Source organism: Oryctolagus cuniculus, chromosome 11 (genome assembly GCF_051225735.1).
Source record: "Oryctolagus cuniculus isolate XC-2025 breed Fujian yellow rabbit chromosome 11, ASM5122573v1, whole genome shotgun sequence".
Lineage (NCBI taxonomy): Eukaryota > Metazoa > Chordata > Mammalia > Lagomorpha > Leporidae > Oryctolagus > Oryctolagus cuniculus.
In genome coordinates, this window is record NC_142877.1 from 114,644,385 (window position 1) to 114,777,540 (window position 133,156).

A 133,156-nucleotide genomic window follows, 5' to 3' on the forward strand; every position below is an offset into this window, starting at 1 on the left:
GTGGCGGCACCCAATACACGTGCTCACCTGCTGCTCTCCGGGGTGTGCGTTAGCAGGGAGTGGAGCCGGCACCCACACAGGGTGCGCGGGGGCTTACCGGCTGTGCCTAGCCTGCCCCTGTATTTACACTTTTTTTTGTTTTTTAAGATGGATTTACTTATTTGAAAACCAGACTTACAGAGAAAGAATCGTCCATCCACTGGTTCACTCCAAAAGGTCGCAACAGCCAGGGCTGAGCCAGGCTAGTCAGGAGCTTCATCGGGATCTCCCACGGGGGTGCAGGGAGGGGCCCAAGGACTTGGGTCACCTGCTGCTTTCACAGGCAAGTTAGCAGGGAGCTGGATCGGAAGTGGAGCAGCCGGGACTCGGACCAGTGCCTGTGTGGGATGCCAGTGCTGCAGGCAGCGGCTTTACCCACTACACCACAGCGCCAGCCCCTGTATTTACGTTCTCCTGAACCATTTCAGAGTGTGTTACAGACAGAACGCTCCAGACGCTTCAGCTGTGTCTCCTAAGATTTATTTTTTATTTATTTGAAAGGCAGAGTTAACAGGAGAGACAGAGACAGAATCTTCCATCCGCTGGTTCACTCCCCAAATGGCTGCAATGGTCCGCGTTGGGCCAAGCGAAAGCCAAGAGTCCCAGAGCTTCTTCCGGGTCTCCCACGTGGGTGCAGGGCCCCAAGCACTTGGGCCAGCTTCTGCTGCTTTCCCAGGCCATAGCAGGGAGCTGGGAAGTGAGCAGCCGGGCCTTGAACTGGCGTCTCAGGCAGAGTCTTAACGCTGGCCCCAGCTTGTGTCTTAAGAGCAAGGACAAGGCCAGTGCCGCAGCTCACTAGGCTAATCCTCCACCTGCGGCGCCGGCACACCGGGTTCTGGTCCCGGTCGGGGCGCCGGATTCTGTCCCGGTTGCCCCTCTTCCAGGCCAGCTCTCTGCTGTGGCCAGGGAGTGCAGTGGAGGATGGCCCAAGTGCTTGGGCCCTGCACCCCATGGGAGACCAGGAGAAGCACCTGGCTCCTGCCATTGGATCAGCGCGGTGCGCCGGCCGCGGCAGCCATTGGAGGGTGAACCAACGGCAAAGGAAGACCTTTCTCTCTGTCTCTCTCTCTCACTGTCCACTCTGCCTGTCAAAAAAAAAAAAAAAAAAAAAAAAAAAAAAAAAAAAGAGCAAGGACAGCCTACAAAGCCACATGCAGAGTGACACAAGAGCCCGGATATTTGAGGATTTCAGTGAGCGCTGAACTCCCCTGCCATGGAATCCTAGCTCCAGGCTGCCTGCGATGGGAAAGTTCTCCGTCACTTTAAAACAATTTGCATTATCTGCAGCCAGAGAAGCCTGCCTCACACACAGGCGTCAGGCACCCCAGAGAAAACACGGAAGTCCACCCACGTCCCGCAGCGAGTAGAGGTTTTTCCCGAGAGTTCTATACCTTATCGTACACTTTAGTTGACCGCCAGGGTCTACTTTAGGAACTGACCGACCCCAGGGAAGCCGGGAGCCCTTTCAAGGCGCCAGCCCCGGCGCGGGGCTTGCGGAGGGGAGGACTTGCGAGCATTGCCCTGGTTAGTGCGCGCTGAGCCGGGGAGCACGGGCTCCTTTCAGCCTGGCATCTTCGTATTTTGGAGCCGACACTTTTTTTTTTTTTTGACAGGCAGAGTGGACAGTGAGAGAGAGAGACAGAGAGAGAAAGGTCTTCCTTTGCCGTTGGTTCACCCTCCAATGGCCGCCGCTGCAGCCGGCGCACCGCGCTGATCTGTTGGCAGGAGCCAGGATCCAGGTGCTTTTCCTGGTCTCCCATGGGGTGCAGGGCCCAAGCACCTGGGCCATCTTCCACTGCACTCCCGGGCCACAGCAGAGAGCTGGCCTGGAAGAGGGGCAACCGGGACAGAATCCGGCACCCCGACCGGGACTAGAACCCGGTGTGCCGGCGCCGCAAGGTGGAGGATTAGCCTATTGAGCCACGGCGCCGGCCCGGAGCCGACACTTTTTAAAATTTATTTATTCTTCACTGCTGCTCCTCCGCACGCGGAGGAGCCGCACCGGACCGGGCGCTTGTTGTTCCCTTTTTTTACAAGTCCTTTCTATAGTAAAGTAAGAATAAGTAAACAGCAAACTCCCAAAGCAAGAATGAGTAGAGAGAAATGAGAAAGAACGAAGTAACGAACTTCCCCGCGAACTCTCCAACGCACTCTCCAACCAACCCACACCACCATGCCGTCTCTCTCCTCCTATATAGTCCTCTCCACCAATCCCAACTCGGCTGCCCACACGCCGAGCACGCCGCTCTCCTCCAATCAGGAGCAGCTCCTGCAGCTTGTCAAGTTGGTGAGAGGCAGCTGGGTAGAAGCTGTTTACTTCTCTCCCAGCGCCATATTGTGGGAGAGCAGATGCATAGAATAAATCTTAATTCCAGTAACAGTATAGTCCGAATTGCTCCCCACAGATCCCCCTTTCTTTTTATTTTTTGGCGTTGATACGCGCCTGTGTAAAGTTCAGTGTGATCTTCATGCTATTGACTCTTGTTTGTCGTGCTACTTCAGAGTTTGTTGAAAAATGTCCCGTATTCCAAAGATCCCAGGGATTGGTTATTCATTGTTTTCTTCCTCAAATGGAGTTTTCTTCTTCTAGATCTTCTGCTGGCAGGTTTATCAACCGAATTCTTCTCTCAGGGGTCCATATTGGTTGTGCCGCACCCTGTGGAAAAAAACAAACGGCGCCTCGTACTCTTCTGAGTAAGGGGAACGGGCCTTTCCATTGGTTGTCCTGTAAATCCTTCCACATTACCCACTGTATTGATTCCTTATCAGCTGATTGAGTATGCATTTCTGCAGGTGTTTTACCGTTCTTTTTCTTGTTCAAAAAATTAATTGTATAAAGAGCTAGGGCCAAGACATCCTTGTTGGATGTGGCCATTTCCCCTATTCCCCCTTTTTGTTTAATTATTAAATTTTTTAAATATAAGTGAGCGCGTTCTACCACAGCTTGCCCTTGTGGATTGTATGGAATACCGGTAATATGGGAGATTCCAAATTCTTTCAAAAATGCAGCAAAACGCTTTGATGTATACGCTGGGCCGTTATCCGTTTTGATCACATGAGGAACTCCCCAGGCTGCAAAAGCCTGCAAGCAGTGTTGGATTACTTGTTGTACTCCTTCTTTATTCATGGCTGTGGCCATAATTACACCTGAGTATGTATCTACAGTGACGTGAACACAGCTTTGTCGCCCAAAAGAGGGGATATGTGTAACGTCCATCTGCCAGATATGTCCTGGTTTAAGGCCACGGGGATTGGCTCCCGCAGGAATCTTTGGAACTATGGTAACAACGCACTTTTCACAGGATCTAATGATATCTTCTGCTTGCTTGCGGGGAATATTAAATTTAAAACTTAAAGTGTGGGTGTTAACATGCCATTTAGAGTGATATTCTTTAGCTTGTTCCAAAGCGGTGCATGCAAGCAAGAATCTTGAATAGTGATCTGCCATCATGTTTCCTCGAGTAAGTGGGCCAGGTAAATTAGAATGAGCTCTTATGTGGCCTATGTAAATAGCATGCTCTCTTTGATTTAATAACCCCTGAATTTCACTTAGATAAGAATAGACTGAGGAGGATTTAAGAATAAGGCACTGTGTAGCGAGCATCTGAACTGCATTCACCACATATGCACTATCAGACAAAATATTCATGGGTGCGCTCTCTCTGCGTAATACTGTTGCGATAATAGCTAATTCTGCATGTTGTGGAGAAGGGGATGCTGTTAAAACGAAATATCGTTGATTGTTAAATATAGCTGCTCCTGTTCCGCCTTTAGCTCCATCCGTAAATACGGTAACTGCCCCTTGAATTGGATCCCTTCGCACCTTCTGCACCCGTTTTATTGAAACCTGTGTGCAGAAGTTAACAAATGGATGGCGAGGGTAGTGATTGTCAATCTCTATTTGTAGAATGAGAACTATGTATGCCCATTGCCAGCATTCCCTTGTAAAGGCTTCTACTGCCTCTTGAGCAAAGGGAACTACACATCGCTTTGGAGTCTTCCCCGCCATTTCTGTCGCCTTTTTTATTGCTGTTAATATTAAATCGGCCACCGCAATGCCTTGGGTGTATAGTACACGCGGTGCATGTGAATGTGGGTATACAAACAACAAGGGTCCTCCTTGCCAAATGACTGCGAAGGGATACAGCTGTTCCATAAAAATTAATATTTCTAGGGCTTGTTGTGGATCACATCTTTCCATCTGCATTGCTTTAATTTGTTTTTCAATTTTCTGTAACGCCAAGCGGGCTTCTATTGTCAATCTACGAGGGGAATCAAGCTGGGCATCTCCTTCTAAAATATTGAATAATGGCATCATATCTTCGGTAGTTAATTTACAATAGGGCCTCAACCAATTTAAATTGCCACATAATTTTTGGAAGTCATTAAGGGTCTGTAACCCATCTATTGCAATTTCAAATTCTAATGGGGTTACCTTTTCAGAAGTTACTTTAAGTCCTAAGTACTGTACTACTTCCCCTTTTTGTATCTTCTCTGGCGCTACTTGTAACCCAACTTTTTCCAAATATAATAGCAGCAGCTTATATGCTTCCATTAGGTGACTTTTACTTTCAGCCGTTATTAACAAGTCATCCATGTAGTGTAAAATTTGTACTTTTGGGCACTGTTGTCGAACCGGCTCTACTGCCTGGTCAACATATAGCTGGCATATGGCAGGACTGTTAGTCATTCCTTGGGGAAGCACCTTCCATTCATATCTTTTGTCGGGACCTTGATGATTAATGGAAGGTACGGTGAAAGCAAACCTCTGAGTGTCTTGTTCATGTAGAGGTATGCTAAAAAAGCAGTCCTTTAGATCGAGTACTATTAGTGGCCAATGCTTTGGGATCATAGTAGGAACCGGGAGTCCGGGTTGCAATGCCCCCATGGGTTGCATCTGCTGATTAACAGCCCGTAAATCATGCAACAACCGGTATTTCCCTGATTTTTTCTTTATCACGAATATTGGCGTATTCCATGGGGAGGTTGATGGTTGCAAATGGCCTGCCTCTAATTGTTGTGATACTATATCATTTACCGCAGCCAACTTTTCCTGGGTAAGGGGCCACTGTGGTATCCACTTTGGCTTGTTGTCCAGCCATGACAATGGCAGCGGCTGCATCTCAGTGGCCCCCACGAAAAACCCGTGTCCTGTCTTTTAAAATCGCCTATGGGCTGGGCTAGGTCCCTTCTGCCTTCTCTGGAGCCTAATCCTCTCTCCTGATATCCCTTTTTATACATAATACGCCGTCCTGTAGAACTCTCCAATTGATCCTCATTTGTTAACGTCAGTCCCAATTGTTCTAAAATGTCTCTTCCCCATAATGTGATGGGGAGTGCACTAACATAAGGTTGCACATTTCCCTTGTTCCCTTCTTGATCCTGCCAATGAAGCACCTGAGCACTCCTTGATGGTGTCATGGCCGCACCTAGGCCTACTAAAGTATTATCTCCTGGCTGAAGGGGCCATGACTTCGGCCAATCATTTTCCGAAATTATACTTACATCCGCACCTGTGTCTAGCAGGCCCTGAATTGACTTTCCTCTAATGGTTAAGGTCCACAGAGGTCGATCTGCTAGAGATAGGGACAAGGCTGCAAATTTCTCCCCTTGGGGTCCATTAACATCCTGCGCTCCAATCATGATCAGTATTTGAGCCACAGGTTCTTCTGGTTTGATTTGAATAATACCCTTTGTAGATTGTATTAGCACTTTTAACTTATCACAAGGTAATTGAATGACTCCGGTGATGACCATTAGGCCTCTCAAAGCATTTGTTTCTTTTCCTACGATTATTCCAAGTCCGTTATGCTCCGCTGAAATTGTTTCTGCCCTCACCTCTATGGCTTGTGGCCCCATTTGAGGTGTCAGTACCGAATATTCGGTGGCTCGTAACTCTGCGCGGTAAATATTTGGTTTTGGGACCGTGGCACCCACCGATTGTTTTGGCCCCGGGGTGCAGGGGCCCACATTCCGTTTTTTTGCTGTTGACCATATACACCTGATCTTCTTATGGGGCCCGGCTCATTTGGCATCCTCTGGGGATTGCCTGCGCTGTTTATTTTAAAGTAACATTCACTGACCCAATGATTTCCTCTTCTACAGCGTGGGCAAAGGCCTGGTCTTCTCGAGTTCTCTATGCCCTGCCGATCTCGGGCTGGAAATCTGGCCCTACATTCTCTCATTAGATGCCCTTCTCGACCACATTTAAAGCATATACGTCCCCTCATGTTCTGTCTAAATTGTCGGGTTACTGCTACTGCAGCATGTGATCCAGAAACTACATCATCCATGACATCCCTACAGATTTTCAAAAAGGTAGGGATGTCCTTATGCTGCCATGGTCTAAGAGCTTCCCGACATGTTTTATTGGCCTGCTCATACGCCAATCTTTTGACTAAGGGCATTGCTTCTTCCACGGTTTCGAAAATGTTTCCTGCTGCTTCCATTAATCGGTTCACGAAATCAGCGTAAGGCTCAGTAGGGCCCTGTACTATCTTAGTTAGGCTGTGTCTTACTTCTCCTTTTCTGGGTATCACCTTCCAGGCTCTCCTTACTATTTCTCGCACCTGTAAGAGGACAGCTGTTGGTAATCGGGCCTGCTCATCGGGACTGGCAAATCGCCCTTCTCCATTTAACATTTCCTCATCCCATGCTTGATTCCCTGTTTGATAGTTCTGCTTTGAATATTCTCGCGCAAATTCTTTATAGGCAGCTAGCCACAAGAGGAAGTCACCCCCGCCTAACACCGCCTTTACTAAGTTTCTCCAATCCTCAGGTATTAGGCCTTGCTGCCCGATGTTATCAAGGATTGCCTGAGTGTAACTTGCATGGGGCCCATACAATTGTACTGATTGCTGCAACTCTTTAAGTAATTTATGGTCAAGAGGCGTCCATCCCCTGTTTCCCTGTGGATCCTGAATTACAGGAAACACCTGGCCTGGTTCCTGGTACTGCTCCCAAGCAGGTTTTCTATAAACAGCTCCCCTTTGCTTGTTTTCGGTTCTTGGCCTTTCTAGCTCCTCCTGCATACCTACTCCCTCCATCACTCCTTCTTCCTCCCACTCTTCTTCAATCTCATGGGGAAAAAAGGGGCTTTTCTTTACAGGAGGAAACTTTGGTAGTACCAATGGGCGATACCGGGGTGGTGATTCATCCTTTATGGTTGAATTTGCCAGCCTTGTATGGCCAGGCATCTCTCTTGGGGGCGAGGTTCCCTCCTCAGCTTCCTTCTCCCCCCCATAAGCTTCCTGGCTCTCTAAATCCTTCTTTGATTTTCTTCTCACTTGTTCGTTACAATAGTTGCTCGCCTGGCTGCCCTGCCATAATTCTTCCTGCATTTCACTCCCCTCATTAAGCAACAACTCGATCCCTTCCGTGGGGTTCTGAAGCACCTGATCAACGAGTTGCCACAGCTTCAGCACTTCTATCGGTTCCCCAGCCTCGCGCATTTTCCGTCCCACCTGCCTCCACTGCTGTGGAAACCAGGGGGACGTCTCTACGATTGCTCTTACGAATGCATGAATTTTCCTCCCCCCTCGTTTCCCTTGCTTAGAGGAAAAGCTGCGACGAGGTGGGGAGTAGGAAGAGAGAGAGAGAGAAACCATATTTAGCCCATAAATGATCTTTAGGGAGAAACAGAGGATGGTGCCCAGGAGGAGGAAGAGGTAGCCAGTGGGCAAAGAGTAGCCAAAGAACTCCATTGTCTGTACCGTCTGTGACATGTTGGAGCAGTGAGCGTAATGGAAGACTGAGTCTCCCAGACGTTCCCAGTTAATACCTCCTTCCTAGCTTCTAATTTTCTTCCCCCGCGGCTTTTTTCCTAGGTTCTGACTAGCTTTTCACCGGCACTCTTTCCGTCCGGCCTTCCCCTAGGCTCTTTGCTAGTCTCTCTCTCCAGTAATTTCCCACTTCTTCCCGGTCTTTCCCTCCTAGGTTTCCTATCCGAGTCACGGCACCACTTGCTGCTCCTCCGCACGCGGAGGAGCCGCACCGGACCGGGCGCTTGTTGTTCCCTTTTTTTACAAGTCCTTTCTATAGTAAAGTAAGAATAAGTAAACAGCAAACTCCCAAAGCAAGAATGAGTAGAGAGAAATGAGAAAGAACGAAGTAACGAACTTCCCCGCGAACTCTCCAACGCACTCTCCAACCAACCCACACCACCATGCCGTCTCTCTCCTCCTATATAGTCCTCTCCACCAATCCCAACTCGGCTGCCCACACGCCGAGCACGCCGCTCTCCTCCAATCAGGAGCAGCTCCTGCAGCTTGTCAAGTTGGTGAGAGGCAGCTGGGTAGAAGCTGTTTACTTCTCTCCCAGCGCCATATTGTGGGAGAGCAGATGCATAGAATAAATCTTAATTCCAGTAACAGTATAGTCCGAATTGCTCCCCACACTTCACAGTTCAAATATTTTCTGAGTTCTTGAAAAGCTCTTAGCTCCTGGTGAGTCTAGAATTATTATTTCAAAGTAAAATGCTACAAAAACAGCGAAGGCTCATGCCTGAGGGACCGCAGCGCGGGTACACCCAGACCTTGCGTGGGACGAGAGGCGGGAGCAGAAGCAGAGGCAGGGAGGTGAGGATGAGGAGCCGTGGGGCGGGCGAGGGGGGTGGCAGCTTGAGCCTCCGGGTACAGGGCCTGGAGCAAGGGGGCCTTTCCACCCCGGCTCCCTCCGCCCTCCGGGCCCAGGAATCCAGGACCCAAAGCTTCCATTACGCTAGCTTTGGCCCCAGCTGCCCATGGGACGTCGGTCGTGTGGCCGCCTGTCTGGCTGTTTCCTCCTCGTTAAGGAGGAGCAGGTAAGACCCGGGAGCTGGCTCTGGCCGCCCCCACCTTCCCCAGCACCGCCAGTCTCCATCAGGGCAGGGTGGGAGCTGGGGCCAGGAAGGGCCACCCTGGCCTGGATGCCGAGTCGCGAGCAGCTGGGCCCAGTGCTCAGAGCGGCAGCCAGGGCCCGCCTGCAGGATGGGGGAAGTCCAAAGAGCTAGAGCTGCCTCTGCACGCTGTGCACACTGTGGCCCTCCCGGGGCAGGGCGGAGCAGGAGGCAGCGCCGACACATCACTCCTGGGACCCTCTACGCAGCTGGCTGGTGGGCGATGTCCCTGCCACCTTCCAGGCCTGGATTCCCAGAAACCAAAAGCCTGGGCTGTGGTCACGGCCAGGCAGCCCCCAGCTCCTAACCTTCGGACTGAAGCCTCAGCCTCGTACCCCTGCGGGTTAGCCCCGTGGGCAGACACAGCAGTGTTAGAGGAATTTCAGGTCGGTTCTCCCCCCTCGGCGATGAAAGTTAAAATGCGCAGTGAGGGTAGGGAGGGAAAGCAAAGCAGGATCATATTAAGAACCCGAGACTGGCTGGCACTGCGGCTCACTAGGCTAATCCTCCGCCTGCGGCGCCGGCACACCGGGTTCTAGTCCCGGTCGGGGAGCCGGATTCTGTCCCGGTTGCCCCTCTTCCAGGCCAGCTCTCTGCTGTGGCCAGGGAGTGCAGTGGAGGATGGCCCAAGTGCTTGGGCCCTGCACCCCATGGGAGACCAGGAGAAGCACCTGGCTCCTGCCATCGGATCTGCGCAGTGCACCGGCCGCAACGCGCAGGACATAGCGGCCACTTGAGGGGTGAACCAACGGCAAAAGGAAGACCTTTCTCTCTTGTCTCTCTTGTCTCTCTCTCTCACTATCCACTCTGCCTGTAAAAAAAAAAAAAAAAAAAAAAAAAGAACCGGAGACTGCAGCCGACCAGGACGGGATCCAAGGGGAGAAGGGGAGAAAGGGGAGCTCCGAGAGTCTTCGGGAAGGGAGATGAGATCAGGCGTTTTCCTTTACACATTCTTTGGGAAAGCGGTCCGGGGCTCTGGTTAAGGGATGTCGTCTCCCTGACTACTTGAGAACTTCCCCCTGTGGGCTGGCGCTGTGGCAGAGCGGTTAAGCTACCACCTAGGACTCGGGCGTCCCCTGTGGAGGTGCTGGTTCGGGTCCCGGTGGCTCCACTTCCGATCTGGCTCTCTGCTGTGCCCTGGGAAAGCAGTGGAAGGTGGCCCAAGCCCTTGTGCCGCTGCACCTGCGTGGGAGACCCGGAAGAAGCTCCTGGCACCTGGCTTCAGCCCAGCCATTGTGGCCATCTGGGGAGTGAAGCAGTGGACAGAAGATCTCTCCTGGTACCTCCTTCAAATAAACAAATCAATCTTTAGAAAGGAGAGAGAGAAAGGCCTCATGGCTGATAAACTTATCCCTAGATCATTAAAGAAGTGCCAGCGAGTTATCTTTTCTGGAGGTTGGGAAATGTTATCTCCTCCCCGGCGCCAGAGGCCCTGCTTGCTGATTTATGGGGCGGTCCCCCTCCTCTCTCTTTAACTCCTCACATTCCTTCTAGCTGCTGTTGGATGGGGAACCTGGCCCCGGCTTGACCACTTCCTGCTGGGAGCGAACAGCAGGCAGAGGCCATGAGGGAAGGGCTTGGCGGGTGGGGCGCTGAGACTGTACCCCCCCCACCCCCCGTTGAAGGGACGCGGCTGCTCAGACAGCGAGTAAGGCCAGTTCCGGTCTTCAGAGAACGCGATGCTGGAGCATGGACCCCGTTTCCCGCCTCATGTGTTCGCTAACCTCCTTTTGGATAAGGTTGGAGTTATCAGTTAGGTGGAAGCAACAAGCAACACATTCCCGAAAATTGCCACCATCCAAGTCTATTTTTTTTTTTTTTTATTTTTTTTGGCAGCATAAGCGGCGGCGGCCGGGTTTGTAAAGCCCTGCTTTGAATCTGGCCTAATGCATGACAGCGTGTGGCGAGGCGGTCACGGACCCAGCACGCGGAAGCACCCTTCCCCGCAGCCTCTCGGCCTCAGTTGATTTTGTTGGGGGCTGACATCGGAGCCCTCCTCTTGATTTTCATTCTCGCCTTGTGTTCAAGGTCAATCAGCTTCTGGCTGCCTTTTTGATTTTTCTTTTAAGATTTATTTATTTGAAAAGGCAAAGTGACAGAGAGGAAGAGACAGAGAGAGAGAGCTCTGCCATCCGCTGGTTCACTGCCTACATGGCTGCGGCAGCAAGCGCTGGGCCAGGTGGAAGCCAGGAGCCAGGGGTTCTTCTGGGTCTCCACAGCACCTGGGCCAACCTCCACTGCCTTCCCAGGTGCACTAGCAGGGAGCTGCATCAGAAGTGGAGCAGCCGGGACTCGAACCGGCGCTCACACGGGATGCAAGCATTGCAGGCAGCGGTTTAACCTGCTATGCCGCCCCGCCAGCACCTGTAGGGGGAGAAGTGTTTGATGACGAGTGTACCTGGAGTCCACTGTTAGGCTCCACCTGTCCTGTAGGCGAAGGCCAACATCCTCCTCCTGGGAATCGTACCTCCATAGGATGCAGACGGACACTAAGCACAGAACTCAAAGGGAAAGATATAACTGGGGCCAGTGCCGTGGGGAAAGCCTCCCCCTGCAGTGCCGGCTCCCATATGGGCGCCGGTGCGAGTCCCAGCTGCTCCACTTCGATCCAGCTCTCTGCTATGGCCTGGGAAAGCAGTAGAAGATGACCCAAGTCCTTGGGCCCCTGCACCCACGTGGGAGACCTGGAAGAAGCTCCTGGCTCCTGGCTTCAGATCGGCACAGCTCCAGTTATTGCAGCCAATTGGGGAGTGAACCAGCGAATGGAAGACCTTTCTCTCTCCCCCTGCCTCTCCTTCTTTCTCTGTGTAACTCTGACTTTCAAATAAATAAATAAATCTTTAAATATATACACATATACATAACTAAACCCACAAGAACAGAACAAATCAAGTTTGTATGTTAAAAATAATGAATGGGGGGCTAACGTTATGCAGCGCCAGCACCCCATATGGTGCCAGTTCGTGTCCCGGCTGCTCCACTTCTGATCCAGCTCCCTGCTGTGGCCTGGGAAAAGCAGTAGAAGATGGACCAAGTCCTTGGGCCCCTGCACTCACGTGGGAGACTCGGAAGAAGCTCCTGGCTCCTGGCTTCAGCCTGGCCGAGCTCCAGCCATTGTGGCCATTTGGAAAGTGAACCAGCAGATGGAAGACCTCTCTCTCTCTCTCTCTCTCTGCTTTTTCAAATAAATAAATAAGTATTTTAAAAAAAAGTAATGAACAGGCAGCTTAGTAACCAGACATGGAAACCTGTGGAGGGTAGCAGGCTGGACACAATTAGCATTTACACTTAAAAGCAGATGCGTTTCAGTTTGTGGACTATTTGGATTTAGTAGCAAAAGGTGTTTTCGCATAGCTGTGCCGGTTTATAACTCCTCCTTGTTACGGGAACAGATTTGCATGAACTCACGCCGGCACAACCCCACTGGCACAGGGATTTCGAATGTTCGAGGAATTCAGCAGAGGGAAAGGCAAACGCAGGTGTCTGTTTGCAGAACTGTCCCAAAGCACTGAGTGCAAGAGGAGCCGGGGAGAAGGGGGCCTTCGGCGCCTGGGAGAGGACCCATGCAAACACTGAAGCCGATGGAGCCCGGGCAAAGCCTGGCACTTATTGTGGCCACACACCTACGTGGCTGGGGGCAGCCCCGGCACCCTGTCTTCTTTACCGCCGGCTCCGCCCTGCCTGCGTGGGCCCCGGGCCATGCCACTATCTTAACACAGGGCCTTGGCCGATGGCCACAGCACTACCTTAACACGGGGCTTCGGCCGTTGGAAACACCTTTATCTCAACACAGGGCCTGGCAACACCACTATCGCAACAGTCCAACCGTCAGCCAAGCCCAGGTTCTCCCAACCACTGAATGTGCCCCGAGCCCCTGGCGCGTGCGAGAAGGGGCTCGCTCTGCCGTGCACTCCCCGGGGGCCAGCCCCTCTCAGTTTGTCCAGCTGTGAGTCTGTGGACCTCTCTCTATGTCCCGCTCTCCTGCCCCTCCAGAACCTACGGTATGTTAAACAAGACGTGGAAACCCACCATTTTGATTCATTTATCCGGTCTCCTGCAACTATTTTTGATCCAGGAGCAGTTTTTTGGATGTCTACAGAGTTCTGGAACTTATCTAGTCCCTTGATTTCAAAGCTGTTAGAAAATCTGTATTAAAGAACATGTTAGAGTCCTTCTCTGTGAATCTGATTTTTTAAAAAATGTCAGTTAAATCCATCAATAATATTGTTAACATTTATCTCTTTTCCACTTTCTTATTTTTTTTAAATATTTACTTATTTATTTGAAAGGCAGAGTTACAAAGAGGCAGAGAGAGAGAGAGAGAGAGAGAGGTCTTCCATCCACTGGTTCACTCCCTAGATGGCTGCAATGGCTGGAGCTGCGCCAATCCGAAGCCAGGAGCTTCCTCCAGGTCTCCCACGCAGGTGCAGGGGCTCAAGCACGTGGGCCATCTTCTACTGCTTTCCCAGGCCATAGCAGAGAGCTGGATCGGAAGTGGAGCAGCCGGGACTTGAACTAGCGCCGATATTGGATGCTGGCACTGCAGGCGGCAGCTTTACCCACTAGGCCTCAGCTGGCTAGAAATTGACAGTCACAGATTAAACAGAAACAACTGAGCCAGGACTGTGCCATGGCGGGTAAAGCCGCTGCCTGTAACGTGGGCGTCCCATGTACATATGGCTGGAGTCTGGCTGCCCCACTTCCGATCCAGCTCCCTGTTAACCGCCAGGGAAAGCAGCAGTGGATGGCTCAGGTCCCTGGGTCCCTGCACCCACGTGGGAGACCTGGATGGAGCTCCTGGCTCCTGGCTTCAGCCTGGCCCAGCCACTGAGCCAGGGGATGGAAGATCTGTGTCTCTGTCTGTTCTGCTCTGTGTAACTCTTTCAAATAAATAAATCTTTAACAACCAAACCAAACCAGAAAATGTTACAAGGAGGAGACACTGTAGTTTTAAAATCAGATTGTAAAAGTAAAGATTAAGACTATTCAGGGGCCAGTGCTGTGACTTGGTGAGCTAAGCCTCCACCTGCAGAGCTGGCACCCAATATGGGCGCTGGTTCAAGTCTCGGCTGCTCCACTTCTGATCCAGCTCTCTGCTATGGCCTGGGACAGTAGTACATGATGGCCCAAGTCCTTGGGCCCCTGCACCCACATGAGAGACCTGGAAGAAGCTCCTGGCTCCTGGCTTCGGATTGGAGCAGCTCACACTGTTGCGGCCATTTATGGAGTGAACCAGTGGATGGAAGACCTCTCTCTCTCTCTCTCTCTCCCTCTCTCTCCCTCTCCTTTCTCTGTGCAACTCTGACTTTCAAATAAATCTTAAAAAAAAAAAACAGACTGTTTTCAGATATTTACTGACATATCTATATATATTATATATAAAGCTTATTTGTTAACAGAGGATGGTATCTTTGGTATTAATGCTTACTTTCTGGAAAATGCCATAAACAATATTTTCAAAATTGCAGGCGATCTTATCACACATGAACTTTTCTTGCGAGATCTGTTCCTCTCAAAGCCTCGGTGCCTTCCTCACACTTCCTGCCGCTTGCTGAAATCTTCAGGCACTTCTGCCCCACCTTTCCCTTCCAATCTCGGATGCACCAGGCATTCTCCTTAGGACAGAAAATTCTTACCAGCACTGCCCTTTCTTTATCCAAACATTTTCTTTTCTTAACCTCTTGCCAAGAGTACATTTTCATGCTTATAACTTTTTTTATTTTTATCTCCCTTATCTCCTGATTTCAACTTACATTTTGTAATGACTCTTGAAATTTCCGAATTGGGGCCAACATTGCAGTGTAACCGCCACCTGCAGCACCGGCATCCCGTATGGGCACCGGTTCGAGTCCTGGCTGCTCCACTTCCAATCCAGCTCTCTGCTGTGGCCTGGGAAGGTAGTGGAAGATGGTCCAAGTCCTTAGGCCCCTGCACCTGCGTGGGAGACCAGGAGGAAACACCTGGCTCCTGGCTTCAGAGCCGTTGCGGTCATTTGGGGAGTGAAATAGTGGATGGAAGACCTCTCTCTCTCTGTCTCTACCTCTCTCTGTAACTCTGTCTTTCAAATAAATAAAATAAATCTTAAAAAAAAAAAAAAAGACATCACGATTTCTCCTCTCCAGTTTACAGAAGGGGAGACTGAGGCAAGCCCAAAGGGACGCATCAGGATGTCCTAGGGGTGCCCAGGAGGGCCTCTCTGGGGACCCAGGTGCCACACAGTGCCGCCTCCTGCCAGCCTGGGCCCACCAGACAGGGGCACGGTGGTCCCTCCGTTTGGTGGCTAACACTTGCGGTACTGGACGCATTTTCTAGGTTGGGGGAAGGATGCAGGAGCAGTTCCCCCAGCCCTGAGGCCTGGTCCCCCTCTGCATCTCAGCTTCGGTGGCCAGACCCTGCCTGAAAAGCCCCCTTTCCCCCTTGGGCAGTGAGGGGACTCCCAGGGGAAGGCCTGGGGCTGGGCAGGCCACGCCCACCCCTGAGCGGACTGAGGTTTGGGGAGGCCAGAAAGGAAAGAGTGAAACCACTGCGGTTGGTTTTGGAGGGAGCTGCTTGTCTGGGAGGAGGGCGAAGGGGCTCCAGGCACAGCCCAGCCCTGCACACTCCTCTCCCAGGGGCACAAGGGCTGGGCTGGCCCGAGGGCAGGGCTGGGCGGCTGAGGGACTGGCCTTCAGTGAGTCACTGAGAGCCGCATCGTCCTCCCTCCGGCGCCAGCTGCTGCGGGCGGTGATGGTCGGATGGGGAAGGGGGTGCCCAGGATGGCTCCCTGGGGGTTCCCTCACCTTGCCCAGCGCTCCCTGCCCTCTGTGCACCTGCCTCCTGATGTGAGAGGAGCGCCCTCCCACCAGCCTCGCCTCTGCTGCTACAGGGATCTCTGCAGCCCCAGTCGGGCCTCAGCACTCACTATTCTAGAACCTTCTGTGGCTGCCCGGCACCTTGGACTGTGTCCAAGCCCTTCCTCTGGCCTGTGAAGCCTGTACAATCTGGATTCCCGGCCTAGTCCCCCAAGCCTCCCCCTGCAGGGCCACGTGCCCACTGCTGCTCCCACCCCTGCGCTCTCATTCCTGAGCTCCTGCGCACCTGCAGAGACCCACCTTCTCCACGGCCTGCGGCGTCTCCATCCCACCACAGGGCTTGCTGTGACTGTGCCGCTTCTTCTTCTTCTTCTTTTTTTTTTTTTCTTTTTGACAGGCAGAGTGGACAGTGAGAGAGAGAGAGAGACAGAGAGAAAGGTCTTCCTTTGCCGTTGGTTCACCCTCCAATGGCCGCCGCAGCCGGCGCACCGCGCTGATCCAATGGCAGGAGCCAGGTGCCTCTCCTGGTCTCCCATAGGGTGCAGGGCCCAAGCACCTGGGCCATCCTCCACTGCACTCCCGGGCCACAGCAGAGAGCTGGCCTGGAAGAGGGGCAACCGGGACAGAATCCGGCGCCCTGACCGGGACTAGAACCCGGTGTGCCGGCGCCGCAAGGCGGAGGATTAGCCTGTTGAGCTGCGGTGCCGGCCCGGTGCCGCTTCTTAATCAGGTTCCCGGTTGGTGTCCCCCAACCGTGGGCTCCTTGGGAACAGGGACAGTGAGGGAGTCGTCTCCGGAGGTCCTGAGGCCAGCCCAGGGCCAGGCATGTGGGAGCTACAGCGCAGAATAGCTGCTGAATGCACGGGCAAAGGGGGGAGTGAAGAGAGCAGACTGGGTGCCCAGAGCAGGGGCCCCAACCCCTCACGGCCGGGCCCACCGGGCTGCTCCCCAGGCCGGGCACCCTCAGGCAGAGCTGTCCGGCCGCGCACCTCCCAGAAGCACCGAGGCAGGAGCACCGGCTGGCAGGCTGGGGCCTGGCACCCCGCCCAGGCTTTTTTTAGACTCAGAGAAGAGCACAGCCCCACTTGTGGGGGGGCCCGGGCCTTGTGGTCCTGGGTCCCCATCCCTCTGCAGTGCCCACAGCCAGAGCCACGCCCTGACCCTGCCTGGGAGCAGCCCCCACCCCAGCCCAGCGCTGACTCCCTGGAGCCCCCTGCACACGCCCTCCCTCCCGCCCCTGCCTTCTCCAGACACGCGCTGGGCTCTGCCTGCTGGCCCCAGGCCCCCGTCCCATCAGCTCTTGGGCCCAGCTCAACTATTTTCCATTGGCTTCCCCCAGTCTCTGCCACAGCACAAATTTGGGGAGATTAGGGCGGGGCTGGAGGCAGAATAGGAGGTGGAGCTTGGGCCCCAGGGGCGTGGCTAAAAAGGGAGTTCCCCGCTCTGATTGGTACCCTTTGCTCCAGAACTGGCTTCAAAATTCCATGGACTCCACCCCTACCCCTGTTCTGACTTACAATTGGCTGAGCTGCCAGGGGGCGGGACTCAGACCAGGGTCCGGGTCACTTAAAAAAGGGTGAGAGCCATCAGGAGCCATCTCTCGGGCGGGGCCTTCCGGACAGCCGGTGCTGCAGTCTTGGGATCACCCATCGTCCCGCTTCAATCATGGCTGTGAGTGTGGGGCCCTCCTCCCAAAGTCCAGGGGAGAGTGTAGCGGAGCGGGGGCTGGGCTCTGGTCCCAGCTCTGTGGCCTTGGAGGACTGCCTTCTCTTTTCTGGGCCTCAGTGATCACATCTATAAAATGGGGGTGGGGACCATGGTCCCCCAAGGCCTTCTCTGGCTTAAGAATATTCTGGATCCTTTCAAGGTCTGACAGTTCTTCCTGCCAAGTCTGACTTTCTGTAGTTCTCTATGAAGTGGGAGTGGGAAGGGTGTGGCCGGGGCCAGGGCAGGGGGTGGGGGGTAGACTGGTGAGGCCCAGGCCACTGTTCCTCTCTTCCACCGCAAAGAGCCTCCTTCCCCTCCCCCCTGCAGCTGTCCCCAGTCACCCGACCAGCTCAGAATCCTCCTCTGCTCCAGAGACTTCTACAGAGTGGCCGGGACCTAAGAGAGGCTGCCCGGCTGGGGCCTTCCCTGGGTGAGGGGGGTGGGTGGTCCTGCCCAGCCTGGTCAGGTGGAGGCTGGGGGGGCCCCCACGTCACCCCGAGCTTGGAGGCCGAGGTGGGGAGGAGGCAGAAGCTTTCCCAGGCCCCCAGGGAAAGGGTTCTGATTGCTGGCAGAAGGAACCACTCACATCAGTTAACTCCCGCCCTCCTGCCCCCCGCGCCAGTGCCCGGCTGCCCGCAGTGGCTCGGCCGTGTTAACCCTGAGCCGGCCTGGCTGCAGCCCCGGCCTTGGCTGCTGTCCCTCCTGCACAGGGCCCTGGCCGCGCCTCTGTGGCCACCATGCCTCTGCAGACAGGGGCTGGAGAGGGTGGGGGTCGCTGCTGCAGCCTCAGGCCACTCCCTCTACATTCAGCGGGACCTACCCCACCAGGACCCCGCTCCTCTCCACCTTCTAAATGGGGTACAGAGCATAGCACCCTACCTCCCAGACCCCTTGTAACCCCAAATCCCCAAGCAGCATCTGGGTACAGATGCAAGCAGATCAGGCAGGGGATGGGGTCTTTCCCAGGTCCACAGGGAGACTCAGGGGCCAGAACTCACTGCTCTGCCCCACCCCCCAGGCTTCGTGCTGGTCTGCTCAGAGAAATCAAGCTGGGAAGGACCACCCTCACGCCCCCTACCACGGCAGCAGAGGCCACGGCCCCTAACGTGTCAGGGCGGCTTCTTGTCTCCGCAGGGTCTGGTGGCCAACAACCTGAAACTCCAGCCTGGGCAGAGCCTCCTGGTGCGTGGCGAGGTGGCCCCCAGCGCCAGTCGGTGAGGCTCGGAGGAGGGCGGCGGGCAGCAGGTGCAGGGCTCTGAGCTGAGGGTCCCGTCTGGGCGGGTACCGGGTTTGGGCGTGGCCGGCCAGAGCTTCGGCTCCTCCTGGCAGGGAGCGGGTTAACAGGCAGCTGCTGAGTGAGTCACTTCCTCCGCTGGGTCTGGCCCCTCCACCATTCTCCCCGAGTCTCTTAAATTAAAACAGCTGCAGACCTCCCGCCAGGCCCCGCCCCCTTCTCCCCACCCCGCAGCCAGCGTGGGGGCGGGGAGAGGGGATGAGGGGGCGTCCCCTCCGGCCTCCCAGAGGGCCCTCCTTCCTGCGGTGGCTGGCCGATGCTTCTGTCTTCTCTTGCCGCACGCCGTGTGACCCTGGACCCGTGAGCCATCTTCCGCCCTGAGCCTCGGTCCATCAGTAAGATGAGTGGGGGAGGTGCGGAGTGAGGAGGAAGTGAGTGCAGATGCTGTCGGGAGCCTCCGGTGTGAGTCGCCTCTGGTTCTTGCCCAGCGTGCAGAGGTGGGGCAGCATCATGCGTCCATTTGTCCCAGTGATTCTCTGCTGCTGTGTGGCGCTCTGTGCTGGGCGCCAGGGGTGACAGACAGGAACCTTCTGGAGGGGCTAGGACACAGTGTCTGCAGGAGTCGTGAGCTTTCAGCCCCGCAAGGCTCTAAGAGATGGGGCAGGCACTGTGGCGCAGTGGGTGGAGCCACCGCCCGTGATGCCAGCGCCCCATATGAGCGCCGGTTCGGGTCCTGACTTCTCCACTTCTGATCCCGTGCCCTGCTAATGCACCTGGCAAAGCAGCGGAGGATGGTCAAAAGTACCTGGGCCCCTGCCACGCAGGATGGAGTTCCTGGCTTTGGCCTGGCCAAGCCCGGGCTATTGCAGCCACTTGGGGAGTAAACCAGTGGATGGAAGATCTCTCTGTAACTCTGGCTTGCAAATAAATAAGTAGTTTTTTTTTCAAGGCCTTAAGACAGGGGCCAGAGTTGTGAAGCAGTGGGTGAAGCCATCGGCTGCGGCCCTGGCATCCCGTATGGGCACTGGTTCGAGTCCCAGCTGCTCCACTTCCGATCTGGCTCCCTGCTAATGGACTGGGAAAGCAGTGGAGGATGGCCCAAGTGCTTGGGGCCCTGCCGCCCATATGAGAGACCCAGAAAAAGCTCCTGGCTCCTGGCCCCAGCCATTGCGGCCATGTGGGGAGTTAATAATTGGATGGAAGATACCTCTGTGTGTGTGTGTCTCCCTCTCTCTCTGTAACTCTTTCAAATAAATATCTTAAAAAAAAAAAAAAAAGGTCAGTTTTCTGAGTGTGGGACTTTCTTTAAAAAAAAAAAAAAAGACCCTAGACAGCCTCCTGGGCAGCACCCACTGTACAGACGGAGAAACCGAGGCACAGCCTGTGAGGGGCCAGCTCCAGGTCACACAGGGCCAGAGAGAACACAGGATCAGTGAGCGTCCAGCTCGGCAGGCTCCGGGGGTACGAGGGGAGGGCTGCTCTGGGGGGGGGGCGGTGGAAGCCACGGCCTGCTGCAGTGCCTCAAGCCCTCCCCTCCCCCCAGCTTCATCGTGAACCTGGGCCAAGACATCGACAACCTGTGCCTGCACTTCAACCCCCGCTTCAACTCCCAAGGGGACACCAACACCATCGTGTGCAACAGCAAGGAGAAGGGCGTCTGGGGCGTGGAGCACCGCGAGAAGGCGTTTCCCTTCCAGCCGGGCAGCGTGGCCGAGGTGGGCGAGGGCTCTCCGGGGCGGGGCGGGGTGGGGGGCAGCCCCTCCCCTCTCTGAACCCCGCCCCCATCCGACCCCTCTCACTGCCCTCCCGCCCGCAGGTGACTTTCTCCTTTAACAAAGAGGATCTGCTCATCAAGCTCCCGGACGGGCACACGTTCAAGTTCCCCAACCGCCTCAACCTAGAGACCATCGACTACCTGCACACCAGTGACGACTTCAAGGTCAAGTGTATGACCATCGACTGACGCCTGCAGGCTCGCGGTTCTCAATAAAGGCAGCTGCCTCTGCACCCTGAACCCGCCTGTGCACACGCGCGCGCGTGTGTGTGTGTGTGTGTGTGTGTAAGGGGCATTCCCCCCACCCCGCGCCCAGCTGCCTCCTTCACTTTCAGTCACCCCCTCTGATACGTGGTACCCCTGGGCCACGTCAGAGGGGGCTCAGTGCTAACAGAGTGGGCCCCCTTCCCTGCCCTCACACTGCTCCCGGCCCAGTGGGCCCCAGCAAACAGCAGGTGCTCAAAAGATGCTCCCTAACAATGAAGCCAAGGAGGACAGAGGCCGAGGCAGCCTACTGCCCGCAGAGGGGACCAGGGCAGGCCAGAGCGAGGTGCAGGGAAGGAACCCGGGGCCTTGGGTCCGCTGCCTGTGCAAAGACCAGGGCAGAGGGGTGGGGCTGCCTGCTGGGTGGCCTGGTGCACATTTGCGCGCCTCTCTGAGCCTCGGTTTCTCACCAGCACACCAGCAGGGGTAACGTCCGTTCCCGTCACTGGGTGGCTGTGGATACTGAATGGGGTGTCTCATGAAGGCCAAGTTCAGTGCCCCAAGGGCCCGGTGCTGTGGGGTAGTGAGCTAAGCCTCCGCCTGCGGCACCAGCATCCCATGTAGGCCCCGGGTTATGTTCCGGCTGCTCCACTTCTGACCCAGCTGCCTGCGATGCACCTGGGAAAGCAGCGGAAGATGGCCCAAGTGCATGGGCCCCTGCACCCACGCGTGAGATCCAGAAGAAGCTCCTGGCTCCTGGCTTCGGCTGTTGTGCTCATTAGGGGAGTGAACCAGTGGATGGAAGACCTCTCTCTCTGTCTCTTTCTTTCTCTAACTCTGCCTTTCAAATAAATAAATCTTTTAAAAAAATCAAAAAGTTCAGTGCCCCAAACATGGTCCCTCCTGCACTATTGAGATGTTATCACTCCGATTTGCAGGGGAAGAGACAGGCTCTCGGGTGATGGAGACCCCCCGGCTGGGGCTGGTGCTGTGGCTTAGTGGGCTAAGCCTCTGCCTGCAGTGCTGGCAACCCATATGGGTGCTGGTTCAAGTCCCAGCTGCTCCTCTTCTGATCCAGCTCTCTGCTATGGCCTGGGAAAACAGTAGTAGATGGCCCAAGGCCTTGGGCCCCTGCACCCGCATGGGAGACCTGGAAGAAGCTCCTGGCTTCTGTCTTCTGGCTTCGGATCGTCTCAGCTCCGACCGTTGCAGCCATTTGGGGAGTGAACCAGTGGATAGCAGACTTTCTTCTCTCTGCCTTGCCTCTCTGTAACTCTTTCAAATAAAAATCTTTAAAAAAAAAAAAAATGGGCGGGGGAGGGGGAAAGGGGAGACTCCCCAGCCTGAAGCAGGCCCCAGAGAGCCCGCAGGGGCTCAAACCGTTGGCTCCGTGTTCCTGGGCAGGTCCACCCATCTCAGCAACGGGTATGAGGGCGTGTGTGATGGTGCCGACACGCCCCCCACCCCGTGTCTGTGGTTGCGAGAACTGGGGGAGGGGCTATGAAGCCCTGCAGAGAACCGAGGGGCAGAGGGTGCTGACTTCGAGGCCACCACTGCACTTGGCGACGGAGTGTGAGTGACACACTCACCGGGAGAGGAGGTCTCCAAACGCGGGGACGCGAGCGGATGCTGGGGCACCCCGGAGGCTGACGGCGCCCTCTTTCCCTTCCTGCTGCCGCCGCCCCTCCCGGGGCCCCTCCCTCGTGGGCAGCACCTGCGGGAACTGGGCCCGGGTTCTGGAAGGCTCAGAACTCGATCCCCGCGCGCAGGCTCCCCACGTGGGCACGGTAGGCGGGGTGGGGCGCAACGGGTCTCTCCCTCTGAAAGCGCGTGCGCCGCGGAGGGGTGGGGGCCTGGGTGGGCTTCTTACACCCTCCAGCCTCGGTTTCCTCGCCCACAAACGGAGGCCATGGGGAGGATGATTCCATCTCCGTGAGAGAGCCAAAGAGTACCGAGCTCTGGGGGCTCCCTCCCGGCCACCCAGAGGGAAAGCGCGCCCGGCTGTGGAGGGCGCCCTCTGCTGGGCATCGGAGAGAGTGCCCCGGGCTGCCCGTCCTAGGACCTCACGGTGGTCCATCCCTGGTTGTCCCTACCTCCCTGGCAGAGCAAGCACAATTCGCCATGGCAGGGCTACAGCAGGCAAGAGGAATGATCCCGGGCAGGGGAGAGACGCCACCTGGGCTCAGACAGACCTGTGTTTCCTTGGACCAGTTACTCAACCTCTCCGAACCTGTTTCTAGGTCCAGCTCAGTGCATCTGAGCAGCCACCGTGCGGGGCGGTGAGCATTTGCTGGGGTGATGCGCAGCCCTGCAGGGCGCACGGCGCGTGGCAGGGGCGCGCTACACGTTGGCTCCCTCGCGCCTTTCCAGATTCAGTGTGTCCCAGCGGCCTGGGCAGCCAGGTTCGAGTGACTGCATCTCTCTGAGCCCAGCCCTGAAGAAATCCTCACCCAAAGTAGCCTCTCTGTGTTATCTTTATCACCATTTCTTTTCTTATTTTTTTTTTTTTTGACAGGCAGAGTGGACAGTGAGAGAGAGAGACAGAGAGAAAGGTCTTCCTTTGCCGTTGGTTCACCCTCCAATGGCCGCCGCTGCAGCCGGCGCACCGTGCTGATCCGATGGCAGGAGCCAGGATCCAGGTGCTTTTCCTGGTCTCCCATGGGGTGCAGGGCCCAAGCACCTGGGCCATCCTCCACTGCACTCCCTGGCCACAGCAGAGAGCTGGCCTGGAAGAGGGGCAACCGGGACAGAATCCGGCGCCCCGACTGGGACTAGAACCTGGGGTGCCGGCGCCGCTAGGCGGAGGATTAGCCTAGTGAGCCGCGGCGCCGGCCCTTTATCACCATTTCTATTCACAGAACCTCCTGTGCCGGCACCTTTTTAATTTTGTTTTTCGAGAGGCAGGCGAGACAGCGCCCATCTGCTAGGTCCCACGCGTGGGGGTTAGAAGCGGGTCACTGGAGTCATCACGGCTGTCGCCACCACAAAGCTGAAGGCAGGGGCAGGGCCAGGCACTTCAGCAGGGGACCACGGCGGCCCCGCTGGGGTCCCGGCTGCCGGGTCGGTGCCGTCTCTTGCAGTGCCTGGTACACGGTAGAAGCTCAACCAACAGTAATTTCAAGGAGAAACCAAGCAAGCAGTCTACCGAGGGTGGTGGGCGGTCCCTCGCACCCTCTCCTGGGACAAGGAGCCTGGCCATGCCCTGGGCAGGCTTGGGCGCTCTGCCTGGGAAATCTGAGTTGGAAGCCACCCTGGCCGGAGTGTGGGATGGCGGTACCTGGAGCAGGAGGCAGCCTGGAGATCCTGGGGGCGGCAGGCGATGCTGCTACCCGGGGTGAGGGTGCACAGGGCAGCACTGCGGCATGGCCAGCAGGGGCAGAAGCGGCTGGGCGGGGGTGGGGGCGGGGGCTGGGGGCAGTTTCCAGCCCCCTGCCATGAAAGGGGGGACCTGTAGCTTGAGGAGTGGAATCCCCAGGCCGAGCACTGTAGAGGAACGAACTCTACATCAGCGCCTGCTGCACCCTCAGGGACCCCGGCTCCCTCCAGAACTCACAGCCAGGGCCTCCAGCCTGCCCACCAGACGGGCCCTGTTGGCTACTGGGGGTCGGTGACCAGTCAGGCCGGCAGCCCACGGAGCTGCGTGGGGAGGCCGGAGACCCAGGTTCAAGTCCCAGCCGAATCACCGTCCCTTCTGGTCGCTGAAGAAACACTTCCCTCTCTGTGTATCTGGCCCGCAGCAGGCACTCAACACGCGTGTGCTTACCCGCTGCCTGGGCTTTAGCCTGTCCAGAGGAGAAGTTTGGGCCCACTGGTTCCAGGGCACCCTGTGGCCAGCCCTCAGCTCTTGCAGGCTCCTGAGCACGCTACAGAGGCATCGTCCACGGGCTCCCTCGGTCATCGCCCTGCCCCTGCAAGTGGTGCCTGCAGATCCCAGAACAGGGCCCCCCCCAAGCCCCACCCCCAGACATCCCCTGTAGGTGTCTCAGAGGGTGCACACCCATGCCCTTGGTTTCAGCAAACACAGGCTCTCACGCTCCCACTCCACCCTGGAGAAACTGAGGCACGGAGGGAGGAGCTGGGGTGCACAGCAAACACGTCCACGGCACACATGATGTTGGAGGCACCTCGCGTAACTACTCGCCACAGTCGTGGCTCTCAAGGTTTGGTCCATTCAGCGACCCGTGAGAACTCGCTGGACATGGAAATCCTGGGAACCACCCCAAAACTGCCCAGTCCCCGACTCTGGAGTGGCGCCCAGCGACTTTGACAGACAGCGGGACTGAGGCACAGCCACGGCCACGAGGCTGCCGGTGGGGCGCCTGCGTTCCAGTGCAGGAAGTGAGGCTGGTCTTGAGACCCCGGAGTCGACGTCAGAACCAAAATTGTGGTCATTCATGAAAAACTCAGTATCGAGCACCCACTCCGCGCAGGGAGACACTGTCCTAGGCTATGAGGCCTTGGGCTGGGGGGGCCTGGAGCCGGTCTGGTGGGGGCAGCTGGGATGGGACGTTTCACAGGCAGCAAAGAGGTACCAGGCAGCGCGGTCCCTTTCAAAGAAGGCGGGGGCTATGCGGGCCCTTTAAAAGGCGGGGCCCGGCGGGCCGGAACGGTGGAGCCGCGCCACGAGGCGCGCCCGGAAGGCCGCGGCCGCTGCACCCGGAAGTGTCTCGGCCGGGAGGAGGCCGCGCCGTGCGAGGCGCCGCCGCGATGGGCCGCAACAAGAAAAAGAAGCGAAACGGCGACGAGCGCCGGCCCCGGCTCGTTCTCAGTTTTGACGAGGAGAAGCGACGGTGAGTGTGCGGGCGGAGCCAGGCGCCCCTCGAGCTGCCCGCCGGCGCCAAAGCCAGGTCCGGCTGGCGCGCGCTCCCGCGGAGGACCCTCCGGGGCGTGACCAGGGCGCCCGCGGCCCCGCGCGCGTTGGCTCTCGCGGCGGTGGCTTGGACCGCCCTGGCCCGGCAGCGTCATCGTAGACCGTCCTGAGCCCGTGGGACGCGAGCGGCTTGACGTCCATTCATTCACTGGCCGCCACGTGGTAGCCGACCCGCGAAATGAGGGGGCGGCGCTGGGGCACCCCCACCCCCCCCACCCCGGGCGGCAGCACCAGCCCGTGCCGGGCGGGTCGGGGTCGCATGCCCTGGGGCAAGGTTCCTGGAGGTCGGGGGAGGGTGGCCTTGACAGCTCTGCCGGGAGTGGCTTCATTCACTGAGTGACGAAGTTGGCCATGGTGGAAGGGGCAGTGACCCCCGTCCCCCGAAGCCACACTCTGTGTCGGAGTGTCCCCCGCTGTGAGGCGGAGCCCGATCCCTGCGGGGCGTGGCGGGAGTCCGTGCGTGCGCGTCGCTGGAGCGAGCCGGCCTTGGCTGGTGGTTTTCGGTGGGCAGCGCGCGCCCGTCTCCCCGGGGGCCTGCTGACTGTCGCCTGTCCTGGTGCAGGGAGTACCTGACCGGCTTCCACAAGCGCAAAGTGGAGCGCAAGAGGGCGGCCATCCAGGAGCTCCAGCAGCGGCTGAAGGAGGAGCAGAGGAAGCTGCGGGAGGAGGTGGGGGCGGGGCGGGGGAGAGTGTGTGTGTGCACGTGTGTGTGTGCGTGCGTGCACGCGTGTGCGTGTCTGTTCCCTGGGGACTCGCGGCCTCCTCCTCCGGCCTAATGGAGCGGGCTGCAGGGGTGGCCGAGCTGCGGGTGGGCGGGGGGGGGGGGGGAGGGGGAGGGGGGGATCAGCCCTCCGCGCCCCGCCCCCTCGCCGCCCCCCCCACACCGTGCTGCCCTCTGTGTGATTTCAGCGCCACCAGGAATACCTGAAGATGCTGGCGGAGAGGGAGGAGGCGCTGGGTGAGTGCTTTCTCGTGGCCTGACCTGCGGGCCCGGCCCTGGGGCAGCTGGCGGGAGGCCGGAGCCTGGCCAAAGCCTGCGCCGTGCCCGCCTTGCAGAGGAGGCCGACGAGCTGGACCGGCTGGTGACGGCAAAGACGGAGTCGGTGCAGTACGACCACCCCAACCACACGGTCACCGTGACCACCATCAGCGACCTGGATCTCTCCGGGGCCCGGCTGCTCGGGCTGTCGCCGCCCGAGGTGGGTCCGGGTCCCAGCCCTGGGGAGGAAGGGCGCTGCCCCTGGAGACGGGGCACAGGAGGCGGGAGCGGGCGCGCGTCCTGCCCAGGCCCGGCCTCCGGTGCACGGGGCTCTTTCCCTGCAGGCCCGCTGCGTCCCGCTGCCGGGGCCTGCGGAGGCGGCTTGCACCCCTGCGCCGCTGAGGGGGCTTGGGAGGTTCCTGCCCGGCGGCGCCTTCTTGGTCAGCACATGGGGTTGCGCCGAGGACAATTGTGATCGCTTGGCGCCGCGCCTGGGTGTGGGGTGATTCCCCGTGCGTGCTGAGCCGCAGGACCGAGGCGTCTGTGCGCGGGCGGCGGGCCCCCAGCCTGCGGCCTGAGCCACGGCGGGGCGCAGCCAGCACTCAGCGTGGAGCGCGGACTTGACGGGGTGACGGGGCGGGAGAGCAGGTGCGGGAGCCCGGCCCGTGTGCTGCCTGCTGAGGCCGAGGCTGTGTGAGCCGGGCACGCGTGGGCGCAGAGGTTACAGCGCCCGGCGCGTCCTTGGGCCCTGCGGCTGCTGCCTTCTCTCCCTGGTGCCCTGCCCGCTCCTGCTGGTTCGCTCCCCCGGGGGTGCTTGAGCCCCCCCGATCGGCGACACGGCGCAGGCAGTGAGCGCTCTGAAACGTGGCTCTGCCCGCGTGGTGCCGGCTGGCTGGACGTGGTGCGCCTCTGGCCAGGGCCTTCTCTGAGCCCAGCCTGCACCCCTGCCCGGCAGGGCCGCGTGCGCGGGTGAGCTCAGCCCGCGCCTCCCGTGACAGCCCTCATCCTCGTTGTGCACCTTTAGCAAGGGCCGGGGGATGAGTCCAAGGAGGAGGCGCCGTCCGTGGAGAAGCCGACCAGAGCTTTACCCAGGAAGTCCAAAGACCCCCTGCTCTCTCAGCGGTGAGCCCCTGCGCCTCGGGACTGGCACTGTGACTCGGGGGGCAGAGCCCCTCTGGCTGGCCTGCCAGGGTGGCATCGGGCGCCTGGGGGACCCGGAACAGCCTCCCCCCAACCCCCTGCCCCAAGAGTGCCCACCGCAGGTGCCTTCTCCTGGGGGACCTGCTGGCCGGCGTGCCCAGCATTCGGGGCCCGTCTTGACTTCCCCTGCACGGGCCGGGTGGGCTCTCCAGGGGGAGCGGAGGCCCTGCCTCACCTGGCGTCCCCTCCCCCTGCCTCACCTGGCGTCCCCTCCTAGGATCTGCTCGCTCACTGCGACACTGCACGCACACAGCCGCAAGAAGGTCAAGCGGAAGCGTCCCCGGCATAGTCAGGACTCCAAGAAGCCCCCGAGTGCCACGCGCACCAGCAAGACACAGCGCCGCCGGATGACGGGCAGAGCCCGGCACAGCGGGGAGTGAGCCCCCCAGAAGCCGGGGGCCCTGTCCTGGCTCAGCCTGGCTGTCCCTGCCACCCCGCTGCAGAGGTGACAGCACAGCCCGAGGGCCGCGCTGCGGTTTGAACCCAGAGAGAGCAGGCGGCTGCCCCCACCTGCCGGAGGGCCCGTCTGAGCCAGGTGTGGGGCGGCGCTGCCCGATGTGTACCCCGCCTGGGACGCCCCGGACGTGAAGCACCGGCCGTGCGTCTGGTGCTTGGTGTGTCCCTGGCCTTGGCACCGCACGCGGGGGAAGTGGTGGGGAGAGCGGCCGGAGGTGCTGTTGGAGTGAGGGCCCTGAGGGCTGGCGGCCAGCGCCGAGAGTGGGCCGGGCAGGTGACGTCCTGCCCTTGCTGCTGAGACTCGGGTCCTGGAGTGCCCTCCTCCCTCCCCAGATGCGGACGCCTTCCAGCGGCTCCAGGTGGAACCCGACGAAGAAGTCTAATCGTTGCCTTAAAACATTTAATAAAACAGTTTTCTTATTTTCACTTGATTTGAGAGAGAATCGGGCTTTTATCCACTTGTTCCCTGTCCAAATGGCTGCAGCGATCAGGCCTGGGCCAGGCCACAGCCTGGAGCTGGAACTCCATTCTGGTCTCCCGGGGGGCAGAGACCGAGGTGTGTGAGCCGTACCTGCTGCTGGAGTCCGGTGGGGCCAGTTTGGGCTGTGAGGGCCCCGCGCGTCGCCTTCCCGCTGCACCAAGCGCGCGTCCCCGGCCCTCACTCCGAGAAGTCTCTCCTTGTGGTCTGCAGGAGCGCTGTGTCTTCACGCCTTTCCAGGTGGATCTTCAGCTGTGGCTCCAGAGCTCTCCCAGCTGAGTCCTGGGGGGCGGGAGCATGGGAATCTCCGGTCGTGCCCTGGTCAGCAGAGGCCATTGGGCCCCAGCACTAGGACTGCAGAGGGGACCAGCTGTGTCCTGAGGGCAGACCGTGGGACAGAGAAGGGACCCCAGGAGCGTGGCTGCAGGCTCCACCTGCCCTGGCGCAGGGGGGCTCCTGGGGTGGGCAGCTGAGAGGTCGCAGGGTGGGCCTCCCAGCCAGGGCCTGCCCGAGCAGCCCCGCCCAGCTGTGGGGCAGACTGGAACAGTGGCTCCGGCCGCACTGGGGTGGACACTCGCATTTCTTCACAGAACCCACCACCTTTGCAGCAGGTGCTTAGCCTGGGGTTAAGATGCTGGTTAGTGGAGCATTAAGGGGCCGGCGCTGTGGCATAGCGGGTCCAGCCGCCGCTTGTGGCGCCAGCATCCAATATGGGCGCCAGTTCATGCCCGGCTACTCCACTTCCAATCCAGCTCCCTGCTGTGGCCTGGGAAAGCAGCAGAGGATGCCCACGTGCTTGGGGCCCTGCACCCGCACGGGAGAATTGGAAGAGGCTCCTGGCTCCTGACTTTGGATCAGGGCAGCTCTGGCCATTGCGACCATTTGGGGAGTGAACCAGAGGATGGGAAGACCTCTCTGCTTCTGTTCACTAACTGCCTTTCAAATAAATGTGTTTTTGTTTTTTTTAAAGAATAGAGCATTAAGCCTTTGACCATAATGAAATTCAAGGTGTATCTGAAAAATGACGAGCTGTTGAGTTCAAAAGCCGTAACCAGAGTGGCCGGGTGTGCTGCCCAGCCCACGCTCCTGACTGGCTTCCTGCGATGAGGGCTCAGGCCAAGGGGTCCCGACCCCCGCCTGAGAGACCTGGATTGAGTTCTCGGTTCCCAGCTTCAGAATTAAACAAAAACAGCGTGGCGTAGACCTGGAGGCCACACCTGGGCGTGGGCGCGGGCAGCTCAGGGTCCCCGCGGCCTGGCGCCGCTCGCCTCCATCCACCTGCTCTCCCCGCTGCACCCTGGTGTCCTTGTTGCTTGGCTTCTGTGTTTGTGCAGTGGCGCCTGGCACTGTCGCTCCCTGTGGCCTGGTCCTCAGCCCTCAGGCTCACGGGCACAGGACCGGAGCCGTGCCCACGGCAGGACCTGGGTTTGGCCTCCGGTTCTGCCTGGCCAGTGAGTGAACTGCTTGCTGCCGCCCTCCCCGGGCCTGTGGAAGTGAGGGAGGGCACCCTGGGGGCTGCCAGCAGGCGACAGGCACACCCTCAGCCAAAAGCCACTCTGGCCGCGTAGGAGATCTGCAGGTGACAGGAGGGAAGTCGCCACTGGGGCTCTCACCAGTGTCGTCTTTGACACGTGGCTTCCGCCTCAGCACAAGGTGCAGCCCTCAGGTCTGCGTTGCAGCCAGCAGGGACAACGTGGCCGTCCTAAGGACACCACTTGACTCATGCCCTGTGTGGGCCAGGACTAGGGCGAGGAGGCAGCTCCCTGCTGTGAGACTGGGGGGGCAACAGAGGGCAGATGGCCTTGGGCTACACCCGCGGGCTGTGGGGAGGGGTCTGCCTGGAGGTTAAGCCTCGGTGATGATTTTATGTGAAAGGCAGAGCGAGTTCCATCTGCTGGTTCACTCCCCACATGCCCACAGCAGCCGGGGCTGGGCCGGGCTGGAGTTGGGAACTCTGTGCAGTTTGCATTAGCAGGAAGTAGGGGTGAGGGTGCCGCCATGCTCCATCCCAGGCCCTCGATGGGGAAGGTGGGCATCGCAGGCCGCAGCTCCCAGCAGTTCATTTGCGATCTCCCTGGGTGAACTGGAGGCACCGGAACCCAGCAGCAGGTACCCCAGGGGGGCCTCTGCTCAGGCCGGCAGACAGTCCCGGACGCTGAGTTCAGGCACGGGGGATCCCCTGGCGAGCGAGACAGTGGGCCCTGCCCTGCAGGGAGTGTGACTGTGGGGACCAGGGCGGGCCTAGGCAGGGGTCCTGATGGTGACGGTCACCTGCGTGCTTTACCTCCCTGGGTTCCACAGTGGCCGCGCGGTGTATATGTGCCGCTAAGCTCCTTCTGCGGGTGAGGCACGCTGAGGCGGTCCTCGAGGGGCTTAGCTGGATTCTGACTGCTCGCGGCCTCTCGGTGGGAGCTGGGACTTGCACCGTGACTGGCCCCAGGGAAGAATCCAAAAGGTGGTGCCCGAGCCCTGGGAAAGCACCCACACGGAGGCAGAAGCGTGAAACAAGCCACTCACAGGTACACAAGGAGGGAGAGACCCCAGGAGAGATGGGAGACCTGCAGAGTGAACCCTTACCTGGGGCTGAGGAGGCCGCGGAGGGCTTCCTGGAAGGGGTGGCGCTGAGCCATCACCCAGGGAGTGGGACCCTGTGGTTCGCAGTTTCAGAGGTGCTCTGTGTAGAAGGCCTGAAAATCGGTTTGATTCATGCAGTGCTTGAAAGCAATGGGACTTGACAGTGTTGTTTTTGAGACTGGGACAGGCGCTTGGCAGCGTGGTGAAGTCGCCATTGGGACACCCACTCCCGTGGTGCCCGGGAGACGGTGGGAGCTCGGGGCTCGGGAATTCCTCGTGGTCCTGCCCCAGCTGTTGCCGTCTTTGGGGGAGCGAACCAGGGAAGACCCTTCTCCCTCTCCTGTCTCTGTGCCTTTCAAATAAATGAAGACTTTTTATTTCTGAGTTTCTGTATGAAAGTGTAGATTTCTGGCTTTAGGAAAAGCAGGCCCGGCCGCATGGGGTGCTGACTTCCCAGGGCAGCCCCTCAGGCACCGCCTCAGGGGACCCCGTGCCTGTGCCTTCTCCTGCCCCCACGCCAGCAGGTGCCAGGCCCAGGGCCTGCGGGGCAGGGAGCGCCACTCCCGGGACAGGTGACACGTGTGCTCCCCCGGGCTTTTGGGGAGGAGGTCCCAGCCAAGGGGAGCGGAATCTGCGGGGGCCAGGGAGCAGGGTGCCTGTGCCTGCCTTCGCCCTGACCTCTGACCTGTCCCCCAGGGCTCTGTCACCAAGTACCAGTGGCTTAGGGTGACTTGCTTGAGCCTGAACTTCCCTTTTATGAGGAGGGGACAAAGCGAGCAGCCCCTCCCACTAGTGCAGGGGTGGGGTGGGGAGATGGTTCTGGTTGTCTGGAGCCTCCAGGAGCCCCTTCCCTCCTCTCCGCCCACCCCTGCTCTGCGGCCCCGCCCCCGTCCACCCCTGCTCTGCGGCCCCGCCCCCGTCTCCTTCTGGAACACTGGTCGCTGCCCACCCTGCCGCACGTGCACGGAGGGGCCCAGCCAGGCAGCTCCGAAGCTCGGCTCCCTTGGCTCACCCACGCCCGCCTCACTGTCCCTGTCCCCTGGACCTGCAGCCACATTCCCTCGCCGTCCCTGGGCTTTGCTCGGATGGACGCTGGCATCGCAAGTAGTGGCTTGCCTGCTGCACCACCAAGCTGCCCCTCCGTAAGTATTGAATCAACTGTTAGGAACACCAGCCTGAGCTGGTTCTAGGTTGAGCTAATGATGGGGCTACTCTGCTTCAAACATAAATCAATGAGCCTGGTGCCGTAGCGCAGTAGGTTAATCCTCCATCTGCGGTGCCGGTTCTAGTCCCAGCTGCTCCTCTTCCAGTCCAGCTCTCTGCTGTGGCCTGGGAAAGCAGTGGAGGATGGCCCGAGTCCTTGGGCCCTGCACCCACATGGGAGACCCGGAGGATGCTCCTGGCTTCAGATCTGAGCAGCTCTGGCTGTTGTGGCCATTAGAGGAGTGAACCAATGGAAGGAAGACCTTTCTCTCTGTCTCTCCCTCTCACTGTCTGTAATTCTACCTGTCAAATAAATAAATACAAAATCTAAAAAAAACCAAACCCTCAAATCAAGCACCTGCTCCACCCCGGGCTCAGAGAGGTCAAGAGACTTTGTCAAGATCACGCAGCAGGAAGTACTGGGCTGGGTGTTGGACTTGGGCCTCCGTCGCAGAGAAACCACGCGGGTCTTGTTGAGAAGCTGTGGTTTAGCCAGACCCTTGCTGGCCGCTCAGTGGGCTCCTCATCTCTGCAGGAACCACATTCGACTCACATATCTTTAAAAAAGTATTCGTTTGAAAGGCAGAGTTAGAGAGAGAGACACACAGAGAGAGGTCTTCCATCTGCTGGTTCACTCCCCAAATGGCCACAATGACCAGGGCTGGGCCAGGCCGAAGCCAGGAGCCTGGGACTCCATCTGGATCTCCCACACGGGCGGCAGGGGCCCAAGACGTGCACCATCATCTGCTGCCTTCCTGGGTGCATTAGCAGGAAGCCAGGTTGGAAGCGGAGCAGCCAGGACTTGAACTTGTGCTCCAGCATGGGACACCAACGTTGCAAGCAGGGGCCTAACTCACTGCCCACAACACCAGCCCCTCTAACTTGGATTTTTCTGTCTCATGCGCCACACAGGCCTGGCATTGGTGGCCCTGCAGGATGTGTCCAGGATACCAGAGCCCCGGATGCTGGAGTCCCTCCTCACATAGCCTCCCACACACATCCTCAAGGACCTTAGGTTCATTCTGGCTCACTTGCAGTACCTAACAGTTGCGTAGATTGCTGTCGTGTGTGGCGCTCAGGGAGCCATGACAGCAAACCTTAGCGCACACACGGTTGTTTCTCGAACCTTCTCAGTGTCCTGTTGGCTTGCCGGGAATACCAGGCACATGTGAGCCTCTGAGAGACCAGCAAAGGAACGGGCTCTGTAGAGCGCGGAGCCTGGGGTCTTAGTCCTGGCTCTGCCACCTGCCAGCTATGTGACATTGGCAACTTAGCTAACTTCTCTTGTGGTCAGTTGCTGTGGAAAGGGGATTGTGATATTTGTTCCTCCAGGTTGGGCCGGCACTGTGGCATAGCGGGTTAAGCTGCTGCCTGCAACGCTAGCATCCCATGTGGCTGCTGGTTCAAGTCCCAGCTGCTCTGCTTCCAATCCAGCTCCCTGCTAATGCACCTGGGAAAGCGGTGGGGGATGGCCCAAGTGCTCGGCCCCTGCCACCCACTTGGAAGACCTGGATGAAGCTCCTGGCTTTTGCCTGTGCCAGCTCCTGCCAGTGTGGCCATTAGGGAGGAGGTGTGAACCAGTGGATGGAAGATCTCGCTCTCTGTCCCTTTCTCTGTAACTCTCTGCCTTTCAAATAAACAAAATAAAGATTAAAGATGTAAGGGCCCCGCTGCGTTAGCAATCTTACTATTGTGCTTTACTTAGTACTGCTCACCCATGCAGCATTTGCTCGGTGCCTGGAACTGTTCTGAGACACTTCTTAGCTTTTTACATCGCGCTATTTCGTTTTATTCCCATTCAGCAGACACAGGGAGGTGAAGTCTCTAGCCCAAGTTCTGGGCTGAAGCCAGCCTCTAGAGGACTGTGGACAAGACACACCCCCGGGAAACAGGTCAGAAGAGGCCAGATTCGCCAGTGCAGCCCCCTTAAGGGTCCCGGGGGACCCGGACAGGGTGAGAGACGGGGCAGCCCAGGCAGAACGTGCTCCGAGTCCCGCGCTCGAGGCATCTGGGCACCGCCCTCCTCCGCTCCGCCCCGTCCTCGGCTGGTCCAATCCCACCGTCCTCATGTAAATGAAGCACCCCGAGAGAGCCTATGCGAAAGCGGCAGGGGCGTGGTTTCCCTCCACCTCCCGGGCGAGGTTCTGATTCATTGTTGAAACAGGGAGGCCGTGACCCTGGCGCTCCCACCGCCGCAGCCCCGGCGCGTGGAAACCTGAGCCGAGGTTAGTACTGGGCGGCTGGGAAGCGGAGGCAGAGAGGGGAGGCAAAGGGGAGGCCGAGGGGAGGCAGGTGGAGGGCGGGGGGAGACGGGGAGGGACCGAGACTGGCTGGCTGGCGTGAAGTCGGGGGTCCATCCCCCGGATCCGCCGAGGGCTTCCTGTTGGTGTAGCCACACCTAAAGAGTGTTTCAGATGAGCATTCTGCCGGCCGGTCGGGCGTGGCAGAGCAAACGGGCGTGAGCGAGGGGCACGTGCGCAGAGCCCCCTGCCCGCCCCCCAGGAGATGCGCCGTCTTCGGCCTCAGAGGCGATGCTCCTGAATGTGGCCGCACAGAGAAGAACCGCCCAGGCGGGGCGGGACAGATGCCGGGCCCTTCCACAGTCAGGAGTGGGGAAGGGCGAGCGGGTGGGTGTGTGTGCTGCTGTCAGAGGAGAATCCACGACCCCCCGGGGCCACCGCCCCGGGCACTGTACCGGTTCCCTCTGGCTCATCTGTCCACATGCCACAGTGGAAGAACCAGCTGAGATTGTCAGGGAAGGCCTAACCCCCTGGGACAGTTTGGGGGGAACTCAAGCGGTGAGGACAGGTAGGGGCGTGTGAGCTGGGGACGCCAGCAGATGCTTGTGTGCTGTGGGAGTTTGGGATGCACCAACTCCCCAGCCTTCTCCTGGGGCTCTGTGTGGGCGGGGCCTCTTTATGTCACTCTCCTGGCCCAGGGTGGGCTCCAGGGCACCCAGAAGGGAGACCAGAGGGCCCTGGGCTCAAGCCAAGGCATTAGGGTTTGTTGTGACTTGAGGGCATTCATTTTTGTCCAAGACTTGGTCCTCAACTCTGAAGACGCCTGGGCAGCCCTTTGCCTCACTCCCTGTCTCGCAGCACCCCCTCTTCCTTCCCCAAGAGAGCGGGTAGGAGCAGGTGGATTCCTGGATGGGACTTAAGTGACTCAGGGAGCCTCTCTGAGCCTCGGTGGCCCTGAACTGAAACTGGCATGCATTTGATCTGCAAGGCAGGGTGACTATAAGCCACCCCATTCAGACTTTGGGGTGGCCTGGAATCACCTGGAGCTTGTTTGAAATGCCCGTCCCCTGGCCTCACAGCCACGTTGGGAGAGGGAGCTGAGAATCTGCATTCTTAAGAGCGCCCCAGGAGGGGCAGTGCGGGGTCTTGGGTGCACACGAGCGACCTGGCGATGAGGGAGAAGGCACGGCCAGCGCTTGGCCGAGCGCCTGGGTGCTTAGAAGACGCGAAGTGTTTGCTGCGTGGGCAGCTGAACAGATGAATGGATGGATAGCCTGATTTCCCTGGCCTGGGGAAACGGGCTGGGGTGCAGGTGGGTGGCCAGCCAGCCGTCTGGGCCATGCCTCCCCTCGCCTCTCTCCAGGTCAGCTGTTGGATCACAGGGGCCGCCCGGCCTGACCCACAGGCCATGGAGGAGGTGGCTGGGAGCGTCCCACGTCAACACTCTGAGGCCAGCGTGCCCGCCCAGAGCAGCTGTGGAAACTGCCTCCGTGACGGGGCGCCCAGAGCACGGCACCAGGTGGGCCAGCGTTCACTCCTGGGGGGTGGGCCAGCGTGGCGCGGGGGAGGGAGCTGGCCACTGGCAGCCGATTTGTGTTGCCTCCTCATCGAATCTGTCACACCCTCCCTGTGTTTATGCTGGGACAAAACGTTGCCTCGCTACCACAAATAGAAATTAAGATAAAACTCTATGTGTAGAAGGCTTAAAAAAGAAAGGGGCTGGCGCCGTGGCACAGCAGGTAAAACCTCTGTCTGCAGCGCCGGCCTCCCACGTGGGCTCCAGTGGGCTCCAGTTCCCGTCCCGGCTGCTCCACTTTGAAGCCAGCTCCCTGCTAATGCACCTGGGAAAGCAGTGGAATATGGCCCAAGTGCTGGGGCCCCTGCACCCACGTGGGAGAACCGGAAGAAGCTCCTGGCTCTTGGCTTCCGCCTGGCTTAGCCCTGGCCATTGTGGCCATTTGGGGAGTGAACAAGTAGATAGATGATCTCTCTCTCTCTCTCTGTCTCTCCCTCTCTGTTACTCTGACTTTCAAATAAATAAATAGCCGGCGCTGCGGCTCAATAGGCTAATCCTCCACCTTGCGGTGCTGGCACACCGGGTTCTAGTCCCGGTCGGGGCGCCGGATTCTGTCCCGGTTGCCCCTCTTCCAGGCCAGCTCTCTGCTGTGGCCCGGGAGTGCAGTGGAGGATGCCCAAGTGCTTGGGTCCCTGCACCCCATGGGGGACCAGGAGAAGCACCTGGCTCCTGCCTTCAGATCAGCGCAGCACGCCATCCACGGCGGCCATTGGAGGGTGAACCAATGGCAAAGGAAGACCTTTCTCTCTGTCTCTCTCTCTCTCTGTCTACTCTGCCTGTCAAAAAATAAATAAATAAATAAAATAAACCTGAGAGAGAGAGAGAGAGAGAGAGAGAGAGAGAGAGAGAAACCTAGAAAAAGCAAAATGGAAATGTCATGAAGTTCGGCCTTGAGGGAGCTGTCTGCTGAGGGCGTGAGCCTCCGGGTGTCATCTTTGTCACTTAGCAGGTCTTAGCCCCACGGGGCTCCCACGGCAGACAGTCTTCTTGAAGGTATTGAAGGAGTGGAAGAGAAGTCAGTTTCTCCCCGTGTGACTGCGTGGTCTGATGCTGCGCCCTGGCTGGGGTGAGCCAGAGCACCCGGCACACGCGCCACGGGAAGCAGGGCACCCGGAGTCTCCAAAGGCCCCTCCAGCCCCGCCCCCGGGCTCCGCCATTCCCAGCGGGCTCTGAGGCTTCCCAGGGCCTGGCAGCCAGCTTCCTGCAGAGGTCGGGCTCTGAGCCGTGGCCGCGGTCCGGGGCTGCCGCTCAGCTTCGGAGACCTAGGCCTGCCGTTTACCTGATGCGTGACCTTGGCTCGAAGTCCTCTGGCTTCTGACTGCTCCCAGGTCAGGCGGGGGCAGCAGGCTTCCCACGCGGGGCTGGGGCACTGCTCAGCCCAGCCACACACAACTCTTCCGTACTTGTGTCCTGTCCTCCCCCTTCCTGGCCTTTTTTTTTTTTTTTTTTAATTTGACAGGTAGAGTTATAGACAGTGAGAGAGAGAGAGAGAGAGAGAGAGAGAGAGAGAAAGGTCTTCCTTCCATTGGTTCACTCCCCAAATGTCTGCCATGCCCCGGCGCTGCGCAGATCCAAAGCCAGGAGCCAGGTGCTTCTTTCCAGTCTCCCATGCGGGTGCAGGGCCCAAGGACTTGGGCCATCCTCCACTGCACTCCCGGGCCACAGCAGAGAGCTGGACTGGAAGAGGAGCAAGCAGGACTAGAACCTGGAGCCCATATGGGATGCTGGCACTGCAGGCGGAGGATTAACCAAGTGAGCCACGGCGCCGGCCCCTGGAGAGTCCTTTTTCGTAAAAGATTTATTTATTTCTTTGGAAGGCAGAGTGACAGAGAGAGGGACAGATGGAGAGAGAGAGAGGGGTCTTCCATCTGCTGGTTCACTCCCCAGATGGCTGCAACTGCTGGGGCTGACGCCAGGAGCCAGGAGCTCCATCCAGGTCTCCCACGTGGGTGCAGGGGCCCAAGCACTTGGACCATCTTCTGCTGCTTTCCCAGGCGCCTTAGCAGGGAGCCTGATCAGAGGTGGAGCAGCCAGGACTGGAACTGGTGCCCATATGGGATGTGGGCATTGCAGGCTGAGGTTCAAACCCTTGTGCCCCGATGCCAAACCCCTGGCGGTGCCTCTCTGCTTGTCTTGGCACCGTCAAGTCCCTTGAACTTCCCAAGCGCAGGGACCAGAAGCCTGCGGGCCCTGTGAGGTCATCTTCTCCGAGCACGTGGGGGGACAGCCCGCAGGAACAGGAGGCCCCTGGATTCCAAGAGGTCCGGGTTCTAATCACAGTCCGCCAATTCCCACCATATTCATACATATTGAACAGGAACTTAAAAGGTGCCCAGACGATGCTAGACGTGGGGGAAATAGCGGCACGTAGGACAAACACGTTCCTGGCCCCCTGGGGCTTGTAGCTCAGCCTAGGAAGTGCACAGTAGCAAAGTCATCTGGTGAGTGATTGTTGCGATCATTGTCACAGAGGTGCAGCAGGTGGCATGACAGTGACAGGTCCTGGGGAAAGTCCCTCCAAGGAGGTCACAGGTCAGCTGCTTGGTGAAGGCTGTGCAAGCTTTAGCTCTGAGGACAGCAACAGTACGTGCAGAGGCCCTGGGGCAGAAAGAGGGCGGCACACTGGAGGGGTGGAGGGAAGTCAGAGAGGAAGCAGGAGGACGGCCGGACGCGGCTTTGTGGAGGCGCTGAGGGGTGGAGGTTTTTGTCCTGAGAGTCGTGGGGCGCCACTGAAGGTTTTTTAGATTTTTCATTCTGTGTTTGTTTGCCTTTTATTTGAAAGGGAGAGACAGAGAAAGATTTTTTTTAATTATATTTATTTATTTGAAAGAGTTAGAAAGGGAGAGACAAGAGAGAGAAGTCTTCTATCCACTGGTTCACTCCCTAAATGGGCACAATGGCCAGGGCTGGGCCAGGCGGAAGCCAGGAGCCAGGAGTGTCTTCCGGGTCTCCCACATGGGTGCAGGGGCCCGAGCACGTGAGCCATCTTCTGCAGGCCATAGCAGGGGGTGCTGGATCGGAAGTGGAGCACCTAGGACTCGAACCGGCGGCCATATGGGATGCTGGCTTCGCAGGCGGCCATTTTACCCATTGTGCCGCAGTGCTGGCCCACAGAGACTTTCTATTAACTGGTTCGCTCCCCAAATGTCTGCAACAGCTAGGGATGGGCCAGGCCAAAGCCAGGAGCCCAGAACTCCATCCGGGTCTCACATGTGCGTGGCAGGGACCCAACTACTTGGGTGTGCACCAGCAGGAAGCGGAAACTGGGAGTAGAGTCAGGACTCGAACCCAGGCCCCCCACCTTGATGTGGGTGTGGGCGTCCCGAACTTCGTCCTCACCGCTGTGCCGAGCTCAGATTGTAAACAGGGAGGGAGGTGGTTCGCCTGCAGTTTGCACAGTCACTCCGACCGCCGTGCAGAGTGGAGTCCAGGGAGGGCAGAGTGAATCGGGGTGACCCGGGCAGAAGCAGCGCAGGCACTGGCTTGTGCCAGGGGAGACAGGAGCTGGGAGACAGAGGCGAGTGCACAGGTTCCAAACTCATCCAGTAGGAGAGGAATTCGCAGGATTTGGGGGTGGGGTGGACCCGTGGTGGACTCTAAGTTGTCTCTCCAGGCAGGACACTTGGCGTGGGGAATGGGAGGGAGGTCTGGAGTTGCTGGGGGCGTCGTGAGCGCAAGGTGCCCACAGGGAGCCGTGGACCGCTCGGAGCTGGAGCTCAGGGGCTCGGCTGTCATCGGGTTCCAGCCCCGGCCAAGGCCGTGCTTGTGGGAGAGAGTGCAGTGGGGGAGAGGAGGAGGTGGAGGGGGAGGCCCACGGCAGGTGACGGGCTGCAGGGAGCACCCCTGGAGATGGCGATGCGTGCCCTGAGGGCGTGGGGCCCTCCACAGGTGCTCTCAAGATCAAGGGAGGGGTGCTCGTGTGCAGCCCTCCACTTCCTCGGGGTGCCCGTGGCCCCCGTGGTGACCCCAGCTTGTGAAACGCCCCTGCAAGTGCGAGGAGAGTGACTGTGTCCCCAGCCAGTTCTCTGTGTCCTGGCGCTTCTCTCTGCCTCCCTGACACCCCTACTGCCTCGCCGGAGCCCGCCCCCTGGTGCTTCCTGGTTGGGTGTTGAAGGAATGGGTGGATCCCTCCTGCTGCTTCCCCAGGGAGCCCTGGGGCCCCCCACCCCCCCACTCCGCTTGCTCTGTCTGCTCCACTCTCTGTCTCCCCGTCTCTCTGTCATAACAAATCTCCTGGGAACCACATTAGCCATATTTTCCTCTAAGGATTCTGGAAGCTTGGCTCTGTTGGCCCCTAGCTTTAGGTCACAGAATTCAAACATTTGGAGCAAAAAAAAATGTATTTTTGTTAAAAAAAAAAAAGCATCTCGCAGTGCTCAGCATTGTGGGGCAGCCTGCGAGGCCGCCATCCCGTGCCGGAGCACCGGTTCAAGTCCCACCTTCGCTTCCTGTCCAGCTCCTTGCCTGGGGAAGCAGCAGAAGATGGCCCAGGTGCTTGGATCCCTGCCACCCCCTTGAAAGACCAGGAAGGAGCTCCTGGCTCCTGGCTCCTGGCTCTGGTCTGTCTCAGCCATGGCCGTCATGGCCATTTGGGGAGTGAACTAGAGGAGGGAAGATCTCTCTGTCTGTCTTTCTCTCTCTCTCTCTCTCTCTCTCTGTTTCTTCCCCTTTCTCTGTCACTCTGCCTTTCAAATAAATAGTATTTTTAAAGAAGTGTCCCCCGCTTGGACAGAGCTGGGCAGTTCCCAGCTGGCTCCCCCTGACACTGGGGCTCAAACTGAACTCTGGGGGGCTGCCAGAGCCTCCTGGAGCTCAGTGGGTCTGGTTCTGACACCTGAGCATACGCCAGAAAGCCTGTGGCAAAAGGAATTAAAGGATGTGCATTTTGGTGCAAAAATGTCCAAGTTCATGGCCAGTGCTGTGGTTCACTAGGCTAATCCTCCGCCTGCGGCGCCGGCACCCCGGGTTCTAGTCCCAGTTGGGGCGCCAGAGTCTGTCCTGGTTGCTCCTCTTCCAGGCCAGCTCTCTGCTGTGGCCAGGGAGTGCAGTGGAGGATGGCCCAGGTGCTTGGGCCCTGCACCCGCATGGAAGACCAGGAGAAGCACCTGGCTCCTGGCTTTGGATCGGCACAGCTCCAGCTGTATCGGCCATTTGGGGAGTGAACCAACGGAAGGAAGACCTTTCTCTCTCTCTCTCTCACTGTCTATAATTCTACCTGCCAAATAAAAAAAAATAGAAAATGTCTCTCCATTGCTGGATTATATTTCTTGTTTGCCTGTTTTAAGGTTTTATTTATTTATTTGAAAGGCAGTGCTACAGAAAGACACACACACACACATACACACACACAGGGAGAGATATAGAGAGATCTTCCATCCGCTGGTTCACTCCCCAAATGGCTGAAATGGTGGGAGCTGGGCTGATCTGAAGCCAGGAGCTTCTTCCAGCTCTCCCATGTGGGTGCAGGGGCCCAAGCACTTTGGTCATCTTCCGATGCTTTCCCAGGCCATAGCAGAGAGCTTTATCGGAAGTAGAGCAGCCAGGACTTGAACCGGCGCTTGTGTGGGATGCCGGCTCTTCCAGGTAGCGGCTTTACCCACTATGCCACAGCGCCAGCCCCCTCCCCCTTGATTATATTTAAGAGGTACGGACCAGACAGCACCGTGAGCCCGTCACGGCCGAGTGTAATTTCCGTGCCACGCCTAGGAGGCGGGCGCTGGGATCACCAGGCTCTGGAGAGCTGACGGAGGCCCGCAGAGGAGTCCCCCAGCCGGGGGCTCAGCTGCCTCCGTGTCCATTTCAGAGATGGGAACAGGAGGCACAGAGAGGGGAGGCCAGTGGGTTGGGGTCACCGAGCCGGGAAGTGGAAGAGCCAGGCGGGGGCTCCGAGGACCACGGGAGGCCAGAGCCCGTGCTGACCCGCCAGACGGGAAATCAGAGCCGGGCACTGGAGGCCGAGCCCGCTGCTGTGTTAGCGCAAGGGCTGGGGTCACGGCAGGGGTCCGGGCCTGCCTGGCTGGCTTGGGACCCTCGGCCACGCCCCATGTGCCTCCCTCCTCAGTCACACTGTGCCGTCCCCTGGGTAGCCAAGGCGCCAGGCCGGGCTGTGGATCTGACACCTCGTGCTGCGAGCTCTGATCAGAATCAGGCTGCAGGGCAGAGGGAAACAGAACCCGGACGGGCCTCCTCTGGCCGGGATGCGACGGCAGACACCGGGCCCACTCCTTGGCACTGCCCAGGCCCCGCCGCCGCTGGCCTTGGAACCCGGACAGCCTGTGCTCACCCCGGGGTGCTGGCCAGACCGTGGCCTCGGCCCTGGGCTCTGGGGTCCCCGGGGAGCCTGTGCCTAGGCTCCCGCCCCGCCCTGGCGCTCAGGTGAGCCGTGGGGATCAGGTTCCCACGGTTTCGTGTCCTGCATTGTTCTTGGCTGGGCCCCGGCTTATGAAACAGTAATGAGGGGCCCCTGCTCCCGGAGCCGGCCCCTCTAAGGTTTCCGTTGCGTCGCCCGCTGCCACCGCCGCACAGCCTGGAGTCAGGGCCTGGGAGGGCGGCAGCGCGGGGGCCTGAGCCTGAGCCCCCCGGGGACGAGGGTGCTGACAGCCGCCAGCCGCCGCCGCGGGAGCCTACTGCCCAGGTAACCCGAGAGGAGGCGGGGCACGGGGTGCCAGGGCCGCTTTTCCCCACTGCCAGGGGAGGGCCCTGCCACTCCCGGGAGGTGGGGAGGGCTGGGGGGGCCCTCCTGGAGGTGAGCAGCCGTTCCCCCCGGGTGAGCCCAGCACCAGCCTCCGCAGGTGTGACCTTGCTGAGCGTTGGAGGGAGGAGAGAGGAGCGGGCAGCCAGTTTCAGGCCCCCACCCCCATCCCCGAGGCCTTGACCCTGAACCCCCCACCTCTCCTGTAGTGGGCAACTCTGCTCCGAGCTCTTGTTTTCCCATCTCCTCCATTGTCTACCTCTTCCTTCTCCCTGTCCCTTCAGGGTCCCGCCATGCACTGCCCCTTCCCAAGCCCTCGCCTGCGCCCGCACTTGCCAATGAACTTGCGTGCACTTCTGCATACAGGCAGTGGTGCACCTGCTGGACGTGCATCCACCTGCACGCATGTGCACACATGTGCTCCAAACACACAAGCCTCTGTGCACACACATACCTGCACACGCGTGCGTGCACACACCAGATGCCCCGCCAGCCTCTGGCTGGGTCCCAAGGGGCGCTCCCGGGAAGTGTGAGATCCCCGGAGATGCCTGGAGGCTCGCCCACCCCGCCCAGCGCTGGGAGGGGCTGTGCAGGGGGAGGGAGCCCCCACGTGGGCGCTGAGCTGCCTCCTCTCTCCAACTCTGGCCCAGGAGCCCAGGAACGCCGCCGAGTCGCTCTACTGCGACCTGCCCCGAGGCCCACCCACGCCGGAGGACCCGCCCGGCACCTCTGCTCCCAGCCTCCAGTCTGTGGCGGACCAGGGTCTCAGGCCGGAGCCTGAGAGGTAGGTGGAGGAGCCCCAGGGTCTGGGGCAGGGTGGGATAGCCTCGCCTTCTCCCAGCGGCAGCCTCTCTCTGTAACAGCTGCTGGCATGGGTCACGTGCTCAGTCCTCAGCGCCTGGGCACAGAGGCCACGGGCATGTGCCCTGGGCTCACTGGGGGAGCCCAGAGCCGGTCTCTGCTTGCACCCTGGCCTCCGAGCCCCCCGCCCCCGCCCCGGCTGTCTTTCCCAGGGCCCTGTGCACTCTAGGACCTAGCTCAGCCTTGCTCCCAAGCGTAGCACAGCGCTGCACCTACCCTGCACTGAGTGTGGCTCGCGGCCGATCACATTTCCTGGTTCCTTTTGCACGGGGCACCGCCGTCCCCCGCCCACCTGGGGCTGCTGCGATGGGCTCTGGGCTTCCTCCGCCCCCAGGCCGCTTTGGGGTCATGGCAGCCTGGAAAGGACCGGCCTGAGACGAAGAAAAGGCTTCAGTCTGTCCCCATATGGGACCTTGGGCAAGCCACCCCATTTTTCTCTGCTTTGCCTCTTTGCTTGTGGAAGAAGGAGGATGGAGTTGTCAGCATTGCTTTGCAAACAAGTGCTCCTCCCGGGGGCGTTATTTTGAAAACACAGAACGGCTGTGCTGTCCAAGTGTTTCAGGGAGTCTGGGCTAATGAAGTGGAAGGTCTTGGTGCAGGACTTGTCAGGGTCTTTAGTTTGCAAGCTTGCATTGCTGTTTTTGGCTGGGGGGGGTGGTGGAGAAGCGAGTAGCGTGTCCCAAAATTCTGTAATTTCAGAACTGTTTTTTCTTAATGCTTGATTGTTTTCATCTGCTTGAAAGGCAGAGCAAGAGAGCGAGAGAGAGCGCGTGAGAGCACTCTTCCATCCACTGGTTCATCCCCCAAATGCTCCTGCGAGCCAGGGCCGGGCCAGGCTGAAGCCAGGAGCCCAGACGTCCATCCGGGTCTCCCACGTGTGTGGCAGGGGCCCAAGCACTTGGGCCATCACTGCTGCCTCCCGGGGCGTCAGCGGGGAGCTGGATCGGCAGCGCAGTAGCCGGGGCTCAATCCTGAGCTCTGATGGGCTCACCTCGCGGCCCACAGCGCCTGGCCCCCGGATCACCCGTCCCCATCTTGGGGGACCCTCCATGGGCCACTCTCGGGGCTACTCCAGCCGTAAGCCTGTCTGAGCCCCTGGCCATCGAGACTGGCAGCTCCCACCCCGGCATGCGGGTGGTGGCCCTGTCCCCGCCCTTGGAGGTGTCTGCGTGGGGAGCCTGTGTTAGTCTCGCCGAGCGTGGCAGCCCCACACCTGCTCCAGGAACAACGGCCGAGGCTGGGGCTGGGGCAGCAGCCTCAGGTCACCACCCAGCTCTGCCCTTGCCCAGCGCTGTGACCTTGGTCCGTCTCTTACCCTCTCTGAGCCTCGCTTTCTTTATCTGTGAAATGGGCGTCATCTTCCTTACCGCAGAGCGGGGCCGTTGGGGCGGGAGGTGACCGTGCAGGGAGCGCAGTGCAGGTGCCGATGGGCTAAGGAGCAGCTTCCCCGTTCCTGGTCCCCGTGAGAGAGCGTGTGTGTGTGACCCTGGGAGCGGTGTCACGCCTTACCTCTCTCTTGCTTTGGGTCTGTCTCCTCCCCCAGGGGCCCATCCCCGTCAGCAGGGCTCCCTGAAGGGGCCCCCGCAGCTGTGCCCCGGAGCGGGAGCCAGGAACCCGGTGCGTTGCCCTATCTGGAGGGCCCGACGTCCTCCCCAGGTGGCAGCTGTGACCAGGGCCCCGACGCTGACGGCAGCTCCCCTGATGACACCAGCAACTCGTCCTCTGTGGTGAGCGGGGGGTGGGAGCCGGGGAACCCCTCCACCCTCCCCCCCCCGGGCCTGGGTGCCACCAAACTTCCAGACAGGACTGGTACCTCACACACCAGTGAGTTGGCATTGAGCAGCCCCTGCAGCCCCCCCTTGCTCCGACCAACCACCCGGAGGGACAGAGTGGCCCCGGGCGGGCGGGCTGCAAGTCTGCTGGGCACAGGGGCTGGGGGAAGCCGAGTCGGGGACCGGAGCCTGTGCTCAGTCCCCAGCAGCCTGGTCTACCCCATGCTCTCGGGTCACTGCAGGCCCAGGTGTTGGGCCGCGGCGTCCAGGGGAGGGGCGGGGTGGTTAGTGAGCCCGGCCACGGCCCTGGCCCAGGGTCCCAAGGCACAGAGAAGCGGGAGCAGGCGGTGCGGGCTTGGCAAGGAGAAGGGGCCCCGGGGAGATTCCCTCCAGTGATCATGATAGGAAAGGCCTCCTATGAGCCCCGCCCACAGGAGAGGGGCGGGGCAGTGCTGCTGAGCAGGAGCCCCCCCCCCGCACCCCCGCACCAGCCAGGGCTCCTCCTACCCACAGAGGCTGAGGGCATCACAGCCGCCCATGGGGAGGGGCAGTTTACTTGAGGCGGTGGGGCTGGGATCTAAGCCCACTCCTCCCTGGGCCCTTGAGTCCCGGCTGTGGCTTTGGCCAAGTTCTTGGCTTCTCCGCGCACGCGCGCCTCCCGGGGTTGAGCGAGGGTAGCCCTGCGGCACCTGTGGGGAGCCCAGCCTATAGCAAGCGCTCCTTGAATGTCCGTGCCTTTCCTTCCTTCTGCCCGTCGGGAGGGCCTGCAGGCTCTGGGTCCCTTCTCCATCCCCACATCCCCCCCCCCCCCCCGCCTTCCGCGGCAGGACTGGGACTCGGAGGAGAGGCAGGAGGGTGTCCCCGGCTGGGCCCGGCTGCCCGTGATGATCCCTCGGAGGCTGCAGGAGGCACCGAGCACTGACGGTGCCCGGAGGGTCGCCAGGGCCCCTGCGGGAGGAGACGCTGCAGGCCAGAGAAAGGAAGGTGAGTCCGTTTGTCACGTAGGGACGGCCTGGGGTCCCCAGCTGCCACCTCGCTGGCATCTGGGACCTGGGCAGGGCTCGCCTTGGTGGCACAGGTCCACATTATTATGGAGCAGCTGGCGTGTGACCTGCCACCTGCTCCACGTACGTCACCTCCCAACTGCTGGGTTAGGATCTTCAAGTTGCGAGGGACAGAGTCTGGCTGGGCCCAGTGGACTGACATCAGTGAAACGTCTAGGGAGGAGCTGACGCGGTTTCAGGTACGGCTGGATCTGGTGCTCGGGCAGCATCAGACGTCTGTTAGGGCGTCATGCTCAGCCAGACCCTCCACAGGAAGCAGCACGAGGGCTGCCCGCAGGGCCCGGCTGCAGTCCGCCTGCTCATCAGCACCCCCAGGGAGGGCACAATCCCCCAATCCAGGTAGTTAACGTCCCAGGAGGGGCTCTCCCTGGGACATGGGGTAGGTGCTTTGCGTCCCTGGGTGCTATGGGGCAACCCCTGGACACCCCTCACAGCCTGATTCTGAGGGAGAAGCGATTCCCCGAGGGAAGCCGGGGTGGCGCTGGTGGTCAGGCTTGCGGAAGCCGGCAGCGTCGGTCGGCAGCTCACCGGCTCGTGAGCCTGTGTTCCGAGTCCCCGAGCGGGAGTCCTCGAGCCCCGCTGCCCTGTGTGGCCTCCGGGGCTGGCATCTCCATCACCGACGGCATTCGGGGCCGGGGGCCGGGCCGGCGTGGCAGCCCTGGCTCCTGCAGCACTTGGCCGTCCATCACAGGGGCGCTGGACACTGGGGACACCGGGAGGCCCAGGACCTCCTCAAGGAGCCCAGGACGGAGGGGGACCAGACACAGCTGTGAGGAAATCGGGGCAGGGCTGGCACAGGGGAGACCCTCTCCCAGAGGTGGGCTCCTGGCCAGACGAGGGGCCCCGGGGAAAGGCTTGGGGGTGTGAGTGGCCGTTCTATGGCAGACACGGCTCAGGCACAGCGCAGGGTGTTGGTTCAGCCAGGCCCTCCTGGGCTCAGGGCCTAGCCAAGGGCTTTGGCCTGTCTCCTCTAAGTAGCAGGGAGCCATGGAAGTGGTTTTAAATATGTTTTTAGTTATTTGGAAGGCAGAGTTACAGAGAGAGAGGGAGAGACAGAGAGAGACCTTCCATTTGCTGTTCTACTCCCCAGACGGCCACAACAGCTAGGGTTTGGGCCAGGCTGAAGCCAGGAGCCAGGAGCTCCTTCTGGGTCTCCCACGTGGGTGCAGGGGCCCAAGGACTTGGGCTGTCCTCCGCTGTCTTCTCAGGTGCATTAGCAGGGAGCTGGATGGGAAGTGGAGCAGCCGGGACTCTAACCAGCGCCCACGTGGGCTGCCGGCATTCCAGGTGGCGGCTTTACCCGCTGTGCACAAGGCCGGCTCCTGTGGAAGGTTTTTGGGGCGGGGGAGTGATTGAATTTGTGCCTTGAGAACCGCACCGGGGCAAGGCACACAGAAAGGATGGATTGGAGCAGGGTGAGGCCCGAGGACAGGAAGCCACCTAGGAGGCCTGCACGGCCCCATCGGGATAACCAGTTCCGGTGTGAATGTCCAGCAGGTGCTAAACCCCTGGGCGGAAGATTGTCGGGAACAGTACACTCAGCCCCGAGTACTGCCCCTCAGTCTGCATTGATTCTAGAGGGACGGAGAGACAAAGCAGGCGTCCCCTTACCCACGTGGCTGTACAGCGTCCCCAGTGCGGGGCCAGCAGCGCGCCAGGTGCCCCGGGACGGCCTGTGCCGGCCAGGACGTGGCGTCCCTTCCCTTCCACGAGTGCACCCCACCCCACCGGCATCAGACAGATGCAGGCCGATTTTGCAGAGGGACATTCGGACCAGGCTCTATATGAAAGACAAAAAGGGGGCTGGGGCGCAGCGGAGGCAGGGCCGGGGACAGAAGAAGGGGCGGTGAAAGGCGTTACCGGGGCCTCTGGGCCACCTGAATCTGGACTGTGCGTTAAGCTCCAGGCGCAACAGTGACCTTGTGCTTGGCAAAGAGAATGTCCTTGTTCTGATGAGACGCGTGGGGGTTCATGGTCGCGTCACCCCACTCTCCAAGAGAGGTCCAAAGATGGCTGGGGTGGGGGTGGGGCAGAGGTGACAGGGAGAGGGAGGAAGGCGTGTGATAGATTCGCTAGATGACAGATGGGGGGGAGAGATGACAGACAGTTGATAGAGCAGATGACCTGGAAGGCCAACCGCACAGGGTCAGCAGGACCGTTTGTGCTGCCCTCCAGTCTCCATTCCAGCCATCCAGTGAGAGATGGAGAAACCCGGGTTCGGGCCGTGGTTGTGGGGTGAGGAGAGGACGGAGGTGGGTGTGGCACAGGAGGGGGCGTAGTCCCAGCTTGGGGCCTGGGTGTCTGCGCGGGTGGCAGCGCCCGTTGCCGAGGGCAGATGACCAGGGAGGGACACGCGCGGTGCCGGCTGTGCAGGGTTTGCGAGCCTGGGGGACAAGGTTTTGAGCCGGGCCCTGTGCTGTGAGGCCCAGCGTCGGGCTGAGTCAGCGCCTTGCTGCCCGCTCCCTGCTCTCGCCCCTCTCCTTTGCTGGTCCCCTTCCCTGCTCGGCTCTGCCCTTTGGCTGCCCCGGAACCCCATCCCAGACCCCCGGCTCACTCACTGCACGCTCAGTCGCTGTCTTTCCAGAAGCCAGGGACTCCTTGATTTCATGCCTGACTTCTTCTATTTAAAAAATATTCAGGGCCGGCGCCGTGGCTCACTAGGCTAATCCTCCGCCTTGCGGCACCAGCACACTGGGTTCTGGTCCCGGTCGGGCACCGGATTCTGTCCCGGTTGCCCCTCTTCCAGGCCAGCCCTCTGCTGTGGCCAGGGAGTGCAGTGGAGGATGGCCCAAGTGCTTGGGCCCTGCACCCCATGGGAGACCAGGAGAAGCACCTGGCTCCTGCCATCGGATCAGCACGGTACGCCGGCCGCAGCGGCCATTGGAGAGTGAACCAACGGCAAAAAGGAAGACCTTTCTCTCTGCCTCTCTCTCTCACTGTTCACTCTGCCTGTCAAAATAATAATAATAATTTATTCATTTATTGGAAAGGCAGAACAAGAGGGAGAGAGAGAGCGAGCGCTCTTCCATCCACTGGTTGAACCTTGGTCTCCCACATGGGTGGCAGGGCCCCAGGTACTGGGGCCATCTTTTGCTGCTTGCCCAGGCGCGTTAGCAGGGAGCTGGATTACAAAGCAGGGCAGCTGGGTCTCGAACCGGCACTCCGATATGGGCGCTATGAGAGGCCGGCATTGCAGTCCGCGGCCTAACCCGCTGCACTACAGCGCCAGCCCCTCTCGCCTGAGTTCTGCTTGGTTTCCAAGACGGGTCTCACCACTCGGGTAGGGCGCTGTGCCACATTGCACTCTGAGCGTTTGCTGAGCACCTGCTGTGTGCAGGCCCCAGCCAGTGTTGGAGAAACAGCTGGGAACAGGCCAGCCCGGTCCCGCCTTTGTGGAGCTGACACCCGTGGAGGGCGGGTGGACGTGGTGTGTTTGGAGAGTGAGGGAGGACGCTGGGGTCTGGGTGGCCAGACAGCGCAGGAACCTGAGGGTGTGCACAGGCATGGGGGTTCGAGGAGCAGAGCAGAGAAGGCGGGTGCAGGCTGGCTCGGCCTGGCGGCCCGCTCCCCACTCCACACCTGTTTCCCGGTCGCCCACAGTGCAGGGCTCAGGCCTCAGAGCTCAGTGCTCTCCCCCTCGCCCTTGCTCTCTGAGGCATCAGCAGTTTCCGGAGCCTCCTTCCAAAGCCGCCCCAGGCCGCCCCCTTCTTGCCATCCCCCCCCCCCCCCGGCTCAGCCTTGGCCCCCCTCCCCCAGTCCATTCCCGCCCCCAGTGCCCAGGGCCATCTTTTCAAACGTCACTCAGACGATACGGGGAGCCAGTCGCCTTCTGGCGCCTCCTAACTCCCTGCTTTCTTGCCCTGAACCGCCTGGGCCGTGGGCCGTGGGCCGTGGGGGCCCTCCCCTGCCTAAGCCACGGCGGGGGGCACCACTGTCCACCTGGCGGCAGCTTGCAGCATTGCAGCCGGAGCCAAGGCCCTGGAGGAATTGGCCAGTTCTCTGGACACTCCTCTCCCTGGGCACATCCCAGCTTGCAAAGCACGTGCACATTGTGGGGCCAGCTACGCAGAGCCCGGCTGGCTGGGGGGACAGGACGGAGGGTGCCCAGGGATGTCCATGGAGCCTGCCTCGTGTGCCTACGAAGGCAGCTTGGGGTGGGGCGGGGCGGGGGGGTGGTAGGAAAGGGACCGCGCTGGGGCTGGGGGCTCTGAGCCAGCTGCAAGCCCCAGGAATGGAGGCCAAGGCCACCTCTCAGCCAGCACCCACACTCCAGGCCTGGGGACTGCAGGCTGAGGCCTCACTGCTTTCCCAGCCCTGGAGATAGGATGGGGAAGACGAGCCCAGGCCCGGCTACACGGGGGGAGCTCGCCGGGGAGAGAGCAGGGAAAGAAACAAGCTAGGCCCACAGGGAGAGGGCAGCGGGCTGCTGCCGCCCAGCCGACACCCGAGGCTGAGAAGGAGCCAGGACGGCAGAAGCATGCTTTGGACAGAGGTAGCAGCAGGAGCAGAGGCGCTGGGGTGAGAAGTGTGGCGTGGAGGAATTGCGGGGAGACCGTGCTGGAGGCTGGGGTGGGGGTGGGGGCTTCAGGAGGGCGAGCAAGGGCGGGGCCGAGCCTGGCGGGCCGTGGGAAGCCCTGAACTTCATGCCCAGCTGGTGAGGCGTCCCTGCGCCTTAACTGTTTATACAGAAATACTCTTCGATTTATGGAAGAGTGGCAAAGGTAACGGAATTTGCCTTGTACGCTTCCCCCGGGTTATAGCGTCACAAACAGTCAGAGGACAATGATCAAAGTGATGGCGTTCACGGGGGCGCCATCCTGTTAACCCAACCTCAGGCGTTCTGCAGCCGCTGGGTTTTCTTCCAGTACCCCTCTCCGGGCCCACACTGCATTGCATCCCGTCTCCTCTAACCTGTGACAGCTTCTCCCTCAATGCCGTGAGAATCTCCTTGGACAGGACGATGGTGGTGGGGGTGGGGGACACAGCCCTGTCCAGGGCAGAGGTGACAGTGGCTTAGCGAGGAGGAGGGGACAGAGGTATGAGAGAGGCAGGATTGGGACTGCATTTAGGGGTGGCCGCGGGGCAATGGCCCATCAGGCAGCAACGACAAAGGTGCTCGGTTGTGTGTTGGGTGCGGGAATTCAGGGAAGGGCTGAGGGGGCGGAGCTGGGGCGGGGAGGACAGGTGGCCTTGGGCGTGGACTTGAGGGAAGGCGGTCGTGGCTCCCTCAAGACAAGACCACAGTGCTGTTCCCTTCTCTCCTGGTGCCCAACACTCCTGGGTGACAGAGGTGAGCCAGGTGGAGGGTGACAGCAGGTGTGGCATGATTGGAAGCTGTCGCCGTCGGGAGCAGTCACGCACTGCCAGGCTAGCAAGGTGCACGCCTTGCTGGGGAGTCTGGGACCTGAGGCTGCATTTTCCAAGGAGTCCCAGCTGGCGGACCACAGGGGGCTGCCCTCCCCCAACCCTGCGGTCCTCATGGCTGCCCTGGGCGCGCCTTTGGTGCAGGGACCAGGTGCTGTAAACCTGTCGCGGTGACGCAGGCTCACGTGGGGAAATTGGGGACCTGCCCGGAGTCCAGCTGCGGGGAGGAGATCTGGGAGGGCGTCTGTGGCTCACGCGGGCCACACAGGCTGTCGCCAAAGCTGTACACTTCCGCTTTGCTTCTCTGCCTTCTCTCTGGATCCCCTGACCTTGTGACCCTCAGCTCTGGAGCCCGCCCACCGTGGGCTGAGTCAGACTGGGTCTCAATTTCAAATCCCTGGCCCGGGCTGGAGGGAGGTCTCCAGGCTTTGATCAGCTTTGGCCAGGGGTGGAGTCATTTGGTATGGACAGTGAGGCCTCTAAGAAGAAAGTGTCCCAGGGGCAAAGGAAGGAGTGAGCGCTGCCTGCACCCCTCCCCTTAGCTCTAACCTCGCTCTTCTCGCTCCAGACCCCTGCAGAGGGAGCCGGAGTGCCGGACAGCGCTGGGCGAAGCTCCGAGGAGAGGACGGGGGCTTCTCCTTGGAGCGGCACCGTTTAGCGTCTGGCCAGGCTGCCTCCACCACGCCACAGAGCGGACCTCGGAGCCCCACCCCCCAGGCTCCCTCTGCACAAAGGGACACAGCCCAGGCCGCTTCGGCACAGCGCAGTACACCCCGCGCCACCTCGCCTCCCCGAATCACCCACAGGGATACCCCCTGGACCTCACCTGCCCAACAGGACACCCCCAGGGCCTCGTCCACACAGCGGGACACTCCCTGGGCCACCTCTCCCTCAAGAGTCACTCAATGGGATACCCCCAGAGCCTCGACCACCCGTCAGAGCAACCCTCAACTTTCCTGTTCCCCCAGAGACGGCCAGCGAGAGCACCCCAGCACCTCTGCTGCTCAGCAGGACCACCCCCACGCTGCCTTTTCTACTTGTACTTCCTGGCGGGACCACCCCAGGACCTCCTGTGCCCAGCGGGACAACCCCAGGGCCTCCTCCCCCAACCGAGCCACTCAACGGGACAACCCCAGGACCTCCTCCCCCAACCGAGCCACTCAACGGGACAACCCCAGGACCTCCTCCCCCAACCGAGCCACTCAACAAGACAACTCCAAGACTTCCTGTGCCCAACGGGACAACCCAAGGACCTCGTGTGCCCAACGGGACAACCCCAGGGCCTCCTCCCCCAACCGAACCACTCAACGAGACAACCCCAGGGCCTCCTGTGCCCAACAGGAAAACCCAAGGACCTCGTGTGCCCAACGGGACAACCCCAGGGCCTCCTCCCCAAACCGAGCCACTCAACGGGACAACCCCAGGGCCTCCTCCCCCAACCGAGCCACTCAACGGGACAACCCCAGGGCCTCCTGTGCCCAACGGGACAACCCAAGGACCTCGTGTGCCCAACGGGACAACCCCAGGGCCTCCTCCCCCAGCCGAGCCACTCAACAAGACAACTCCAAGACCTCCTGTGCCCAACGGGACAACCCCAGGACTTCCTTTGCCCAACAGGACAACCCAAGGACCTCCTGTGCCCAACGGGACAACCCCAGGGCCTCCTCCCCGAACCGAACCACTCAACGAGATAATCCCAGAACCTCTTCTCCCAACCGAACCACTCAACGAGATAATCCCAGAACCTCTTCTCCCAACCGAACCACTCAACAAGACAACCCCAGGGCCTCCTGTGCCCAACGGAACAACCCCAGGGCCTCCTCTCCCAACCGAATGACCCAGCGGGACAACCCCAGGGCCTCCTGTGCCCAGCGGGACGGCCCTAAAGCCTCTTGTAGTAGATGGGATAACCTCAGAACTGCTTGTACCCAGAGGAACAAGCCACACACTTCTTCCCTCCGGCGGGACAACCCCGGAGCGCCTGCTGCTCAGAGCTGCGCCCCGAAGGACCGTCCTGGGCCACCATCTCCACCCCGCGCCGCCCCGCGGAGCAACGCCAGGCAGTCCTCGCCCCACCGCACCAACAAAGACATCCCCTGGGCCTCCTTTCCCCTCCGGCCAACTCAGAGTGACGGCCCGCGAACCTCTTCCCCATCTCGCGCCAAGCAAAGCGAGGTGCCCTGGGCGTCCATAGCCCTTCGGCCAACTCAAGGTGACAGGTCTCATTCGTCCTCTCCCACCAGGCCAGGCCGTGACCCGCCCATGTCCTCCTCTGGCCCCACGCAGCCCAACTTGCCGGCCCGGCTCACACCTTCCTCCCACGGCCCTGGCCAGCACAGCGCCCCCCGGCCCTCTCCTCTGTATCCCCGGGGAGCTCCCCAGATGCCCTCAGAGCCCTCCCAGGCCCCCTGTGCTGTGTGCATCGGGCACCGGGATGCACCTCGAGCCTCCTCGCCACCTCGCTCTCTGCAGCACGACCCCTTCCCCTTCTTCCCAGACCCCCGAGCCTCTGAGAGTGACCTGCCTCACCACGAGCCCCCCTACATGCCGCCTGCCGTGTGCATCGGGCACCGCGACGCGCCCCGGGCCTCCTCGCCCCCTCGCCACACCCAGTTCGACCCCTTCCCCTTCCTCCCAGACACATCAGATTCCGAGACTCAGTCTCCCCAGCACGACCCTCCCCAGCTACCCCCGCCTGTGTGTATTGGGTACCGCGATGCGCCCCGGGCCTCCTCCCCGCCTCGCCAGGCCCCAGAGCCCTCCCTCCTGTTCCAGGACCTCCCCAGGGCCAGCACCGAGAGCCTTGTGCCCTCCACGGACTCTCTGCACGAGCCCCTCCGGCTCCCCACCCCTGTGTGCATTGGGCACCGGGACGCCCCCTCCTTCTCATCCCCCCCGCGCCAGGCTCCGGAGCCTTCCCTCTTCTTCCAGGACCCCCCAGGGACGAGCACAGAGAGCCTGGCCCCCTCCACCGACTCCCTGCACGGCTCTTCTCTGCTGCTCCCCCAAGTGTGCATCGGCCATCGCGACGCCCCTCGAGCCTCATCCCCGCCCCGCCACCCACCCAGTGACCTGGCGCTGCTGGCGCCCTCACCTCCACCGGGCAGCTCGGGTGGCTCCCGGGGCTCGGTGCCCCCTGGGGAGACCAGGCACAACTTGGAGAGGGAGGAGTACACCGTGCTGGCCGACCTGCCCCCGCCCAGGAGGCTTGCCCAGAGGGAGCCGGGACCCCAGGCGCAGGGCAGCAACGGGGGCCGCACCCACAGCCCTGGCCGCGCAGAGGTGGAGCGCCTCTTCCGGCAAGAGCGCAGGTGAGCCCAGGGCGGGGGCAGCCAGGTGGGCTGGGGAGAAGGCGCGGCCTCGGGACAGGTGCGAGGCTGCCAGAAGCAAGGGACCCCACCCCTGTACCCTGCCACTCGGCCAGCTGCGTGGCCTTGGAGCAGTCACTTCAGCTCTGATCCTGCAGTGTGTTGAGGATTAAGTGATGGGGTAGACAGCCCGGTGGTTAAGAGCAGGTGGGCGTCGGGCGCGTTGGGTTCAAGATCTGGGCCAGACCCACCCCTTACCTGATGACCTGGCAAAGTGATTTCACCTGCCTGAGCTTCAGTTTCCTCGTCTGTGAAATGGGAGAGAAAGCGCACTTATTAAATGACCTTGAACTCCAAACCCTTGGATCCAGAGGCACGAGCTATTTGTGCCTTTTCCCCCCTCTTCTTAAATAAGGGAGAAGAAGGTGCCCACCCGTGGATTTTTTCTGTCTGAAGTAAGAAAACTCACAGGTCCCCATGCATTTCAGAAAAGAGAGAGCGCAACCTACTTTTATTTATTTCATTTAGTTGAAAGGCAGAGAGACCATCTGCTGGTTCAGTCCCCAAACGCCCACAAGCAGCTGGGGCTGGGCCAGGACCAAGCCAGGAGCCAGGAACTTAGTCTGGGTCTCCACACCGGGGGGCAGGGACGCACCTACTTGAGCCTGCACCTGCTGCCTGCCCCGGGTGTGCAGCAGCAGGAAGCTGGGGTGGGGGTGCAGCTGGGACTTGAGCCCAGGCACTCTGATCAGGGACAGTGGTGTCGCAACCACTGCGCCAAAATGCTCACCCCAGAGGCGTTGACCTAAGCATATGGCCAGAGCCATGTGTCTAAAGTAAAGGAACTCAGCACTGCAGGGTTTTTAGAGGTGAAGTTTGCTTTCCTAGGACAAGACACCCTCCCTCCCTCCCACCCTGGGGCGCAGGTGTCCTGCGAGCTTCCCTGGTCAGCCCCACCAGGCCTCGCTGGGGGCGGGGACGTCTCTGCCTACCCTGGTCGAGATTCCCCGCGATGGTTCCAACCCCGGAGGTTTCAAGAACCAGAGAGGTCAAGAGGACAGAGAGCAAGTAGCCTGGAGTCTCTGTGAACCGCCGTATCCGCTTCCAGTTCTCGCACGCTGCGCAGCCATCACTACGACCTGTGTTTAGGGCTGTCCGTCGTCCTACAGAGGCGCACGGTGTTTCAGCTCGGAACTCCGCCTCTTGGCCGCCCCCGGCGCTGCCTCTCTCAGATCTGCATCTTCACGAGGCGCTCCATCTCTCCGTCTTCCTGGGTCCTTTCCAGCAAAACGGATCCATCGCAAGTCCATGGGACGACCCTCGTGGTCTCCAGCATGCCTGTCATTCTTTCAATGGCCTCTTTATTTTTTACTTTTTTAAAGATTTATTTATTTGAAAAGCAGAGTTACAGAGAGCAGGAGAGGAGAGAAGAGGAGAGAGAGACTCTTCCATTGGCTGGTTTACTCCCTAAATGACCACAATGACCAGGGCTGGGCCAGGCTGCAACCAGGAGCCTGGGACCCCATCAGGGTCTCCCACGTGGGTGCAGGAGCCCAAGGATTTGGGCCGTCCTCTGCTACCTTCCCAGGTGCACTAGCAGGGAGCTGGATCGGACGTGGAGCAGCCAGGACTCAACCAGCGTCTATGTGGGACGCCGGCATTACAAGTGGCCGCTTAATCCTCTGCACCATGGTGCCGGCCTCTCTCTCTCTTCTCTCTCTCTCTCTCTCATACACAATTTTTAAGAGCATTTTTAGGTTCACAGCAAAATCAAGCAGAAAGTAGGGAGAGTTGCCATGTACTCTTGACCGCAAACAAAACGGAGGGGCCGGGCGCCCTGACCCAGGGCCCACCGTCTCCAGCGAGGCTCGCTGTACGGGGCGCGCACTCTGTGGGTTTGGGTGACGCTGCGCGGGGGTAGCCGGCACCACAGCATCCTGCCGTGTGGCTCCAGCGCCTGCCAAGTCCTCCGCGTCTTTGGCCTTCGAGTACCACTTTTGGCCTGCACACTCTCATCCGATAGCTCGCTCAGCTGGACGGCTGGGATCTTATCACGGTCCTTCTGTATCTCCGCCCCCCATCCCGCCCACAACTTTCAGAGAGATAAAGGCCTTGACTAGAAACTAGGAATATGGGTGCACTCTAATTACTTCTGTGCGTCTTCTTCCACTCTCTCTGAAGTGGAGAATTTGCCCTTCCATCAGGGTGTTGTGCTGAGTAGTTCATTTTCTTCTGTTATGGCACTCTTCCCAAGTAGACAGCCACGCATTTTCTGAAGATGAAATTTCTTTTTTTTTTTTTTTTTTGAGGTTTACTTATTTGAAAAGCAGAGTGGGAGAGGGCAGGGAGTGGGGACCGAGAGAGAGAGAGAGATGTTTCATCCGCTGGTTCACTTCCCAAATGACCTCGGTGGCTGGGTTGGGCCAGGCTGAAGCCAGGAGCCAGGAATTCCATCCAGGTCTCCCATGTGGGTGCAGGGGCCCAAGCACTTGGGCCCTTCTCTGCTGCTTCCCCTGGATGGGAAGTGGAGCAGCCAGGACTTGAACTGGTGCCTATACGGGATGCCAGCCCTGTAGGCAGAGGCTCCACCCACTACACCACAGCGAGGAAGACATTTCTAGAACTATTTGAGCATCTGGGTAGGAGTCAGACCAGAGCGTCTGATTTCTCATCCCGGGGGTGGACTTTGTGTCCATGCGGTGTTGTGAGCCTGGAGCCCTTTTCTTAAAGGGTTAGCATCCCCTCCTCAAAGCGCGGGGGACCTTGGTTTTCCCATGGATGCCTTTGGAATCTCTTATCTTAGCATCACGCAGGCATTCTGTGGCCTCTTGAATTCAAAACATCCTCTTGTGGTCTGCTGCACTCCCGGCTTTGGGCTTTCAATGGCCCATGGAAGCTTCTGCAGGCCGCGTGTTTGCTTTGTTATCTTTGGTGCGGCCAGGCCAGGCCAGCCCTCCGGAGCAGCAGGTCTGGGGGGACGCTGTTGCTTCGGTAACAGAGAGGCCGGGTCTCCGTCGTCGGGGTCCCAGGCCCCCGCTGCTGTGTCTGTGTTCCGTGTGGGAGGAAGCAAAGTGAGCTTATCAAGCCAGCTCCTGTAAGAGCAGAGCACCTGCAACCCCCCCCTGCCTGCCCCCAGGCGCTTCCCACCGTGGGGTTGGGCTTCCCCAAAGTTAGATTAGAAACAGGGGCCGTCTGGGGAGCTCCCCAGAGTCAGCTGCTGGGTACTGCTGGGAGCTCCCTGACTTCCTGCATCGAAGGTCCGTGGGGACCCCCACACACAACTCTGACCCCCAGGCCCACAGCGCAGGTCCAGTGCCCAGAGCCGCGCGTGGGCCCCCCTGGGCCGGCCGTGGGCTGGCTTTTTCACGTTTCTCCTGCCGAGCTCCAGCTGTCAGTTTGGATGAAGCCAGGACCTCAAACAGCACCGAAACAAGTGCTCCCGGCACGGCTGGGTCTTGGGCTGTGAACCCTTCCCCACGGCGGGGAGGGGCGAGCCCGGGGTCTGTTTGGCCCTCCTCCCTCACAGAGATAGCTCGTTAACCATTAATAACCACGGCTGCGTTATTAAGCAAGAAAACAGGAACCGAAGGCTTTCTGCCCGGGTTAGAGGCCGTCTCTGTGGGATGTGGCAGCAACCCCAGAAGTCCGGGCGGCTCAGCCGTGACCTCTGCCGGGAGGGTTGGCGTCGGCCTTTCTGGAGGTGCTGGGCGGGGGGCTTTCTTCCTTCTGATCTCCCTGAGAGCTCTTTTGCCAACCACTAGGATGGCTTGAAGTTTCCCAGGCTCAGTGCTGCGATTCTTCTAGTGGGCACTGGGGGAGGGGGAGGACGTGGGCCTGAGAATCCCAGACGGACAGGAAGGACAGGAAGAGGGCAGCTGGGGCCACACCGCTGCTCACCGCCTGTCCCCGCCGCACGGGCTGTGGGGATGAGACGGGGCCATGCACACTGCAGCTTAGGAGGAGCTCAGTACGTGCGGGCCCCCAGGCGATGGTGCGCACAGTACTTGGTACACAGTAGGTGCTCAATAAATCTCACTTCCCACAAAGCTCAGCCTGACCTTCTTCTGGGGTGGTAGGTGGCAGGAAGTGCTGAATGATTCGGGGCCACCGTGGCCGGGGCTGCGTCCTCACAGCAGCGCCAGGAGGCAGCAGGGGCTGCTCCTCGCCATCTCCATTTCACAGAAGGGGAAACTGAGGCCCTAAGACGCTCAGCCCTCGCTCGGGGCCCTGGATCCCCCACAGCTCCTCCCAGCGTGGGTGGGAGTGGAGGGACTGGGTGCTGGCGGTGGCACGGCCCCAGGGTCCTCAGAGGAGCGGCCGTCTTTGCTCCTAGGAAGTCCGAGGCTCCGGGGGCCCTCCAGGCTCGAGACGAGGGACGGTCACAGCGGCCCAGCCAAGGTCAGAGTCAGCTGCTTCGGAGACAGTCCAGCCCTGCCCCCAGCAGGCAGGTGAGCACAGCCAGCGCCCGGCCCTGCACCCCTACGGGACAGCCAGCCATGGTTTCCCCTTTCTCAGGTACCGGGCAGGGAGGTCCTCCATGACAGGGCCAGAGCCCCCGCCCTGGCTTCCAGCTCTCCCCTCTCCCGGGGCCGGAGCTCTTGGCAGAATGCAGAGGTTCTCTCTAAAGAGACCCACAGGGCGCCAGGCCCGCCCCCGCGGGACCGGGTGCTGGCGTGGAAATTCTGGCACCTGATAGCCCAGGTTGGGATCAGTATCTCGGGGCGGGGGGGGGGTCCCAGAAAGTGAGCTGCTCTCTGCAGATCTCTTTCTAGAACTGAAGGAAATGGTGAGAGGGAAGACGTGACGCTGGGCAGGAGAGCTGGAGACCCCACGCGCTTGTCCACCTGCTCTGGCCCAGGCTGCTGAGGGCATGGCCGCGTCCTTCCCAGGACCCTAGGGCGGACAGCGGCCACCCAGCCGGGGCCCGGAGCCTTACCCACCCCTCACCTCGTCCCCAGGCGGCCAAGCTCCCTGTCAAGCAAGCAGACCCGGCCGGGCGGAGCAGAACGCAGCCCTCGCGTCCCCGGAGTCCCGAGAGACGGCCTGAGGGGGACCGGCGGCTCCAGGGGACCTCGCCACCTCCCAGGACAGCAGCCAGGCCCTCGGAGAGGGAGCCGCGGTCAGGGGGTGGCCGGGCAAGCTCCCGAGAGCCTCCCGCAGGGTGGCAGGGTCAGGGTGAGGTGCCAGGGGCCCAGGGCCCTCACGGACGCCTGGAGAGGAGCTGGAGCACCCAGGAAGAGGGCCTGGGCCCCGAGGCCCGGCAAGAACTTGGGGGGTTCAGCCCTGGGGCCACCAGAGCCCCAGAGGGAATGTGGGGGGGCTCGCCCGGCACCAGCTGGGAACAGGCGGAGGCCTGGGGGGAGCCCCCTGAGAAGCCAGCCCAGAGAGGCTGGGGCAGCCTGCAGGAGCTGTCTGGACCTGGTCAGCCTGGGAGCCCCCCTGAGATGCCCTGGATAGGCCCAGCAGGGTCCTCGCCGCCCGTCGCCTCTGCCCCGGGCAGGGGGGCTGAGGGCACTTGCCCGCACCCACATCACCCCGAGCTCGACTGGAGGGACCTACTGGGCCTCCTGCGGGCCCCTGGGGACGGAGCCTGGGCCCGCCTCCCGCAGCTGGACTGGGAAGGCCTCCTGCAGCTCCTGCAGGCCCGGCTGCCCCACAAGGACCCAGAGGGCCACTCGGGTGACCCGGCCAAGGCCCCAGGCCCAGAGCTGGATCCTCCAGGCCCAAAGGACGCCCCGGAACAGGAGCCCCCTGGGCAGCCTGAAGGATGGGCAGAGGCCACCATTGTCAATGGACACAGCCCGGGGCAGCAGCCCCAGAGTCTGACCCAGCCGCCCGGCCCTGCCTGCACCTCCACCCAGTGGCCAAAGACGAAAGTGACAAGTGGACCGGAGAGCTCTGTGGCGGCTGATCTGGAACACCCGGGCCCGCTGGGGGGCAGGAGCGACCTGGACAGGCCCAGCTTGCCCGCACCGGAGGTGAGTAGCTCCCCGGTCCCCAGGGGCAGCCAGAGTCGGCCCGGCCCACACAAGTGCCCTCCAAGAGGTCCCCCTGTGTGGTAACCTCAGCTCCTGCACCACTGCCGGGGCTCAGAGCCGACCCTCCCTGCTGACCAAGCCTGGCCTGGCCGCCAAACTGAACAGGGCTGATTATGGCCTGTGCTTCCATGAGCACTTCCTGTGGCCACGCCTCCGTCGGAATGTCTGCGTACTCACCCCACTTAGTCTCCATGGCAACCCGAGGAGACAGGCACTCCTTACTCACGGAGACCAGTGAAGCCACCTGTCCAGGATGCCACAGGCAGCGAGGCCGGGCAGGGCTGGAACCCGGCTCTGCTCGGTGCAGGTCACCGAGGTTCACGCCAGACACTCTGGGGGCAGGGCCTTCTCCCCGCTGGCCCCACCACACCTGGCTTGTGCTGTGTCTGCTGGCTGGCACCTGACCCTGCCCGGGACCATGGCCAGCATGGGCACGTCCTCTCCTTCCCCTGTATTCCAAGTTCCCAAGCCCAGGGTGGCCTCACCAACCCTGCTCTGGCCCCTCTCGGCCCCAGTTTCTCTGCTGCTTCCCTTAGAGCGATGCTGTGGGGGCTGTGATCGCTCATCTAAATCCTCCTCTCTTTGGTGCACAGTCGGGTGCCACCGCCTCCAGGGATGACGCAGGCTTGCAGGCATCGGCGCTAACTGTGTGCCAGCTCTGGGCACAGAGCCCTAGGTGCTTCGTTCCGTGTGCCTCAGTCGCCCCCTTTTACAGATGAGAAAACTGAGGTGGGGACTTGTTAGGCATATGCTGTGAGAAGTGAGGTCAGTGTCCACGCTGTACCTGCGCTTTAAAAAAAAAAAAAGATTTGTATTTATTTATTTGAGAGGTAGAGTTACAGACAGTGAGAGGGAGAGACAGAGAGAGAGGTCTGCCATCTGCTGGTTCACTCCCCAAATGGCTGCAACAGCCAGAGCTGGGCCAATCGGAAGCCAGGAGCCAGGAGCTTCTTCTGGGTCTCCCACACGAGTTCAGGGGCCCAAGCTCTTGGGCCAGCCTCTACTGCTTTCCCAGGTCACAGCAGAGAGCTGGATCAGAAGTGGAGCAGCTGGGACTCGAACCGGCACCCATACGGGATGCCGCACTGCAGGCAGAGGATTAATCCATGCGCCACAGCACCGGCCCCCGTGCCCGCACTTCCTCACCACCACAGGGACACTCACCAGCGGGAGTCCTTCCCTGCCAAGGCCCGGGGTCTCTGGGAGGCTGGGAGATGGTGACGGGGGGGGGGGCGGGGGCGAGGGCAGAAGCGCCAGGTCCTCGAGGGCGTTTCAGAGCGAAGGGCAAAGCGAGGCCTGGGCCCGGGCCTGCTGGGGCTGCAGCTGCTCCTGGCTTGGCCCTCAAGGCCTCCTCCCCTGCCCTCCACCCCAGTCGCCCCTGTTCGGGCTGCAGGCCCTGCGTGCGCACCTCCCTGTCTTTGCACATGCTGTTCCCACTGTTCCCTTCCTTCTTCACCTGCCGAACGCCTGTGTGTCGTTCAAGCGCAGTCGGCTGTCCTGAGAAGCCTTCCTGGATACGCGCCCCACCCCCGGGCTGGCAGTGCCCGCCCCCTCCCCCTCCCCCTCCCCCTCCCCAGGCTTGGCGGTTTTGCTCCCCGCCATCTGTCACGCTGGGCTGCCATTTCCCCTTAAGAAACATGAGAGTGCCATGGGGGCGGGGCTGTGCCTGTACCTCTGCCTTCCCAGGCCCTGACCTAAAGAGCGGGCTTCGCTCTTGGCGGGGTGGGGTGGGGTGGGGGGTGGATTTCTGAGCGCATGCGGGCAGCAGAGGGGAACTGGATGGGTCAGTGGGTAGATGAGGGGGTGAGTGGATGATGGGCAGACAGTGGGTGCGGGGCGGATGGTAACTGGGATGGACAAGGGCTGGGTGGACGGTGGATGGAGGCACACATGGCGATGAATGCGTGGTGGGTGGCTGGCGGGTGTTGCTTAGCTGGGATGAGGCTGGGAATGACTGGCCGGGTGGACGTCGCCTGGCTGCGCACGTCAGGTGTTGGCCGGTGAATGAATGTTGGATGCGTAGATGGAGGTTGGATGCTGGCTGGATGGTGACTGAGTGGGGGATGGGCAAGTGCGTGCATGAATGACAGTGGATGTGGGATAGGAGAGGGTGGGTGGTGTGGAATGGGCACTGGCTGGTTGGGTGGACGTGAGGATCTACGGATGCTGGGTGCTAGAGAGGTGCTGGATGGATGGGTGACAGCGGGCAGATGAGGAGGCGGGTGGAAGGGTAGCCTCCCGGGGGATAACCTGGGCTAAGCTGTGCTCTTTCCGTCTCCAGTTCCAGCCCGAAGAGCCTGAGGAGTCAGAACCAAGCAGAGGCCGAGGCTCGCTGACTGACCAGGAGCAGGCAGACTCGGTAGTGGGGTCACGGGCATGGGCGCACGGATCGGGAGCGGGGAGGGAAATGAGGCTGGGGCGGGGGGCTGAGTCGCACCACGGCTGGCTGTGCCTCGGGGTCATCTGTGTGCACGGTGGGGCCGTGGAGGAGCTGCTCTGTGTGGCAGCCCTGTCTGTGGCCTGGGGACCGAGCGGACCGGCCTGGGGTCAGAAGCCCAGCACTCTGCTGCCTTCCCCCAGGCGAACTGCAGAGCCCGTGATGGGCTCTGGGAACGAGGTCCTCCCAGTTCTCCAGGGCCGGGCCCGGCTGAGAGAGGGGCAGGGGCTTCCTGGAGCTGGAGGCAGAGAAGCACTGGGGCTGAGGGTCTCCAGGGACCCCAGGCAAGAGCGATGTGTGCAGGGGAGGGGACCCCCTGAGGCCACAGGAGGCCTGGCCATGGCTGGAGCCCAGGCTCTGCCCCACCCTCCCACCACCTGCCAAACAGACTGTTCCCATCAGCCTGAGCCTCCGGGGGTGAGGTCAGCGCCCAGCACAGCACAGCGGGACAGCGGGCGGCGGGGGTGGGGACGGTGGACAAGCCACGCTGTTTCCCTCCCTGCTACCCCCCAGCTGCCTCCAGAGAAGCCAGGGGCGACAGCAGAGCCTCTGCGTGGTGCAGGGGAGCCCCCCAGTCTGGCCCTGTTGCTAGTCGGAGCTGGGGGGATTCTGCCCGACCCCTCACTGTGCAGATGGGGACAGGGAGGCAGGGCAGCCACCCAGGCCACACAGCCAGCCGGAGGCTGGACTCAGAACAGAGCCCAGGGCCAGTGCGCTCCCTGCAGGCCCCCACATCCCCCACCCCCGCCCAGGCTGCTGCCTGGCTCTGCCCTGACCTCCTGCTGGGCCTCCTGCAGGGCGGTGCTCAGACGCTGGCTGAGCCAGTTTTCCCATCTGTGAAATGGCACCCCCAGGCCTCCTGGGGGCTCTGACAACTTTGTGCTTCCTTCGTTGTTTCTCCGACTTCCTGGAGCCGGGGTCTTGGGAACAAAGAGGAAGCAGCAATATGGGGCCTGCTCTTGTCTCCGTGAAAGGGGCCCGTCCCAGCAACACGGAAAACCTCTGGGCCTGCTCCCGGGCAGCAGCCCTCGTTCACGCACTCCCTGACGAGGGGCCTTGGTGAGCCCTCCTGTGTGCCTGGGCGGGCGTGGGAGGCGAGCCCAGGTCACCGTGGAGCTGTCTAGGGACGCGGCTCCGTGCTGCGTGACCAGGGCTGTGATGGGGACGCTGCCCTGCCTCCCCTGCCCCAGAGCCCTGTGGCCCTGTGCTGTCCCATGTGGTGTGGGCAGCCCCTCTGCCTCTCCAGGGCCTTGGTTTTCCAGGCAAGGAAGACTGCAAAGGGAGGGCATCTGGGGGTCCTGCGGGGGGCGGGGGGCCTGCAGAAGTCTGGGATCCGTTCCTTTCCCTTGGCCTGTGGTCACTGACCCACCGCCCTGGGGGCCAGGCAGGTGACCAGGTGAGAAGAGCAGGGCTGGGCTGGGGACACCTGGGCTCCAGATGGGCCTAGAGGGGCTTCTGTGTCCTTAGTTCACGAGAAATAGGAAGTCTGTACTTAGGCGTGAAATCCTGGCTCATTTGGCATAGGAACCAAATGCACTCTGTACTGCCTACCCGCTGGCACAGGTTCCCCAGGGCGCTGAGCCTAGACGGCCTATCAGTCAAACACACGCTAGTGTGAACGAGTTAATAAGGTCGTTTTATTTTTTTTTTTTCAAGAATATTTTTTAAAAGATTTATTTATTTATTCGAAAGTCAGAGTTACACAGAGAGAGGAGAGGCAGAGAGAGAGAGAGAGAGAGAGAGAGAGAGAGAGGTCTTCCATCCAATGGTTCACTCTCCATTTGGCCACAATGGCCAGAGCTGTGCCGATCCAAAGCCAGGAGCCAGGAGCTTCTTCTAGGTGTCCCATGTGGGTGCATGGGCCCAAGGACTTGGGCCATCTTCTACTGCTTTCCCAGGCCACAGCAGAGAGCTGGATCAGAAGTGGAGCAGTGGGGTCTTGAACCGGCGCCCATATGAGATGTTGGCGCTAAAGGCCAGGGCGTTAACCCACTGCACCACAGCACCGGCCCCTCAAGAAGATTTTTGTAATTTGTTTGAAAGGCAGAGTGACAGAGAGAAAGGGAGAGACACACTGAAAGAGAGAGCTTCCATCCACTGGGTCACTCCTCAGCTACCAGGGCTGGGCTGGGCTGAAGCCAGGAGCCAGGAACTCCATCCTGGTCTCCCATGTGGGTGCAGGGGCCCAAGCACTCGGGCCATCGCTGCTGCCTGCCAGGCGCATTAGCAGGCAGCTGGATGGGAAGTGGAGCAGCCGGGACTCGAATCAATGGGATGACCGCCTGTACCACAGTGCTGGCCCACTTTTCTTGGCAGCTGCGGGAGGGGAGAAAGATGGGAACCCTGGGCCTTTGCGGTGGGCAGGGGAGGCTGTGGCCAGGGATGCCTCTGGCCAAAGAGACCCGGGGCCAACACTGGACCCTGTTTGACAGGCAGACGAGAGGCCAGCAGAGGGCAAGGCTGGGAGCGCCCTCAAGGGCCGACTGGTGACCACATGGCGGATGCCCGGGGACCGGCCCACGCTGTTCAATCCGTTCCTGCTGTCTCTGGGGGTCCTCAGGTGGCAAAGGGTAGGCTGGCTCTAGCAGGGACCGGAGAGGGAGGGGGCAGGGGTGGCTTGGGCAAAGAAGGCAGTGTGGGGGCTGAGGAGGAGGCATGCCGCCCCCCACCCCACGGAGGGAGAGGTGGAGGCGGAGCGCCTGGGCTCGCAGGGGTGAGGGGTGACTGAGTCATCTGGGGGAGCCAAAGCTCCCAGTCAGCAGCTCCTCACCAGCCCTGGGCCGAGGGGAGCCAGGTGGGGGGAAGGAGGCCTGCAAGGGACTCTGGGATTGCGAAGTGTGGCTCAGACCTGGGCCTGAGCCAGTTGCACAAACATCTGGCGTGACGTAACCTGCCTGTGTCTGGGGCTCCTCCAGGGCAGGGCGGGGAGGCAGCTGTGACCTGCCCCCTCCTGCCCCCTCTGCACAGCTGGAGAAGGGGCCTCGCCCTCTCCAGGGGCTACGGGCTGGCTGGCCGGTGGAGTCCACGACAGGCCGCCTCTCGTGCTCACTACCCGGTGGGCCTAGCACTGGCCTGGACAGCCCAGAGGCGGCACACCCATTGCACAGAAGCAGGGAGTAAGGCCTAGGGAGGTGAGCTGACTGGCCTGGGCTGCACCGCTGCCACTCGAGGGGTGAGGAGCTGCTCTGCCTCCTTCCTGGAGGGGGGAGGGGTGCAGTCAGCTCCCCTGCGCCACCTCTGTGGGGAGACCGTCGGCGCTCAGGGATTTGGGACGCACAGGGACCGGGGGACCTCACTCAAACAGGAAATTGCTCACCCGTTCCCCACTTCCTGCGGGACCTGATCTGTCTAAGGGAAGGTCACAGGCACACAGCAGGTCTGGCAGGAGGGGACAGGGAAGTCCTGAGTGGGAAAAGGGGGAGGTAAGTGGAGGCAAGCTGTGGGGTGACGATGATGGTAACCAGCCATTTTTTAAAAATTTTCTTATTTATTTGAAAAGCAGCGTGACAGAGAGAGGGAGACACAGGGAGAGATCTTCCATCCATTGGTTCCCTCCCCAGGTGGCTGTAACAGCCAGGTCTGGACCAGGCTAACGCCAGGAGCCAGGAACTCCATGCTGGTCTCTCAAGTGGGTGCAGGGACCCAAGTACTTAAGCCATCACCCACTGGGCTCCCAGGTGCATCAGCAGGGAGCTGGATAGGATGCGGAGCAGCTGGGACTTGCACTGGTGGTCCTCTGAGGATACAAGCAGAGGATTAACTCACTGCGCCACGAAGCTGGCCCCCAGCCAGCAACTATTGTGCACCTGCTGTATGCCCAGCATCGTGCTCAGTGCCTGGCCTGCCTGACTGCATGTGGCCCTCAGCACCAGGCACCGTTAGATCCAGTGTCCATGGTACAGGTGCAGAAATGAAGCTCGGGGTAACATCTCATTCCGGGTCACACGGGGACAAGGGACAAACCATGCTGGCTGAACTCAGAGCCAAGTGTTTACAAACCCACCTACCCAGCTGCACGCGCCCTGATCTCCCTGAGCCTCCTTGCAGCCCCCGAGTCTTCAGTGAGTGTTCCCATTAGACAGATGGGACAAGTGAGGCTTGGTGCATCTGACTGCACCGCTCCCTGGTGTGGGAATGAGGAAGATGGCGAGTTGGAGATGTCCCTGAGGGCAGCTGCTAACAGCCCTGGGGCTGACGTAGTGAAACTGGTCTCAGGCTGGCACTGGCTAACCCCAGCACGGTCCCGGCCACTTTAACAGCTCACTTCTGAAGCCGTGCCCTGTCTTGGGTGCTGCCCTCGCGCGTGCATTCCTTCTCCTGTCCAGTGTTTCCTGAGCAGGCACTGGGCTGGCCTTCGAGATAAAAACCATTCCATGCCTGCCCACAGGAGCGGTCAGGCGGGGCCGCTAACGTGGACCTGCTCAGAGCACAGCGTGGCTTTAGTGTGGTGCGTGGGGGGTGGGGGAATGAACAGACGCAGGGAGCACTGTGCAAGGCGTCAGGTGCAGGAGCGCTGGCTGAGGAGTCACTAAGCACGCTTCCTCTGGACTCAGAACCGAAGGCAAGCAACCATTTGGAGGAGGAAGGGGAAGAAGGGGAGAGGGAGAGCCAGTGTTCTGGGGTACCGAGAACGAGAAGTGCCCCAGACCCGGCAGGCAGGCAGGGCGAGGGACCTGCCTAGTCCTGAGAATCCTGGTAGCCGGTGCCGTGTATGCAGAGCGGGTCCCCTGGCTTTGTGGTGACAGGCGACAGGAGGCAGGGGTCAAATTATGATGGACAGGGAGGCCCCCAGCAGGTGCCTTGATGGTGGGTGGGGTCTGTGTCCACTCGGTCACCCTCCCAAGGACTGAATGCCTAGGCGCAGGTGGGCGGGGGCTGCCAGTGGCCAGTTTCTGGACTCACGTGGCCTTCCCTGCGGCCTCATTCTTCCCAGTGGAGAGACGCCCAGTGGAGGAGAACATCAGCTCCCTGCGCCTCCACTTCTCCATCTGAGAAGTGGGGAGAGTAATTATAATAGTTTTGACCCCAAACCAAGGTGGCCGACTCATTGAAATGGCACATTGCTCCAGGCTCCCGGCCCCCACCCAACAGAACTGCCAGGGGAGAAAGAGGTTGTTCCAGCGGCTTTTCTTCAATTCCCACTTATTCGAGGTTCCAGCATCACCCCCATTTTCTGGAGGGCGGAATGGGGGCACAAAGACTGGAAGTAACCTTGCCTAAGGTAACTAGGTTTGAGTCATTGTGCCACAGAGGTTACCACGTGCGTTCAGCAACAGTTCCACCAAGGTCCCTCTCATCTGAGCTCCTGCAGGCTAAGAGCGAATGGCCAGGAACTTCCGGGGATATGAGTGACAGGTAGACCACACACACCCAGCACCTGCTTGTGAGGAGGGGGCAGGGGCAAGGCGCTGCCATCCAAGAACTGGCTTTGGGCGCGGCGTCTTTGCGGGGAAAGCTACCTCTTCTCACTGTGTGGCCTCGGGCCGGTGGGCTCGCCTCTCTGGGCCCCTGTTTTCACATTAGTAAAATCAGGACAAGGCCCCTCTCCCTCAGGTCTGCGGTGAGGACGAAAGCCGGCTGCACCGCTAGGGAGTGCAACCCGCGGGGTCGTGGGGGCTGCGAGCTTCGCCCACGACCCCATCAACCGGCCCTTGAGTTCCGACAGGCCGGCGGGGGCGGGGCGGGGGCGGAGCCACGAGAGGGCCACGCCCGGCCTCCCGCCCCTCACCCCCGCGCCCCGGCCGGACGGAGTCACCTGCGCGCGGAGCCCTTCCTTCCTCCCAGCGCGCCCGCCCTCCGGCCGCCGCCGCCCTCGCCTCCCTCCGCCCCCATCCGCCCGCCCTGGCCGCGGCGCGCGCCCGGCCCGGCCCGTCGCGGCAGGCCCCGCCCCTGGGCCCATCCGGCGTTCTCATTGGCCCGCCGCGGCCCCCGCCGCTGTTTGTCCCGGCTTCCCCGCCACCCATTGGCCCGCCCGGGTCCTCCCAGGAAGTTTGAAAAAAAAAAAAAAAAGTTTTATGGGCGGATGGAAGGGGCTGGGGCAGCGCCGGGGAAGCGAAGGACCGGAGGAGCGGCGGCGGGTAGCCGAGAGGGGCGGCGGCGGCGCGACCCCCGCGCCGCGGAGCCCGGCCCGAGAGCCCCCTCCGCCTTCCTGCCTGCTGCTCCCGCCGCCCCTGGGCGCCGCCATGACGGTGAGTGCCCCTCGGGGCAGCCCCTCCGCGACCTGAGCCGGGATGGGGGCGACGGCCCGAGGGGGAGCCCCCGCCTCACTCTCCGGAGGCGACAGGGCGACCCCAGAGGCACGGGACGGCCGGACCCGCCTCGCATTCCCCAGCCGCCTCCACACCTTCGCTCGCTTCCTCACCGCCAGGGGCCCAGGCGACCCCGAGGAGCTGGGCACCGTCCGGCCCGGGCACCCCCCTCCTCACTGTTGCGGGGCCGTCACGGACGGATTCGGGCGGCCCTTCCCGCCCCGCCCCCAGCCTCCTAGCCGAAGACCCGCTGCCCCGCGCTGCCGCGGGCGGCCAGGGCTCCGGGCTGCGGAAGCCGCGGAGGTGGACCGGGTCTGGTGTCCCTGGCGGTTTGCGCGGTGGCGCTGAGCCGGCCGGGCAGGCTGGCCTGCCGTGCGGGCGCTGGCCGGCGTGGGCGGGGTGAGAAGGAGCCGGCCCGCCCCACCCAAGGTCCCGGAGCCCCTCCTCGGGCGCCCGAAGCGGCGGGATACCCGTTTCTCCGCCACCTGGGTGGGGCGAGCCGGCGGGTGAGGGGCCAGTGCTTTCCCTGGGCGGGTGAGCTCTCCCCAAGTCTGGTCAGTATCCGCGTCTCAGTTGCCACAGCGAGGCGCACAGCTGAATGCACTGTGTCCATTGCACAACTGGGTAAACTGATGCCTGGCGGGGGCGGGGGGGGTCGGTGCGCCGTCTGAGTTCACTCCAGTTAAAGGAAGCAGGGGTCCCCGTTCCGGAACCGTCTGACCACCATGATATTGTGGGAGGGAGGGGTGGGGCCGCTCTTGACTTATGCCCCGGGCCTTAGGGAGGCCCTGACAGCCCGCTTGCCCCGTGAGGTTGGGGGCGATGCGGAGGGGGTGTGTTTGCGCATGCGCGCGTCAGTGCCGCGCTGAGGGGTGGGCTGGGTCGCTGGGGGGCGTGGCAGGCGGAGCCCCGGCCCCTGTGAATGTGATGACCTGGCTGCTGCCGCCTGGACTTCCTCGGCCTCCGCACATCCTGCCACCTCCCTGCTGGCCTTTCCTGTCGTCAGCAGCCTCCCCTCGCTGTCCGGGAGCAGAGGGGGGTGTGGGGGGAGGAGCTGAGTCAGTGTCCTGGGGCGGGTGCCTGCCAGGCCCTCATCTGGGTGCTTTCGCGGTGGGCACTGGACTGAGTCCCTCAAAGCTGGTGGTAGTGCCCCCACCTGAGAGATGCAGACACGGAGGTGTGGGGGAGTGAGGGCGCGCCGTGCCCCTGGGATGCTGCTGGTGCCTGGTGAGCCTCCGGGCCGCCCCAGGTTTCCTCCCTGGGAGCCAGAAGTGTGCCGGGGTGCAGCGGGGCCAGCACAGGCAGGGCCGGGGTGAGGCTGGGCGAGGGGATGCAGCGGGGCCAGCACAGGCTGGGGTGAGGCTGGGCGAGGGGACTCAGCGGGGCCAGCACAGGCGGGGCCGGGGTGAGGCTGGGCGAGGGGACTCAGCGGGGCCAGCACAGGGCTGGGGTGAGGCTGGGCGAGGGGACTCAGCGGGGCCAGCACAGGGCTGGGGTGAGGCTGGGCGAGGGGACTCAGCGGGGCCAGCACAGGCGGGGCCGGGGTGAGGCTGGGCGAGGGGACTCAGCGGGGCCAGCACAGGGCTGGGGTGAGGCTGGGCGAGGGGACTCAGCGGGGCCAGCACAGGCGGGGCCGGGGTGAGGCTGGGCGAGGGGACTCAGCGGGGCCAGCACAGGGCTGGGGTGAGGCTGGGCAAGGGGACTCAGCAGGGCCAGCACAGGCGGGGCCGGGGTGAGGCTGGGCGAGGGGACGCAGCAGGGCCAGCACAGGGCTGGGGTGAGGCTGGGCGAGGGGACTCAGCGAGGCCAGCACAGGGCTGGGGTGAGGCTGGGCGAGGGGACTCAGCGGGGCCAGCACAGGGCTGGGGTGAGGCTGGGCGAGGGGACGCAGCGGGGCCAGCACAGGCGGGGCTGGGGTGAGGCTGGGCGAGGGGACACAGTGGGGCCAGCACAGCTGCAGGAGACACAGCGCCTTGCTGGCCGTCTAGAGGGTTCTGGCTGGAGGTGTCCTCCTGGGACTAGGACTGGCTCTGGGGGAGGGCAGGGCTTCAGAAGAGGGAGCCCCGTGGACGGCGCTGGTGGCCATGTCGTCGGAGTGGTCAGGGGCGGGCCCCCAGCGTGGGCTCTGGTCAGGGGCAGTGGGAGCCGTGGCAGATCTCAGGGCAGAGCCGAGGCCTGCTGGGTTTCCCCTGGCTGCTCCAAGCTGGTTCCTTCCTCACCCCCTCTTCCTCTCCCGGGCCCCCATCTGCTGGCAGCACAGGCGCTGGGGGTGGTGGGGTGGTGGTAAATGCCCAGAGCCTCGGGGGCGGGCGATGTGGGGCTGCGTCTGGAGTCAGGACCCTCTCCCACCTGCTCTTGCCTTAGCCCTGGCTCAGCTTTGCCCGGCGCCTCGTTCCCCAAATTATATACTTGTCCCTTGTTTGCTGTCTGTCTCTCCGAGACCCACCCGGGCAGGAGCCACTGCCCTTGCCCACAGGTGATCTGCCCGCCCAGCACAGCGCCTGATGCTTACAAACAAAACAGAAAACCTACAAACACTTCCTGAGCGGGCCTCCCCCCACCCCACCCCTGCCATCTGCGCTCCGCTCCGCCCTGGGGTGACAATGAGTGTCCCTGTCCCAACCGGGAGCTGCTCCGGTCCAGCCTGTGAGGGCCGAGTGAGTGGCCTCCTGGCACCGCAGAGGCCTGTGGGCGGGCGCCATGTGCTGAGCATGGGGAAAGGGACTCAGGTGGTGATTAACCCGGCTCTTACGGGGAGTAGGGCCTGTCTGGCCAGCCGAGTGGGAGGGAGCCCAGTAATTCAGGCCCAGGACACAGGCAGGGGTGACAGGTCAGCGTCCCCGCGTGCTGGGGGCCAGGAGGGCTGTGATGGCAAAAACCTGGGCCCCAGCTGGAAGGGCAGGGGGAGGCTGCCGTGCCGGCCGGAGCCAGGCCGGAGCCGGTCCCCCTGGCCAAGTGTGCTCGGGGAGGGGGGGGGGGCGAGGTCAGGGAAGAGGGCTGTGGGTGCTGCTCAGAGGGAGGAGCTGAGGGGCCGTGCGTGGAGGGCCGCAGGAGACACGGGTGAGCTCGCTCCCCGAGGCTGCGGTGCTGTGGCGCACCTGGGTGGGGTGCCTAGCCGGTGCCAGGTCTGCGCCACCCTCTGACGGGGTATCAGCCCTCTGTACCCTCTTGGGAAGCTGGGGAGGGGACAGGACCCTCCCCCCGTCAGTGAGGCAGCGCTCAGAGAGGGGGTGGGACTCCGGAGGGTCCCAGCCTGTTGTTCCTGCTGCAGAGCCCCTGGCCCAGTCTCACTGGCCTTCCAGGGGCTCTGCCCCGGGTCAGCCCGGGCTCCACGGGCCCATCCCAGGAAGCCAGGTTCCGCGTGGCCAGGTGCAGGTGAGGCAGGAAGGCAGAGGGGCCGATGCCTGTTCAGCGGGCTCTCCCTGAGGGCTGCCGGGAGCAGGACCACCCTGTGCAGCCTCACAGATGGGAGACAGGTGGGCAGAACAGAGAGCAGACTGGACTCGCAGCCCCAGGGTTTCCTGGTTCTGAGCAGAGCCTGCGGCCCCGCCCTCAGGTATGCAGGGCGGGGCTATGATGCCGCTGAACGGGGTGGGGCTGCCAGCTTGATGAGGCCCCTGACCATGGCCTTGGATGGTTCCTGGTGTCCAGGCTGCTAGTCCAAGCCCCCTCAGCCCACTTTCTCCTCGGGAGAAGGGGAATGGGGCTCCCTGGGAGGAGGGCGGATCGGGAGAGGTGGCCAGGTCAGGCGGCTCTGGTTTCCAGCTGCTGAGCTGTAGCCACCCACCCCACTGAGCCATGCCTCCGGCTGCTTCCACGCAACCAGACACCTTGGCCTGGTGAGGCTGCGATGCAGGTGCTGATAGGTGGGCTCAGAGCCATGGCAACAGGTGGCCGCCTCCTACTTGCCTGCCAGCCCGGCCGGTTAGCAGGAGCCCAGACCACGGAGGGACTGGGACCTAGAGGAGCACCATCTCCCCGAGGGCAGGGAGGGTCTGACAGCTGGCGCCCAAGGATGCACAGGTTGAGCAGCTGCTGCTTCTAGGGGCTGCCTAGCTGCCAGGTCCCCGTGGGACATGCTGCAGCCGGGAGCCCCCAGACCTCGGGGCTCTGCCCCACTGGGCAGAACCTGGAAGGTAGGGTTGCCAGGACAGAGGTGCCATTGCGCTGACCGTCCCAAAGAGATCTGGGGGGACCAGCATGTGTCTGACCCCAGCCTGGGACGGGCTGCACCTTTCAGGGCCTCCAGGGGGTGAGGGAATGGTGCACCTGCTCATGCCACAGGGGGTCAGTGGCTGGGGCTGGCGAGCACTCAGCTGTGTTCCCGGTGGCTGCCTGCTGGTGTGGGCTGTCTCTGAGCTCTCTGGGGGTCTTTTCTATGAGTGCAGGTCTCTTGGCCTCCTGTCCACCACTGCTGGCTGGAAAGAGCTGGTGGGGACTGAGTTTGGACCTCACCGGTCCACCCTCATGGCTCTGAGAGTGGTGAATGTTGGGGGCAGTGACCTTGGAGGCTAGGGTACCCTCTTGCGCTTTGGGGGCTGCCTGGGCTCTTAGCCCCCTCACAGGCTAACCAGGACCCCAGTCTTGCTGGACTTGGGAGCAAGATGGGTGGGCCACCCTGTCTCCCCAGCCCAGTCAGCTTCCCGTTGGGCCTGACTGCTCTGCCTCCTCATCTCCCCATAGCCCGACCTGCTCAACTTCAAGAAGGGATGGATGTCAATCTTGGACGAGCCTGGAGAGGTAGGAGGGCTGGAGTGGCCGAGAGGAGGTGGGCTCGGGCCACGGCAGGGCCATGGGAGCAGCCCAGGAGGTTGAGCTGTGGCTTCCCTGGCCTGCCCGGCCTCCTGGAGACCTTGGGGTGGGGCTGGGCCAGAGTGAAAACAGGGGCCTGGCATTGCTTGTCCAGTGGAAAAGAGGCCCGGACTGTGGAGGGGGAAGGGGCAGAGGCTGCTGGTCCCCTCCCCTGCCAGGCAGTCTACTGCGTGTAGAAGTGACCCCAGCCCCTCACACCCTGCACCCACTCCCTGCCCTCACCAGGAGCCTGTTGACCCTCCACTGCATGCAGTCCTGGGTGGGACCAGCCAGGGTCTGCGGCCGGAGGGCTCTCGGAGGGGTTCCAACCTGAGATGCCTGCTTTCCCAGACACGGCCACGGGGATGGGGCTGGACAGAGGCTCGGGCATCGCCGCCACGGGGCCCCCAGCCGAGTAGCAGCCTGTGTCGGCCCAGTGGCCACACCTGAGGCAGGGACATGCTGGACGGTGGGCATTCCTGCCAGAGCGGATACTCGGGCAGAGATCCAGCATGGGAGGGGCCGGTGGGGGGGCTCAGCAGGTGACCCCTGCCGTCCTGGAGCTGGAAAGGAGCTGGCTGTTTCGCCAGCTCGGCCCTTTTGGCTGCCAGGCTGGAGCTGGAAGCTGGAGCTGGCCCCCTGCCCGCCTTGCTCGGGAGGGGACGTGTGCCCGAGGCGCAGGTCTGCGTGCAGCCCGCATGCCGAGGCGGCGCACGGCCAAAGCGAGCCTCATTGTGTTTCCTGCCCACACGCTCCTGCCTCCAGCCACAGCCTTCCCGCCGCTGCCTGCCCGCTGTCCCCTGGGGGCCGCTCTCCAGGTTCACACAAGGCCTGGCACCCTGCCAGTGACCCCTGCCCAGCCTCCCCACCCAGGGTCCCTGGAGGGCAGAGGGGTTACAGGCCCCGCCCAGAACTGGCTGTTGCTCAGCCCCTCTCACAGGGTTTTGGAATGTCCGAGCTGGAAGGGTCCTGGGAGTTCAGCCAGCCCAGCCCCTTGGTGCACAGGCCGGAGGCAGGCCCACAAGAGTGTCCATCCCTTCCTGGCCTGGAGCAGAGGGTGCCTGAGACCCACGGAGCCCGTCCAAGCCCAGACGGAGAAGGGCCAGAGAAGCCCCTTGGCAGACAGGCAAGGGAGGGCTCAGGCTGCAGCCTGGTCCACCCAGCGAGGGCAGGAGATTCTCCGTGCGCCCCAGCAGCGAGAGGCACAGCCCCGAGAGTCGGGCTCTGCTCACCAGAGGCGCAGGGGCTTCTTAGTAGCCCCACTGTAGGGGTCAAAGACTGGAGCTCAGAGGAGTGGAGGCACCTGCCTGACGGCACACAGCTAGCCAGCAAAGTCACGGCTGGGTGCTTGGGCGCAAAGCCCTGTTTTCCAGGGAGGCAGTGTCACCCTTACGCGCCCTGGAAACCGCCGCTTCTGGAGGAAACAATGAACCGTGTGGCAGGGCTTGGTGATGTCGGGCGGGCTGGGGGCTGGGCCACGCGCACTGGCTCTGGCAGTGGGCAGACCTCAGCTGGCATTCCAGCGGAGTGACCAGAGCCTGGGGTGGCTGAGCTCAGGCTGTTTCCCGTGTGTCCTGCCAACCTGGCCCAGGCTGGGGCAGGGAGCCACTGCAGGAAAGTGCCCAGATCATAAACCCTAAGCGTCCACATCCCGGCCTTCGTGGCGGGCCACGCCCACCCCAGACTCCTCCATGCCTGCCCTCTCCCAGACCTTTGTCTTTGGTCACTGCGGTGACTCAGGAGTGCACAGGAGGGAAGACTTGGGGAGTTCCGGCTCCGCTCAGCCCTGAACTTGCTAGGCAAGTGACTTTACTCGGGCCATGACCCCTCCCTGATCCGGGCTGCCCTGGGGTTTGCCCAAGGAGCCTCACTGATCTTCACGAGGGGTCTGGGAGCATCAGCAAGCCAGAGAGGGGCTCCAAAAAGGAAAGGGGGGCGTGGTTATGGAGAAGAAGCCAACCCATTTCAGAGATGCTGCCCCCGAGGCCCAGAGAGGAGAAGCTGGGGTAGGGCTCCCGATCCAAGCGGCGTCGCTGCAGTAGCCGGGGACACAGGCTGTCGTGTGTGACCCCCTCCCCCCGCAGCCGCCCTCCCCCAGCTCACCTGCACCTCTGCCCCACAGTGGAAGAAGCACTGGTTTGTGCTGACGGATTCGAGCCTCAAGTATTACAGGGACTCCACCGCTGAGGAGGTGAGCTGCAGGGGAGGGCTCCGGTGGGGTCAGCCGGGTGGGCCCAGGCCCTCGTGGACCACGCTGGGCTCTCCTGCTCCAGGCGGACGAGCTGGATGGCGAGATCGACCTCCGCGCCTGCACGGATGTCACCGAGTACGCGGTGCAGCGCAACTACGGCTTCCAGATCCACGTGAGGCCGGAGGCTCAGGGCGGGCGGGCCGGGGCCCTGGAGGAGGTGCGAGCGTTGGCGGGGGTCAGCTGTCCCACCCGTGCCGTCAGGAGCCCTGGGGAGAGCTGGGGACAGGGGTGGGGGCGGACACCACTCACCCCTTCTCTCACTGCGACTCCAGCCCGCAGACGCCCTCCGGGAGGGCAGGCCTGGCCTCTCTGGGGCCCACAGGGGGAGGGCACCGTGCGTGGGCTGGCCGTGTGCCAACCTACCTGCGGGTGGATTCGCAGACCAAGGATGCCGTGTACACTTTGTCGGCCATGACCTCGGGCATCCGGCGGAACTGGATTGAGGCTCTGAGGAAGACCGTGCGTCCGACATCAGCCCCGGATGTCACCAAGTACGTGCCGGGCTGGGCCCTGCGTCCTCCGAGGGCTCTGGTTCTGTGCCTTTGGGCCTCGGTTTCTCTATCTGCAAGGTGGGCAGAGGGCAGAGGGCGTGCTTGGCATTGCTCTGGAATCCCTTGAGGTTGGACCGGCCATCCTCTTACACCACTGTCCCGCACGCCCCTCTGACGGTGGAAGGGGCACGGCTCTGCGTCCAGGGCCCCTCAGGGCGGCTGTTCTGCCTGGACATCGGGGGTTGTGTCCGAGCCAAATGGGTGGGGACCTGCTCTAGAGGCCGCCCTGGCAGAGGGAGAGGAGGCCGAGCTGCCCGGCAGGAGAGGCCCTGGGGGCGAGGCTCGCAGCTGCTGGGCAGCAGGCGCGGGGCTGGGTGTGACTCCCCAGCCAGGCCGTGCCCGGGCTCTTCAGCCGTGCCAGTGGCCTTATTGTCTGAGTTTCGGATTCCTCATGGCGTCTGCATGTGTGCTCGGAGACACCCAGAGCCTTTGCGAACTTCTGAAGTGCTGTGCGCTTGGACTGTCAGTTAGCATATAAGCTCAGGTGCTTCCGCGAAGAAAGCAGACAGGATGGTTTAAATGAGATGGTGTCTATCTCTCCGGAGGTGTGCAGTCCAGGTCACCGGGACGGCTCAGGCTCTCCTGGAGGGCCAGCCAGGAGCCCAGCCCTTTAAAGGGAGCAGAACGTGCTCCCAGGGCCACACGTGGCGCCAGGGCTGCTGGGAAGCGTGGGTTTTGCTGCGTGAACACGTCCCAGCTAGTACTGTGGAAGAGGGGACAGGAACCACTACATGCGTTCCCAGTCCCAACAGCACGAGCTCTGTGCACCCAGGGTCCCTGATGTCACCCCCCCACAGTGACCGTGGACACCTCCTTCCTCCGCGAGCCTCTGGAACCCAGGGCCTTGTCTCGTTCACGTCCAGCTCATACCCTCTGTGACAGCACAGGGCTCACGTGTGCACACGTTTGCTCAGCCAGCCCTCACGTTCCTCCGGGAGAGGCGCTGCCGGGAGGGGCATGGTGCAGCCAGGATGTCCCTGGGCTCTGCTAACGGTGAAGCTGGAGTCCACCTCTAGGCTGGCCGGCGTCCTCCCGGGGTGGCCTGGCGTGGGTCCTAGTCCCCGGCTGGTCCCCTGCAGGTGCTCCGTGGGGCTGAGCAGGCCGGTCCGCCTGACGAGGCTCTGCTGGCTCTAGGCTCTCAGACTGCAATAAGGAGAACACGCTGCACGGCCCTGCCACCCAGAAGGGCTCGCTGAAGGCCGGGGAGCAGCGGGGTGGCCCTCGCAAGGCGGACGGGCAGCGGCAGTCCCTGGACTACGTGGAGCTCTCCCCGCTGACCCAGGGCTCCCCGCAGCGGGCCCGCGCCCCGGCCCGCGCCTCCGACCGCCCGGCCAAGCAGGAGGAGCTGGAGCGGGACCTGGCTCAGCGCTCCGAGGAGCGGCGCAAATGGTTTGAGGCCTCGGACAGCAGGGCCCCAGAGACGGCCACGGGAGAGGGGCCCCGCAGGGGCCTGGGCGCCCCCCTGACCGAGGACCAGCAGAGCCGGCTCAGCGAGGAGATCGAGAAGAAGTGGCAAGAGCTGGAGAAGCTGCCTCTGCGCGAGAACAAGCGGGTGCCGCTCACGGCCCTGCTCACCCAGAGCCGCGCGGAGCGCCGGGGGGCCCCGGGCGACAGCCATGAAGCGCTGGAGAAGGAGGTGGGTGTCACGGCTGGCCTCCGGGAGCCCCCTTGCTGCACGGCGCCCTGGCGCTGGTCTTGCACCCCCCTGTGACGGGGCGCTCCCCCGATCACTGTCTGGCACCCCAGGCACCTTGGGAACCGGAGTCTCTCCTGGACCTTGGCCTTCTGTTCTGTTTTCTTCTGCCCTCGGCCGCAGAGGGGGAAGTGGGGAGAGCGGGCTCCGTTTGTCGGGCGTCTTCTGCACACCCAGCCTTGACCTGCGAAGTCCCCAGGCCGCCTCACGGTCTCCTGGAGCAGCCTCGCTGCCTCACAGTTTCCCAAAAGGAAAACCAAGACTCCCAGGATGTCAATAGCTGTGGGCTCTGTGCCGTTCCCAGCCTGTCCCAGTCGCTGACACCTGCATACCCAGGGAACAGCCGGAACGCCGCCCCCCCCCCCCCCCCCGCTGCCTGTGCCTCCCCCCAGGGCTGCTGCCCCACCCAAACCCAGCACCATTCCTTTGCCTCCTGGGGAGCTGGGCGCGCAGCCACCTGTCCCCGCCGGCGTCCAGCGCCCCCTGACCTGGTCTCCTCTCCTCCTAGGTCCAGTCTCTCCGTGCCCAGCTGGAGGCCTGGCGTCTCCGAGGGGAGGCCCCTCAGAATCCGCCCCGATCCCAGGAGGACGCCCCCATCCCCCCGGGTTACATCTCACAGGTGAGGCTCGGGGTTGGGCAGGGTTCTGGCTGCCGTGCAGCTAGGAAGCAGCTGCGGCTCGGGGCCTGTTCTGTGTGCTGGAACCATGTGAGGCATTTGACGTGCATCGTCTCATTTCATCTCCCCACAGCTGGTGGGCATGATCACTGTGCCCATTTTACAGACCAGGCCACTGAGCTCTGAGAGGTTATGAGACTTGCCTGAGGTCACCCGGTCTGCAGGTGTCAGAGGTGGGATTTGAGCCCGGCTCCAGCTGACGGCAGAGCCCGTGTGTGAGTCCCTGTGTGACACTGCGCCTGCACCACCCTGGGGAAGTGGGGAGCCACTGGCCCCGGGAGTCACTCCCTAAATGCAGGCAGCTCCTGGCCCAGCGAGGCCTAGGACGGCGGTTCTCGGCTGGGGGGTCTTGTGCCCCAGCACACTTGCTGTGTATAGAAACACTCCTGGTTGTCACAGCTGGGACAACTGGTTCTCCAGGAAAAGTGGGTGCGCCTGCGTGTGTGCGTGTGCGTGTGCGCTGTGTGTATGTGCATGTGGGTGTGCATGTGTTTATATGTGCAGTTGTGTGTGTATGTATGCATGTGTGTGCATCCATGTATGTGTGTGCAGCCGTCACATGCATGTATGTGTGTACGTACTTGTGTGTGCGTACACGTGTGTATGTGTGCAGCTGTGTTCATGTGTGTGTGCATGTATGCGTGTGTATACATGTGTGTGTGTGCTCACACAGATGCTTACACAAGTGTACTGTGAAATAAAGACACAAGTACTTCTCACTGAGTCCCGTATCGCAGGTGCATTTTCCTTCAAATGTTTTCGGCGCCGCCTCTGCACTCTTGTGCCCACCGCTGCTTACCACACGTGTGTGGCCCTGCTGCGTGTGTTGGCTGGTGGTTTTGTGTGTGCTAATGAAGAAGACGAGAAGACACACTGTTGCTTGGTCAGTGTCGTGAGCAGCTTGTGTGCTGGACTGGATGCTAGCTTTCTGTGGACAGATCGGAAAATACTCCCGTGAGAGCACTTGCGCGGTTGTGTGTCCTGTGTCCAGTGTGACGGTTACAGAAAGGACGCATCCGCGTTCGGCCTGTTGTTGGCTTTAGCCCGTTTGTCATCGCTTGCCTGCGTTTGGAGAATCAGTAGAACAATAAATCTAAAGCCCTGATTCATGACGCTCACCGAGATCCATGCTGCAGGTCCTCCATGATGGCTGGTGTCAAGCGGCCAGTGTGGGGGCCCTCGGCACGGGGCTGGGGGCAGGTGTGCACCCCTCCCTCTGCCCCGTGTCTCCTGCGGGCAGATAGAAGAGACGCAGCTCCCCCCACCCAGGAGCACAGACAGTGACAAGGGCAGTGAAAGAAATAGGAGGCGATCCATTCAGCCCATATGACCTTTTTAGTTAACTACATGAACTCAGTGGCCGTGCCTAACAACTAAAGCAGTGGCCGTGCCTAACAACCGTCCCAGACCCCTACAGCTCTCACCGTCAGCCCTCTGCAGTCAGCACACCATTGCCTGGAGCGGAGAAGAGTGTTGGATTCCCAGGCCTGGGCAGGAGGCGCCTTCTAGAAGTTTCCAGGGGGAGGTCACTGTGCGGGATCTCAGGTGGCTTCGTGAGGGGCAGAGCTGAGCCGAGCAGGGGCATGTGGGTGGGGACGTTGGCCCGGGCATGGGGCCCTTTGTGGGGTCTCCAGTGCCACCTGGGGAGAGGGGTCCGGGCCACAGCCTGTAGGCGGTGTGGGGTCTGATGGCGATGGTGGAGGAAACAGCTTTGGAGGGGGCGAGGCAGGCGTAACGGGGAGGAGGATCGAGGAAGGCAGCAGGCAGCCTGCAGGGGCCCTGAGCGGGGACTGCAAGACCAGGGGCCGTCTCGGGCTGAGGGGGTGGTGGGAGTTCAGCTGGAGGGTCCCGGGGCGGGAGGCGCTGGGGTCTGGTGTGGAGGGCTGACCGGGGTCACCTGGGCTTGGGGAGGCGAGGAGGGGGGAGTGACGTGGGCCAAGCCTTCCTTGGGCTGGGAGGGGTAGCTGGGAAGACCTCGAGGCCTGTCCTGGGGCGGGAGGGTGAGCCGGGGGCACCGTGTGGGTCCCTTCGCACCACCCGTCGTCAGATCAGCTCTTTGTCCCTTGTGTTCTTAGAACCTGCTCTAAATTTCTAGGAAAAGATTTCTGCCGCTGAAATAAAGTTTGAGAAGTGCTGCTCTAGGCTTTCAGGCTATGGGTGGAGAAACTGAGGCACAGAGGGGGCTGTGCCCTCTGAGCTGCGGGCAGACCTGTGGCTGGACTCCAGGTGCCCCCCTGGGCACTGCACAGGCTGATGGCCCTTGACCTGCTGGGTTGCAGGTGCGAGGGGAGGGTGGGGTGTGTGCAGGGAATAATCAGACGAGGGTGGAGTCGTGGTCTGTGGGGTGGGGCTGAGTCCCCTGTAACTCCCTCAGGCACGGGGTGGGGGGGTGGGGGGGGGCGGTGGCTGAGGTCCCAGAGCTGGAGAGCTTGCCGCTGGGGCCACTGCTGGGACTTCCATGCCTCCCCGGGCCAAGGGGACCGCCAGCCTATTGCAGGGGTGCCACAGGCACTCCTTCAACCAGTGTCAGGACACCTGTGGCGGAGAGCAGCACCTGGCCTTCCAGGAGCCGCTGTTCACAGGTGGCTCCCACCTCCTGACCAGCCCTGCACCCCTGCGAGCTGCCAGCTCTGCCTGCCTGGTCTGGCCCTTTAAGAACAGTGCTGGGCTCACCACAGGCGGGTGCTGGCTTTCCCTCTGTCTCACAGATGCTGGGCTGAGCTCAGAAAAGGCAGGGGCGGGGCTGCCTGCATGCCTGGGTGCAGCCGGAGGAGGCCCAGTGTCCGCTGCTGTCCCCAGCAGGGACAGACACAGAAGCCGGCCCTTCTCCCCCAGACTGGCTGCTGGAGAGGCGGGGCCGCGTCTCCCACCCTCTGCCTCAGTTTCTCCCCTGTCTCTTCCCTTCCCCTTCTTGGTAGCTTAAGTATTTTTTTTAATTTTTTTAGATTTATTTATTTGCAAGTCAGAGTTACACAGAGAGAGGAGAGGAGAGAGAGAGAGAGAGAGAGCTTCCATCCGCTGGTTCACTCCCCAAATGGCCACAGCAGCTGGAGCTGTGCCAGTCTGAAGCCAGGAGCCAGGAGATTCTTCCAGGTCTCCCACATGGGTGCAGGGGCCCAAGGACTTGGACCATTTTCTACTGCTTTCCCAGGCCACAGCAGAGAGCTGGATTGGAAGTGGAGCAGCCGGATCTCAAACCGGCGCCCACATGGGATGCTGGCACTGCAGGCCAGGGCATTAACCTGCTGCACCACGGTGCCGGCCCCAGCTTAAGTATTTTTAAGTCATATAAGACACACTTAGGTTTTTTCAGTGGTTCAGACTCAGCAGGTCAGAAATGCACACCAGGCTCGTGGCAGTGGCTGCAGCAGGTCTGCGTGGGTCTGCGTGGGGTTCCCGCGGCTGCAGTCACAGAGGAACACGGGCAGTGGCCTAGGCCTGGTGACGCGCAGTCCCCCCCCCCCCCCCGCTGTCTCGTGGGTGTCTTCCGATGCCCTCTGCAGGCCGCGGTGGGGGGGGGGTGTCTCTTCCCGGCCTTCTAGGCTCAGAGCCATCAGAAGGAAGTCAGTTCTTTGCCCTTCCCAGCCCTCTGACCCTCCCTCCGGGTCCCCCCGACTCTTCTGCCCCGGGTCCACTTTCGAGGCCCCTTGGTGTCACGTTGGACTCCTGGACGCGCTGGGCTGAGCCCCGACTTTCAGGCCCACTGATGGGGAGCCTTCATTTCCTCTGCAGCTTTGACCGCGTAACAGTCGCGGGTCCCGGGGACAGGACGTGGGGGTCTTTGGGGGCTGATACTCGGCCCCCATTTCCTTCCGCAGCGTTTTCTGTGCTTTTGCGAACACGCGCCGAGTCGGGGAGGCGGCATTCGGCACTGAGGAGGCTGCCTGCGACAACTCCGCCCCGCTCAGTGCCCGGCTGCTGCCAGTGCCAGCGTCCTGCTGTGCATTCTGGGAAGGCAGAGGCGATGGCTCAAGGACTTGGGTGCCTGCCACCCACGTGAGAGACCTGGACTGGGTTCCGGGCCCCTGGCTTTGGGCCTTGCTCGGCCCTGGCTGTTGAGGCCCTTGAGTGAGCCAGCAGATGGGAGGTGTCTTCCTGTCTGCGCCTCAGCCTTTAAATAAATGAAGACTGGAAGAAGCGAGCACGTATGGAGACGTGTGATCTCCCACGATGAGTGCGCCCCACACGTGTCGCCAGGAGTCAGCCTTCCCACGGCTGTGCACACGGGCAATTCTGTGTTTTGAGGCTTATTTGAAAGGCTGAGTGACAGAGACAGAGAGGTCTTCCATCCACTGGTCCACTCCCCAGATGGCCACAACAGCCAGAGCTGGTCCAGACCAAAGCCAGGAGCCTGCCACTGCATCCAGGTCTCGCGTGTGGGCGGCAGGGACTCAAGTCCTCGGGCCATCGTCTGCCGCCTTCCCCGGGCACATTAGCAGGAAGCTGGATCAGAAGCTGAGCAGCCAGGACTTGAACCGGTGCTCTGACATGGGCTGCGGGTGCCCCAGGCCGCGGTTTCCCCTGCTGTGCCACAACGCCTGCCCCGTGACTTCACAGCTGCCTGGGCACTTCTGTGACAATCCCGTCAACCATTTAAGGCCCCTCGGTTAGACGCTTAGCTTGTTGTCCCACTGTGCCGCAAGCAGTAACCGCATCCGAGTCTCGGAACCCGTGTGACCACCTGTGGGTCAGTCCTGGGCGTGGACCGGACCTGCTGGGTCAGGGGGTGAATGGTTAGAGATGTGGTGATGCTGCCTCTCTGGCGCAGCGCGGGGTTGGCGGCCTTGTGGACGCTGCCAGCAGAGCCCGCGCTTGGAACAAACCATCGCTCCCAGCTCACTGAGTCCTGCCACGCGCTGGGCCCTGGCCCAGACGCCGGGGTCCGGCTGGCTCCTATATTCCAGGCCCTCAGGGGCTTAGGGTGTGGCAGGAGCAGAACCGTAGGAGGCAGGGAGAGGCTGCCTGGGGCAGAGCCGGGCTGTCTGTCCATCGGGCTGCTGGCCAGGCGAATTGCCCAGAGGGAGAAGGTTGCGATGGAACGTTCCAGGCAGTGGGAACGGCATGGCTGACGCTCAGGCGTGAGCTCGCCGTGAGTTGGTTTGCAACTGTGAGGTGGCCTCAGGGTCCTCCCTGGGAGCCCGTGACCGTGACCGGCCGGCCTGTGGCCCGCAGGAGGCGTGTGAGCGCAGCCTGGCGCAGATGGAGTCCTCGCACCAGCAGGTGATGGAGGAGCTGCAGCGGCACCACGAGCGGGAGCTGCAGCGGCTGCAGCAGGAGAAGGAGTGGCTCCTGGCCGAGGAGACGGCGGCCACGGCCTCAGGTGAGGCCCGGGCGGGGCGCAGTGGGCTTGGCCCTGGGCAAGCGGTCAGGAGGAGCTGGGAGCCCCCAGAGCTGGCCTCTGCTGCTATTTGAAAAGGGGAAACTGAGTCCGCAGACACCCCCCCCCCCGGCTACTGCCACCACCGGGGTTGAGCTTTCTCCCTCAGAGGCCTGTGGCCACTGGGAGGTCCCCTCAGGCCACGGGGCCCCCACGCTGGGGCAGAGGGACCAGCTGCAGACCTGCCCTCTTAGGGTGCCCTCTCCCTGGGGGAGTGGGGAAGATGGGGGCATGGCCCGAGCCCACTGCGTGCCAGGCCCTGTGCCCCGCGTCTTCCCTGCAGGGGGGCCCCTAGTCCTTGGGGTGGCCAGAGGGTGGCCCCATTTCACGGGTGAGATGGCTCCCAGGGGTCGGTGACTCGTCCCAGATGGCTCCACTTAGAGGTGGCAGAGCGGGGCTGGAGCCCAGAGCACAATTACAAAGCCCGCTCTGAACCCCACCCTCTGCTCCCCTGGGCTGCAGACCTGCTGCTGAGGGGAAAGCCAGGAGAGACCCACGGTCAGGAGCCTCCAGCCTGCCAGTGCCCTGCCAGCGCCCCCCGGAGGCCAGCGGGGGTTCTGCATGCTGGGAAGACTGCCCAGTGCAGCCCTCCCACCGTGTTAGAGCCCCCCCCCCCCCCAGTATCAGACTTCACCCTGGCGTCTCACAGGGAGCTTCCTGCACTGACATGGTTGGCAGTCCCACCTAGGGACAGTTTCATGCGCCTCCTGCTGGGGTTTACCCCCAAAAGAGCGAGGGGAAACCTGGAGGGGTCCTGTGTAACCCCCACGACAACGCTGTGTACGTGTGAGAGTGCACTCGGCCCTCGGGAGCCCGCAGGCAGAGACGGAGCCTCTGGGCTGCATGCTGGCCTTGTTCCGTGGGCCCGGCACACATCTTGCAGTGACCCCTGGAGGGAAGATGTCACTGTTGTCCCCAGTCTCCAGAGACGGGACCCAAGGCCACGTGGGGGTGTCACCTGACACCCCCAGAGCCTGTGCTCTGGACCGTGCGGCTGGGCACAGCAGGTGGGCCTTGTCACAGAGCCTGCTGGGCTTCGCAGACTCCACACACCCTGTGGCAGTGTCCCCAGAAGTCACTGCCAACAAGGCCCACCAGCGGCAGAGGCTGAAGTGTGTCCCCAGCAGGATCTGTCGGAGCCTCCCGGGACAGACAGGCTCAGAGGGGTCAGTTCACGGCCAGGAGCCCACAGCTGTTTGCACCCCACCGCCTGGCCCTCTCCGCCGGTGCCCGTGGCGTCTCGGGAGCGCAGCCAGCTGCTGCTCACCCCGTCCTGTCCCCTCCCCTCTGCCCTGCTTCCAGCCATTGAAGCCATGAAGAAGGCCTACCAGGAAGAGCTGAGCCGGGAGCTGAGCAAAACGCGGTGTCTCCAGCAGGGCCCCGATGGCCTCCGGAAACAGCACCAGTAAGACGGCGGCTGGGCCCTGGGGTCTGTGGGCTGTGCCGGCGGGGACACACTGATTTGCTCTCAGTGGAAGAGTTGCACTTCGGCGCCCTGGAATCGGGGCTCAGGCAGACCCGGGCCGGGCCTCGTAGACACTTCTCAGGCCCCTGGGCTCCGCTGGTCTCGGCCTCTACCGCTTCCCCGCCTTCGTGTCCCCTAGAGCTGGGCTGCAGTGTCACTCTCCACCAGCAGGGGTCTCCCTGCCACGGGGCCCGGTTCTGGAAGGCGAGGCCTGAGCCCACGCCCCGTAGAGGAGATGTCACCACACAGCAGCTGAGGGCAGACTCAGGAGGGCCTCCAGCCGGGCACAGGGCAGAGCCCCAGCCACCCTGTCGCTGTGCCGCACTGGCCAGGTCGGACGTGGAGGCGCTGAAGCGGGAGCTGCAGGTGCTGTCGGAGCAGTACTCGCAGAAGTGCCTGGAGATCGGCGCGCTGACGCGGCAGGCCGAGGAGCGCGAGCACACGCTGCGGCGCTGCCAGCAGGAGGGCCAGGAGCTGCTGCGCCACAACCAGGTGGGCCTGGGCGCGGCCGGGGGGCGGGGCGGCCTGGAGCCCCCGCCCTGACCACGCCGCCCCCCAGGAGCTGCACTCCCGGCTGTCGGAGGAGATCGACCGGCTGCGGGGCTTCATCGCCTCCCAGGGCGCCGGCGGTTCTGGGCGCAATGAGCGGAGCTCCTGTGAGCTGGAGGTGAGCACGCTGCCCTCGGGCCGGGAGCCTGCCTTCTGGGGGGGGGGGGTCACGCCGCGGTGGGGGGCGCCGGGTCTCCAGGGGCTGGGCCCAGCCGGGAAGGCCGACTTTCCTAAGTCAGAGCACCTGCTGTGCGCCCGCAGCCAGCACACAGCCCCTCCACCTGCCCCCGCCCCGTCACCTGCCCGCTCGGTGACCCTGCGAGTGACCCCACCTTTGGGATCTGTCAAATGGGCCTGCACCTCCTCGGCTGGGAGAGGCCAGAGTGGGGACGTGTGCGTGTGGTCCCCGGATCGCCCTGGGGTCGCCTCTGCAGGACCCCCACCCCATAAGGCTGGAACACCTGGAAGCCCTTCCTGTCTGTCTCCCGCCTCCCCCACAGCCCCACGAGTTCAGTGCTGTTCCCATGGACACCGGCTGCAGGGCAGTCAAGGCGTGGTGGGCGTGGCCTCAGCTTCCAGGCCCATCGCATCAGCCACATCTGCCCTCGGGGTGGGGGCGGCAAGGGAGGAGGCCCAGTCCACTGTGGTTCCTGTCAGGCTCCGACGTCCTCCTCGTCCCCCCACCGAGGGCCTGGGGCTGCGCTGGGCTGCGCTGGGGTTGGCGCTGGGATGCCCACTCTTAAGGTGTGGGCAGGTGAGGGGTGAGGTAAGGGAAGTGGAGAATCGGAGTGGGCTTCCTGGAGGAGCCTGCCTCTGGAAAGCAGTGTTTGTGCAGGTCCGGGGTGCGTCCCGGGGCCCCAGGCAGGGGCGCAGCCAGGTCCCAGGGTGCCTCTGGCCTCTGGCCCGGGTCAGCCTGGCCCCCGTGACCGCAGGTGCTGCTGCGCGTGAAGGAGAAGGAGCTCCAGTACCTGAAGAAGGAGGTGCAGTGCCTGCGGGACGAGCTGCAGACGCTGCAGCAGGTGCGTGGGGGCGGGGCCTGGCCGGGGGCGGGGCCGGGGTACCTGAAGAAGGAGCTGCAGACGCTGCAGCAGGTGTATGGGGTGGGGGCGGGGCCGGGGAGTTGCCTGCCTCACCTTGGGGGGTGCCATCCCTATCCACAGACAAGGGAGCCGAGGCCGGGAAAGGGGGAGGGGCTTGTTCAGGACCACGTGTGCTTTGATTCGGCATCATTTTATGTATTTAGGAAGCACCTCCTGGGTGCCAGGCAGCGTCCTAGGTAACACACGGTGGCCTGCATGCTCCCCTCAGCAGCCAGCCTCGTTGCTAAGAGGTGGGAGGGCCGGATTCAACCCAGGTCCCAGTCCGTGCCTGGCCCCCTGGCCGCAGTGTCCCTGCACTGGGACCCTCTGCCAGTTTGGTGGCTCTGTGGGAGTGAGGAGCCAGCACCATGGGAGAGGGCCCAAGCCCTGGGCTTGGCTGACCCGGTGCTGATCCCAGCCAGGCCGTGGCCGTTCCCTGTGGCCGTGGAACAACCTTTGCCTCCCTAAACCTCCACCCGACCCCGACCCCGACCCCGAGGAGAGGAAAGGCGGGGGGGCACTTCCGGTGGGCCTCCTGGAGGCTGAAGTAGGGGCCCTGGGGGTCCTGTGCGGGCAGCAGGGAGCAGGGGGGCGGAGCCTGGGCGGGGTTCTGTCACAGTCCCCGCCCCGCCCCCAGGACAAGCGCTTCACCTCAGGGAAGTACCAGGACGTGTACGTGGAGCTGAACCACATCAAGACGCGGTCGGAGCGGGAGATCGAGCAGCTGAAGGAGCACCTGCGCCTCGCCATGGCCGCCCTGCGGGAGAAGGAGGCGGCCCGCGGCAGCCTGGCCGAGTGAGGTGGGGCCGGCGCGGGCGTGGGGGCTGCCCTGGCCGCCTGAACCGCGCGTGCAGCGCGGGGTCCCCTGGCCACCAGCAGCCCGTGGTGCGCCGTCGCCCACCGCAGCCTCCCTCCCGCCAGCGCCACACACACCCCTGCAGTCTCCCAGTGGCTCCTGAGTTCACAGGGTGTGAACTGGCTTTGTATTTATCTGAGAGCAGGGACAGCCCATCTGCTGGTTCCCACAGGGTGCTGGTTCACTCCCAGGTGCCCACAGGGGCCAGGGCTGAGAGCTGGGTCTCCCACTTGGTGGCAGGATTGCCACAGTGCCTGGGCCGTTGTCATGGCTCCCCGGCATGCGCTCTGAGCAGGAAGCTGAGCCAGGCGCCCCACGGGGGACGCAGGCGCCCTGACTGCTGCCAGCCCCCTGCCCTCACCGTGCCTTCCCAAGCCAGGTCCCCTGGAGCCCCTCCTGCTGCCAGGTCCCGGGGCCGCCGAACCTCAGGCACACAGAGCGGCCCAGCTGTGGGCCCAGATGTCGGGGAGCAGCGAGGAGCCTCTGGGCCGCGGGAAGGGGGGGGAGGGACCCGCTGGCCCGGCCTGGCCTCTCCAGCCCCGGCGCCCTCCCCTGTCTTGCAGGTCCTGTGCTCCAGCTCAGCTGTAGACCCTGCAGCCCGAGGCCCGGCCGCCACCCGCCCGCCCTCCCGCGGGGTGGAAGTCGGAAGCCAAGCCTTCCTCGCCACCTGTGGGCCGCACGTGCACTCACAGCTGTCTCACACACACACACACGCACACACACACATGCACACACTGCGTATCTGAGCGCGCCCTCGCACTGGGTTTTACCTTGCACCTTCTCCAGGATTTTATATGTGAAGAGATTTTTATATAGATTTTTCTCCCTTTTATTTCCCAGAAACACTTTATACTTTTTAAAAAAGCCATTCCTGGTGGCTGTGTGCCTCCATCGCTGGTCCCCTCTGTCTCCTCACTCCTCGCTTGGGCTTCTGGCTCATGGCCCTGACCCAAGGGTCTCTGGGAGGCCCAGGCAGCGGCCATGCGAGTTGACAGGTGGCAGAGGTGGGGCCAGCGCCCCTCTTCCTACCCTACCTCCTACTAACTACTTCCTGTCCTGGTGGACCCGCCCCTTGGGACTCACTGAGGGACATCTGGACAGAGGGAGGCAGCCACTGCCCCCCACCCCCGCCACTTCCCCTGGGGGTGCAGGGCGTGGAGCCGCGGGCCCCGCCCATGAAGGCCTCTCCCCGGGTCCTGGGGTCTTTGTTCACGTAATAAAACGTCCTGACAGCTCTGTGTCTGGATGGCTGGGCAGGGCGCGTGGTGGCGGATGGAGTTGCTTCCGCTCCTGCACCCCAGCAGGGCCTCGGCCCATCCTGAGCCTGGGCTGAGGGCGGAGCTGAGAAGCCGGGTCCTCCACTGGCAGGCAGGGACGCCGGCAGGCACAGCAGTGGCAGGAAGCGTGGGAGAAACGCCAGGCCCAGGTCCTCCCGAATTGGAATCCGCACGTGGACAGGCCCCCTGGAGAGCCGGGGCACTGGGCCCAGGCCTTGGAAAGAGGGCTGGGGACATCGCTCTGATGGTGACCTTGGGCAAGCCATGTCCCCTCCCAGACTCCGTTTGCTTCTCCATCAAATGGGCCCTGTGTGGAGACCATGCCCAGAAGTGGTGCCATGGCCTGAGAGGGGCCCGGGGCAGCGTGTGCGGGGCCTGGGTGTCCTCATCGCGGCCGGCTGTGCTGGTCACAGGCCCAGGAGGCTCTGGGGACCCCGAGGAGACCCCGACTCCGCCTGTGTGTGGAGGAGATGGGGCTTTCTGAGTGGGAGGATTGGGAAGGGGATTCCAAGCGGGGGGGGGGGTCGGGAGTCGGTGCCCGGGGGAGGGAGGGGTGCCCTCAGCACTGGTGGAGAAAGTGCTTCTGTTCCCGTGGCCGTGGCCGCGGGTGGTCAGCCCGGGAGCGCGATGTGGCTCCGGCTAATGAGGGTGCAGCGAGTCTGGTAGGCAGGGCCGGTCATAGAGCCTCTCCTGCCCTTAAAGGGGACATCAGGGCCGGTGTGGTGGCTCCACAGGTAAAGCCACTGCTCGTGACACTGGCATCCCCATGGGCACCGATCTGAGCCCTGGCCTGGCCCAGTCCTGGCCGTTGAGCCATTTGGGGAGTGAACCAGCGGATGGAACACCTCTCTCTGTCTCTGCCTCTCCCTCTCTCTCTAACGCTGCCTTTCAAAGAAATAATTTTAAAAAAAAAAGGTGGATTTTTTTAAAAAATATTTGTTAGTTGTTTGAAAGCAGACAATAGAGATCTTGGTTTTGTGGTTTTTTTTTTTTTTTTTTTTTTTTTTTTTTTTTTTTTTTTTGACAGGCAGAGTAGACAGTGAGAGAGAGAGAGAGACAGAGAGAGAAAGGTCTTCCTTTGCTGTTGGTTCACCCTCCAATGGCCGCGGCGGCCGGCGCACTGCGCTGATCTGAAGCCAGGAGCCAGGTGCTTCTCCTGGTCTCCCATGGGGTGCAGGGCCCAAGCACTTGGGCCATCCTCCACTGCACTCCCTGGCCACAGCAGAGAGCTGGCCTGGAAGAGGGGCAACCGGGACTAGAACCCAGTGTGCCGGCGCCGCAGGCGGAGGATTAGCCTATTAAGCTGCGGCGCCGGCCCTACAATAGAGATTTCATGTCTACTGGTTCACTCCCCAAATGGCCACCACAGCCAGGGCTGGGCCACGCTGAGCCAGGCGCCAGGAACTCCGTCCAGGTGTCCCATGTCGGTGGCCAGGGCCCAGGCACACAGGCCATCTTACACTGTCTCCCAGGCACAATAGCAGGGAGCTGGGTTGGAAGTGGAGCAGCTGGGACTCGAACCCATGTTCAGAGAGGATGCTGGTGCCAAGGCACCTGCTGCCAGCCCTGTGTGGGGACGGAATTGGGTTAAGTCCCTATGTTGCTGCCATCCTGCCTCATCAAAAAAACTGGAAATGGCAGAGCACAAAGGGTACAGAGCCAGGACCCCTAGGCCATCAGATGTCCCTGGCTCGGGGCTGCCTTCCCGGGGGTGTCCAGTCTCATGGGAGAACTCGGAGACGGGAGGTCTGCAGCCACAGCCCCAGCACCCGCATCGTGGGGCCCGGAGCCTGTGCCCCCTCCCCCCCCAGCTCTCCGGCTTCTGCCCCGTCCTCTGCCTCCATTCCCGCCTCGGCCTGAGTCCGGGCTCCGTGTCTCATACCTGGTCTGGGACATCTGTGCCTGCAGAGGCCGAAGCCGGGCCAGCACGTGCCAGGGCGCTCCCGGGGTGGGTCAGCCTCCCCGTCCACCACTGAAACGAGGCGCTCCCACTCCCCTGCTCAGCGTGGCTCACGGGCGACGGACTGACCGCGCCGTGTCCGTGTCAGTGACAACGCGGAGGGCCGGAGCGTGCTTCCTTCTGGCTGCTGTGGGACCTGGTGGCTTCCTATCTGGTTAGGCCTGCGTCCACCCCACGGCCTGGCTCTGCAGTGCACACGGTAACCGGCACAGTCAAATCAGCCCTGTTCCCTGTGGCCGGCCTGCGGGGACACCGGGGTTGTCCACCAGCAGAGTGCGTGCAGAGCCTGGTTACACGCAGGCCTGAGACTCCCAGGTGGCGATTTAAAGAGGACGATTGCTGCACGTGGGCACGCAGGTGCAGCCCACACCTGCCACTGAGTGACAGGACTGCAGCCACACGAGCACGTGCTGTCGGCTTCTGGGGGCAAGCAGGATCACCACGGGGATTGTCAGCATCCGGGAAATGGGCCTCTCGGGGGGGGGGGGGGGACTTGCCTGGCAGCGGCACAAGACAACTTTGTGGTGCCAGAATTGTCAGGGGGCCGGTGCTATGGCAATGCAGGTAAAGCCACCACCTGCGGCGCTGGCATCCCATATGGGCACCGGTTCTAGTCCTGGCTGCTCCACTTCCGATCCAGCTCTCTGCTATGGCCTGGGAAAGCAGCGGAGGATGGCCCAAGTGCTTGGGCCCCTGCACCCGCGTGGGAGACCCGGAGGAAGCTCCTGGTCCTGGCTTTGGATCGGCCCAGCTCTGGCCGTTGCGGCAACTGGGGAGTGAACCAGCAGAAGGAAGCCCTCTCTACCTCTCCCTCTCTGTAACTCTGCCTTTCAAATAAATAAATAAATCATCTTTAAACATGTTCTGTATGATTTTTAAACAATGATTTATTGAAAGGCAGAGCAAAAGAGAGTGAACTTCCATCTGCTGGTTCACTCCCCAGATGCCTTGCAACAGCCAAGGCTTGGCCAGCTTGAAGCCGGGAGCTCCGTCCAGGTCTCCCATGTGGGTTGCAGAGGCCCAAGGACATCAGCCCTTCTCTGCTTTCCCAGGTGCATTAGCTGGGGGCTGGCTCAGAAGCCGGGCCGCCGGACTCCAGCTCTCTGGTGTGAGATGCCAACATCACAAGTGCTGGCTGAACCCCCGACGGCACAACGCCAGCCCAGTGTCTCGTATCTTGATGTGGGTAGTGGTCACGTGGGTCTGTATGCACATACAGGGTGGCACGGCGTGTACTTAGGTTTTATGCGTTTTACTGTGAGTCACGATCACTAATCAATAGAAAAACAAACCACCGCCTACTTTAAAATAGAGCGAGGCAGAGCTGCGGCCAACGCCTGGGGAGCCAGGTGGGGCACGCGGCTGACCCCGAGATGCGGTCATGGCCCCAGGCAGCCAGGAGTGGCTACAGGAGGATTGCAGACACCTGCCTGCCCCAAATCCCGGCCGCCTGGGCTCCTGCCACCCACGTGGGAGGCCTGGACCGAATTCCTGGCTCCCACAGTCGCTGCAGGCGTCCGGGGAGTGAAGCAGCCAATGAGAACACGCACTCCCTCTCTCACTCTCAAATAAATCACAGAACAACCCCAACTGCTGCCTGGCTGGCTCCATAAAGTTCACTGAGTCACAGCCCTCTCTGGGCTTTATTTTCCCATCTGTTAAATGGGAACAGCACTGTCTGCCCCAGGGAACTGTGTGCCTGTTAAACCACCTATTATCTTCTGCTGTGTAAGCAACCTGCTGGCTTGGAGGCCAGCCCGTGATGGTTCACCCATACCCAAGGGGCTGACCTGGCTCTGCTGGGCGGTTCCCTTTCTGTCTTTCTCACAGTCGCAGGCTGGGGCCTCCACAGGGCTGGACGTCCAGGAGAGCTTCCTCCCTCCCGCGTCCAGCGCCTCCCGGCCGGCTGGGGCTTCCTCACAGCATGGCGGCCTCGGGGCCTGATTCCAGTGCCCCAGCTGGAATCCACACGCTCCTTAGGAGCCAGGCTTAGAAACGCCGCGATGGCACTTCCTCAGGTTGGTCAAAAACCAGCCACCGGGCCAAGGCAGTCCTGGCTGGCCCGCGCCGGGAGCGTTCTCATCTCCTACCGGGCGAGTGTTGAACACGCGCCGTTTGTTGAACGCTCCCAGTCGCTTCGCGGAGCCATATGGTTGAGCGCACAGCTTCGACGTGAGCGTTTCCGAGTTCTGTCCCCATCTTCACGTCCACAGGTTCCAGAACATTCCAGGCCGTGCTTGCTGGTTTGCTTGCTGGCCGGTGGTACCCCTGTAACCCACACAGAGTTGTGTCGCCCAGGTCTAGGTGCTTAAGGTTTGCCTTTGATTCCACCTGATTCTACAATTCCATTTTCAAAGCTAAATATATAACCAGTGAAGATTCTAAAAGCAGTATTCTGTCAGGGAGAGCGAGGCAGGTCGCCGAGAATAAATTCAGTGGGAATAAAACGGATTCAGTGCGACAGCGTTTGCTGGGGCCGGGGTCTGCTAGAATCATCAGCAAAGGTTCTCAGAGGCCCACGCAGGCCAGGGACCCGCGGCCAGCCCCCCGCTGGCCACGGAGCCCTGGAACTCAGAGGTGGAACCCCGCACTCTGGGGACTGTGGGCCTGGGAGAGAGAAAAGGCGAAGCGAGCGGCGCTCACCTCCCCCCCCCCCCCCCCCGCCCCGCCGCGCCGCTCCACTTGCAAAGCCCCGAAGCCCCCAGACCCCGGCGGATCGGTCTCTCCTGCAGTTCCCGAGGAGCCCGCTAGGGGCCAGCACGGCCGGTGGAGGCCCCCAGTCTCTCGGGACGGCGCCTGCACCCACCGCCCCAGCCATCCTGGAAGCCAGCTGGGGAGGTGACTGTCCTGCGCCTGATGGCATGTCGCGACGGTGTGATTTCTCGGTCACTTCCTGCCGTGCTGTCCCCTTCCTCAAGCCTGGGAGGAAATAACCACCATCCCAGGAATTCTCAATGTGTGTGCGTGTGTGTGTTGGACAGATAGAGTTATAGACAGTGAGAGAGAGACAGAGAGAAAGGTCTTCCTTCTGTTGGTTCACCCCCCACATGGCTGCTTCGGCCGGCACTGCGCCGATCCGAAGCCAGGAGCCAGGTGCTTCTCCTGGTCTCCCATGGGGTGCAGGGCCCAAGCACCTGGGCCATCCTCCACTGCACTCCCGGGCCACAGCAGAGAGCTGGCCTGGAACAGGAGCAACCGGGACAGAATCCGGTGCCCATATGGGATGCTGGCGCCACATGGCAGAGGATTAACCAAGTGAGCCACAGAGCCGGCTCCCTCAATGTGTTTTTATTACCTAAGTCGAAAAAAATCAAGTATGAAGAGCGTTTAGACTTTCCCATAAAGCACAGATAAAAACCCATCTTACTAATAAAGTGTAAGTTCTCTAAGGTAGATAGAATAATGAAACACAAGGGCACCTCAGAAGCTCACCAAAAATGTAATTAAAAGTTTATTGAGGGCCGGCGCCGCGGCTCACTAGGCTAATCCTCCGCCTTGCGGCGCCGGCACACCGGGTTCTAGTCCCGGTCGGGGCGCCGGATTCTGTCCCGGTTGCCCCTCTTCAGGCCAGCTCTCTGCTGTGGCCCGGGAGTGCAGTGGAGGAACGCCCAAGTGCTTGGGCCCTGCACCCCATGGGAGACCAGGAGAAGCTCCTGGCTCCTGATTGGCTTAGTTCTGGCCATTGAGGCCATCTGGGAAGTGAACCAGCAGATGGAAGACCTCTCTCTCTCTCTCTCTCCCCCCACCCCCCTTTTGCCTCTCTGTAACTCTACCTTTCAAATAAATAAATAAATAAATCTTGTTTAAAAAAAAGGTCTGGGGGAACAATATCCTATCCCAGTGTAAATGCAGAACCAGTGACAGCCAGCTTACTCCTCAGTAGAGAAACTGTCTACAAGATGTCATTTTAATGGGGCAGCCGGTCACAGAATGCCACACCTGCCGGCGGCCACCCCTGGCCGCAGTGCCGGAGCTGGATGAGCACACCATCACTGAGGGGGCCCGACCCCTGGGCCCTGCTGGGGGGAGACTCGGCCACGGGAGGAGGCTCCCTCCCCTCTGTGGTCTCCCAGCTGGCAGCCGGGGCTTCCAGGATTTGGGGAGCCATCTGGCGCGTGAGAAAGCCTGTGTTTAGAATGAAGCCAAACCAACGGAGGTGTGAGGAGGTTGGGGGTGGAGGAGAGAGAGAGAGAGAGAGAGAGAGAATGGGAATGACTGTGTCCTGGGGCCCCGGATCCCAGTTCCTGGCGCCAGTTCACTTGGAGCCGAGATTCCTCGCTGCGTTCCTGTCTTTCCCAGCCACAGCTCACACACTGTCTCTCTGCCTCTCTCTGCGGTTCTACTGTGAAGTCCGCTGCCTCGAGACCCCGCTGGGCACCGGGAGGCAGCTGATTGCTGTGCTGTGGAGCCGGCACCTGACATGGATGAGCAGCCAGAGCGGACCCCCACCCCCGCCTGGACCCCTGGGGCCCCTGGCTGTGCTGGCCTCCCCACCCCCACCCCGCACTCGCTGCTGCTCCCAGCCCTGCGGCCCTGTGATGCTGAGGCTGCCGTGCCCCCCCCGTGCCCCTGAGCCACCGTGTGCACCCAGCACGGATCACGCACACCTGCAGCTGCACACTCACTCCTCCACCAGTGGCCAAGGACCGTGTGTGTCCGTGGGTGTGGCAGGGCACTTCCGGAAGTCCGTGCAGGAGTGGAGAAAGGGGCAGGCTACTTTGCTCCAATTGTTTTTCTTAAACCCACGCATGTTTTTTTCATAGCATGCATTTTTCATGAATTCTTTGAAGACTTCTTGGATTCATGGAATTCTTTTTTTTTTTTTTTTTTTGACAGGCAGAGTGGACAGTGAGAGAGAGAGACAGAGAGAGAAAGGTCTTCCTTTTGCCGTTGGTTCACCCTCCAATGGCCGCCGCTGCAGCCGGCGCACCGCGCTGATCCGATGGCAGGAGCCAGGAGCCAGGTGCTTTTCCTGGTCTCCCATGGGGTGCAGGGCCCAAGCACCTGGGCCATCCTCCACTGCACTCCCTGGCCATAGCAGAGAGCTGGCCTGGAAGAGGGGCAACCGGGACAGAATCCGGCGCCCCGACCGGGACTAGAACCCGGTGTGCCAGCGCCGCAAGGTGGAGGATTAGCCTATTGAGCCACGGCGCCGGCCGGATTCATGGAATTCTAAAGGTTTTGCACCAAAATAAACTTATCTTTTAACTCCATGCTCCATCAACATTTTAAGGTACCCTCTTAGATCTTTTTTCCCGCATTGTATTTGAAAGGCAGACAGAGAGAGAGACAGAGAAAGGTCTTCCACCTGCTGGTTCACTCCCCAAGCACCTGCAACAGCCAGGGCCGGGCCGGGCCAAGCCCAGGGCCAGCACTCCATCCAGGTCTCCACGCAGGAGGCAGGAACCCACTCACGTGGGCCGTCGCCTGCTGCCTCCCAGGCGGCACAGTAGCAGGATCCGAAGCAGAGCCGCATCTGAACCCAGACAGCCAGATGTGGGATGAGGGGGCCCCACGCACCCGAACGCCTACCACGTCAAGTTACGTCCACCAGGAATGGGGGCGGAGTCAGCCGAGACAGGCTTGGGTTTCTGATTAGGGGCTCCCCTGGTGGAGAAAGACCGCTGCAGTAAGTGCTCCCTGGAATCAGCGAGAGCCCAGCCCCGGGGAGCTTCCGACGGCCGCTCTGTGCTGAGACTCCAGGCGCGTCCTTACAGAGCTGTCTGCTCTCCGCAGCCCTGGCGTCCAGGAAACCTCCCGACCTCAGCTGCCGACCGGGAGAGGCGGTGGGCCGGGAGAACGGTCTCCACGCTGTTACGTATGGATCAGATTAGGCAAAGATTTTGAATGAACTTTCCAGACAGCATGCATTGAAGATATAAGCAGCCAAATCTCCCAGGAATGAAAAGCTCTTAAAAAAAAAAAAAAAAAACATTTATTTATTTGAAAAGAAGAGCCACAGAGAGGCAGAAGCAGAAAAAAAAGAGAGAGAGAGAGAGAGGGAGGGAGAAAGAGAGGGGGGGGTCTTCCATCTGCTGGTTCATTCCCCAAATGGCTGCAATGGCCAAAGCTGAGCTGATCCAAAGCCAGGAGCCAGGAGCTTCTTCCAGGTCTCCCACGCGGGTGCAGGGACCCAAGGACTTGGGCCACCTTCCACTGCTTTCCCAGGCCACAGCAGAGAGCTGGATCAGAAGTGGAGCAGCTGGGACTCAAATCGGCACCCATTTGGGACTCCGGACCTGCAGGCAGCGGCTTTACCCACTACCTGCCACAGCGCCGGCCCCCACCCATCCCTTCTCTTGCCATGGCCTCTCAGACCTCCTTGCCCTCAGCCCTCCCGTGTCACCAAGGAGAGAGCCGGCCTCACTGTCCACCCTTTTCTAAGGCTCAGAGACCCACCCACGCTGTGTCCAGGGTTCTGGGAAGGGGACCCCAGCCTCCCTCCCACATTCACAACCCTGCCCCCGCTCTGACCCTGGCCAGCCCCTTCCCTGCACATAAACCAAAAAGGGGGAAAGAGCTCAGGTGCAGGGGGCAAGCAGCCTTCCACCCCCCGCATTGAACCTCGGGCGGCTGCATAACCCTCTGTGCCTCCATTTCTCCTCTGTAACTGGGGTCAGTAGTACCCGCGATGCAGACGCGGGCTCAGCATTTAAAAATGATCCAGTGCATGCAAATCATGGAGAAGCCTGGCCCCCAGCTGCGGCGGCGCACATGCGAGCCATCGTTACCGCGGCCTGGCACCGTCACGGGGCGTGGTGAGGCTTGAATGAATGATGGGTCTCACGTGTGTGGCACAGAGCCCGTAATGCAGGCCTTCTGTGGACAGGAGCTGTTGCCCTCTAAGGACCCTCGGGAGCCGGCGGGCTGCCCCTGCCCCCAGCCCCACATCTGCGGGGATGCTGAGCCTCCCAGCTGTCACCTGTTGGGGCTGCCCGGGACTTCCTGTCTCCAAGGTGGGATGTCCACCAGACAGCAGGCCCCCGGGGGTGGGGGGTGCCACAGTACGTCCCCCTGCAGACGGCGTTAGCACGGAGCCCGCAGCAGCTGGGGGCGGGGGGCACCTGGCAGCCTGGGTGCCCCCAGCTGGCCACTGGGTGCCACCTGACTCGTCCCGCCCCCAACCCTGGCCAGCCACCTCCAGCCTCCCCTGGACACTGCTGCTTGTCCTGGTCCCTGTGACCACGACCTGGCCAGACCCCATGACCGTGACCGCCCAGCTTCTGGTTTTCCTCTCCCACTCAGTCTGCACACCCCCAGCACGAGCTTCCAAGACAGGCGGCATGGGCTTCCCAGCAGAAAACCTTGCCCTGTCCCGACTGGGTCCTGGCCTGTGAGCCCCTCTGCCTGCGCCTTCAGCCACCCCGAGTTCCACTGCACCAAGCCCCCAGCTCTGCTGTGTGCCTTCACCACACCCCTGCCCACTCCCCACTCAGATCATCATCTGCCGCCTCCAGGGAGCCCTCCAGATCCCCCACGTGGGGTAGACGCCTGCTCCAGCTCCCGTAGCCTCTCTCCTTTCTGCACGGCCCCCCCAGGCCAGGGACCAGCCGTGCTTCACTTACGGGCCGGCGCCCGCCCAGCACACACACAGTCTCAGGAGGATGAGTGTTTGTTGACTGAGCGGCCGGAAGTCAGTGATTACAGAGCCAGGCACCCCCCAGGCGGGGCACGGCCACAGTCCTGGCCCCATGCCAAAGGGCAGGAGCCCGGGTCACTCATCAAACCCTCCGGGAAGGCCAGCGGCTGGCCCGAGGGGCAGGCAAGGGCCAGGCTGTGGCTGAGTCACGCCGTCATCACGGCGTCCCATCTGCACTTTGCGAGGGCCCGAGGGTGCCAAGGTGCGGGAAGGGTGGGGCGCCCTTTGATGTGGCTTCTGCAGAGAGACTTGGGGGCCAGCCCCCGTCTGAGAGGCCGCCGCAGCTCTTTGAAGTCCTGCTGTCTTCCCACTTTTCAGAGGTGGAAACAGAGGCTCTGAGCGAGGTCATGACCCCCCCAAGGTCAGTCGTTCAGCGCCTCAGAGCCCAGGCCTTCTGCTTGCTCAGGCACCTCGGCCAGGCCCTGGAACGAGCATTTCACACCCCCATCTCCCTTCATCTCTGTGGGGCCGACGTGGCCGAGCCATCCCCACCTTCCCGCCTCGGTTTCCCTAGTGACGCGGAGAAACAACTTCCTCCCGAAGGGCGAGGGTGGCTGACAGCCCTGGAAAAGGCGGGAGGGGGCTCGCTCCAGGGTGCCCGCAGGGGGCCGGCCCTCGCCCTGTGGCCAGCCCTCGCTCTGTCGCCAGCCCCAGCCCCAGCCTGGCCACGTGTTCGGGGCTGCCACCCACACTCGCTTCCCAGAGCGCCTGAGCTCAGGCACGCGGCGTTCCCTGCCCGGAACCCCACGCTGCTTCCTCAACGCCCAGGCCAGACCACCCCGGCTCCCGCTCCCCGGGCCCCGTGGCTCAGCCTCTGGTGCTCCCTGGCAGCCCTGTGAGCACGGCGGCCACCCTGCCCCTCCACGCCGCACCAGTGCACGCGGAGGAGCCTGGTACAGAAGCGGGTCCCAGCCTGGCTGTCCCCTGAGGATACCAGAGCCAGGTCCTGGCCGCCCCCGCGCGGCCGTGTCCCCCACCAAGGGTAGGCAGCTGGCACCGCTGGCCAAAGGCAGCTGGCAGTGGGCTCGCCTCCTGGCCCCGGGTCCCGGCCGCACGGACAAGGGGCACTGCCAAGAGAACCTCGTGTGGGGCCGGGCTGGCCCTGACCCCTGCGCTCCAGGCTCTCGGGAAGACAGGGTCCAAGGTGTGCCCAGTCCACACGCAGGGCGCCTCCCGCAACCCAGCCCCCAACCTCGTGCACCTGCTCCTCCCCCTCACGCCTGCATCCCGTTTGTTCCTTAGCAGACAGGCCGGCGGAGCACAGCGCCTTCCCGCCACACAGCCAGCCAGTCCCTGCGTGCGGATGCCCCGGGAAGCAGCCAAGCCCGGTGCAGGGCTGCGTGTGCCGCCACGGTTTGCGTGAAAGGAGGAAACTCTGAGGGCGGCTTGCCCAGGTTTGCACACGTGTTTACTCGCACTGGAAACCTCCCAGAAGGACTCACGCACACGCACACACACACGCACACGCGCCATGCCCCGGTGGGAGGGGACTCTGGACCCCTGAGAGCCAGGAACTGCGTGTCCTCCTCGGGGAGGGGCTGGGCGGCCGGGACAGAGCGAGCGGTGGACGTAGACGGCGACATCAGAGGCTTTCAAACACAGATAAAATGAAGTAAATAAAAAGGCGCTTCCATACATTCCGAATCGTTCCCGTCTGAAACAAACGCGTTCTGGACAGGGCTGGAGCCAGGCTCAGCTGCCGGTCTGCAGGAACTCGCCCCAGCGCTCCCCTGTGATGGCCCGGCCAGGCCTTGCAGCAGGCACCTGGTGACACAGATGTGCAGGGCCACACCCCGTCCCTGCCCCGGGGCGGAAGGAAAGAGGCGGTGCCAGGGGGAGCTGATGCAACTGACCCAGCTGGAGGAACCAGGGAGGGCTGCCTGGCAGAGGCGGAGCCTTTGCTGAGTCTTCCAGGAGATGCAGGCGTGATGAGGAGACCTGGGGAGGAGGTGTTCCAGGCCGGGGGAGCAGAGTGAGCCAGGTCACACCGCGTAAGCAGGGGTGTGGAGCCCGTGCACTCCTCCCGCCCCCACGGGCAGCGCCCACACCGGGAGGTGATTCCAGTGGTGGGCAGGGGGGCAGCCTGCTGACCCCGGGGCGCCACTCCCCCTCTGGGCCTCAGTCCCCTCACCTCTAAGTTGGGGTTAACATCAGCGGGCGGCAGTGAGGTGGTGCCGATGCTGTGTGAGTTCAGATCGCACGTCCCCTCTCCGTCCCTTGGCGTGCGTCTCTCCCGTGAGCCAACTCGCGCCTGCATGGCCGTAACTCGGGCTGCCCACTCGGGAAGAGCCCCAAGCACACATGCGCCCGCACCCCACAAACCCCGGGGCTTCCCGGCGAGTCCTGGGAGAGCTCCATCCCTTTCAGATCGGAGATCCGCCCGGGCTCCTGTTGCGTGTGGTTGGCGGGCGTCTCTCATCGCCTTGGGTCTGCAGCGGTCCTGGCCGTCTGGGGTCTGTCACGACTCCCGTGTTGCCCCGCGCTCCGCCGAGGTCCCTCCGTCTGGGTTTGCCTGTGGTTTTCTCATCACGGGACCCAGGCTGAGCCTGAACAATCTAAGGCCCTGGCTGCCCGGTGGCAAATCGTTATCTAAACACAGCGATCGTGTCCAGCACTGCGGCACAGTCCGCTAAGCCGCTGCCTGCGATGCCGGCATCCCTATCAAGCGCTGTCGGTTCGAGTCCCGGCTGCTCCACTTCTGATCCAGCTCCCTGCTAATGCGCCTGGGAAAGCAGCAGAAGCTGGACAAGGTGCCTGGGCCCCTGCACCCGCGTGGGAGACCCGGATGGAGCTCCTGGTTCCTGACTTTGGCCTGGCCCAGCCCTGGTTGTAGAGGCCATCTGGGGAGTGAAGCAGAGGATGGACGATCTTTCTCTGTCTCTCCCTCTCTCTGACACTGCCTTTCTTTTTTTTTTTAAAAAGGATTTATTTTATTTATTTGAAAGACAGAGTTGCAGAGAGAGGTAGAGCCAGAGAGAGAGGTCTTCCATCTGCTGGTTCACTCCCTAAATGATTGCAACAGCCAGAGCTGAGCTGATCTGAAGCCAGGAGCTTTTTCTGGGTCTCCCATGTGGGTGCAGGGGCCCAAGGACTTGGACCATCTTCCACTGCTTTCCAGGCCACAGCGGAGAGCTGGCTCGGAAGTGAAGCAGCCGGGACTTGAACCAGCGCCCATATGGGATGCTGGCACTGCAGACAGGGGCTTTAACCCGCTGTGCCACAGCGCTGGCCCCAACACTGCCTTTCAAATATGTTAACTAAATCTTAAACACACACACACACACACTTTGATGAAATGCCTGATCCCGTGGGCAGGAGAAGTGGTGCTTATCTTAGCATCACTCTGGCCAACACTATTATCATTTCTAAAAACCCTAGTCAGCCTCACGTTGTTCAAGGCCGCTCACCCTTGCTCCCGTATGCACCGGAACTCCCTGTGCGGAGGGGATCCACAGCCTCGTCCCATGCGAGGACCGCAGTGGTCCTGTGTGTGACGGCCGGAGCCTGGCAACACCACTGCTCCCCAGGCTGGGCTGCATTCCACCATTTCATTATGTGTATGCTGCTGGGTCACAAAGGAAATACAAGCTGTTGTCTTTAAAATGAAAATAATGTGGAGTGCACACAGTGCAAAATAAAAGCCGCCGTAACCTGACCTTGCTGCTCACTGACAACGTGGAGTGCACACACATGCGTGTGCACATGCACGCACACACGCACACACACATGCACACACACGCACACACACCCTCCTGCATGTGTCAGTAAGAAGCCCAGTGTCTCCCTCTAGAGGTCTCTTCAAGAATTGTCTCAGAATCGCAGGGTTCACTTGAAGGAGGCAGGTCCAGTGGCGCCCGCCGCGGGTCCCTCACACGTCCTGCCCCGACGTCTGCCCCGGCTGCCCGCAGTGGGAATGCTGCCGCCAGAGTGGAGCGTCCCGCAGGGCTTCCGGCCCCGGCCCAAGCCACACACGGCGCTGGCCCCGAGCCTGGGTCTCCCGTCCACAGCCCCTGCCCCAGAGTGAGTTCTCTCCTGAGACCTGCGTGGCTTCCTTGCCCACCCCGACGGGGCATTCGGCAGCTGGCCCCACGGCCCCGCACAGGGAGGCAGGGGACCGGATCTCTCCCCTCCTGGGGCGCCCCGGGCCGGCCCCACACTTGCCCCCCTCCCTCCCAGGCTGAGGAAGGGGCAGGTTTGAGGTCTGCTCAAGAGCTCCTTCCCTGTGGTCAAAGACAATGACAGTGCCGGGAAGTGAGTTCATCTCGGTCTCAATCCACGTGGGAGACGCAGGTGACAGGCCGCTCCCCCAAGGGTGCCTGGGGTCAGACCCGGCCAGCGCCGCCTCGGGACCACCCCTCTGCCTCGGCCCCTCGCCCACCCGCCAGCCACACTTTAGCGAGTCCTGGGGGCCTGGCCGCCTCAGTATCCCTCCCAGCTCAGAGCATGCATTTAGCTTAGTGAAGACACTCACCTCCCAAACCAGAGGACCAGGGTTCAACTCCTGGCTCCGGTCCCTGACTTCAGCTTCCTGCTAACACAGATTCTGGGAGCCAGCGGGGGCGCCTGGGCTCCCGCCACCCACGAGGGAGACCTGGGTTACGTTCTGGCTCCTGGCGTCAGCCCGGGCCAGCGCGGACCCCAGCCACTGGGGGCATTTGGGGACTGCACAGTGGCCAGACCTTTGTATATTCCTTCCACCTGACCCTGCTTGCCACCCCAATGCCACTACTCGCTCTTTTTGAAGACTTATTTGACGGGCAGAGTGACGGAGAGAGGGAGGAGAGAGAGCATGCGTACTTCCATCCACTGGTTCACTCCCCCTGGGGCTGGGCCAGGCTGAAGTCAGGAGCCTGGAACTCCACCCGCGTCTCCCACATGGGTGCAGGGGCCCAAGCAGTGGGGGCATCTTCCTCTGCTTTCCTGGGCCACAGCAGAGAGCCAGGTCCGAAGCGGAGCAGTGGGGCCTCGAACTAGCACTCCGACGTGGGAGGCCGGTGTCACAGTGGTGGCTTAACCCGCTGTGCCAGAACGCTCCACAGTGGCAAAGCTCTCTTGTCGGGGCCGTTTCTGGCACGTCCCAGTGCCCACCCCATGGCACCTGCCCAGGGCGTCCCAGGACCCAGGTGGGGCCGTGGAAAGGGCTTGATACTGTCAGCCCTCCTGGAGTCGTGAGGCCTCTCTGGGCCTCCGGTCCCTAATGTGCAGCCGTTAGGTGTCCAGGGCTCAATAAACGCTGGCACACACACATCCAGAATGAAGACCACAGTGTCGGGCCAGCACTGCGGCCCAGTGCTGTCTGAAGCGCCAGCATCACATATGGACACGGGTTCGAGTCCCGGTGACTCCACTTCCCATCCAGCTCCCTGCGAAGGCGCCAAGGGCAGCAGCAGACGGCCCAAGTGCTCAGGCCCCTGCACCCGCGTGGGAGACCTAGAAGCTCCTGGCTTCGGATCGGTCCAGTCCCGGCCTTCATGGCCATTGGGGAAGTGAACCAGGGGGTGAAAATCTCTCTTGATCTGTAATTCTGACATAAAATAAATTTAAAAAAACACACACACACGGATTTAGGGTTTCCCACGCAGGACTCCAGTGCACGCTCACATGAACCCGGAGGCAGCCCGCGCCCCGGGAGGCCAGGGCGGAGGCGCCCCAGCCGCAGGAGGGTCGCGGGCCGGGACTACATTTCCCAGGAGCAGCTGCCCGCGCCCCGCGGCTGCCGGGCTTTTAAAGGGCCTCGCGCGAGGCGAGCGGCCGGAGTTCCGGCTGCCGGCTGCAGCACGGGTGTGCGGGGCGAGGGTCGGCCCGGCCGGAGTCCGGAAGCCCCCAGCCCCGCAAGGAGCGCAGGCGAGGCCACGCGAACGCGGAGGCAGCTTTCCTCACCCCGCGCCCCCGGACTGCGCAGCTTGCGAGGAAACCCCTCCCCTTGCAGTCCACCGAGCCGGGGGAGAGGGCCTGTCCAAGCCCCGCGACCCGGGGCGACCCCTCCCCCGCTCCTGACTTCAGTCCAGGGAAAGACCTGCGGGGCGCTGGGCAGGGCGGGGATGCGGGATGTGACGGCAGCACCACGAAATGCCGGCGGGGGTCGCAGGAGGCGGGGGGCTCCCAGAGCCCCGCCCCCGTCCATCCCCCCAAGCCCGCCGCCTCCGTGGCAAAGCCGGGCGGGGTGCTGGGCAGCGAGCGCTTTGTGGAAAGGGCCCGCGCGCCGGCAGAGAACAGACTCCTGCAGCCTCGCCGCCTTCGCTGCGGCTGGGCGGTGGGAGGTGACGTCTCTGGGCTGGTTCCTGGGGTGCGTCCTCCCCCGCCCACCGCTTTTTGGGAACCAGCGCTGTCTCTGATCATAAGCAAAGCAACCTACAGGGATGCTGTGTTTCCGAATCCCGACACCTGGGGTAGCTGACAGACATCACCCAAACGAGGACCTGGACCTTCTGAACTAACCTGGCTTGTGACCGTCTGCCTCCCCGCCAGGCCTGGGCAGAAGCCGTGCCCCCCCCCCCCCATCACTTGGATTAATCCGCCCACCGAGTGAGTGTGTTGGGGGGACTCATCAGTTTGCTTCAGCCTCAGGGCCTCCCCGGTCCAGCAGGACCCCTCCCCCCATCAAAACCTTCCAAGCCCTCTCCGGGCTCCTGGGCCAGCGCACAGCAGAGATGCTTTAGGGTTCTGACCAGCTCCCCCACCCCAGGGCTACCGGTTAATTACAGTGACCTCTCTGCCTCGGGATACAAGCAGTGGTTGTGGGAGGGGACCCAGGGAGCAGGCATCCCAGGGCGCTGCCAAGTGGGTCCCTGCACGTGAGTAGGGGGTCCGCCACAGCCCAAGGGTCCCAGGGTCTCTGGAGTCCCTTCTGCCGGCCTCTGGACCTCTTCAAGTCCGTGGGAACCCTGGGGCTCCCTACAGACAGTGGCGCCCCTGGTCGCCCCCTGTGTACCTGCCGAGCCGCATGGCAGAGGACTCACGCATTTTAACAACGAGGGTGCGTCTTCCCAGCAACATGGCGGTGGTCCCGGCCACGGCTGCGGGAACGACTGCACACTGTGCAAGAATCAACCACAACCCAAGGAAGGCGACACCCCCACCGCTCCCCTCAGCGCGCCCTTTCACAAGTCCCCAAAGCATTCAGGAATTCCCATCCCACGGGGCCCCAGGATTCCCTCTGGTCGGAGCTCTGGGGCAGCCCCACCCCTACCTCTACTCTCAAAGGCCTTGGGAGGGGACTGGGCCCCCCAGGCTGGGCCTCGGGTCGGGGGGACAGCGAGCTTTGTCTCTGAGACCCCAAAACTGTCAGGCTGAGGAAGGCATATGAGTGAACTCCCGCTAGGGCATATGTGGGTGTCTGAGGGGAGGCGGCCACCCGGAAGACCCCTCTTCCCCTCTCAGGGGACCCAGGCAGCACTGGGGTCTCAAAGGGGTCCTCGCTGGGGTCGCGCTGGAGGAAGGGGTGACGGCGGAGGGGGAAGGGACAAAGTTTGAAAGTGCCCTTGCAACTCTGCCAGGGAAAACTTTCCTTGGGGACCCCCGTGGACAGAGAGCGGGTAGGGGTGCGGAGGGCCCGGTGGCGGGGTGACCCCGAAGAGGTGCCCGGACCCCGGGGGAGCGACCCCTCCCCCCTGTCCCGGCCCGGCCCGGCTGGGAGTCGCCCAGCTCGGGGCGGTGTGTGTTAGTTGGGGTCGCTTTCCAGCCGTCCCACCGGGCTGAGGGACCCCGCAGCGAGCCGAGAGCCGGGCCCCCGGTAGCCCCAGGGGGCAGCTTTCCTACGGGGGATTTGCCGCAGCGAAGCTCCGCGACCCCGCAGAGCCAGCCCCCGGCAAAGGGGAAATGTGCCGGCGCCCCCGCGGTCCTCGGCGCCGTTTGGGGCGCGTGGCGGGCGCAGGGGGCGGCAGCCAGGCCGTTGAGCCGCCCAGCGGGGAAGCCCGGGGAGCGAGGCAGCGGCCCCGGGCGGTGGCGGGGAGCAAGAAGGCCCGGGCCGGGGGGAAAGGTCGGATTTGCTGGGCGGAAGAAACACAGATGGCGGCGGCGCGGCGCCATTCCGGGCCGGGAGCAGGCAGCCAGCAGCCCTGTCCTCACCGCGGTCCGCCCGCCGCCGCTAAATACCCGGATGCGCCGCCCGAGCGCCAGACGCGGAGCTGGGAAAAAGGGAGGCGCGGGAGGCGGAGGCAGGCGCGCGGGGAGCGAGCCGCAGCCCGGCCCAGCCAGCCGTGCCGGGACCCCGGCGTGCCCGCGTCGCCAGGGGCCCGAGAGCAGGCCCCACGGGAGGACGCGGCCGGCCAGCATGAGCGACAACTCCACGGCGGCCGCCGCGGCCAAGCCCAAGCGGGCCAAGGCGGCCTCCAAGAAGTCCGCCGACCACCCCAAGTACTCAGACATGATCGTGGCTGCCATCCAGGCCGAGAAGAACCGCGCCGGCTCCTCGCGCCAGTCCATCCAGAAATACATCAAGAGCCACTACTCGGTGGGCGAGAACGCCGACTCGCAGGTCAAGCTGGCCATCAGGCGCCTGGTCACCGCCGGCGCCCTCCAGCAGACCAAGGGGGTAGGTGCCTCGGGCTCCTTCCGGCTGGCCAAGGGCGACGAGCCCAAGAGGGCAGTGGCCTTCAGGAAGGAGGCCAAGAAGGCGGTCAAGAAGGCGGCCGCGCCGAGGAAGGCGCCCAAGCCCAAGAAGGCGCCCCCCAAGGCCCCCCGCAAGAAGCCCCGGGCTGCCCCGGCCAAGAAAGCCAAGAAGCAGCCGGCTGCCACGCCCAAGAAAGCCAAAAAGCCCAGGGCCGTGCGAGCCAAGCCGGTCAAGGCCTCCAAACCCAAGAAGGCCAAGCCGGTCAAGGCCAAGGCCAAGGCCAGCGCCAAGAGGGCGGGCAAGAAGAAGTGAGCGGGGCGGCTCCCCGCCTGCTGTCGATGCTGGCGCTCGCGCCGCGCCCCTGCCTCTTCCCCTCTGACTCGGATTCCGCTCCCGTGCGGGCCTGCCCCGTGCTGCGGGACTGCACGGGGATGTGGCTTCGTCGGCTGGCGCGGAGTCCTCCTGGTGCAGGGGCGGGGCGGGGCGGGGGCGGGGGCGGGCAAGGCAGGGGCCGGGGACTGCGAGGCCTGCGGAGCCGGCGGGCGAGGGCTCCCGTGCGGAGTCTGGAACCTTTGGCCCCGAGGACGCGGCGGCGGCGCACCGCCGGGAGGAGGAGGAGGAGGACCCGGGCGTGCGCCTGCGGGCTCCCCGTCGTCTCGGCCGGGGAGGGGCTCGGGGGACACTGGGACCAGCCCGGGGGAGGGGCCGTGCTGTGGCTCCGGCGAGGGCTCCAGTGCGGAGTTTGGAACCTTTGGCCCGGAGGACGGGGCGGCGGCGCACCGCCGGGAGGAGGAGGAGGAGGACCCCGGGCGTGCGCCTGCGGGCTCCCGGCGCGAGCGGGGCGCGGGCCCTGTCCCCCGCGGCCTCCCCATCGTCTCGGCCGGGGAGGGGCTCGGGGGACACTGGGACCAGCCCGGGGGAGAGGACGTGCTGTGGCTCGGGCGAAGGCTCCTGCGGGTGCGCGCACCCAGGTGCCTCGGAGTGCCCGGCTGAAACTGCCCGCGTCCCGGGAGGACTTCGCTTCGCCCCTGCGTTCTCCTCGCCTGGGCTGCAGCCCCGCCGCCGCCGCGGAGTTCACCCTCGGACTTGGTACTCGGCGCGTTCCGTAAGTCGTCGCGGGGGGCGTGGACCGACGGCCACGCCGCCCTCGGCCGCGCGGTTGCGCGCGCGTCTGTGTGCGCGGCTGTCGGAGCCGGGAGAAAATGTGCAGACCCCTCCTCCTACTTGAATAAAACAGGAACACCGCGCACTGGCGCGGCCCCCTCCCCAACCACCTTTTTAAAAAAAAAGTGTTATTCGTGCCCGGAAAATTTTGCTGTCTTTGTAATTTTAAAACTTTAAAATAAAATTGAAAAAGGAGAAAACTTGAGCGGTGTATCTTCTTTTATTTTGAATACGAGGAGATCTGGGGCGGCTGTGGGGTCCTCCGGGCCTCCGCACCTGGAAGCGGGATGGGGTGACCCCAGGGTTGGCGCAGGCCGGCCGGGGCCTGCTGCAGCTCGCTGCCCCGGGGCGCCGGGGGCGGGGCCTGGGACGGGGCGGGGGGCTGCTGCGCTGGGCCCTCCCCTCCCCCAGTCTCCTTACAGCTCGGTCCGCCTCCACCCCGCCCCTTGGGGGCCCCTCGCTCCCATTGGCCGGCAGGGCCCGGCCCCCACGCATCACGCGGCGGCGGCGGCGGCGACGGCGACGTGGGGACGATGTGGGCCTGCGGCGCGTGGCGCGGGGCGCTCTCCGGGGCCGCCGGCGGCCGCCGCGCGCACTCCGCGCTGGCCCAGCTGCGCGGGATCCTGGAGGGGGAGCTGGAGGGGATTCGCGGGGCCGGCACCTGGAAGAGCGAGCGGGTCATCACCTCGCGGCAGGGTCCGCACATCCACGTGGACGGCGTCTCCGGAGGTAACCGCGCCTCCCGGGAGCCGGTGGACCCGGCGGGCAGCTCCAGGGGCTTCGGGGCGGCTCCGCGGTGGAGGTTTCGGGGGCAGGCTGGAGCGGGGCGGCACCTGCCTTCCCAGCCCCTGGCCCCGTCCAGTCTCGCGAGCGCGCACTAATTAGGGCTTCCCGGGGTTTGCTGAACCTGGTTAAACCTGTTTCGATAGAGGGAGGTGATTTGGGCTTTTGGGCGCAGAGGCAGGACTGGGGTGACACAGTTTCGGGAGAACGTGAGAGAGACACCAGCTGGCCCCCACCATGCCACCTCCGGGAAGCCCGCAGGTGCTGCCACAGGGACTCCTGATCTGGACCGAGGAGGGGCAAGGAGGGGGCTGGGGCTCAGACGTGCGGGTGGCCAGGTTCCCGGCCACAGTGACAGGCGGCAGGGTTCCAGGGCCGCTGCAGAAATCCCAGGAGGAAGCGGCTCCACCAGGGCTCCCTGGCTTCTTTCTGCCCAGCGGTCAGCACCCGGCTTTCTTGTGCCAGGCCCCGGCTGGGTGCCGCTTATCGCCAGGCCCACAGAGCTGCCTGCCGTCCAGGAAGCAGGCACGGGGTCCTTGGCACTCGTGTGCACAGCTGTGCAGTGGAAACTTGGAGCAGGGCAGAGGATGGCCTTAGCAAACCGGTTTTGCTTGGCCCAGGCTTGGGAGCCTTCGGGGCCTCGGCAGGTCAGCGGGGGTCGGCAGGTCAGCGGGGGTTGCCTGGGGCTTCATAGGAGAGGCAGCCCCCCCGGGGGATGGGGCTCGGCACCAGGCAGCCAGGTCCCCTCCTGGGGTCTGGGAGAAGCGGTGGCCGTCAGGGACAGGAGGAGCCTGTGGCCAGGGCCGGCTTCCTGCTCGGGGAGAACGATTCAGAGTCCCGGGGGGATGGCACCCAGAGCCCACCCTTTCCCCACTCCCGCGCTCCCGCACCTGTCGTCCCCGGCCCCTGGCCCGGCGTGGATCCTGCTGCGTGTTGCTGCCTCCTTGGGGATGAACCCAGATTGCTGTGTCCCGGGGCCTGGTGTGACCCTCGCTCAGGCCTGCTGAGTCCCTCTCTCCCCCACCTCAGGGATCCTCAACTTCTGTGCCAACAACTACCTGGGCCTGAGCAGCCACCCTGAGGTGATCCAGGCCGGCCTGCAGGCTCTGCAGGAGTTTGGAGCCGGCCTGAGCTCCGTGCGCTTCATCTGTGGGACACAGGTACCTGGGGTGGGGGTCCAGGCACGACCCGCAGACAGGTGTAACCAGCTCAGCTCGTCCCCCGCCCCTGGTTCTCTGTTAGCCCCAGAGCTGCCCCGTGCAGAGGCTGAGCGCTGGCCTCTCTGGCTGAAAAGCCTTGAGCCAGAAACTCTGCCTTTCTGAGCGTCTGAAATCCCACCTGCAAAACAGGCTTCTTCGCACCTGTCTCTCTTGAGGCGGGATTGAGGTGGAAGGTTCCGGAGCTGTCGCACCGGGGCTCGGTTCCCACGCTCCCGGTCACTGGCTCTGTCGCTGTGGGCGAGCGCCTTAACCCCGTGTGTCTCAGCACCTTCATTGGGAGCATGGGACTAACAGCACTTACTAGGATCATTACAGATTATGAGTTAATACCTGTAAAAAAAAAAAAACGCTCCCATAGGGCCTGGGGAGCTCTCTGTAGGTGTTGCTACTTATTTCGTAAATGTTACAAAGTGATTTCTGTAAGTAAAACACGAGACTCCTGTAATACTTGCTATTCGCCCGAGTACTCTTTTAGGAACATTATGGGTATTGGGGCAGGCGTTAAGACCCCGCATCCCCTATCAGAGGGCCTGGGTGGCTCCTGGGTCTGCTTCCCATCCCAGCTTTCTGCTGATGCACCCGTGGGAGCCTCAAGGACTTGGGTCCCCAACATCCATGTGGGAGAGCCAGATTAAGTTCTGGGTTCCTGGCTTTGGTCTGGCCCAGCCTTGGCCATTGCGGGCGTTTGTGGAGTGAAACCATGGATGTCAGATGTCAGTCTCTGTTTCTCTGCCTTTATGAACGTATGAATCCTCAACAATCCTACGTGATAGGTGGAGAGGCAGGGAGAGGTCTTCCAGATGGCCGCAGCAGCCAGGGCTGGGCCAAGCCCAAGCCAGGAGCCGGGAGCTTCTTCCGGGTCTCCCACACGGGTGCAGGGGCCCAGGCACTTGGGCCATGTTCCACTGCTTTCCCAGGGAGCTGGATTGGAAGTGGAGCAGCCAGGACCTGAACCCGTGCCCATACGGGCTGCTGCAGCCGCAGGCAGCGGCTTTACCTGCTGCGCCGATAGGTGCGATTCTCATCGCTGTTACTGGGTACACGGAGGTCGACCCCACAGCCCGCACGGCGGGCCCGAAGCTGGGTGGCCGGGCTCAAGAGTGCACGCCCCTGAGCCTCGTTACGTTGTCCTCTCAGAAGAGGGTGAGATGCGCGGCAGAGGCAGGGCGCCGGCCTCACCCGGGCACTCCAGCAGGACCCTCTCGAATCTGAGACTGACAGGCCCCCACGAAGCAGCCACGCTTCCGTAGTCCTTGTCCCCACCCTGCCCCTCACCGCGCCGGCACCCCACGACGAAGCAGAGCTCCACCAGGAGGGGGCGCCAGCGAGTCCCCGGCGCCTCCCTGCGCGCGGCTGCCCCGCTCCCGCCGGCTCTGGCTTCGTGCGTTTGTGCCTCCAGGACGTGTCCCACGTGGGCATGAACACCCCACCCCGTCTCACCTCCTCCAGAGCATCCACAAGAACCTGGAAGCAAAGCTAGCCCGCTTCCACCAGCGGGAAGACGCCATCCTCTACCCCAGCTGCTTTGATGCCAACGCCGGCCTCTTCGAGGTGCGTGGAGGCTGCGGGGGGAGGGGCAGCCGGGAGGACCTGGCAGGATGCCGGTGCCGTGTCCAGAGGCTCCAGGGCCCCTTTCTTGTGGAGGTCAAGCTTGGGCCAGGCGGGTGCTCCAGGAGGAATCCTGGGGCTTGCAGGGAGCTCAACTTCCCGAGCATTTGAGAGGCCATTTCCGTCAGCTGGAAGGCAGGGGTATGTGACTCCCCAGGCCTGTGGTCACCTGTCCTCCTTAGGGCCAGTACTGGGGCCCTGCGGATGCAGCCCGAGGCAGAGGCCACCTCGCCTCCCTACCCAGAGGACCACCCCGGCCCGCAGTGGGATTTTGACTTGGGGGCTCCAGAGGAAGGAGACCCCGTGGTGTTTGGATGATGGCGCTGCCCTGACCACTTCCCTCCAGGCACTGCTGACCCCTGAGGACGCGGTCCTGTCGGACGAGCTGAACCATGCCTCCATCATCGATGGCATCCGCCTGTGCAAGGCCCACAAGTACCGCTATCGCCACCTGGACATGGCCGACCTGGAGGCCAAACTGCAGGAGGCCCAGGTGGGGCTGGGCCCTCCCTCAGGCTCCCCCTGGTGGGGGAAGTGAGGCTTGCAGAAGCCAACTGCACCGCAGTCCGAGAGTTTGAGGCCGCAAAGACCAGACCTAGAACCCAGAACCAGGGCTGTATCCCTTTGCTGTGTGCTGCCTTGAGTTTGGCGAGTGCCCTCTAGGTGCACGTGGGTGGGGGTGCAGCTGGACCTAGCCTCAGCCTGCCCTCTGGGACCTTACAAGACGGTGAGACTTCCTCCTTGCCCAGGGCTAAGTGTCCATCCAGACGGCCCTTGGAGAGGACGGCTCAGAGGCACAGTGTGGTGGAGTCTGTGTGCCCACCTCTGTGCTGGGCTCTGGGCAGGCTGTCAGAGCCCCGGGCCGCCCGAAGGGCAGGGACGCCACCTGCCACCTGCTCACACCTCCCCTGCAGAAGCATCGGCTGCGCCTGGTGGCCACGGACGGGGCCTTCTCCATGGATGGCGACATCGCGCCCCTGCAGGAGATCTGCCGCCTCGCCTCGCGATACGGCGCCCTGGTCTTCGTGGACGAATGCCACGCCACGGGCTTCCTGGGGCCCACAGGACGGTGGGAGAACGTGGCACCTGCAGCCGGGGGTGGCTCCTGCGGGCGGTGGGCAGTCAGTGGCAGCAGCGGTGGCCTCCTTTGCAGGGGCACGGATGAGCTGCTGGGCGTGATGGACCAGGTCACCATCATCAACTCCACGCTGGGGAAGGCGCTGGGCGGAGCAGCAGGTGCCTGCAGGGCTCTCGGGGAGGCGGCAGGGAAGAGGGCAGCACCGGCCACACCCTCCGGAGGGGCTTGGGCCGGCCTCCGGCTGCTGACCACGCCCTCGCTGCCTCTCTCTTGTTCTCAGGGGGCTACACAACAGGACCTGGGCCGCTGGTGTCCCTCTTGCGGCAGCGCGCGCGGCCCTACCTCTTCTCCAACAGCCTGCCCCCTGCTGTCGTCGGCTGTGCCTCCAAGGCCCTGGACCTGCTCATGGACAGCAGCACCATCGTCCAGTCGATGGCTGCCAAGACCCAGCGGTGTGGCTCCCGGCGGGGATGAGGCCAGCCGGGTGGGAGCCGAGCCGAGAGCCTGCTGGTTCCGCGGCCCCGTCCCCTCCTGTGTCCTGTGTCTCCCCCTTGTCCATCTTCCCACTGCTTTCCGGTTCTGCCTGGCTCCCCGGCCACCTCTGAGAGTCCATCCCTCTTGCCGCTTCCTGTCGGGAACAGGTGCACCCGCTCCCTGCCCCAGCTGCCTGACCCCAACTGTGTCCCCAGGTTCCGCAGCAAGATGCAGGCTGCCGGCTTCACCGTCTCGGGAGCCAGTCACCCCATCTGCCCCGTGATGCTGGGTGACGCCCGGCTGGCCTCTCGCATGGCCGATGACATGCTGAAGAGAGGTGAGGGGCTAGGACCAAGACTGCCGGTGGGGCTGAAGGGTGGGCCGTTAGACGGAACGCCCCCCCCCCCACCTCTCACACCGAGCGTGTCCCCAAGCTTGTCAGCCCCGGGCCACGAGGAAGCCCAGAGCAGCTCCCTGGCCCTCTGCAGGCCTCAGGAAAGGAGGGGCAGCGTGTCGCACCCCCAAGCCCCTCTGGCTCCCATGTGCCCTGCTCTCTCGCCTCCCAGGCATCTTCGTCATCGGGTTCAGCTACCCTGTGGTCCCCAAGGGCAAGGCCCGGATCCGGGTGCAGATCTCAGCCGTGCACAGCGAGGAGGACATTGACCGCTGCGTGGAGGCCTTCGTGGAGGTGGGGCGGCTGCACGGGGCGCTGCCCTGACCCCGAGTGCTGGAGCGGCGGGGCAGGCCAGAGGGAGGCCCACGGGCTGTGAAACAAGGCTGTGCAAACCGCCCACGCGTTGGTCTTTCATTCCTGCTGAGCAGCCCTGGCCGGAAGCGGGCAGGAGCTGGGGCTCGTGGGGTGGGGGGCTCCTGAGGACGAGCGCTCACACCTGGGAGACCCGCGCCTTCCCCAGCCACCACCCCCATCTGCAGCCCTGAGTCCTTGGGGAACGCCCCCGCCCCCCGCGGCTGCGAAGGAGCAGGGAAAAGACTGTGGCTCCCCAGTGCAGAGCCCCTGTTGGTCTGGAGCCCCCCCCCACCCCACCCCGTGCGCGTCCATGGGGCCTTGGGCAAGTCCCTGAGTGTGCCTCGGTTTCCCCCACGGTAAAGCCAGAGATCTGGGGCCCTCCCCTCAACGCTCATTCCCGGGCTTGGGGCCTGCCGAGCAGCCACCAGGGGGTGCAGCGAGCCCAGACCCCGCCCCTCCAGGCCAGACCTGGAGGGCGGGCTTGCTGCTGGCCAGGGCCCATCCCTCTCACCGCCCACGGGGCTCGCGGCTCCTCATTGGCGGCGGAGCTGCCAGCCCCTGCCCGCGGTCGCCGCCCCTGGTTCCTGCGGCGGGGGGCGGGGCCCGTGCGGGTCGGGGCGGGCAGTGGGTTCTGAGTCACCGCAGCTCCGGCAGCGCGATGTGGCCTTGGCGAGGCCATCGTGTGCTTGCAGTGGGGCAGAGGAGGAAAAATCCTCACCGGAAACCAGGCCCGCGGCACTGGCGCCCTGCCTCTGCGCCCGCCCCTCTGCCGGGACGTCCTGGGGCGAGCTCTGGGCCCCATCCTCACGATTTTAAGACTGGGATTCTGGGAATCCTAGGCCCGCGATCCGGAGGAGCCTGACTGTGTGGCCCGTGGGCGTGTGGGGCCCCGAGGGGAGGCAGCCCGGCGGGTTGGCCACGGCAGGGCCAGGCAGGGGCTCAGCCCGGCAATGCCAGGCCAGCAGCTTGGTGTGCGTGGTCTGGCAGGTCCCGCCCGGCGGCCAGGAGCACCCGGCAGGGCCAGAACGCTGGGCCTAGGGCCACACAGGCCGACGTGAGGCTGCACAAGGCGAGGTCCACCAGCCAGGGGCGCCGCCGCTTCCTGGGCCAGGCGGCCGCGGGAGCGCTCCACGCCGTCCGCACGCTCTCAGCTCAGCGTGCCCGGCTGCGCCCGCCCGGGGCCGCCGGCTTCTCAGCCGCCAGCCGTAGGCGGCGCCCAGCAGATGCAGCGGTTGCGCGGGGCGCACAGTGGCAGTCGCCGGTAGAGCCGCGCGAGCCCGAGAGCCGGCCGCGAATCAGCCGCATGTCCTCGTCCTCCATGTCTCGCTGGGGTTCGAGGCCGCCGCCTCCAGGGGCAGCAGAGTGAGCAGGGGAGGAGGAGGTGGCGGCGAGGTCCAGCCTGCCCCGCGCCGCCCTCTCCGTGAGCGCTGCTGCCCACCCCACTGTGGATCAGCTTGGTCCTGCCAGCGGCGGCGGGCTGTCCACCCCGGGTCCACCAGAGCCCACCCTGGAGCCAGGAGGAGGGGCTTCCTCGCCCTCTCTGGGACTCAGGCCCCCGCAGTCGGTGCTGCCCAGGCTTCTGGGAGTCCTGGGGTGCGCTGCTGTGGCACATGGTGGTTGGGGTTCTCTGTCCAGGAGTCAGCACCCCTGGGGCTGGGCTGCACTCCTCCAGCCCTGCCATTCCCCTGGGTGCAGGTCCGGAGAGGCTGGGCCTGACCCCTGACAGCTTCGGGGGTCTCTGCTGCCCTGCACTTCCCACCGTGGGTGGTGCCAGGCCAGTTCTGAGGGGTCTCTTCGCCAGCTGCAGGGCCTCGAATGCATGGTGCCTCCATCGGTCCTCCCTGTCCTGCGCTCCCAGCTTGTAGGACCCCGCAACCTGGCCCTAGCTCTCTGCCCCCTACTCCACTCACTGCAGACTGCCTTTTGCCCTCACTGTGCCCGCCCCCCCACACTCCCCAGTCTGCCTAGTCTGCCCCTCATGGCCTCCTCCACCCCCCCAACTCTGTCCAGGCTTTCCACCCCCAGCCGTAATAAACTCGTACAAAATGAAATGTGTAGGCCCCGTCCACGTTCTAGAAGCTGCGCTAGCTCCCTGTGCCCTCCCACAAAGCCAGCTCTGCGTAGGTTAGCTCTACTAAGGCCTTGGGGTAAGCTAAGGGGGGAGATGGGTCTCAGAGAGCAGTTTCTCCATGACAACTGCAAAAAGGGGGGCTCAAATCCTGGTTTCCCAGCTCAGGAAGCCCCATGCAAGGCCAGGAGTCCTTTCTAAACTTGGATTGCAACCTTGCTTGGGGAGGACAGGGGCAGGGTCGCCAGGGAGGGCCGCGGGCTCTGCGGACAGCAGGAGTGAGCTGGACTCCGGGCACGGAGGGGTTAACCACAAAGCCAATCTCCGTGAGCGCGATCAATGGGTTGCTGCCTGCAGAAGGATGGGCAGCTGGGCAGCGGCCACGCCGAGAGGCAGAGAGGAGCCCGGCAGAAGAGCATGCCACCCGGGGGATATCAGGGGCCGAGGAGGAGGTGGCCGCTGGCCACTCGGCGGGAGTGCCCGAGGCTGCTCAGCAGGGCGGCGGGGCGGGGAGAAGTGCTGAGCCAGGAGGCAGCCCCAGCCTGGCAGTCCCCAGGGGATCCAGCGGGGGCCCAGCGCCCACCCGGGGCTGAGGTAGGTGTTGCCCGTCCTGGGCTTCGGGGGTCGCTGCATGCTGGGTGCCGGGGAGGGGGCAGATACTGCCTTTCTTCTCAGGAGTCCCAGGCAGGCAGGCAGGCAGGCAGATCCACAGGTAGCCAGTGGGGTGGGGCTGGGGGGGGGGAATGGCACAGTGCACACGTGCACACACCTGCGGGTTTTCAGAGCACACACGTGCGCACACACACACGCGGTTGTCGGAGTTGTCACCTGTTACAGTCTCACACACCAGCCCTCCCGCCCAGGCGTCAGGATGCCAGCAAGGCGGCAGCCCCCGACCTGCCACTCCATGTGTCCACCCTCCGTGGGCCTCAGTCGGCCCACGTTTGTGCCAGGAGCTTCCCCAGCTTTGCCATCGCGGGCATCTCACTGATCTGGGCTCCGCGGTGACTCAGGGATGTCACCGTGTTTTTGCTGAGGCCGCGGCTGGTATCCAGAGAAAGTCCTGGCCCCAGCGCCTAAGGGTCTCCCCTGAGCTTGGGTCCCCAGTGAGAATTGGGGAGAACAAACCAGCTGCTGGGGTTGGAGCCGCCCCTCCCCCCAGCTGCCGTGTCTTCCCCCCACTGGGCCTCATGGGTTGAAGACGCCCAACAATGACCCAAGCAGCCCCCACACCCTGGGTTATGTGGCGTTCCCTGGGACACTGAGGCACGGCACCCCATCCACCCATGCACACAGCAGGAAGGGCTCAGGGATGACACGGCACTGCCCCCCTCCTCCCCTGAGATTCCTGCCCAGGACACCGGGCCAGGCCCAGGCTGGGGGGGGCCAGCGGCCCCTGCTTGAGGACTCCAGTTTCTCTTTCCCAGGTGCCCGTCTGATGGGGACATGGCTGATGCCCAGAACATTTCGCTGGAGAGCCCAGGCAGCGCGGGGGCCGTGGCGGTGCCCGTGGTCTTCGCCCTCATCTTCCTCCTAGGCACGGTGGGCAACGGGCTGGTGCTGGCGGTGCTGCTGCAGCCCGGCCCGAGCGCTTGGCAGGAGCCGGGCAGCACCACGGATCTGTTCATTCTCAACCTGGCGGTGGCCGACCTCTGCTTCATCTTGTGCTGCGTGCCCTTCCAGGCCACCATCTACACGCTGGACGCCTGGCTCTTTGGGGCCCTGGTCTGTAAGGCCGTGCACCTGCTCATCTACCTCACTATGTACGCCAGCAGCTTCACCCTGGCCGCAGTCTCGGTGGACAGGTGCGCTGTGCCTGGGGCCCCGCCCGGGAGGAACGGGAGGACAGGTTGGCATTGGCCTTAGCAAGGAGAGAATGGTGGCGGTGGTGGTGGGGTGCCCAAATGGGAGGTGGGAGGGAAGGAAGGAGAACCCTGTGGCCCCTGAAACCAGCCTTGGGGGCACTGGCAGGGCACTCCTGGGAGACTATCCTGCCCCCCTCCCCCCCACTGGAATGTTCCAGAGGACACGTCTGTGTTTCAAGTGCCAGCACAGGGCCGGCCCGGGGCAGCTGTTCCACCTAGGAGGGAGCTAGGCCATGCTCACACCGCTCCCCTGGCTCCACCCCGCTCGCTCCCTAGCCCCTGACCTTGGCAGGACAAGTCACTTCTCTCTGAGCCTCCTGTGACCCCCTTGTAAAATGAGTCCATGGACACCTAACAGCGACTCAGCCCCCGCTGGGGCCACCCACTGCTGCAGGCACTTTCCGCGTTTAGCGCCCGTAGCCCTCCCAACAACCGCATTCTTCCCACGAGGAACTCAAGGTCCCTCCGGGCCACAGATCTGCGCGGGGAGGTGGGTGCGGACGGCGCCGAGGCCGCCTCCCTCCCGCCGCCGCGCTGACCCCGGCGCCCGCTGCCCACCCGCAGGTACCTGGCCGTGCGGCACCCGCTGCGCTCGCGCGCCCTGCGCACGCCGCGCAACGCCCGCGCCGCCGTGGGGCTCGTGTGGCTGCTGGCGGCGCTCTTCTCGGCGCCCTACCTCAGCTACTACGGCACGGTGCGCTACGGCGCGCTCGAGCTCTGCGTGCCCGCCTGGGAGGACGCGCGCCGGCGCGCCCTGGACGTGGCCACCTTCGCCGCCGGCTACCTGCTGCCGGTGGCCGTGGTGAGCCTGGCCTACGGGCGCACGCTGCGCTTCCTGTGGGCCGCCGTGGGCCCGGCGGGCGCAGCGGCCGAGGCGCGGCGGCGAGCCACGGGCCGCGCGGGGCGTGCCATGCTGGCCGTGGCCGCGCTCTACGCGCTCTGCTGGGGCCCGCACCACGCGCTCATCCTCTGCTTCTGGTACGGCCGCTTCGCCTTCAGCCCGGCCACCTACGCCTGCCGCCTCGCCTCGCACTGCCTCGCCTACGCCAACTCCTGCCTCAACCCGCTCGTCTACGCGCTCGCCTCGCGCCACTTCCGCGCTCGCCTCCGCCGCCTCTGGCCCTGCGGCCCCCGCCGCCGCCGCCACCGCTCCCGCTGCGCGCCGGGCGCCCGCCGCGCCCTCCGTCGCGTCCGCCCCGCGTCCTTGGACCCGGCCGGCTGCCCCGGGGACGCCCGGCCTCGCGGGAGGCTGCGGGCGGGCGGCGGCTGGGACGGAGAGCTTGCCCGAGGAGGAGAGCCTGGACGGGCCCTGCCGGCCGCGGGACCGTAATAAACCTGGCCCGCCTGGACCCTGCTGGATGTCTGTCTGTCTGTCCCTTTCCCCAAGGGCAGGGTGCCCCTGAGCCAGGAGGATGGGGCCAACGCCAGGAGCTCGCTGATTCCACAGAGGAACCGGTCAGCCCCGCCCCCAGCAGTGCTGCCCGGAGGGGTCAGCCCCCTCCCCCAGCAGTGCTGCCGGGAGGTCCGCCCACAGCCCGGCTAGCAGGAGGCGGTCTGTGCCCAGCATCCTTCTCCGTGGGCTCCGTCTAAGCCCTCGGCCTCCTCCACCCCGTCTCCAAGCCTCCTCTCGGCCCCAAGTCCTGTCCCTAAGTGATGCAATACCAGCAGCTAATATAGAAAATCTTCATTAAGCGCTTACTGTGTGTGTCTCCCATGGTGCTGGCTTCCTTAACCACAGCCGGAGGTTTGCAAAGTGGATATGGTTGGCCCCGTTTTACAAATGTAGGAATCAAGGATCAAACAGAGGTTGGATTCAAACCCTTGGCTGTCGTGTGTGTGTGTGTGTGTGTGTGTGTGCCGAGGGAGAGACAGATCTTCCATGTGCTAGCTCATTCCCAGAATGCTTGCCTGGGCCAAGCACCAGGCCATACTGAAGCTGGGAGCCAGGACCCAGATCTTGCCTGTGGCCCACTGGGACCCACCCACCCGAGCCACCGCCCATTGCCTCCCAGGATGCTCACAGGCAAGAAGCTGGAGTGACGCGCATGGCTGCGCTGCGCACCAGCCACTGACCCGGGATGCAGGCGTCTCAAGCACCCGCTTGAGCACCGGGCCAAGGGCCTGCCCCACCCGTGGCTAAACTTCCACTCCTTCTCCACCTGGCCGTTTCCATGGTTCCCACAGTTTTCCCTGGTTCTTCCTGCTTTCCTTGTCCAAACCTGCAGCTCCCCCTGCCTGAGTGGGTCCTGTAGGACACTTAGGGAGTCCCCAGCCGCCTTGCTGCGGAGTTCCGTCCCAGTGCGCGGGCTGGCAGGTGCGGTCAGGTCTCCCCGGACCCCGCGCTTCTCATTACCCCCACAGCCCAGAAAGGGCACGCAGCCGCTGCCGCCTGAGCCCAGCTGGCCTCCCGGTGGCTGCTCTGTGGTCTCCTCCCTCCCTCCCTCCCACCCAGCTGGGGAAGTCTGTGGCTGTGGAAATCCACTAATTAACCAATGAATCCGCCTCCATGGTTTCAGAGCTACACACCTGCCTCCCTCCCCACACATCAATACTGTTTATTAGCTCCTGGCCTTGCAGCCTGCACGCCCCCAGCATCCTCCTGCCACTCTGCTGCCGGGGCGCCCTGCGGGAGGCCCCTCTCTGGCAGGAGGCAGCTGCCCCGTCCACCTTGCTGCCTGCCACCTGCCACAGACCCAGAGGTAGAGTGACCGCAGGAGGCGGTGACCAGGGCACAGCACAGGCCCGCACCCCCCGCTAGGCTGCAGGGAGACCAGCTCCCCCAGCCAGCAAGTGGCAGAGCCAGACAGCCTGTGTGAGACCCCAGGCTGGGGGGCCCCTCCACAATGGCCTGGGGCTTCGCCAATGGTAGGGGGCAACTGTAGCGCCCTAGGGCCCTGACAGGGGCTCTGAGGCCCCCCGTTGCTGAAGTCCCTCCCTCTGGCCGTGAAGCCTGCTAGAGAGACGCAGAGGCCATTGGAGGCCAGCTCCACCTGCCACTGCGCAGCCACCGGATACGTGAGGACAGGGGTGCGGGGTGGGGAGCACAGACCCGAGCCTTTTCTTCCTTTATCCCTAAAACACTCAAGTGCCTGCCCTCAGCTGGCTTGGGGAGCTGACAGAGCGGCCGTGAGTCCAGCCGGGGGCCCTGCCCTGCAAACCAAAGCAGGGAAGGACAGCGCCAGGGGGCGGGGCCCTAACCAGAGCACCCACGTTGCTGAAATGGTGTGGCGGGTTTAGCGAAGCTCCTGCCTTGCTGGGCCACCCAAGTGGGAACCCCAGAGGTAACAGGTCACACACGTTTTCCGGAGAAGGCTTGGACATGCGCGCTGCAGCACCGGCCTGGGGCCGGGAGAAGGAAGTGTTGGCAGGGACTCCCAAGGGTGGGTGGGTGAGATCAGCTGGCAGTGGGGACCGCCGCCTGCAGGGGGAGGTGTCCGGGAGGGGAGAGGCCTCCCCGGGTGCGGTGAGGGCCGCAGGGTTGCTTCAGAGACCTGGAGGGAGGGGCCAGGCCGGAAGTCTGGGGCCCAGTGATGGGCCGTCCAGTGAGGAAAGCCAGCGAAGGCTGGTCTTGCCTGGGAAATGCTTTTTGCTGTGAATGGCAGGAGGCGTGAGGACTGCTGCTGGCCTTGGGCTGGCTCCTGAGCTCCTCTGGGTTTGCTTGGCTTAGGAGAGAGCTGTGTGTCCAGCAGAACCCAAAGTAGGCACCTGGGGCTGGTGCAGAGGCTCGGTGAACCCTGACTCAGACATCCCTGGGCCCGGGAGAACCCACCCGATCTGAGCTCCCTGCCACGTTGAGAGCTGAGCTCGCAGCAGCCCGCGTGTCCCGGGAAGGGGCCCTTTTTGGTTGGAGGAGGTGGGGGTTCTCCAGCCCCCTGGCCTGCCTGGGTGTGCAAACCCCTTGGAGAGGGACTGCATCTTGGAGCTGAGCACCTGCTGGGTACAGGATTCTCCTGCAGGCGGGGAAGACGGAAGTTCCAGGGACTGTGCAGCCAGAGCAGAGAGGCCAACCCGGAGCAGGGAGCCCGCCGACTTCCTGGAGGAGCTGGAGCCCATGCCTGGGTGGCACTGGCCGGGACAGTCGGGGAAGGAGATGGGATAGACGTCAGGCAGGGGCGGGTGGGACAGGGGATGGGGAGCCTCTGCTGGAAGGGAGGTGGGAGAGTGGGGCCGGGGCCGGACGCCGTGGATCTTGTCTAACACGAAGGCCATGCTTAGTCCTGAGACCACTGGAGAGCCATGTTTTTAAAAGCAGTCACCTGGCATGAACTCTTTCTGGCTGGCGAAGCAGGCGTTCGAAGGAAGCAAGAGCAGAGTGAGCCCGGGGAGCCCGGGGAGCCGGCGGGGGGGGCCTGGGGCTGGGACCTGGGCAGCAGGGGGCAGGAGGAGAGGCAGGACTGTGGGGACTTGGGGGATGCTGGAGCATGAGGGGGGGTCGCAGACGACTCCCAGACTGCTGGGGCTGGCACAGGGAGGCAGATTTGGGCTGGAAAACCCTGTGTGAGACCAAGGAAAGGAGAAATCCAAGACGACACCGTGTGATCTACAGGGGGACTTAGAGCCGTGACCTCGGGCGGGCAGCAGACACTGGGCTCCACACCAGTGAGGCAGGGGAAAAAGAAGAAGACAAAAGGGCCCCTGGGCTTTCTCAAGAAATAGCAAGGTTCCAGGCGTTGGAGAAGGACACTGCAGGGTCCTGCTGGCAGGACAAGCCCAGCGGCTTGGCTTATGTTAGTGACCTGGTGTCACCCACAGGGCTTGGGGGGACAGGCGAGGCTGGGGCGTGTGAAACTGAGGGGCCCGCGGGCCGTGGTTGGGGCGTCCACAGGGCACAGGCGTGCTGAGAACGTGCCACATTTCAGGCCCTGTGCTTGGCCGTGGAACTTAGCTCTCATTTGCTTCGGAGTTTGAAAATGGGGAAACTGAGGCTCGGGGAGATGAAGCGGCTTGCACAAGATGGCGCACACAGCCAGCCCGGGGCAGGGTCGAGGTCTTAACTGGGGTGCATCTGACTCAGGTGCCGTGATCTCGGGGGAAGGCAGTGGGAAGGGGTTGGTTGAAAGGAAGGATGCGCTTGAATGTGTCTTTTTAAAAAGAAAATATTTATTTATTTACTTGAAAGGCAAAGTTGTAGAGAGAGAGAGAGAGAGAAATAAAAGATCCTCCCCTCCATCCACTGGTTCACTTCCCAAGTGGCCACAACGGTCAGGGCTGGGCCAGGCTGAAGCCAGGAGCCTGGAGCTCCACCCAGGTCTCCCACGTGGGTGCAGGGCCCAAGCACTTGAGCCATCCTCTGCTGCTTTCCCAGCCATTAGCAGGGAACTGGATCAGAAGTGGAACAGCCGGGACTCGAACTGGCACCCATATGGGATGCTGGCGCCACAGGCCACGGCTTCACCTGCTATGTCACAGCACCAGACCCTTGAATGGGTAAGGAAGGCGACGTCTCCTGCCTGCCCTGTACAGTGACCATGGCAGGCGAGATGAGGGCCCCGCACAGTCACGCTGACCAAGGCCTCCTCTGCCTGCCGCTGGCGGGAACAGCTTCATCTGTCAGCTTGGAGGTGTGGACCCCGGGAGCTAAACACCAATTAACCACCCGAGGTTCCGGATTAAGGAGCGTCAGTGCCTCAGCCCGAGGCAGGCTCATTTGCCAGCCACTGGCTGAGCAGCAGCGAAAGTGTTTCTGGCTTAAGAGGACCCGGCTGCGATTTATCAGACATCTGCTTGGAGCCCAGTTAAGCCGCCCAGGGCAGCGCGGTGAGGGTGGGAGGGGCCGGGGGCGGGGCTGTGGTGCTGACATGGGCGGTGGCCTGGGCACCTGGTGGGTGAAGGCAGAGACTGGGAGCCACACTGTCTGGTTTGCATCCTGCCTCCTGCACGCCAGGGCTGCGATCTGCTGCATCTCTGTGGCTGCAGAGCTGAGCTCTGGCTGGGCAGGGCCCCACTGTGTCCTGGGGAGGCAGCCAGAGGCATACGGCCCGGTGTGTGCTGTCACCCATGGCAGCCTCCTGGGCTTCCAAAGCCGGAAAGTCGCCAGCCCTGTGTGTTCAGGCTCAGCCCAGGCAGGGCAAGGCTCCCATACTTCTCGGGGCCATCTGTGAGGTGAGCAGGTCCTGCCTCTTTATAGGCTTAGGTTAGCTTGAGGGCCAGCACCAGGGGGTTTGGCCTAGACGTCCCCTCTGGGCCCCGCTGGCTGGGATGACCTCAGGCACCAGTCCAGCTCCCTGACCCTGGCTTGGGCTCAGCACCTCAGGCAGCCAGGGAGCAGGCAGTCCTGGGGACAAGGACTTTTGTTACCTTGAGGCCACAACCCATAGCCGGTGCTCCTGGTGCCTGCCCTGGGCCAAGGATGGGTCTGGTCCGCTGGATGATGAAGGCAACCTTACCTGTTTCTGCCTGCCGGGGCAGACCGGCCCTCCCTCCCTAGCCAGCCCCTCCCCTCCTCGGCCCTGAGCCAGCTCACACCTGTCCTCCAGCCCCTAGGCCTGGCTCAAGGTCCAGCGAAGACCACTGCAGACCCAGTCGCACTCCATCACCGGGGGTCGCCCTGTCCCCATCCCCGGGGAATCGGGTGCGTGCCTGGTCCGCTAAGCGCTCTGCATCACCTGCTCGGCCTAACTAGCCATAGACAGAGGCAGCTACCCAGCAAGGGTCCAGGAGCCCACCAGGAGCACTGGGGATACTGGGCTTTGGAAACCTGCCAGAGACGCCGGGCCTGCGCTGGGCCCACTCCCACCTGTCTGACCTCAGGCAAATTACTTCCTGCCTCTGTGAAATAGAAGCGGAACACAGAACACAACCTGGCTGCCTGCGTTTTGGTGCAAACACCACACCAAAGGGCTTGTACCAAGCGCCTGCTGCCCTGGCTCTCAGTGGCGGCTCAGCGGATGTCCCCGCCCTCTGTCCCAGGAGACGGGTTGGGAGGAGCCTCTCATTTCGGGCAAGGTGGATGCGGCAAGGTCCAGGTGCCCGGCGCAGCTGCCTGGCTGGGTGACCTCACAGACCTTGTTTCTGCGGCAAAGCCAGGTACGCCGTGGGGTGGCTCTGTTCCCCGGAGCCCCCACTGCTCTGCCAGGGAGGCGAAGGCAGGCACAGGGTCCTTCTGTCCACCAGGGCGCTCCCGCAGCGCTGCCCGGTACATAGCACGTGCTCCGTGAGGTTTTGTGTTTTATTTTTTCAGATGGGCCGGCGCCGCGGCTCACTAGGCTAATCCTCCGCCTAGCGGCGCCGGCACACCGGGTTCTAGTCCCAGTCGGGGCGCCGGATTCTGTCCCGGTTGCCCCTCTTCCAGGCCAGCCCTCTGCTGTGGCCCGGGAGTGCAGTGGAGGATGGCCCAGGTGCTTGGGCCCTGCACCCCATGGGAGACCAGGAAAAGCACCTGGCTCCTGGCTCCTGCCATCGGATCGGTGCGGTGCGCCGGCCGCAGCGCGCCGGCCGCGGCGGCCATTGGAGGGTGAACCAACGGCAAAGGAAGACCTTTCTCTCTGTCTCTCTCTCTCACTGTCCACTCTGCCTGTCAAAAAAATAAATAAATAAATAAAATAAAAAAAAATTTTTTTTCAGATGTACTTATTTATTTGAAGGCAAAGTTACAGAGAGGCAGAGGCGGGGAAAGAGAGAGAGAGAGAGAGAGAGGTCTTCCATCTGCTGGTTCACTCCCTAGATAGTCACAATGGCTGGAGCTGCACCAATCTGAAGCCAAGAGCCAGGAGCTTCTTCCGGGTCTCCCATGTGGGCGCAGGGGCCCAGGGACTTGGGCCATCCTCCACTGCTTTCCCAGGCCATGGCAGAGAGCTGGATCAGAAGTGGAGCAGCCAGGACTCCAACCGGCACCCATGTGGGATGCTGGCACTGCAGGTGGTGGCTTTACCCGCTACACCACAGTGCTGGCCCCTCGTGAGTATTTCTAACATGAGTGTAACATGAAATGTAAAACAAAGGATCTTTTTAAAATTTTATTTACTGGGCCAGCATTGTGGCATCGCAGGTTAAGCTACCACCACGTGGGTGCTGGTTTGAGACCTGGCTGCTCCACTTCCAATCCAGCTCCCTGCTAATGCACCTGGGAAAGCAGGGGAAGGTGGCCCAAGTCCTTGGACCCCTGCACTCACATGGGAGACCCAGAGGCTCCAGGCTCCTGGCTTTGGCCCGGCCTAGCCCCAGCCATTGCAGCCACTTGGGGAGTGAACAAGCAGTTGGAAGAGTCTCTCTCCGTCTCTCCTCCTCTCTCTATAACTCTGCCTTTCAAATAAATAAAAAATAAATCCAAAACAATTATTTATTTGCGAGGCAGAGAGAGATACACAGGCCGAGAGCTCCCATCTGCCGGTTCACTCCCTAAATGCCTACACTGGCCAGGGCTCCCAGGTGGGTGGCAGGGACCCAGCTCCTAGAGCCATGACCGCTGCCTCCTGGGGTCTACATGAACAGGAGGCTGCAGTCGGGATCCTGAGCTGGAGCTGAACCCAGGTTCCCCAGTGTGAGGTGGGGGTGTCTGCATTGCCAGGCCGAATGTCAGCTCAGAAGCAAAGGAGATGAACCCTTGTGAAATCCACAAACGCGGATTGCTTCCTGCCACAGGCTGGGCAGGACTCAGCCCTGTGGGGGAGCCTCCGCTGTGCCCCGCCCCGGCCCCCCCACTCCTGCCCCCCGCCCAGCCCCTCCCAGCCCGCTCAGGCCCTCGGGTGCATTTCTGATGCACTCCTGTGCCTGGGGCCCAGTTTCTCTGGCTGGCTCTTCAGACAGGCCTCGGGTTACAGGCAATGTCCTGGCTGGAAATGGGGTGAGGCAGACTGGCTGGCTGCCCACCAAGTGTTTGATGACTGACCCGTAAGCCGCCTTCCTGTGTCAAGTCTGTGTTTACCGTCTATACAGCCAGAGAGGGAATCGACAGACTCTTCATTTGTCCCAGGGGCCAGGCCTCAGGGCCCAAGGCTCCAGGAGCCACTTCTTCCCCACCAAATGCAGTCTGGGCTGGCCAGAGGCCCGGGAGGTCTCAGCGGTCAGTCCCAGTGCCCTGGACACACACACACACACACACACACACACACACGGTGGTCTGGGGTGGTTTCACACACACACACACACACACACGGTGGTCTGGGGTGGTTTCACACACACACACACACACACACACACACACGGTGGTCTGGGGTGGTTTCACACAGACACACACACACACACACACACACATACACAGTGGTCTGGGGTGGTGTCACACACACACACACACACGGTGGTCTGGGGTGGTGTCACAGCCCCAGCACGCTCCATTCTATCAACACAGGGCTGCCTCCTAGCGGATCAGATGGGACCTCCAGACGCCCTCGGAGGCCCCCACGCCTTGGCCCCCTCAGTCCGTGGCCAGAAAACCTAAGTCCCGAGGATGAATTCCGTGGACCCTTTCCTGACAGGTGGCGCACTGTCCTCAGGGCTCAGAGCTCCAGGGAGCCGTCAGCTGAACCCCAGGGAGCTGGGTGGACGACACCGGCCTCACCTTTCCCTCCTGGGTGATCCCTGCAGGCGGGCGGGGAGGCCCAGCGAAGCAGGTGCCAGGAGAAGGGGCCCATCCCTCCTGCCCCTGCCCCTCCGCTTGCCCTGGACTCCTCCCAGGAGGCGTGGCCAAGGGAGGCTGTGTTCAGGCCCAGGCCCAGCAGAGTCCCTGCGAGAGGACAAGCTCACAGGTGCCCCTGGGCCGGAAGTGGGCGGGCTCAGCTGAAGGGTGTCAGGAGCAGCCTGGGGAAGGGACAGTTGCCTGCCCTCTGCACCCCCGCACCCTCCCCTCACTCAGCACCCATCTTGCCCACAGCAGCTTGGGCCCATGGGGACACTTAACTCAGGGCGGCCTCACTTCCCTCCCGGTCCCTGCTGCCCTGGTGGGCTTGGGCTTCCTCCCACAATGGGGTCCCGGGGCAGCCCAGGGCCGCAGGAGACCTTGTTTCTCCAGGGTCTGGGGAGTACTGGCTTCAGTTTCCCTCAGATCTGGGTGTCTGGTGCAGCGGGTGACCACTGCTCGGGATGCCTGCATCCCATGTTGGTGTGTGTGGGCTCGAGCCAGGCTCCACTTCTGATCCGGTTTCCTGCTAATGCTCACCTTGGGAGGCAACAGGTGCCAGCTGCAGTACTGGGCCCCTGTCACTGACACGGAGGACCCCGATGGAGCGCCAGGCTCCTGGCTTCAGCCTGGCTCAGCTCTGGCTGTTGCAGGCATATAGAAGATCTCCCTCTCCTTCTACCTTTCAGATACAGTGTTGTCAAAATACCATGATTCAGATCTGAACCCCAGCAAGCTGGCCTCCGAAAGCAGCCGGGGAGTCCAGTGTAGTGTGGGGAAGTGGGTGGCGGCCGTCTGGGACGGCCTCCTTGGGGAAGGGCGGGGAGGGGCAGGCGGAGACCTCCCTTTGGCTTCCCCTGTGAGCAGACCCCTGCCACAAGGGCGCTTCCTTTGGCCCATCCCCAGCCCGCAGCCAACAGAGCACCTGTCCCCGCGGGCAGGGTGGCCACCGCGGAAAAGCCTCCAGCCCTGGCCGCTGCACCGTCTCCTGGGCTTCTCTAACAACCGCCACAGCTGCTGCCTTCACACAGCTTTATTTTCTTACAGTTCCGGAGGCCAGACTTTTAGGTTCAGTCTCACTGAGCCACAGGCAAGGTGCCAGCAGGGTCGGCTCTCCTGGAATTCTGAGTAGAGAACCATTTCTTTGCCTCTCCAGCTTCCTCGGCTCGCCGCCCCCTCCTGGGGTTGCGCCAGCTTCTTGCTTCCGTCCATCAGCGCAGCTCCCACTTCCGCTCACGTCTCCGGCTTCCGCTGGTAGGATCCCTGCGACTGCACATCCCACCCGAGCACCCAGGGTACTCTCCTCCGCCACGGCCCTGGGACGCAGCGTCACTACAGAGCCCCTCTGCCATCCAAAGCGAGGGTCACGGGATCCTGGATTTCATGACAGACACTCAGCAGCCACCAGCAGCCTCCTACACCCAGGCTGCAAACTGCCACACCCTCCTGGGGCTCCGACGGCTGGGAGGAAAGGGGCTGCAGACTGCTTCGGGCTCGGCAGGGTCCTAGCATGGTATTTTTAAGGCGTAAGCATCACCAACCCTCCCCCTTCCAGCTACGAAAGCTCACTGCAGTGTCTCCTCAAAGGTCAGGCGACAAGTCCGTCTCACAAGGCCAAACCTGAGGCCCAGTGGCAGTGCCCGTGGCCTCTCCTAAGCCAACATGGCAGGGAAGGAACAGAGGAGGCTCTGGGGCCTGCTGAGGGCCCCAGGGAGGCCGTGGGACAGGCGGAGCCCACGGGATAGTGCCTGTCACACAGAGCTGCAGCGTCCCTGCAGAGACTGGTCTGGCGCTGCAGGAGCCGGAGGAGGGGGTGGGGGACAATGGTCCTGGCCCACAGAGGTGATGGAGACCAGGGGAGCAGTTCTGAGATCGCAGAAATCATGCCTCTGCCCCCAGCATCTGGGGGTGAAGGTCAAGTCCTCGCCAGACACCCGGCTGTTGCTTTGAATGAGCGCAGTGGGGGCAGGAAGGGGCAGTGGCAGAGCGAGGAGGCAGGACCCTCTCTTGCTACCTCTTCTCCATGTTCTGCATCTGCAGACTCAGAGAGGTAAAGCTGGCCAGGAGGTCGGTCACTTCGTCCACCTGCAGGACAAAGCCCAGGCTGGTCCAGGGTGCCAGGGTGCCCGTTCCCTGCCCCCAACGCCGCAGAGAAGGCAGGCGTGGCTCCTCCTCCTGGGCCACCCGCTGGGCTGACTACAGAACAGCTGACCAAGCTTCCTACTCGACAGCAGGCGGTCTGGGGCTGCCCAGGAGAGCTGGCCACGCACGGGCAGAGGCTTGCGGGCCGCGGGGGCTGCCGCCCCGCAGGCTCAGCCCGACTCGAGGTCAGACTGCAGCGGCTGGGTGCACTGGCCCCGAGGCTGCGGCTCACCTGCTCTTTGGTGCTTGTCATCTGCAGGCGGGTGCAGAGGTCATCCAGCCGCTCGCGCTGCTCGTGGCGCCCCAGGCGCTCCAGGTACTCCCTCAGCATCTGGATGATCTGGAACAGAAGGTGAGCCGGCTACCCAGGCCCCCCCTGGGGACACGGGGGCCCAGGCTGCCGCCAGCAGGCACCGCGGAGCAGGGGCCAGCGCGGGCACCCGTGCGGGAGGGCGGCGCCGAAGGCGGCTCACCTGCTTCACCTCCAGCCGCACGGCCTCCAGGCACTGGGAGTGGCCCTCCTGCAGGATGCTCAGCTTCGACTTGGCCAGGTGCAGGGGCGTGCGGCCAGCTCGGTCCAGGGCGTCGACCCGGGCGCCTGCGAGGACAGGCGGGAGCCATCACGCTGGGCGAAGGTGAGGACGGGGGAGGGGAAGAAGCCACCTACCTCCTCGCAGCAGGGTGGTGATCACAGGCACGTGGTTGGTGCAGGCCGCTGGGGAGGAGCAGACGCAAGAATTCAGAACCCGGGGCCCAGCGTCGCGGCGCAGTGGGCACAGCTGCCGCCTGCAGTGCCGGCGTCCCCTGCGGGCGCCGGTTTGAGTTCCGGCTGCTTCACTTTTTTTTTTTTTTTTTTTTTTAAGATTTATTTACTTATTTGAAAGAGTTACAGAGAGGGAGAAGCAGAGGCAGAGAGACAGAGAGAGGTCTTCTATCCGCTGGTTCACTCCCCAAATGGCTGCAATGGCCAGGTCTGGGCCAAAGGCAGGAGCTTCATCCAAGTCTCCCACGGGGGTGCAGGGGCCCAAGCACTTGGGCCGTCCTCTGCTGCTTTTCCTGCTGGATTGCAAGTGGAGCACCCAGGACTCCAACTGGCGCCCACAAGGATGCCAGAGCTGCAGGCGGAAGCTTTACTCGCTACGCCACAGCCCCGGCCCCGGCTGCTTCACTTCTGATCCAGCTCCCCGCTAGTGGCCTGGGAAGAGCAGCGGAAGACGGCCCAACTGCTTGGGCTCCTACCACCGATATGGGGGCCTGAAGAAGCTCCTGGCTCCTGGCTTCAGCCTGGCCCAACTCTGGGGAGTGAATCAGTGGATGGAAGATCGCTCTCTGTCTCTCCCTATCTCTCTGCAACTCTTTTAAATGAATAAATCTATATACATATAAAAAGAGTTCGGTACCCTCAGCCTGGCCCTGTGTGCCTGCAAGAGGGAGCATGCCTGTGCCAAGTGACGCCCCCTGGGGAAGGGTCACCAAGGTGTCAGCTGGGCAGGACTCGGCCATCAAGTCCAAGTCCCTCCCTGCATGGCCGAGGAAACTGAGGCCTGCAGATGGGACCTGCCCGGCACGAGTGACAGTGCAAGCCGGTGAGGGGCGCAACCAGCCAAGGCCTCGGGCCACATCTGCCCAGTGGGGCTGCCAGAGCAGCTGTGCTGAGGGCAGAGCCGACTCCCGAGAGCCTGGAAAGCCGTGGACCCAGGCCGGTGGGACAGCAGCCGGGGATCGGGCTCTCCCCCCACCCCACGCTGGGAGAAC

General features: G+C 62.6%; 8 protein-coding genes and 2 long non-coding RNA genes across 23 annotated transcripts in view; 7 read left to right on the forward strand and 3 right to left on the reverse strand.

Annotated features, from left to right (window-relative positions):
- Positions 1 to 1,954: 1,954 nt before the first annotated feature.
- Positions 1,955 to 18,613, reverse strand: LOC138844437 (uncharacterized). Of its 3 annotated transcripts, XR_016216334.1 has the most exons (4): positions 18,491 to 18,613; positions 16,006 to 16,091; positions 14,668 to 14,848; positions 1,955 to 2,695 (listed from the first exon to the last, which is right to left on the reverse strand). It is a non-coding gene; the product is annotated as an uncharacterized LOC138844437 (long non-coding RNA). The 3 variants fall into 3 exon arrangements; XR_011380281.1 differs by lacking the exon at positions 18,491 to 18,613 and having other exon boundaries at positions 16,006 to 16,749; XR_016216335.1 differs by lacking the exons at positions 14,668 to 14,848; positions 18,491 to 18,613 and having other exon boundaries at positions 16,006 to 16,722.
- LGALS1 (galectin 1) lies at positions 17,301 to 20,660 on the forward strand. Its single transcript, XM_002723526.6, has 4 exons — positions 17,301 to 17,376; positions 18,547 to 18,626; positions 20,190 to 20,361; positions 20,463 to 20,660. Exons 1-4 carry the CDS (start codon positions 17,371 to 17,373, stop codon positions 20,607 to 20,609), a joined length of 405 nt encoding a protein of 134 aa, XP_002723572.1. The 5' UTR covers positions 17,301 to 17,370; the 3' UTR covers positions 20,610 to 20,660.
- Positions 20,661 to 25,276: 4,616 nt separating this feature from the next.
- NOL12 (nucleolar protein 12) lies at positions 25,277 to 28,560 on the forward strand. The gene is made up of 6 exons (XM_002723527.6): positions 25,277 to 25,414; positions 26,057 to 26,162; positions 26,404 to 26,452; positions 26,551 to 26,693; positions 27,498 to 27,595; positions 27,891 to 28,560. The coding sequence occupies exons 1-6, from the start codon at positions 25,332 to 25,334 to the stop codon at positions 28,051 to 28,053; spliced, it is 642 nt and encodes a 213-aa protein (XP_002723573.1). The 5' UTR covers positions 25,277 to 25,331; the 3' UTR covers positions 28,054 to 28,560.
- A 13,837-nt stretch (positions 28,561 to 42,397) lies between these two features.
- Positions 42,398 to 66,320, forward strand: LOC149123632 (TRIO and F-actin-binding protein-like). Its single transcript, XM_089309077.1, has 10 exons — positions 42,398 to 42,489; positions 42,726 to 42,834; positions 43,542 to 43,675; positions 45,296 to 45,479; positions 46,352 to 46,508; positions 52,437 to 55,263; positions 59,594 to 59,708; positions 60,219 to 61,238; positions 63,580 to 63,657; positions 66,168 to 66,320. Exons 1-10 carry the CDS (start codon positions 42,398 to 42,400, stop codon positions 66,318 to 66,320), a joined length of 4,869 nt encoding a protein of 1,622 aa, XP_089165203.1.
- Positions 66,321 to 69,732: 3,412 nt separating this feature from the next.
- LOC100354753 (TRIO and F-actin-binding protein) lies at positions 69,733 to 90,505 on the forward strand. 2 transcript variants are annotated; one of them, XM_051841128.2, is made up of 14 exons: positions 69,733 to 69,923; positions 74,667 to 74,723; positions 76,897 to 76,965; positions 77,048 to 77,137; positions 77,407 to 77,516; positions 78,711 to 79,212; positions 79,778 to 79,888; positions 85,118 to 85,265; positions 86,625 to 86,727; positions 87,120 to 87,279; positions 87,347 to 87,454; positions 88,269 to 88,355; positions 89,053 to 89,215; positions 89,835 to 90,505. In XM_051841128.2, exons 1-13 carry the CDS (start codon positions 69,750 to 69,752, stop codon positions 89,212 to 89,214), a joined length of 1,881 nt encoding a protein of 626 aa, XP_051697088.1. In that variant the 5' UTR covers positions 69,733 to 69,749; the 3' UTR covers position 89,215; positions 89,835 to 90,505. The 2 variants fall into 2 exon arrangements, with proteins under 2 accessions (XP_051697088.1, XP_051697089.1); XM_051841129.3 differs by lacking the exons at positions 85,118 to 85,265; positions 86,625 to 86,727; positions 87,120 to 87,279; ... (2 more) ...; positions 89,053 to 89,215; positions 89,835 to 90,505 and adding an exon at positions 80,019 to 80,668.
- On the reverse strand, positions 90,108 to 92,973 carry LOC149123633 (uncharacterized). The gene is made up of 2 exons (XR_016216336.1): positions 92,431 to 92,973; positions 90,108 to 91,003 (listed from the first exon to the last, which is right to left on the reverse strand). It is a non-coding gene; the product is annotated as an uncharacterized LOC149123633 (long non-coding RNA).
- A 15,270-nt stretch (positions 92,974 to 108,243) lies between these two features.
- H1-0 (H1.0 linker histone) lies at positions 108,244 to 110,062 on the forward strand. The gene has a single exon (XM_002723528.6). It carries the CDS (start codon positions 108,246 to 108,248, stop codon positions 109,008 to 109,010), a length of 765 nt encoding a protein of 254 aa, XP_002723574.4. The 5' UTR covers positions 108,244 to 108,245; the 3' UTR covers positions 109,011 to 110,062.
- A 321-nt stretch (positions 110,063 to 110,383) lies between these two features.
- On the forward strand, positions 110,384 to 115,816 carry GCAT (glycine C-acetyltransferase). The gene is made up of 9 exons (XM_070052916.2): positions 110,384 to 110,591; positions 111,675 to 111,805; positions 113,315 to 113,416; positions 113,820 to 113,966; positions 114,388 to 114,542; positions 114,627 to 114,709; positions 114,832 to 115,003; positions 115,241 to 115,362; positions 115,592 to 115,816. The coding sequence occupies exons 1-9, from the start codon at positions 110,396 to 110,398 to the stop codon at positions 115,741 to 115,743; spliced, it is 1,260 nt and encodes a 419-aa protein (XP_069909017.2). The 5' UTR covers positions 110,384 to 110,395; the 3' UTR covers positions 115,744 to 115,816.
- A 3,456-nt stretch (positions 115,817 to 119,272) lies between these two features.
- On the forward strand, positions 119,273 to 121,461 carry GALR3 (galanin receptor 3). The gene is made up of 2 exons (XM_070052917.2): positions 119,273 to 119,646; positions 120,271 to 121,461. Exons 1-2 carry the CDS (start codon positions 119,288 to 119,290, stop codon positions 121,034 to 121,036), a joined length of 1,125 nt encoding a protein of 374 aa, XP_069909018.1. The 5' UTR covers positions 119,273 to 119,287; the 3' UTR covers positions 121,037 to 121,461.
- An 8,816-nt stretch (positions 121,462 to 130,277) lies between these two features.
- ANKRD54 (ankyrin repeat domain 54) overlaps positions 130,278 to 133,156 on the reverse strand; it is an 11,687-nt gene continuing 8,808 nt past the window's right edge. For 3 of the 11 annotated variants that reach the window (XM_051840050.2, XM_008252016.4, XM_051840052.2), the window contains exons 5-8: positions 132,069 to 132,116; positions 131,875 to 131,999; positions 131,634 to 131,741; positions 130,278 to 131,344 (exon numbers count right to left, since the gene is read on the reverse strand). In XM_051840050.2, the coding sequence (XP_051696010.1) occupies positions 131,674 to 131,741; positions 131,875 to 131,999; positions 132,069 to 132,116 (241 nt within the window). In that variant the 3' untranslated portion in view covers positions 130,278 to 131,344; positions 131,634 to 131,673. Of the gene's footprint in view, positions 131,345 to 131,633; positions 131,742 to 131,874; positions 132,000 to 132,068; positions 132,206 to 133,156 lie in introns of those variants that run through there. The other 8 variants (XM_070052918.2, XM_089307615.1, XM_051840051.3 and 5 more) reach the window with 6 other exon arrangements.

Excerpts from the sequence above, each read along its gene's own strand:
- LGALS1 (XM_002723526.6), top strand. Across the intron at positions 18,627-20,189 it reads GTGGCCCCCAGCGCCAGTCG|CTTCATCGTGAACCTGGGCC; the intron begins GTGAGGCTCGGA and ends CCCTCCCCCCAG. Across the intron at positions 20,362-20,462 it reads AGCCGGGCAGCGTGGCCGAG|GTGACTTTCTCCTTTAACAA; the intron begins GTGGGCGAGGGC and ends TCCCGCCCGCAG.
- NOL12 (XM_002723527.6), top strand. The coding sequence starts at position 25,332 with ATGGGCCGCAACAAGAAAAAGAAGCGAAACGGCGACGAGCGCCGGCCC. Across the intron at positions 26,163-26,403 it reads AGAGGAAGCTGCGGGAGGAG|CGCCACCAGGAATACCTGAA; the intron begins GTGGGGGCGGGG and ends GTGTGATTTCAG. Across the intron at positions 26,453-26,550 it reads GGAGAGGGAGGAGGCGCTGG|AGGAGGCCGACGAGCTGGAC; the intron begins GTGAGTGCTTTC and ends CCCGCCTTGCAG.
- LOC149123632 (XM_089309077.1), top strand. The coding sequence starts at position 42,398 with ATGCGACGGCAGACACCGGGCCCACTCCTTGGCACTGCCCAGGCCCCG. Across the intron at positions 55,264-59,593 it reads CTCTTCCGGCAAGAGCGCAG|GAAGTCCGAGGCTCCGGGGG; the intron begins GTGAGCCCAGGG and ends CTTTGCTCCTAG. Across the intron at positions 63,658-66,167 it reads ACCAGGAGCAGGCAGACTCG|GCAGACGAGAGGCCAGCAGA; the intron begins GTAGTGGGGTCA and ends CCTGTTTGACAG.
- LOC100354753 (XM_051841128.2), top strand. The coding sequence starts at position 69,750 with ATGGGCGGATGGAAGGGGCTGGGGCAGCGCCGGGGAAGCGAAGGACCG. Across the intron at positions 87,455-88,268 it reads GGAGCTCCTGTGAGCTGGAG|GTGCTGCTGCGCGTGAAGGA; the intron begins GTGAGCACGCTG and ends CCGTGACCGCAG. Across the intron at positions 88,356-89,052 it reads AGCTGCAGACGCTGCAGCAG|GACAAGCGCTTCACCTCAGG; the intron begins GTGCGTGGGGGC and ends CCCCGCCCCCAG.
- H1-0 (XM_002723528.6), top strand. The coding sequence starts at position 108,246 with ATGCGCCGCCCGAGCGCCAGACGCGGAGCTGGGAAAAAGGGAGGCGCG.
- GCAT (XM_070052916.2), top strand. The coding sequence starts at position 110,396 with ATGTGGGCCTGCGGCGCGTGGCGCGGGGCGCTCTCCGGGGCCGCCGGC. Across the intron at positions 111,806-113,314 it reads GCTTCATCTGTGGGACACAG|AGCATCCACAAGAACCTGGA; the intron begins GTACCTGGGGTG and ends CACCTCCTCCAG. Across the intron at positions 115,004-115,240 it reads ATGGCTGCCAAGACCCAGCG|GTTCCGCAGCAAGATGCAGG; the intron begins GTGTGGCTCCCG and ends CTGTGTCCCCAG.
- GALR3 (XM_070052917.2), top strand. The coding sequence starts at position 119,288 with ATGGCTGATGCCCAGAACATTTCGCTGGAGAGCCCAGGCAGCGCGGGG. Across the intron at positions 119,647-120,270 it reads GCCGCAGTCTCGGTGGACAG|GTACCTGGCCGTGCGGCACC; the intron begins GTGCGCTGTGCC and ends GCCCACCCGCAG.